The 144,179-nt window shown below is 46.8% G+C and overlaps 3 protein-coding genes and 1 pseudogene across 9 annotated transcripts in view; 2 read left to right on the top strand and 2 right to left on the bottom strand.

The window, feature by feature from the left end:
- The window catches only part of LOC147121665 (tubby-related protein 4-like), a 426,260-nt gene extending 412,427 nt beyond the window's left edge, over positions 1-13,833 (bottom strand). For all 5 annotated transcript variants that reach the window (XM_085982109.1, XM_085982110.1, XM_085982112.1 and 2 more), the window contains exon 1: positions 13,442-13,833. In XM_085982109.1, the coding sequence (XP_085838235.1) occupies positions 13,442-13,693 (252 nt within the window). In that variant the 5' untranslated portion in view covers positions 13,694-13,833. The remainder of the gene's footprint in view (positions 1-13,441) is intronic.
- Positions 13,834-14,028: 195 nt separating this feature from the next.
- LOC147121664 (syncytin-1-like) lies at positions 14,029-34,265 on the top strand. The gene is made up of 3 exons (XM_085982115.1): positions 14,029-14,208; positions 25,060-25,114; positions 31,815-34,265. The coding sequence occupies exon 3, from the start codon at positions 32,815-32,817 to the stop codon at positions 33,739-33,741; it is 927 nt and encodes a 308-aa protein (XP_085838241.1). The 5' UTR covers positions 14,029-14,208; positions 25,060-25,114; positions 31,815-32,814; the 3' UTR covers positions 33,742-34,265.
- A 17,191-nt stretch (positions 34,266-51,456) lies between these two features.
- On the bottom strand, positions 51,457-76,371 carry gtf2h5 (general transcription factor IIH, polypeptide 5). Of its 3 annotated transcripts, none has more exons than XM_085982105.1 (3): positions 76,248-76,371; positions 71,140-71,254; positions 51,457-65,010 (listed from the first exon to the last, which is right to left on the bottom strand). In XM_085982105.1, exons 2-3 carry the CDS (start codon positions 71,175-71,177, stop codon positions 64,830-64,832), a joined length of 219 nt encoding a protein of 72 aa, XP_085838231.1. In that variant the 5' UTR covers positions 71,178-71,254; positions 76,248-76,371; the 3' UTR covers positions 51,457-64,829. The 3 variants fall into 3 exon arrangements, with proteins under 3 accessions (XP_085838231.1, XP_085838232.1, XP_085838234.1); XM_085982106.1 differs by having other exon boundaries at positions 76,269-76,370; XM_085982108.1 differs by lacking the exon at positions 76,248-76,371 and adding an exon at positions 73,172-74,305.
- Positions 76,372-92,941: 16,570 nt separating this feature from the next.
- LOC147121662 (28S ribosomal RNA) lies at positions 92,942-93,743 on the top strand (annotated as a pseudogene; the record flags this gene model as incomplete).
- Between the last annotated feature and the right edge of the window lie 50,436 nt (positions 93,744-144,179).

Below are 144,179 nucleotides of genomic sequence, written 5' to 3'. Positions count from 1 at the left end.
GATTTAAACCGAGCTCCGAGAGCGGGAGAGGCGGACCTGGGAGAGGAGAGGCGGGAGAGGCTGATTTAAACCGAGCTCCGAGAGCGGGAGAGGCAGACCTGCGAGAGGAGAGGCGGGAAAGGCTGATTTAAACCGAGCTCCTTAGAGCGGGAGAGGCGGACCTGCGCGAGGAGGGGCGGGAGAGGCTGATTTAAACCAAGCTCCGAGAGCGGGAGAGGCAGACCTGCGAGAGGAGAGGTAGGAAAGGCTGATTTAAACCGAGCTCCTTAGAGCGGGAGTGGTGGACCTGCGCGAGGAGAGGCGGGAGAGGCTGATTTAAACCAAGCTCCGAGAGCGGGAGAGGCGGTCCTGCGAGAAGAGAGGTAGGAAAGGCTGATTTAAACCGAGCTCCGAGAGCGGGAGAGGCGGACCTGCAAGAGGAGAGGCGGGAGAGGCCGATTGAAACCGAGCTCCGAGAGCGGGAGAGGCGGACCTGCGGGAGGAGAGGCGGGAGAATCTGATTTAAACCGAGCTCCGAGAGCGGGAGAGGCAGACCTGCGAGAGAGGAGAGGCGGGAGAGGCTGATTTAAACCGAGCTCCAAGAGCTGGAGAGACGGACCTGCGAGAGAAGAGGCGGGAGAGGCTGATTTAAACCGAGCTCCGAGAGCGGGAGAGGCGGACCTGCAAGAGGAGAGGCGGGAGAGGCCGATTTAAACCGAGCTCCGAGAGCGGGAGAGGCGGACCTGCGAGAAGAGAGGTAGGAAAGGCTGATTTAAACCGAGCTCCGAGAGCGGGAGAGGCAGACCTGCGAGAGGAGAGGTGGGAGAGGCTGATTTAAACCGAGCTCCGAGAGCGGGAGAGGCGGACCTGCGAGAGAGGAGAGGTGGGAGAGGCTGATTTAAACCGAGCTCCGAGAGCGGGAGAGGCGGACCTGCGAGAGCAGAGGCGGGAGAGGCTGATTTAAACCGAGCTCCGAAAGCGGGAGAGGCGGACCTGCGAGAGGAGAGGCAGGAGAGGCTGATTTAAACTGAGCTCCGAGAGTGGGAGAGGCGGACCTGCGAGAGCAGAGGCGGGAGGGGCTGATTTAAACCGAGCTCCGAGAGCGCGAGAGGCGGACCTGCGAGAGGAGAGGCTGATTTAAACCAAGCTCCGAGAGAGGGAGAAGCAGACCTGTGAGGGGAGAGGCTGATTTAAACCGAGCTCCGAGAGCGGGAGAGGCGGACCTGCGAGAGGAGAGGCAGGAGAGGCTGATTTAAACCAAGCCCCGAGAGGAGAGGCTGATTTAAACCGAGCTCCGAGAGCGGGAGAGGCGGACCTGCGAAAGGAGAGGCGGGAGAGGCTGATTTAAACCGAGCTCCGAGAGCGGGAGAGGCGGACCTGGGAGAGGAGAGGCGGGAGAGGCTGATTTAAACCGAGCTCCGAGAGCGGGAGAGGCAGACCTGCGAGAGGAGAGGCGGGAAAGGCTGATTTAAACCGAGCTCCTTAGAGCGGGAGAGGCGGACCTGCGCGAGGAGAGGCGGGAGAGGCTGATTTAAACCGAGCTCCGAGAGCGGGAGAGGCGGTCCTGCGAGAAGAGAGGTAGGAAAGGCTGATTTAAACCGAGCTCCGAGAGCGGGAGAGGCGGACCTGCAAGAGAAGAGGCGGGAGAGGCCGATTTAAACTGAGCTCCGAGAGCGGGAGAGGCGGACCTGCGGGAGGAGAGGCTGATTTAAACTGAGCTCCAAGAGCAGTAGAGGTGGACCTGCGAGAGCAGAGGCGGGAGAGGCTGATTTAAACCGAGCTCCGAGAGCGGGAGAGGCAGACCTGCGAGAGGAGAGGCGGGAGAGGCTGATTTAAACCGAGCTCCGAGAGCGGGAGAGGCAGACCTGCGAGAGAGGAGAGGCGGGAGAGGCTGATTTAAACCGAGCTCCGAGAGCGGGAGAGGCGGATCTGCGAGAGGAGAGAGAGAATTAAAAAGTAATCGAAGTGTGACGTCACCAGAAATCAGGTAAGTGATTGGTTGGTGAGTATTTCTCTCATTCTCGCTTTTTTCCAAACTTAAATTTTGTGGTTTATAGTTTCTAAAGTCTCTGTTGTGTAGCGAGGACTGCTGGTAAACAAGGGCCCTTGAGTATATCATTTAATTATAGTGTAATTGGTGGGAGTGATTTGATTTAATTTAATTTGAATTAATTAAAGGGTAAGTCATGGCAGTACAGCTCGACACCGTGGTATGCTCCTCCTGCACTATGTGGGAAATGAGGGACACTTCCTGTGTCCCCGACGACCATGTGTGTGGGAAGTGTATCCAGCTGCAGCTACTGGCAGACCGCACTGCGGCGCTAGAGCTGCGAATGGATAAATACTGGAGCATTCGCGATGCTGAGGACGTCGTGGATATCACGTTTAATGAGTTGGTCACACCGCAGGTAAAGGCTGCACAGGCAGGAAGGGAATGGGTGACTGCCAGGCAGAGTAGTAGGCGCAGGCAGGTAGTGCAGGGGTCCCCTGTGGCCATCCCCCTCAAACAGATTTACCGCTTTGGATATTGTTGGGGAGGATGGCTTATCGGGGGAAGGCAGCAACAGCCAACTTCCTGACACCATGGGTGGCTCTGCTGCACAGGACGGGAGGAAAAAGAGGGGTAGAGCTATAGTAATAGGGGATTCTATTGTAAGGGGAATAGATAGGCGTTTCTGCAGCCGCAAATGAGACTCCAGGATGGTATGTTGCCTCCCTGATGCAAGGGTCAAGGATGTCTCAGAGTGGCTACAGAGCATTTTGGAAGGGGAGGGTGAACAGCCAGTTGTCGTGGTGCATATTGGTAAAAAACAGGATGAGGTCGTAAAAGCTGAATATAGGGAGTTAGGAGGTAAATTTAAAAATAGGACCTCAAAAGGTAGTAATCTCAGGATTGCTACCACTGCCACGTGCTAGTGAGAGTAAAAATAGAAGGATATTTCAGATAAATACGTGGCTAGAGGAATGGTGCAAGGGGGAGGGATTCAAATTCCTGGGACATTGGAACTGGTTCTAGGGGAGGTGGGACCAGTACAAACTGGACAGTTTGCACCTGGGCAGGACTGGGACCGATGTCCTCGGGGGAGTGTTTGCTAGTGCTCTGGGGGAGGGTTTAAACTAAAATGGCAGGGGGTTGGGAACCTGAGCAGGGAGACAGAGGAAAGGGAAACAAGGATAGAAGCAAAAGACAGGAAGGAGAAAAGCAAAAGTGGTAGTCAGAGAAATCAAGGGTTTAAATTAAACATGGCCACAGTAATTAATAATTCTAAAAGGTCTAAGAGTGTTAAAAAAACAAGCCTGAAGGCTTTGTCTCTTAATGCGAGGAGCATTCGTAATAAGGTGGATGAATTAGCTGCGCAAATAGATGTAAACGGATATGATATGATTGGGATTACGGAAACATGGCTCCAGGGTGACCAAGGCTGGGAACTCAACATCCAGGGGTATTCAATATTCAGGAAAGATAGGCAAAAAGGAAAAGGAGGTGGGGTAGCATTGCTGGTTAAAGAGGGGATTAACACAACTGAAAGGAAGGATATTAGCTCTGATGATGTGGAATCTGTATGGGTAGAACTGAGAAATACCAAGGGGCAGAAAACGTTAGTGGGAATGGTATACAGACCTCCAAACAGTAATGCGGAGGTTGAGGATGGCATTAAACGGGAAATTAGAGACGCGTGTAATAAGGGCACAGCAGTTATCATGGGTGACTTTAATCTACATATAGATTGGGCTAACCAAATTAGTAACAATACTGTGGAGCAGGAATTCCTGGAGTGTATACGGGATGGTTTCCTGGACCAATATGTTGAGGAACCAACTAGAGACCAGGCCATCTTAGACTGGGTATTATGTAATGAGAAAGGATTCTTGTTGTGCGAGGCCCCTTGGGGCGGAGCGATCATAATATGATCGAATTCTTCATTAAGATGGAGAGTGAAGTAGTTGACTCAGAGACTAGGGTCCTGAATTTAAATAAAGGAAACTACGATGGTATGAGGCGCGAGTTGGGTAGGATTGATTGGGGAATGTTACTGAAAGGGTTGACGGTGGATACGCAATGGCAAACATTCAAAGATCGCATGAATGAACTACAGAATTTGTTCATCCCTGTTTGGCATAAAAATAAAACAAAAAAGGTGACTCAACCGTGGCTAACAAAGGAAATTAGGGATAGCATAAAATCCAAGGAGAGGACATATAAATTGGCCAGAAAAAGCAGTAAACCTGAGGATTGGGAGCAGTTTATGATTCAGCAAAGGAGGACAAAGGGATTAATTAAGAGAGGGGAAATAGAGTATGAGAGTAAGCTTGCAGGGAACATAAAAACTGACTGTAAAAGCTTTTATAGATATGTGAAGAGAAAAAGATTGGTGAAGTCAAGCATACGTCCCTTGCAGTCAGAATCAGGGGAATTTATAATGGGGAACAAAGAAATGTCAGACCAATTAAATACATACTTTGGTTCTGTCTTCACAAAGGAGGACACAAATAGCCTCCCAGAGATGTCGGGAAACATAGGGTTTAATGAGAGGGAGGAACTGAATGAAATCAGTATTTGTACGGAAATGGTGTTCGGGAAATTGACGGGAATGCCGATAAATCCCCAGGGCCTGATAATCTACGTCCTAGGGTACTTAAGGAAGTGGCCCTAGAAATATTAGATGCATTACTGATCATCTTCAAAAATTCTATAGACTCTGGAACAGTTCCCATGGATTGGAGGGTAGCACTGTTCAAAAAAGGTGGTAGAGAGAAAACGGGGAATTATAGACCGGTAAGCCTGACATCGGTAGTGGGGAAAATGCTAGAGTCCATTATAAAAGATGTAATAGCAGAGCACTTGGAAAACAGTGACAGGATCGGACAAAGTCAACATGGATTTACAAAAGGTAAATCATGCTTGACTAATCTACTGGAATTTTTTGATGATGTAACTGGTAGAATAGATAAGGGAGAACCAGTGGAATGTGGTGTATTTGGACTTTCAGAAGGCTTTTGATAAGGTCCCGTATAAGAGATTAGCGTGTAAAGTTAAGGCTCATGGGATTGGGGGCAAGGTACTGACTTGGATAGAGAACTGGTTGGCAGACAGGAAGCAAAGAGTTGGAATAAACGGCTCTTTTTCCGAGTGGCAGGCAGTGACTAGTGGGGTACCGCAGGGATCGGTGCTAGGTCCCCAACTATTCACAATATATATTAATGATCTAGATGACGGAACTAGATGTAATATCTTCAAGTTTGCAGATGACACAAAGCTGGGTGGGCGTGTGTGCTGTGAGGAGGATGCCGAGAAACTCCAGTATGATTTGGACAGGTTGGGTGATTGGGCAGATGCATGGCAGATCCTGTATAATGTGGATAAATGCGAGGTTATCCACTCTGGTGGCAAAAACAGGAAGGCAGGTTATTATCTGAACGGCAATAGATTGGGAGAAGGGGAAGTGCAACGAGACCTGGGTGTCCTTGTGCACCAGTCGCTGAAGGTAAGCATGCAGGTGCAACAGGCGGTTAAGAAGGCAAATGGTATGTTGGCCTTCGTAGCGAGAGGGATTGAGTACAGGAACAAGGATGTCTTGCTACAGTCGTACAGGGCCTTGGTGAGACCACACCTTGAGTATTGTGGGCAGTTTTGGTCACCTTATCTGAGAAAGGATGTTCTTGCCATGGAGGAAGTGCAGCGAAGATTCACCAGACTTTTACCTGGGATGGCAGGAATGACGTATGAGGAGAGATTGGGTCGATTGGGCTTATACTCGCTGGAGTTTAGAAGAATGAGAGGGGATCTCATTGAAACTTATAAAATTCCAACAGGACTAGACAGACTAGATGCAGGAAGGATGTTCCCAATGGCAGGGGAGTCCAGAACCAGTGGTCACAGTCTAAGGATAAGGGTTAAGCCATTTAGGACAGAAATGAGGAGGAATTTCTTCACCCAGAGAGTGGTGAACCTGTAGAATTCTCTACCACAGAAGGCAGTTGAGGCCAATTCATTAAATATATTCAAGAAGGAGTTAGATATATTTCTTAAAGCTAAAGGGATGAAGGGATATGGGGAGAAGGCAGGGACAGGGTACTGAGTTTGGATGATCAGCCATGATCTCATTGGATGGTGGAGCAGGCTCGAGGGGCCGAATGGCCTACTCCTGCTCCTATCTTCTATGTTTCTATCATGGCTGATCTGTATCTCAACTCAATTATCTGCCTTTGCTCCATACCCCTTCATACTGTTACCTACCAAAAAATATTGATCTCACTCTTGAAAATGTTATTGACTCAGCCTTTTCAGGGATGTTTCAGATTTCCATTATCCTTTGTGTGAAAAAGTGCTTCTGATTTCACTCCTAAAAAAACCACGGTCTAATTTTAGGATTGTGCCCGATGTTCACTCTAAGCTGCGCAGCTGTTTGCCCGTCCCACATAGCCCGGGATAAGTTCACGCATGTGAGAAACTGTGAATGGGCCGCACACCCATAAAAAAAAGAGGGGGAATGTTGATTGTGCCCCCTTGTTTTGGAATTCCTACCAGAGAGAACTAATTTCTCTGCATCTACCATATCGAGTCCCTTTATCATTTTAAATACCTCGATTAGATCACCCCTCAACCTTCAAAACTCAAGGGGATACAAACCAAGCTTATGCCACCTGTCCTCATAAATTAACCCTTTAAGCCCAGATACAATTCTGGTGAATCTGCACTGTACTCCCTCCAAGGGCAACATGTATTTCCCGCGGTTTGGTACCTAAAATGGAATGCAGTACGCCAGATGAAGTCTAATCAGGGTTCTGTATATCTGAAGCATAACTTCGTCACTTTTGTATTCAAACCTCCTTGAGATAATGGCAACACTCCATTAGCATTTTTTGATTACTTTTTGTACCTGGGCATACTTTGTGCTTTTGTATACATGGACACCTAATTCCCTTTGCTCCTGCACAGCTCCTAGTCTATCTCAATTAAGAAAATATTATGATTTCTTTCTCAGATATATAACTCTCTACGTATTATGACTCAGATGAAGGAATATCGTCAAAAACAGAGGTACCCAGTACAGGGAACACTACTTGTACTGCACATAATGGATACGTACCATGTAAAATGTCAACCAATCTAAATTCATAACTAGTCATCTTACAGATAACTAACATTGCAATAGCTGCATCATAAAATTAAAATGACCCCCATAGCAATGTTCAGAAGGGCACAATCAGAACACTATCTCTGCAAAAAAATGGTTTTATTTTCACACAAATGTTATCTAAAACAAAATTCTTTAATTGTTCCTATTACTTGGCAAGAAAGCAACACTGATCATTATCACAATACAAACTGTCATGTCAATAACTATATATCAAATGTAGGCCATAGAATGAAATAAGTTTTACATTAAACAATGTAACATTTAATACATAGATTATAAATAGATGAAGTTCAGTTCATGTTTCTCACATCTACCATTTTAACTGTCTAAATCATTTTTGGCCTTGAAAAACATTTTTTCCCTCCACTCAATAAAATTTAGATCTAATTCCATAACAGTGGAGGTTCCTCTTCACTTCCCAGCCACAATTGCAAGGGAGAAACAACCTCTTACTATTATCTGAACTGACTGGTGGATTCTTAATGGTTGTTTTAGAATTTGTACGGATTTCATTCTAACGATGTTCTTATGCTCCTGTGATTGATTATTTACTTAAAGCTCACATTTTCCCCCATAACGATTAATCGTGTTGACAACAATATGGCTGCTACAAACATTAAATGGTTGGTGTAAACTCCAAGAAATTCATCTACTACATAGCAATAATCTTCCTGTCTGCAATTTCCTCAAGAATAAACAACAACTTTACTTGCTGTTTATTGCCTCATATTCTAACAGACGTTGAGCCATCATGGGGGTTTAGAAAGTATATGGCCTAGAAATTCAGTCTGGACACTTTTGGGGCGCTAAAGTCGGGCGCTCGCTAAAGTTAGCGCCCGCCGGAAAGTGCAGGCCACCTCGCCGAAATTCAGTAGAGTTGGCCAAGAGTTTGGCCGAGCGCTGAAACTGGCGTTGCAATGCTCTGTTCAGGCGCTAATCCGGCGATGCGGCCTGATAACGCCGAGGCCGGGCGCAGCGCAGGTGCGGTCATGTTTTGATTGACAGCAGACACCCTGACGCCGGCCTGCTCTTAAAGGGGGGTCGACTTTGACTGCTGCCACGCCCTGCATACTGGAGCCCTGCAGCTAGGCCTCAACACTGCTGGTGGGCCAAAATAGCGCCAGGAGACATGGAGAGGGCCCGTGAACGAGCGCAGCGCTTCTCCGAGCATGCTCTGAGGGTGCTCATTAATGGTGTGGAGGACAAAAGACAGATCTTGTGCCCGGACAGTGGCAACAAGGCTCCCAGGAGCGAGTACAGGAAAGCCTGGAGGAGAATCGCCCGCAGGGTGTCATCCACCTGCGATGTCCCCAGGAGTGCGGACCAATGCCGCAAGAAGTTCAACGACCTCACTCGGTTAGTGAAGGTGAGTACCCTTTCCAGTGTCCTCCTCATCCTTGCATGTGAACCTCACATTATGGCCAAAGGGACCTCAAAGGCCTAATGGGCAGCCCTCCTCCCACAGCAATGGCACTGGCATGATCATCAATAGCACTTTCTGCACTTACCACACTGGCCAAGCTATTCCACCATGGGAGGCAGTGCACACAGCAACAGGGCACCACACTGGCCAAGCTATTCCACCATGGGAGGCAGTGAGTCCGTCCTTTCTCTTGCAGGCCAAGCTGGCAAGGAATTTGAGGAGCCAGACTGTCACCGGTGGAGGCCGTCCCCAGTACCAGGCGCTCACTGATCTGGAGGAGTGTGTGGCTGGACTCATGCGTTCCCGGGTGACTGGCCCTGTTGCGATCGGAGATGCGGACCCTGTACTGGAACCCACTGGTAAGGACATGACCGGTTGGACCTCTCTCGTTGCCCTAGCGCTTCAGATCTAGATCCTTTCCCACTGACCGACAAATGCGCATAATGCCACCACTCAGGCCTCCCTCGCTGACGCCATGTCCTCACTCTAAAGCTACTCTTATGCCCTCCTGCTTTCAGCTGCTGAGGAGGAGGTGGTCCCTGAAGCTCCGAGTGCCAGGCCCTTGGAGGAGGAGGACGACGAGGACCAGGAGGAAGGCGGCACATCGGGGGAACCCTCAGCCGCGCCAGGGGATGGCAGTGGAGGGGGGACGTCTGGCCTGCAGGAGAACCAGGGGGAAGTGTTGCAGGGGAGGGCAGATTCTGTGGCCAGTGGGGTTGAGGCACGCGGGAAGGGTCCGGCAGCACGCCGGCCTGCTCCCCAGAGGGGGGAGGTGTTGCAGGGGAGGGCAGATCCTGGGCCCAGTGGGGTTGAGGCAGGCGGGAGGGTTCGGCCAGCTCGGCCGCCTTCTCCCCAGAGGGAGAGTCCTCCCTCCAGTCCGGAGAGGGTCCTCGCCCAGGAGGTGCGCCTCCTCGAAGAGATCTCGGCGGCCTCTGAGCGGCGCCACCAGGAGTTCATGGGGGTTGTGGACCAGATGCCTCAGGCCATTCAGTCCCTGGCTCAGAGTGTGGTCGCATTCGGGGAATCACAGGCCAGGGGGGTGGAACAACTCGCGGCAGCCCATGACAGGGGTGTCCAGCATCTTGCAGCAGTGCAGGAGGCGACTCGCGAGATGAGTGGTGCCGTCCAGACACTGGCACAGCTGATGCGGCCACATACCAGGGCAGTTCGGGCACTCACTTCTGCCACACTCGCTGTGGCGCAGAGGCTTCGCCACGGCACCCGCCGCCCTGCTGCAGCACAGCGGTCTGGCCTCCACCAGATAGCTGCGCCTGCTGCACTGCCAGGCCGGCCGAGTGCCAGTGTCTCTGGCGAACATCGCGCGCCTGCCATCAGCCAGCTTGCCCCCCTTGGTGCAGCCGACACTGCCACTCCCCCAGCCAAGGTGCGACGAGCTGCTGCTGGCACTGATGCTGGCCAGCGACAGCTGCAGCAGTCAGCAGCCGGCCCCTCCCGGGACGTGCGTCGTCTAGGCCGACCCCCAAGGGCATCTGCCGACACGCCTCGGGGCCCTCATGAGCCTTCCCCCAGCCTTGTCCCAGCCACAGGGCCCAGGTTGAGGCGGAGCAGCAGGTCGGGCAGGGGCTGGGGAAGGCTGTCTAAGGACTCGCCCTCTCGGCACACCCACTAGAGTGTGGCGAGAGCGCTTTTTTATATATGGGGGGGCTTGTGTTTTGGGGGGGATTATTTTGGGAAGGCCGAAGATCAAGGCCTTGTTTGTTTTTATGGGGGTGTTTGTGTTGTGGAGGGGGGCCCTTATTTTTGTAAGGCCGATGTTGAAGGCCATTTGGATGGCCAAGTTTTGTAAGTCCTCCCCAAGTTTTGGGAGCAACAGATGTTTTTGACTGTTTTTTGGGGCTCTTGTCTGTTTTTCTGTTTCATGTGGGAAGGGCCCCGAGTTTGTGAAATAAAGCGTTTTATTTATTCAGCATGTCCAGGTGTCATGTTTCAAGTGGTTGTTGCGTTAACCGGCTCAGGGCTTGCGGAGCGGCTGCCTTCGGGTGCGTACATTTCCACAGCCCATTCCCTGACGGGGGCCTAGAAGTGTCGAGCAATAAGCCCCCGGCGGACGGCCCTTGGACCTTGTGGCTCCCTCCTGGGCTCGTACTCCTCCTCCTCCTCCTCATGGTCCTCCTGAGGTGGTGGTGCAATGTCAGGTGGCAGTACCTGAGTCCTGCGGATAGCCAGGTTGTGCAGCATGCAGCACACGACGACGAACTGGGAGACTCTATCTGGCGAGTACTGTAGAGAGCCGCCGGAACGATCCAGGCAGCGGAACCGTTGCTTGAGGACGCCTATCGTTTGCTCTATGATGTTCCTTGTGGCTTGATGGCTTTCGTTGTATGCCTCCTCCGCTGGGGTCCTGGGCGCGCGGAGCGGGGTCATGAGCCATGTACACAAAGGGTAGCCCTTGTCCCCAATAAGCCATCCCCTTGGTGGAGGCTGTGCCTCGAACATGTCAGCCACAGTAGTCTGGCACAGGATGAATGCATCGTGGCTGCTTCCTGGGAAGCGGGCATTGACAGCTAGGATGCGCTGCCTGTGGTCACACACCAGCTGTACATTGAGGGAATGGTAGCCCTTCCGGTTGCGGTAATCCTCGGCATTGTGGATAGGTGCCCGCATAGCCACATGCGTGCAGTCAATGGCGCCCTGCACCATGGGGAAGCCTGCGAACCTGCCAAATCCGACTGCACGCTGCTCCTGCCTCTGTCGGGTCATGGGGAAGGAGATGAATTGGTGTCTCCTCGCGAAAAGTGCATCGGTGACCTGCCGGATGCAGCGATGCGCGGCAAACTGGGAGATGTTCGCTATGTCCCCAGCAGCGGCTTGGAAGGAGCCGCTTGCATAAAAGCTCAGAGCCACCGTGACCTTCACTTCCACCGAGAGAGACGTCCTGCACATCAGCTGTGGACGCAGATCTCTGTGAAGCAGCTGGCAGATCTCTGCAACCACCTCCCTTCTGAAGCGCAGCCTCTTAACACAATGAGCCGCAGTCATGGTGAGATAGGACACCTGCTGCCGGTATTGCCCGAGTGTGTAAGGCCTACGTTGCCGACGCCTGATGGCCCCTCTGCGTCTAGGCATGGCTGGCCCTCTCTCACAGCGTCTGCGAGCCCTTCGCACATAATGCTGCAACTCAGGGTTGCACCCCCATACAGCCCCCATAATGAAGTTGAAAACAGTGAAATCACAATGAGTCAAATGTCAAAGCACTGGCCAGAAGCCAAAAATACCTCTCCTATGTTGTCCCAAATCAGTTAGCTCTGTCCCTTGGTCTCTGTCCAGAAATCCAAAGCAGTAAAGTCATTGCAGCAAAATGGCTGGGCTTTATAGGTCAGTGTAAGTGCCCTTTAATTAGCGCTCCCCGAGGCCCACAGGGCCTCTGTTGCGTTCCACTTCACAGTTCTTAGCAGCGCCACGCCCACATTGGGCGGGCGCCACTGAATTTCCGGTTTGGGGCGCACAAACAGCGTTGCGCGACGATATGACGTCATAAGCTGCGCGCGCACCTGAGCGGGCGCAAACACTTTGCGCCGGCGCTAAATGTCAACTGAATTTGGGCGTCGGCGCGGATCGCGCTGCGCCCGGGCGCAAAGTGCCTAGCGCTGGAAGTAGACCCCTCTTATGGCGTTAACGGCTGGCGCTATCCACTGAATTTCTAGGCCTATATGTCCCAACATTAGTATAATAGCATAGATACCTTCAGACAATCCAGCAGCACACGGACACATTTACTTGGTCATATAGTTGGCAATCTTTAAACACCTACGGTAGATTTTCATTGATTCTATGACTCTCATATTCTCAGCCACATACAGTTAAAGTACAAATATAAAAGCAAAATACTGCGGATGCTGGAAATCTGAAATAAAAACAGAAAATGCTGGAACTACTCAGCAGGTCAGGCAGCATCTGTGGAGAGAAAACCAGAGTTAATGTTTCAGGTCGATGACCTTTCGTCAGAGCACGAAACGTCATCAACCTGACACGTTAACTGGTTCTCTCTCCACAAATGTTGCCTGACCTGCTGAGTATTGCCAACATTTTCTGTTTTTATTACAGTACAAATACATTTAGCAGAAAATAGCTATCTCACAGTGAATTTGAAGGTAGAAACCCAACAGAGGCTAAAGCACAAAACCAAAACTGAAGCAGTTTAGGCTTATAATCTAATCAAACTCAAGATTGAATCGGTCTTAAATTCACTTTTGAAGTATTTTAATTTTAATTTATATATAAAAATGAACTTGCTTCTGAACCAGCCAATTATAGAGGATAGTGCAATGTGTCAAGGAAAAAGCATTATTTTATAGCAGGCTATGACTATAGGAAAATGTGCTCCAGGCACCATCATATAAGGAAGACCACAGCCAGCCAAGATGATACTGCAGTTACCCAGCTCATGTCATTGGTTCCAATTCTGAATTTCCCGGCCAGGACACAGTTCCGTGCCCGATTGTCCAATTTAAAATATTTTCAGAGTGTGGGCATCGCACTTGAGTTCAATCAACTCCACGTTAGCATCAACCCCGAGCGGCACGCCCGCCTCCTCCAGACGGTTTGACACCACCGATCTCTGGAGGCAGCTTCGGTGGGATCCGGCCCCAAAAAACAAAAAAGTGACATTTATTTTTGTCATTTCAGGGCAGCAGCCGCTTTGCACGAACGCGCTGTCAAGCGGGGCAGTGCAAATGGACCCTTGGCTCGGTGTATGTTAAATCTGTCTGGAAGGGAAAGGAAAAGAAGTTGCATTTTTGCAGAGCGAGATCAGCCGTCGAGGTTTTGCATGTAAGAGCAGCTCGGCCCTGGTCAGGCCGGCCGGCCGGCACCTGCTCTGCCGCCCGGGGTGACCCGAGAGCCGCGGCTGCCATTCCATCCCAATCGTCAAGCTCACCTCGCTGTTGTGGCCTCGCAGGTTGAAGTTGATCCTCTGCGGGCTGCTGCGCTCCCTCCGGCAGTGGCTGGCGGTGAAAGTCACGCCGACCACCCCTCTGGCGTTGCCGCTGGCCAGCCAGCCCTGCTGGCAGCAGCGCCGCCGGCACACGGCCTTCTCCTTCTCGCTCCTGGGCACCCGGCCCTTCCACGACAGACACAGGATGTTGGAGTCGCTGCACAGCGCCGGGCCCGGCTCCACCGCCGCGAACATCCCGGCCCGGGGGTGGGGGGGCCCAACCTCACACACACCGACCAACAGAGGGAGGCGACGGCCCGGGATCCTGCCGCGCTGCTCACCGTCAGCCTCGGCCGCGCGCGAGCCCGCGACACCGCCAGAGCGCGCGCCCGTCAGCCCAGCCCCGCCCCGCTCGCTCTCCGTCTCTGCTGGAGCAGGGCACCCGCTTCACCTGGTCTGAAGGGAAGGTGAGGGGATGAGTTGAAGCCGTTCCCTCCCGACTCCTGCTCTCCCTCCGACACTTCACTTCAACAACTCGCTCCTGTCAGCCCGCGCACACCCACCAACGTCCAGCCGACGTGATAAGGTCATCACTAGCGGACAATGGGCGTGCGCGCTCCCGCCTGGCCGGGACTTGTACAGAAGCACTTGCTTTACGCTGGCTGTTTGTGTTGATCCGGAAGAAACTGCTCGCTGGACAAAGAAGGGGAATAAAAACCACCAGCGCCGTTGCTCGGCAAAGCCAAGGGGTATTTCTGGTTTGCTTTGAGGTATTTTGCATCACCTTCAAAATGAAAGCATGATAAGGTGGATGAATTAGCTGTGCAAATAGAGGTAAACTGATATGATTGGCATTACAGAAACATGGCTCCAGTGTGACCAGGGCTGGGAACTCAACATCCAGGGATATTCAATATTCAGGAAAGATAGGCAAAAAGGAAAAGGAGGTGGGGTAGAATTGCTGGTTAAAGAGGGGATTAAAACAATTGAAAGGAAGGATATTAGCTCTGATGATGTGGAATCTGTATGGGTAGAACTGAGAAATACCAAGGGGCAGAAAACATTAGTGGGAGTGGTATACAGACCTCCAAACAGTAATGCGGAGGTTGGGGATGGCATTAAATGGGAAATTAGAGACACGTGCAATAAGGGCACGGCAGTTATCATGGGTGACTTTAATCTACATATAGATTGGGCTAACCAAACTAGTAACAATACTGTGGAGGAGGAATTCCTGAAGTGTATACGGGATGGTTTCCTGGACCAATATGTTGAGGAACCAACTAGAGACCAGGCCATCTTAGGCTGGGTATTATGTAATGAGAAAGGATTAATTAGCAATCTTGTGCGAGGGCCCCTTGGGGCGGAGCGATCATAATATGATCGAATTCTTCATTAAGATGGAGAGTGAAGTAGTTGACTTAGAGACTCGGGTCCTGAATTTAAATAAAGGAAACTACGATGGTATGAAGCGCAAGTTGGGTAGGATTGATTGGGGAATGTTACTCAAAGGGTTGACGGTGGATAGGCAATGGCAAACATTTAAAGATCGCATGGATGAACTACAGAATTTGTTCATCCCTGTTTGGCATAAAAATAAAACAAAAAAGGTGACTCAACCGTGGCTAACGAGAAATTAGGGATAGCATAAGATCCAAGGAGAGGACATATAAATTGGCCAGAAAATGCAGTAAACCTGAGGATTGGGAGCAGTTTAGGATTCAGCAAAGGAGGACAAAGGGATTAATTAAGAGAGGGGAAAATAGAGTATGAGAGTAAGCTTTCAGGGAACATAAAAACTGACTGTAAAAGCTTTTACAGATATGTGAAGAGAAAAAGATTGGTGAAGTCAAGCATAGGTCCCTTGCAGTCAGAATGAGGGAAATTTATAATGGAGAACAAAGAAATGGCAGCCCAATTAAATACATACTTTGGTTCTGTCTTCACAAAAGAGGACACAAATAACCTCCCAGAGATGTCGGGGAACATAGGGTCTAATGAGAGGGAGGAACTGAAAGAAATCAGTATTTGTCGGGAAATGGTGTTACGGAAATTGACGGGATTGAAGGCCAATAAATCCCCAGGGCCTGATAATCTACATCCTAGGGTACTTAAGGAAGTGGCCCTAGAAATAGTAGATGCATTGCTGGTCATTTTCCAAAATTCGATAGACTCTGGAACAGTTCCCATGGATTGGAGGGTAGCTAATGTTACCCAACTATTCAAGAAAGGTGGTAGAGAGAAAACGGGGAATTATAGACCGGTAAGCCTGACATCGGTAGTGGGGAAAATGCTAGAGTCCATTATAAAAGATGTAATAGCAGTGACAGGATCGGACGAATTCAACAAGGATTTACAAAAGGTAAATCGTGCTTGACTAATCTGGAATTTTTTGAGGATGTAACTGGTAGAACAGATAAGGGAGAACCAGTGGATGTGGTGTATTTGGACTTTCAGAAGGCTTTCGATAAGGTCCCGCATAAGCGATTAGCGTGTAAAGTTAAGGCACATGGGATTGGGGGTAAGGTACTGACTTGGATAAAGAACTGGTTGGCAGACAGGAAGCAAAGAGTTGGAATAAATGGCTCTTTTTCCGAGTGGCAGTCAGTGTCTAGTGGGGTACCGCAGGGATTGGTCCTGGGACCCCAGCTATTCACAATATATATAAATGATCTAGATGAGGAAACTAGATGTAATATCTCCAAGTTTGCAGACGACACAAAGCTGGGTGGGGGCGTCTGCTGTGAGGAGAATGCCGAGAAACTCCAGTATGATTTGGACAGGTTGGGTGATTGGGCAGAAGCATGGCAGATGCTGTATAATGTGGATAAATGCGAGGTTATCCACTTTGGTGGCAAAAACAAGAAGGCAGATTATTATCTGAACGGCAATAGATTGGGAGAAGGGGAAGTGCAACGAGACCTGGGTGTCCTTGTGCACCAGTCGCTGACGGTAAGCATGCAGGTGCAGCAGGCGGTTAAGAAGGCAAATGGTATGTTGGCCTTCGTAGCGAGAGGGTTCGAGTACAGGAACAAGGATGTCTTGCTGCAGTTGTACGGGGCCTTGGTAAGACCACACCTTGAGTATTGTGTGCAGTTTTGGTCGCCTTATCTGAGGAAGGATGTTCTTGCCATGGAGGGAGTGCAGCGAAGATTCACCACACTGATACCTGGGATGGCAGGAATTACGTATGAGGAGAGATTGGGTCGATTGGGCTTATACTCGCTGCTGAAAGTCCAAATACACCACATCCACTGGTTCTCCCTTATCTATTTTACCAGTTACATCCTCAAAAAATTCCAGTAGATTAGTCAAGCATGATTTACCTTTTGTAAATCCATGTCAACTTTGTCCGATCCTGTCACTGTTTTCCAAGTGCTCTGCTATTACATCTATTATAATGGACTCTAGCATTTTCCCCACTACTGATGTCAGACTATAAGTCCCCGCTTTCTCTCTACTACCTTTTTTAAATAGTGGGGTTACATTAGCTATCCTCCAATCCATGGGAACTGTTCCAGAGTCTATAGAATTTTGGAAGATGACCAGCAATGCATCTACTATTTCTAGGGCCACTTCCTTAAGTACCCTGATGTAGATTATCAGGCCCTGGGGATTTATCGGCCTTCAATCCCGTCAATTTCCCTAACACCATTTCCCAGAAATACTGATTTCATTCAATTCCTTCTTCTCATTAGACCCTATGTCCCCCGACATCTCTGGGAGGTTATTTGTGTTCTGCTTTGTGAAGACAGAACCAAAGTATGTATTAAATTGGGCTGCCATTTCTTTGTTCCCCATTATAAATTCCCCTGATTCTGACTGCAAGGGACCTACGCTTGACTTCACCAATCTTTTTCTCTTCAAATATCTATAGAAGCTTTTACAGTCAGTTTTTATGTTCCCTGCAAGCTTACTCTCATAATCTATTTTCCCCCTCTTAATTAATCCCTTTGTCCTCCTTTGTTGTATCCTAAACTGCTCCCAATCCTCAGGTTTGCTGCATTTTCTGGCCAAATTATAAGTCCTCTCCTTAGATCTTATGCTATCCCTAATTTCCCTTGTTAGTCACCTTTTTTGTTTTATTTTTACGCCAAACAGGGATGAAAAAATTCTGTAGTTCATCCATGCGATCTTTAAATGTTTGCCATTGCCTATCCACCGTCAACCCTTTAAGTAACGTTCCCCAATCCATCCTGGCCAACTCGTGCCTCATACCATCGTAGATTCCTTTATTTAAATTCAGGACCCTAGTCTCTGAGTCAACTACTTCACTCTCCATTTTAATGAAGAATTCTATCATATTATGATCGCTCCTCCCCAAGGGTCCTCGCACAACAAGATTGCTAATTAATCCTTTCTCATTACATAATACCCAGTCTAAGATGGCCTGATCTCTAGTTGGTTCCTCGACATATTGGTCCAGGAAACCATCCTGTATACACGCTAGGAATTCCTCCTCCACAGTATTGTTACTAATTTGGTTAGCGCAATCTACATGTAGATTAAAGTCACCCATGATAACTGCTGTGTTCTTATTGCACGCGTCTCTAATTTCCCGTTTAATGCCATCCCCAACCTCAGCATTACTGTTTGGGGGTCTGTATACAACTTCCACTAATGTTTTCTGCCCCTTGGTATTTCTCAGCGCTGCCCATACAGATTCCACATCATTAGAACCAATATCTTTCCTTACAATTGTGTTAATCTCTTTAACCAGCAATGCTACCCCACCTTATTTTCCTTTTTTCCTGTCCTTCCTGAATATTGAATACCCCGGATGTTGAATTCCCAGACTTGGTCATCCCGGAGCCCAATTATATCATAACTGTTTACATCTATTTGCGCAGCTAATTCATCTACCTTATTACGAATGCTCCTCGCATTAAGACACAATGCGTGGGCAGCACGGTGGCATAGTGGTTAGCACTGTTGCCTCACAGCGCCAGGGACCCGGGTTCGAATCCGGCCTCGGGTGACTGTCTGTGTGGAGTTTGCACATTCTCCCCGTGTTTGCGTGGGTTTCCTCCGGGTGCTCCGGTTTCCTCCCACAGTCCAAAGATGTGCGGGTTAGGTTGATTGGCTATGATAAATTGACCCTTAGTGTTAGGGGGATTAAATACGTGGGGTTACGGGGATAGGGTGGGATATGTGTTGGTGTAGGGGTTACAGGGATCGGGTGGGATATGTGTCGGTGCAGGCTCGATGGGCCGAAATGGCCTCTATCTGCACTGTGGGGTTTCTGATTCTGATTCTGATTCAAAGCCTTCAGGCTTGATTTTTTAACACTCTTATTCCTTTTAGAATTATTATTTACTGTGACCCTGTTTGATTTACACCCTTGATTTCTCTGACTTCCACTTTTGCTTTTCTCCTTTCTGTCTTTTGTTTCCCTTTCCTCTGTCTCCCTGCACAGGTTCCCAACCCCCTGCCATTTTAGTTTAAACCCTTCCCAACAGCACTAGCAAACACTCCCCCTAGGACATCGGTTCCGGTCCCGCCCAGGTGCAAACCGTCCAGTTTGTACTGGTCCCACCTCCCCCAGAACCGGTTTCAATGTCCCAGGAATTTGAATCCCTCCCCCTTGCACCATTCCTCTCGCCACATATTCATCTGAAATATCCTTCTACAGGAAACTTTGGTTTATCCGGAGGTTGTATGTCCGGAATACTCGATCTAACGGCAAAAATCAGGAGCCGTTTTCTATAGGTTTTTTCAGTTCTTGTTCTTTTTTTTTCCCAGTCAGGCACTGCAAGGTCTGTAGCTATAGCAACAGCTTCAGCTAGAGACGCTTGCAGCTGCAGCCGACTCTTTAGAAGCTGTTGCGAAGCAACAGTGTTTTTTCTCAGATACGGAGATGAAAACCTCCATATGCTTCAACATTAACTTTGTATGTCTGGCAGTTTTGATAGATCAGCAACACGCCGGTCCCGTCGGTGCCGGATATCACAAAGTTTCCTGTATTTCTACTCTGACTAGCACGTGGCACTGGTAGCAATCCTGAGATTACTACCTTTGAGGTCCTATTTTTTAATTTACCTCCTAACTCCCTATATTCAGCTTTTAGGACCTCATCCCATTTTTTACCTATATCTTTGGTACCTATATGCACCACGACATCTGGCTGTTCACCCTCCCCCTCCAGAATGCCCTGCAGCCGCTCCGAGACATCCTTGACCCTTGCACCAGGGAGGCAACATACCATCCTGGGGTCTCGTTTGCGGCCGCAGAAAAGCCTATCTATTCCCCTTACAATGGAATCCCCTATCTCTATAGCTCTCCCGCTTTTTTTCCTCCCGTCCTGTGCAGCAGGACCACCCATGGTGCCAGGAAGTTGGCTGCTGCTGCCTTCCCCCGATGAGCTATCCCCCTCAACAATATCCAAAGTGATATATCTGTTTGAAAGGGGGATGACCACAGGGGACCCCTGCACGACCTGCCTGCACCAACTACTCTGCCTGGTGGTCACCCATTCCCTTCCTGCCTGTGCAGCCTTTACCTGCAGTGTGACCAACTCCCTAAACGTGTTATCCACATTGTTCTACTATAGCAATACTGGTACTACATCAAATTCAGGACTGCCATCTTTTGTTAAATCCAAAGCCCGGCAGGAAGGGTTGAGGTCATAGAATCATGGATTGGTACAGCACAGAAGGAGGCCATTCAGCCCATCAAATTTGCGCCAGCTCTTTCGAAGAGCAATCCAATTAGTCCCATATCCCTGCAATTTTTTTCTCCAAGTCTTTCTCCAATTCCCTTTTGAACGCTACTATTGAATCTGCATCCACCATCCTATCAGGCAGTGCATTCCAAATCCTAACCACTCGTATAAAAAAGCTTTTCCTCATGTCGCCTCTGGTTCTTTTGCCAATCATCTTAAATCTGTGCCCTCTCGTTATCGACCCTTATAAGAACATAAGAATTAGGAGCAGGAGTAGTCCATACAGCCCCTTGAGCCTGCTCCACCATTCAATAAGATCATGGCTGATCTTCAACCTCAACTCCATTTTCCCACCCGATCTCCATATCCCTTGATTCCCCTAGAGTTCAAAAAGCTATCTCGGCTTTGAATATACTCAACGATTCTGCATCCACAGCCCTCTGTGGTAGAGAATTCCAAAGATTCACAACCCTCTTAATGAAGAAATTCCTCCTCATCTCGGTCTTAAATGGCCGACCCCTTATCCTGAGACTATGCCCTCTAGTTCCAAACTTTCCAGCCAGGGGAAAGAACCTCTCGGCATCTACCCTGTCAATGCCCCTCAGAATCTTATATGTTTCAATGAGATCACCACCCATTCTTCGAAACTCCAGAGAGTATAGGCCCAATCTACCCTTCAGCCATTGGAAACAGTTTCTCTTTATTTACTCTTATCTAAATCCTTCATGATTTTAAACGCCTCTATCAAATCTCCACTTAACCTTCTCTACTCCAAGGAGAACAACCCCAGCTTCTCTAGTCTATCCATGTAACTATAATCCCTCATCCCTGGAACCATTCTAGTAAATCTCTTCTGTACCCTCTCTAAAGCCTCCACATTCTTTCTAAAGTGGGGTGCCCAGCTGGGGCAGGACTAGTGTTTTATATAGGTTTAGCATAACTTCCAGTCATTTGTACTCTATGGGGGCGATTTTCCCACTGGAGGCGGGCTTCGGTTTAAGTGGGTTTGAAACCTGCCTCCACTGATAGTTTTCAAAATAATTGCGATTTTCCCCTGATTGGCCACTTGATTTCAGAGGTGTGGGATGCCCTTGGTCAATTAGTGTTTTGGGACTGAAACCCGCCTCTGCTGACATCACTTTTCCAGCCTGATTTTAGGGCTGCTTGCTGCCACAGGATTTCTGCCGATGCTGCACCACCTGCAACATATTCTGAGAAACCACTATGTCCAATTCCAAGGCAAGGGCCTCCCCGAGGTCCTCGGATGAGCCGCTGCAAATGTTGGTTGAGGGGGTGAGAGCTAGCAGGGAGGTGCTCTTCCACTCATCTGGGAGGAAGAGGCCTCCCAAAGAAACCAAGGCTGTGTGGGTTCAGCTGGCAAGGGATATAACCTCCAGATCTGTGTGCAGATTGGGTGAATGTTTATATGTATTGATGAAATGCCATCCCTGTTGGAAAGCATTAAAATGATTTGATACTAAAATGTTGGCATATGGCATCTGTTCTTTCGCCTTAGGCAGCTGCACATTGCGGGCTCCGCGACACTTGCATTGTCAGGTTGGTGGCCAGAGTGAAAGGAGGCCAAAGAGTCATGTCCATTGTCAATGATGTCTTAAGATGGAGCCAAGGACATGTGGCAACCTATGCAAATCTGGCCAGGATAAGTTCATCCCTTGCATCATGGGCAGCCATGTGCTCGAGTGCTGCCGCTGCTGCTGGTCAATACACCGGCGCTCTGACCTCCCCCTGCTCCTCCTCCTCCTCCAGATCCTCCTCCTCCTCAGAATCCTCATCCTCCTCCTCATCCTCATCTGAGATCCATGGTGAAAGAAAATGAATGGTTCCCATGCTGCTTGCAGATGCCTCCCTTGGGGAAGCACTCATTGCAAGCGGGGAGAGTGTCTTCCAAGGAGGTCCCACAGTTGATAGATTCAAGCTGCAGCACCTCTGACTTTGGAAGGCCTGCTAAAAGTGCTCAGACATTTTAAAGCAAAGTTCTGCCACCTGCAACTAATCCCTGATGAAATCTCTGATTTAATGTTTGAGTGCAGCTGTGAGGAGACCACCCACTTGTTAACCCGCCAGGTTTAGCTGGCGTGGTTTAGGAGGGTCGTGGAACACGCCGAAATGGTCGAAAAGTAACGAGGGCCTCTCAAAATAGGCTTAGAGAGGCCGTTAACGAGCATTTAAGCCTCTTAACAAGCTCTCTGGCCAGCTGGAGGCGAGACCGTTTCCCGCCTTGCAAAACCGGCACCGACAAAATCCCGCGGAGGCGGGTTGGAGGCGAGTTCCGAACCCACACTCATTTGTTCCCCAGGATCCCATATGCTTTATTAACTGCGTTGTTAACCTGTCCTGCCACCTTCAAAGACTTGTGCACAAGCACCCCCAGGTCTCTTCTTCTACCCCCTTTTAAATTATACCATTTAGTCTGTGTGGTCTCTCCTCATTCTTCGTACCAAAATGCATCACCTCCCACTTCTCTGCAGTGAATTTCATCTGCCAAGTGTCCGCCCATTCCACCAGCCTGTCTATGTCTTCTTGAAGTCTATTACTATCTTCCTCACTGTTTATTACACTTCCAAGTTTCGTGTCATCTGCAAATTTCAAAATTGTGCCCTGTACCCCCAAGTAAAAGTCATTAATGTATATCAAAAACAGCAGTGGTCCTAGTACTGAACCTTGGGGGAACGTCACTGTATACCTCCCTCCAGTCTGAAAAAACAGCCATTCACCACAACTCTGTTTTCTATCACTTAGCCAATTGTGTATCCATGCTGCTACTGCCCCTTTTATCCCAAGGGCTTCTATTTTGATAACAAGTCTAATATGTGGTACTTTATTTATCAAACGCCTTTTGAAAGTCCATATACACAACATCAACTGCACTGCCCTCATCCACCCTCTCTAGTAGGGGACAGTATAGTCAGGGGGATAGATACTGTTCTCTGCAGCCGCGAAAGAGTCCCGAAGACTGCCAGGGTTAAGGATATCTCCTCGCAGCTGGAGAAGAACTTGGAGTGGAAGGGGGAGGATCCAGTTGTCGTGGTCCATTGTAGGAACCAACGACATAGGTAGAACTAAGAATGAGGGTCCGCTGAGGGAGTTTGAGGAGCTAGGGTCTAAATTAATAAGCAGAACCACAAGGATAATAATCTCTGATTACTACCTGAGCCACGCGCAAATTGGGATAGGGTCAAGCTAAATGCATGGCTCAAAGAGTGGTGTGGGAAAATGGGGTTTCAATTCATGGGGCACTGGCACCAGTACTGGGGAAGCAGGGAGCTGCTCCGTCAGGATGGGCTCTGATGCGCTATCAATTACTCATAAAAGACTGAGAGTTAGAAGAGTAACTAAAGGCTTTTATTAACAACAGAATGGAGGTCTGCCTCGAGTGGTCGACCGGTCCAGGATACCAAGGGCTGGGGAGCAGTCACCTTTATACTAGGACCTGTGGGAGGAGTCAGCCGAGGCATGTCCAGGCATGTACACAGTGGAATACAAACAGGACAAACAGGAATACAAACAGTGGTTTACCACAGGCTCCACTTAAACCAGGCTGGGACCAGCGTCCTGGCGAATCGAATAACTAGGGCTGCAGATAGGGCTTTAAACTAATAAAGGGAGGGGGGAGCAGTCAGGTGAGGGGAAATTTAGAAATCTAAGGAGAAAGGTCAAGGCAATAGAGCAGTGTAGCGATCTGGGTAAAAATAAGCAGAGTGTAACAGGAAGGGACAGAGTTTAACGGTAGCAGTGCAACAGAGAATAAGGTCAAAGCAGGGAATAATGGTAAAAAAAATTAATTAAAGGCTCTTTATCTGAATGCACGAAGCATTCATAACAAGATAGATGACCTAGTAGCACAAATAGAGATAAATAGGTTTATTCCAATAGCCATTACAGAGACATGGTTGCAAAGTGGCCAAGGTTGGGAACTAAATGTTCCAGGGTACTTGATGTTTCGAAAAAACAGGCAGAATGGAAAAGGAGGAGGAGTAGCCCTGATAATAAAGGATGACATAAGGAGAGTAGCGAGAAAGATCAGGAAGTAGAATCAGTTATGGGTGGGGTTAAGGAACAACAAGGGGCAGAAAACACTGGTAGTATATAGGCCCCATAAGAGTAGCTATACCTTTGGACAGAATATTAATCAAGAAATAGTGGGAGCTCAAAACAAAGGTAATGCAATAATCTTGGGGCGCTTTAATCTTCATATAGACAGGACAAGTCAATTTGGCAAAGGTAATCTGGAGGACGAGTTCATGGAATGCATTCGGGACAGTTTCCTAGAACAATATGTCATGGAACCAACCAGGGAACAGGCTATTTTAGATCTTGTATTGTGTAATGAGAGTAGCAATCTCATAGTAAAGGATCCTCTGGGGCAGAGTGATCATAATATGATAGAATTTCACGTTAATTTTGAGAGTGACTTGTCTAAGTCCGAAACTAGAGTCTTAAACTTAAAGCCAATTACATAGGTATGAGGGGCGAGTTGGCTAAGGCAGATTGGAAAAATAGATTAAAAGGTATGGCGGCAGATAAGCAGTGGCTAGCATTTAAAGAAATATTTCATAATTCTCAACAAAAATACATTCCATTGAGTCAAAAACTCCACGGGAAAAGTGATCCAACCGTGGCTAACTAAAGAAGTTAAGGATAGCCTTAGATTGAAGAGAAGAAGCTTATAATGTTGCAAAGAATAATAGTAAGCCTCAGGATTGGGAGAGTTTCAGAAACCAGCAAAGGTTGACCAAAAAATTGATAAAAAGGGAAAAAATAGAATGTGCGAGAAAACTAGCAAGAAATATAAAAGCAGATTGTAACAGTTTCTACAAGTATGTAAAAAGAGGAGCAAAAGTAAACATTGGTCCCTTAGAGGCTGAGACAGGAGAAATTATTATGGGGAATAAGGAAATGGCAGAAATGTTAAACAAATATTTTGTTCCTCTCTTCACAGTAGAAGACACAGGAAGCATACCAAAAGTGGTGGGGAAACCAAAGGTCTAATGAGGGTGAGGAACTTAACGTAATTAATATAAGTGGAGAAAAAGTACTAGAGAAACTAATGGGACTAAAAGCCTATAAATCCCCTGGACCTGACAGCCTACATCCTAGGGTTCTAAAAGATGTGGCTGAAGAGATAGTGGATGCATTGGTTTTGATCTTCCAAAATTCCCTAGATTCTGGAATGGTCCCAGCGGATTGGAAGGTCGCAAATGTAACATCGCTATTCAAGAAAGGAGGGAGAGAGAAAACAGTGAACTACAGTCCAATTAGCCTGACATCAGTCGTCGGGAAAATGCTGGAATCCATTGTTGAGGAAGTGGTATCAGGGCACTTAGAAAATCATAACCTGATTAGGCAAAGTCAACATGGTTTTATGAAAGGGAAATCGTGTTTGACAAATTTATTAGAGTTTTTTGAGGATGTAACTAGCAGGGTAGATAAAGGGCAACCAGTGGATGTAGTATATTTGGATTTCCAAAAGGCATTCGATAAGGTGCCACATAAAAGGTTATTACACAAGATTGGGGCTCATGGGGTTGGGGGTAATATAGTAGCATGGATAGAGGATTGGTTAACAGACAGAAAACAGAGAGTAGGGATAAACGGATCTTTTTCAGGTTGGCAGGCTGTAACTAGTGGGGTGCCCCAAGAATCAGTGTTGGGGCCTCAGCTATTTACAATCTATATTAATGACCTAGATGAAGGGACCGAGTGTAATGTATCAAAATTTGCAGATTATACAAAGCTAGGTGGGACAGTAACCTGTGAGGAGAACACAAAGAGTCTGCAAAGGGATATAGACAGACTTAATGAGTGGGCAGTAAGGTGGCAGATGGAGTATAATGTAGGGAAATACGAGGTTATTCACTTTTGTAGGAAGAATAGAAAAACAGAATATTTTTTAAATGGTGAGAAACTTTCAAATGTTGGTGTTCAGAAAGATTTGGGTGTCCTCATGCAAGAAACACAGAAAGCTAGCATGCAGGTACAGCAAGCAATAAGGAAGGCAAATGGCATGTTGGCCTTTATTGCAAGGGGGTTGGAGTATAAGAGTAAGGAAGTCTTGCTACAATTGTATAGGGCCTTGGTGAGACCACACCTGGAGTACTGTACACAGTTTTGGTCTCCTTATCTAAGGAAGGATATACTTGCGGTGCAACAAAGGTTCACTAGATTGATTCTTGGGATGAGAGGGCTGTCCTACGATGAGAGATTGTGTAGAATGGGCCTATACTCTCTGGCGTTTAGAAGAATGAGAGGTGATCTCATTGAAACATACAAGATTCTGAAGGGGATTGACAGGGTAGATGCTGAGAGGTTGTTTCGCCTGGCTGGAGTGTCTCGAACTAAGGGGCATAGTCTCAGGATAAGGGGTCGGCCATTTAAAACTGAGATGAGGAGGAATTTCTTCACCCAGAGGGTTGCGAATCTTTGGAATTCTCTACCCCAGAGGGTTGTGAATGCTGAGTCTTTGAGTATATTCAAGGCTGAGATAGATAGACTTTTGGTCTCTAGGGGAATCAAGGGATATGGAGATGGGGCGGGAAAGTGGAGTTGAGGTCAATGATCAGCCATGATCTTATTGAATGGCGGAGCAGGCCCGAGGGGCCTTATAGCCGACTCCTGCTCTTTCTTCTTATGTCACCAGATCAAAAAACTCAATCAAGCTAATCAAACACGATTTGCTCTTAACAAATCCATGCTGGCTCTCCTTTATTAATCCATGCTTGTCCAAGTGAGAATACCAAGGTCAAGGAAATAGAAACAAGAAACTGTGAAGGCAGCAAGAAGTAAAATAAAAAGGCTAAACTGATCTTTGGCTGCTAATATGGCTGGTGCCCACAATGTTACACCTTGCTGTTAGAAACAATGTAAGGCAGAGTGCAGAAGTTATACAGACAATAGGCGATCAGAAAACACATTACCGTGATTGCAAACGCATTACCATAATGTTTAGGTGATCAGGAACCCATTACCAGGATATTTACTTAACTGTAACCCATTCAGTAAAATGTGACTTCTTTATTTCAAACTGCCAGGCCAGGAAATCAAATTAACTGTATACGTGCACAGCTCAGGATTGGTGCAGACTGTACGATGTGTTAATGTCTTCTCAAATGCAAGTATAATAATGTAACACACTGTAGGACAAACTGCTTGCTCTGTTGGATTCGCAGTCTCTTGCAGGAGTCGGTGTCGATATATCAGAGTAAGACTCCGCGGATAATAAATCGTTTGAATTCTCCAGTTGTTCGACTCAGTGTTTGCTGAACCAGACTGAGGGTAAAAGAATCCGTTCTAACATTTGGTGTCAGAAGTGGGATCTCAACGGACAGTCACCGAGAGTTTGCGAACTAAGAGTTGAATCATCTCGGACGTGGAGAGAGGAAATGGGCCCCCGATGTAAGTAGTTTCCTGTACTACCTCGGTTTTCCTCTGATTCCGCCAGTCTGACGACGAGTCGGCCAATCGCTAACTCCCGTGTGGTGTCCCGCCGAGATCCAGGTCAGTCTGGCGAATACTGGAAGGGATAGGTGATTAGGTCAGTGATCGGATATCACTGAGGGTCAGTGATCGGATATCACTGAGGGTCAGTGATCGGATATCACTGAGGGTCAGTGATCGGATATCACTGAGGGTCAGTATACGTACTGAGGGAATAACTAGGAACTGTGTAAACTTAGAAATAAGCACTTGTGTCAGGTAAAGAGTGTCGACCTTGGCCCGCCTAGGCTCTGAACAAGTTTAAAACGCGACTGTGTAAAGTTCACAAGGGGAGTAAGATGGGCAACTGTTTAGATACCACGACTGAATCGGGTAGCGCCTTACAGACCCTTTGTGAACAACATCCTGACAAAGCGAAGCAACTCAGACAGTTGTCGGGAGGATTAAATAAGAAATTAGGAAGTGATCAATGGCCACTAGGAGGAACTAAGAATCTAGATGCCGCTAAAAAGGCTCAAGAACTAATTTGGAAAAGTAACAGGGGTACCACAACCAAAGAACTAATTGCCCTATGGAGACAGTACTGTCAGGAACTGAAAGAAACTTCCTTGCTAGCAAGTTGGCAGGATAATGCCTTAAAATTATGAATAGCACTTACAGGGGGAGGGGTAGTCAAATCAGTAGAGGTATTGAAAAAGGAATGCGCTCATGAGAAACGCTCAAAACAGGAGTCTGTAAAGACCACGAGCGAGCCTGGAAAGGCTGATAAGAGTGGATTACGTAATCCAATGGTTGGCCTTGCCTTGACAGAGGGAGATGGTGATGATGATTTGGACGAATGGAATCACAGGGCTCAGGTTGTTCCCCACGCTCCCCCCCCGTACGTTAACATCTATCCCCCGGTGGCACCCGCACCAGCTGCACAAACCCCCGCGCCGACACCTCAAGTATCTGCCAGTGCCGTTTCCCCGCCGCCGTCAGTCACGGTTCAAGTAAATAATCCCCCGCCGGTCCAGATGGGAGACCAACAACCGGGTCCCCAGTATACCGACCCTGTTGCCTTTTACACCCGACTCAGGACTAAGAATAATCGGCCCCCGATGACACCCTCCCCACCCCAACCCAGTCCATCAAGGTCACGAAAACGGAGAAATCAAAGGCAGATGATTCAAAGTCAGAGACTAGAGAGTCAGAGCCAGAGTACCCTCAAGGCTTTAAGGTCCCTTTTTAGAGTGCCGGGACCATAGTGACATTGACAGTGGAGATTCAGGAGACGACTTGTCATCCCTGGAATCAGAATCTGATACCGAGAGACCCGCCAGACATAAACCGACACCCCGGCAGTTGCCGGTGAGACAAATGCCTAACCCTGCCTTTAACGCGAATATTCCAGTGGCCGCCGATAACCCCCGAACCATAGGTATCTTCTACCCCTGGAAACCTAACGAGATAATGGCTATCTTAGCCGGGATGCCAGATAGGAAGAAATCCCCCACCTTGTTTGTAGAATTCCTCCGGACTACTATACTCGTCTATAATGCTGAATCAAGAGACTTATGGGCGTTAGTACAGCAGATCTTGAATCCCGCCGAACATGCAAGGTTTTTGGTTAACCTAGGCTTTGAGGACCATGCCACATTAGAGGCTCAACACGCACAGAGTGCTGCTCATGAACGCGCCATACTCACTGCTTTAACCACCACCCTGCAGAAACCCATTGATATATCCAAGGTGTTGGATACTAAACCACGAAAGGGCGAGGGAGCAGAGGAATTCCTAGAGAGATTCTCTGAGGTATATCGGAGTCAGTCAGGAGATGCTAATTACCGGAACGGAGTAAACTCGCCGCAATACTGTGCTATCCTGATAAATTGTCTACCAACCTCGGTGTCTGAAGCAATTAAGACTAACAATATGGACTGGTCAGAGAATAGTCCCAGCCAGATGGCCAGGGCAGTGAAATATTATTGGAAAGAGAGTAAGAGTCAGGAGAGTCAGCCCCAGGTCAAGGTCAAGACTGAGTACGTGATAAAAAGGAAGAGCCAAAGCCCACCCAAGATGTGATAGGATATCAGACGGAGCCCCAGTACTGCGTCCCAGGGTGGGTTGATAGACAAGGGTACAGAGATACCAGCCATCCCAACGGACCAACCGTCCCTAATTATGGCCCACCCTACGCTCCCCCAAGACAAAATTTCGGCGATAGAGGAAGAGGAGGGAGGCAAGCAGGGTCAGATACCTGTTTTAATTGTGGCCAGCAAGGCCATTGGAGCAGGGAATGTCCCTCCCGAAGACAAGGAAGAGGGGGCCACATGCAAGGACAACGGGGAGGTTGGCAGGGAAATCGGGGACGAGGAAGATATACAGACTTCTCCCAGAATAATCCGTTTCCCCAGTACTGACTAGCCAACCTCGTGGCGAACGAGTTCCAGTCGGACAAGGAGCCCGTTCTATCCCTGCTGATTGAAGGGAGCCGGCATACGTTTCTGGTAGACACCGGAGCTGCTATGTCATCTGTCCGATCAGAGCTCAATCTCCCTAAATCCGGGGAGACACAAAGCCTGTCCGGATTCCAAGGACAAGTGTGCCAGTACCCGATATCAGAACCAGTTGAAGTAACACTGCGAAATGAGTCTGTGAAACACCAATTCGTGATCACAAATGGGCTGGATTGCAATCTCATGGCCAGAGACCTGTTATGCGCATTTCAATTAAGAAGCATTGTACTACTATCAACCCAGCATGTTTTCTCACAGAACCACCCCTCGAACAAACAGACCCAGGACATGATTGTCTATTTTTAATCAAGGAAGATACCTCCGTCAGGGAGGATCTATCTAATGCCCCAATACAGAGTCCTGACACAACCATGTATGTAGATGGAAGTGCGTCCGTCAGTCCCCTTGGGAAAAGACTTTCTGGATATGCAATCGTAGATCAGGACAGTAATACTTTGGAGTCGGCCGCCTTTGAACTTCCGTATTCCGCCCAACAAGCAGAACTGTTCGCATTAATACGAGCTTGTATCTTAGGGAAGGACTTAAAGGTTAACGTTATACAGACTCGAGATATGCCTTCGGAGTGGTTCATGATTTCGGACAATTATGGAAAAACAGAGGGTTCCTAACCTCTGCAGGAACACAGATATCCCATCAGAAATTAGTATCTGATTTGCTACAAGCCCTCATGCTACCAAAACAGATCTCTGTGATAAAGTGCTCTGCACACACAGGACAGACCCCTGTAGATATAGGGAATAGATGCGCTGACCAGGGAGCTAGGGAAGCGTTCCAGGAACAACGAGTGGTTGTGCCTAGAATGATGAGCCAGACTAAAAGCTCAAATAAAAGCAAGTCTCCCTCGGAAAAGCCAATGCCAACCATCCAAGACGTCATTAAGTTACAGGAGGACGCTCCTGGCTGTGATAAGGGACTGTGGAAACAGCTCGGTTGTACATATGATTGTGTGTCTAAATTATGGGTCACCCCTGCCGAGCAAACTTGTATGTCAGATGAGCTAGCATTATGGGTTATTGAATGTATACACTTTGCAACTCATTGTGGTGCCAGAGCAACTAGTGAGACGTTATTAGCTACATGGTGGCATCCTAGACTACAAGCTTTGGCTCAAGGTGTTAGCAGTCGCTGCCTCATTTGTCAGCAGCATAACCCGGGAAAAGGCATACCTTGTGAAATGGGTAAGACGCCGTTACCCACGGGTCCCTTTGAGACCCTCCAGATGGACTATATTGAGTTAGAAAGGTGTCAGTGTTATAAATATGTACTGGTTATTGTTGATGTATTTAGTAAGTGGATTGAGGCCTACCCGACTACGGATAACAAAGCCTCCACTGTTGTAAAAGTTTTAATGAGAGAAATTATTCCAAGGTACGGAATTCCAAACCGATTGAGTTCAGACAACGGCCCTCACTTTGTGGGTCTGGTAAACAAGGAGTTCTGCACTCAAATGGGCATCCAACAGCAGCTACATTGTGCCTACAGGCCACAGGCCGCCGGACTGGTCGAGTGGGCTAATCAGACCTTGAAAAATAAACTTGCCAAATTACAGGCCGAGACGGGAACTACATGGCTCAAATTACTCCCCGTGGCCTTGTTCCAAATACGTACTATCCCGGCTGGTGCCACCCCAACTGCTGCCAAAGTAGAGGGAAAGAGTGCTTGGGTCCACCTCCACCACTGTAAAATTGTCAGTAATGCTATGCCTAAAACTTAAAGAATGCTAACCTCTCTTGCTTCCAAGAAATCTCTCCCTAAACAGACGTGCCGCGCCGACCAGCCATGCAGACGTCGCTGTGGATCCTCTCTATCAGTGCCCTGATCACCCTTGGAATAACTCAACGGCCCAGAAGGTGGACATGCCGGCGGAACCAACCCAAGCGGGTACACCACCTATGCCACGGAGACGTGCTTCGGTGCAATGATGATAACCCAGGCGGGTTCGGGAAATGGAACGTGATCAACTGGGACACCTACATTGGGCTTATTAGACAGCCCCACCGCTCGCTAATGCTGAGATACATACACAGAGGAACATTGCCATGCCATTGGACCAAGTGTAAATTTGATTACGTCTGTCGACGCCAGGTGACCAAGTCTGTTACTGCAGGACAATGCAACAGAACTACCGATACCAAAGGACAAAGCTGTTATCCAAAGTCCAACCAGGAAAAGAAAAGAAATGGACTGCCCCCTATGAGCAGCTTCGACTATTCGAGGGTAGAAGGTATCCTCACAAAGAGACATGAACGAGATCTCCAACACACTTTCCCTGAAGAAACCCCGACGGGCAACCTATTCCTCCAGACTCACGCAGCCCTATACTCACCAGAGTCAATTGTTTGTTATCCGCCCCTGATATCTGTTGAGGGGGTGTTTGCCCCAACCCCGGTTATTGTTCCCCCGGACTTTCTTTTAGATGCTCACCTTCTCCCTCCCACAACCAATACTGTATAACAATACCCTATACCTTAACCCCGCCCGCCAATTGCCTGAAACTAAGCAGGAACCCTGGTGGCTATGAGAATTGTTGGAATGGGACGGGCTATGGTTGTAGGTCAGTATGGGTTAAGCAGAACTACACCTGCTTGGTGACACGCTGCCTCCACCATCAGTGTACGATAGGACCAGACACCGGTAGCTGCACATGTGAGCAATCCGTATGTGTGTCAATAACCGAAGGAGTACAAGTTTTATGTGGAGAAGGGGATGGGACAACTCTGAAGGTAGGGGGGGAAACCTTTATGCTAGTAAAAATAGCTAATACCCAGCCTACTGATACTCGTGAGATCCAAGGTTTTGACTATTTCCTTCCCCCGAGCCATTTAAGCACAAGGCAGAAACACGTATCCGTGATATATACCAAACCAGGCTACTTTTTCTTGAGCCAAGGAAGAGCTACTAATTACATGGTAATAGATACCGCTCCCCGGACGGTAGCCATCGCTACCTTAACCCCTACCACAGTACCCTGCCCCTCCCAATGGACAGCCCACCGAAAAATAGTAGTCAGGGCAGCCTCGAAAGAGTTTTGCTCCAAGTGGAAAGATCCTGAATCCCTAGGAGGACACGGAACCTCTATAGGATATGGATTTGCTGGCCTGTTCTCTATAGGCTATATTGGAGCCTATCTGGCCGCCAATAACCGGAACTACCTTATCTGTGGCCTCACCATCCTGGGTAATGCTACCATGGGGGCCCTCGACGCAGTCACTAAAGAATTGTCGGAACTCAGGTTATTCACTATGCAAAACAGATATGCCCTAGACTACCTGCTGGCCCGAGAAGGTGGTGTCTGTGCAATAGTAAAAGGTAAATGCCTTATGGGAGTCCGAGACCAGACAGAGAACATCACCCGCTTTATCACTAAGATAAGGGAACAAATGGATAATATGAAGGAAGCAAGTAACTGGGGAGATTGGGGATTTGGAGGATGGTATGACTGGTTGATAAATATGGCTATGTACCTAGTAGTTGCAATCGCCTGTATTTTTATTGGACTAGCAATCATGAAATGTGTGCTAGGAAGAATGCAGCTAGCTTTGGAAAAAATAGGTAGCCCGAAGATGTTAATGGTAAGACTGACCAATGAATGTGAAATGAAGGAAGTAAAGTACGATGACAATGAAGAATTTGATCGACTAAATAAGATAGACGTAACCGTATCATAGAATGATAAAAGGAGGGAATGAGAATACCAAGGTCAAGGAAATAGAAACAAGAAACTGTGAAGGCAGCAAGAAGTAAAATAAAAAGGCTAAACTGATCTTTGGCTGCTAATATGGCTGGCGCCCACAATGTTACACCTTGCTGTTAGAAACAATGTAAGGCAGAGTGCAGAAGTTATACAGACAATAGGCGATCAGAAAACACATTACCGTGATTGCAAACGCATTACCATAATGTTTAGGTGATCAGGAACCCATTACCAGGATATTTACTTAACTGTAACCCATTCAGTAAAATGTGACTTCGTTATTTCAAACTGCCAGGCCAGGAAATCAAATTAACTGTATACGTGCACAGCTCGGGATTGGTGCAGACTGTATGATGTGTTAATGTCTTCTCAAATGCAAGTATAATAATGTAGCACACTGTAGGACAAACTGCTTGCTCTGTTGGATTCGCAGACTCTTGCAGGAGTCGGTGTCGATATATCAGAGTAAGACTCCGCGGATAATAAATCGTTTGAATTCTCCAGTTGTTCGACTCAGTGTTTGCTGAACCAGACTGAGGGTAAAAGAATCCGTTCTAACACAAGTGGCTGTTAATTTTCTCCCGGATTATTGTTTCTAAAAGCTTCCTCACCACCGACGTTAAATTGACTGGTCTGTAATTGCCAGGGTTATTCCTTCTCCCCTTTTTTGAACAAGGGTGTAACATTTGCCATCCTCCAGTCCTTTGGCACCAGCCCTGTATCTAAGGAGGATTGGAATATTGTGGCCAGCACCTCTGCAATTTCTACCCTTACTTCCCTCAGTAACCGAGGATACATCCCATCCGGACCGGGTGACTTCTCCACTTTAATTACCGCCAGTCTTTCCAGTACCTCCTCTTTATCTATTTTTATCTCATCCAGTATTCCAACAACCTCCTTGTTTACCATAGCTTTGACAAAGTCCTCTTCCTTGGTAAACACCGATGCAAAGTACTCATTAAGTACCTCAACCATGCCTTTGCATCCACCAGTAGTTCTCTGTTTTGGTCCCTAATCAGTCCCACCGTTCCTCTGACAACCCTTTAACTGGTAATATGCCTATAGAAGAACTTTGGATTCCCTTTTATGCTAGCTGCCAATCTATTCTTATACTCACTCTTTGCCCCTCTTATTTCCTTTTTCACTTCTCCTCTGTACTTTTTATATTCAGCCTGATTCTCCCTTGTATTATCAAGCTGACATCTGTCATCTGCTCCTTTTTCTGCTTCATCTGACTCTCCGACTCTTTTGTCATCCAGGGAACTCTGGCTTTGGTTGCCCTCCCTTTCCTCCTTGGAGGAATGTACCTAGACTGCACCCGAACCACCTCCTCTTTAAAGGCCGCCCATTGCTCCATTATATTTCTGCCTGCCAGTCTTTGACTCCAATTTACCCAGGCTAGATCCCTCCTCAATTCACTGAAATTAGCCCTCCTAACTAATCTAAACCTTACAATACTATGATCACTATTCTCAAAATGCTCTTTAACTGTGACAGTCTCCACTTGACCTACTTCATTCCCAGGACTAGATTCAGCAATGCTTCCTTGTTGGTCAGGAAACATACTGATCAAGAAAATTCTCCTGAACACACTTCAAAAATTCCTCCCCTTCTCTGCCCTTAACACAATCACGGTCCTATTCAATATTGGGGTAGTTAAAGTCTCCCATTATCATAACTCTATAGTTCTTGCACCACTTAATAATTTCTTTGCAAATCTGCTCCTCTATCTCCTTCCCACTATTTGGTGGCCTATAAAATAACCAAGTAGCGTAATAGCTCTTTTATTGTGATGTTGATTTCTGATGTTTGATGCTGATGAGAATTAATTAAAAACTTTAATGACACTAGCAGATCTACGAAAATGTCATTCACAATGAGTTGGAGGCTATGTTGTTTTATGACAATATACAGGTCACGCCATTTAGGGCATAACATTAGAGCCATTTATTTACATCATTCAGTTCACCTATTCCAATGCAACTTCTAGATACAACCTGACGGCCAGTATCACGGGAGGTGATTGGCTCCTCGTGCTCTACAGAAGGGTTATGGGATGGAGGTGGCCCTTGTTTCACAGCAGCTGGTCTCCTGGCAGTGAGCCGCTGCTGGCTGCATTTCTGGTCCTCATTCCTAGACAACCTACTCTCAGAGCACCATGCCAGTGAGACATTGGAGATGAGGGGGATGGTCAGAAGCCTTGCAATCCTGAGGGATGACATTATCAGGTAGGTGGACGCCAGCCATCGCCATTCCACTAGGTCCTGGATGTGCGACCCTACTGGTCAGCGGGATGCCTGGTCTATTCCTTTTTCCTCAACCGAGGATTCCCCTCTACCGTGGTTGACACGGCCCTTGACTGTGTTCATTCCATTTCCCGCACTTCTACTCTCACCCCCTCCCCTCCCTCCCAGAACCACGATAGGGTTCCCCGTGTCCTCACCTTTCACCCCACCAGCCTCCACATTCAACGGATCATCCTCGACCATTTCCGTCACCTCCAGCGTGATCCCACCACCAAACACATCTTACTCTCCCCCCTACTTTCAGCATTCCGAAGGGACTGCTCCCTCCACGACACCCTGGTCCACTCCTCAATCACCCCACAACACCCCTCCCCTTCGCCCGGCACCTTCCCATGGAAGCGCAGGAGATGCAACACCTGCCCTTTTACCTCCTCCCTTCCCATCGTCCAGAGCCCCAAACACTCCTTCCAGGTGAAACAACGATTTACTTGTACTTCTTGCAATTTAGTATACTGTATTCGCTGCTCACGATGTGGTCTCCACTACACTGGGGAGACCAAAGGCAGATTGGGTGACCGCTTTGCGGAACACCTCCACTCAGTCCACAAGTGTGACCCTGAGTCGCCTGTCACTTTAATTCTCCGCTCCACTCCCACTCTGACCTCTCTGTCCTCGGCCTCTTGCACTGTTCCAATGAAGCTCAACGTAAGCTCGAGGAACAGCACCTCATCTTTCGATTAGGCACTTTACAGCCTTCTGGACTTAACATCGAGTTCAACAATTTCAGACTATAAATTGGCTCCTGTATTTCTTTATATTTTTCCTCTTGTTTCCTCACATGGTAACTGTTAATGTTGCTTCCATCATCATTCACACCTCACCTAGAGCCATCTTTTGTTTCTTAACTTGTCCCATTACCTCTCCTTTTGCCTTGCACCATCATCCCGTTTGTCAGTCAATCTCTCCTGCCTTCCATCCTATCACAGACCTTCCCTTTGTTCTTTCCTCCCCTCCTCCCTGCCCCTGCTTAAAAATCTCTCCTCCCTAACCTTTTCCAATTCTGCCGAAAGGTTCGACCCAAAACGTTGACTCTGTTTCTCTCTCTTCGATGCTGCCTGACCTGCTGAGTGTTTCCAGCACTTTCTATTGTTATTTCAGATTTCGAGCATCCGCAATATTTTGCTATTGCCTGGTCTAATGGCAGCTATTAGATCCTGAAAACCATAAGACACAGTGATCGCCACGGACTGGAAGTTGTGAGTCATGCTGCGCTCCAATCTGTCATCTATTGCTCCAGAGCTGCAGTCTGTGTTTTCATGGAGGTGGAGGCACTGACTAGTCTCTGGCTACTTCTTAACTGGGGATCTGCTGTAGATCCAATGAAGCTGGACAGCACCTCCCAAAGCCACAACCTCCACTACCTAGAAGGACAAGTGCAGCAGGTGCATGGGAACACCACCACCTCCAAATACCCCTCCAAGTCACACACCAGCCTGACTTGGACGTATATCACTGTTCCTTCATCGTCATTGGGTCAAAATCCTAGAAATCCCTACCTAACAGCACTGTGGGAGTAGCTTCACCACACGGACTGCAGCGGTTCAAGAAGGCGGCCCACCACCACCTTCTCAAGGGCAACTAGGGGTGGGCAATAAATGCTGGCCTTGATAGCAACACCCATATTCCCAGAATGAATAATTTTTAAAAGCTGCCACTGGCTGCATTAGTTCTTGAAATGAAGATAAAACTTCTGCAAAGGACAGCTGTAGACTTGAGAGCTACATCTGTCAGTTGCAGGAGATATTTGTAGATTGACCTCAGAGCCTGCATATTATGATGTTCCTCAAGCATTTTTCTTTTCAGGTGAGTACGCAGGAGTTCTGGATCCCAGAACTTTGAAGCTATTGGTAGCCTTCTCCTCAACCTCTACTGGGAAGGTGGGACATCCTCACCCACTCCTCCACTTCCCACATGCTCTGTGATTCAACCAGTGCCACATCTTGACTAACATTACCTAATTGCCCCAGGTTGAAAGTATCTAAGCTGATGCCTGGGAGTGAGGAAGCAAGTGTCACGGGGTGAGTTGGAGGGGGTTGGGGTAGACGAACATGGAGCAGGATTATCCTCCTCCTCCTCCTCCTCTGCCCCCATTGGTGTGGTGGATCAACAGAAAAGGAGGATAGGAGCAAAGAATTGGTACCCCCCCCCTCAGGATTAAGGAGACAGAGAATGGAGAGGAAGATAGTATCAGTGTGGTGCTTCACAGGAGTGTCAGGGTAACAGTGTAGGTGTTCAGTCACTAACCTGGCACTGACAATATGCTGCCACGGCAAGAGAAGAGTGACTACTCGCGAGCTACATTGACCCCTCCTTATATGTTGCTGTGCCCCCTCACGCGTCCAGCCTCTGGCAGGCATTGTGTGCCAATTTCCCTTGCAGGAATAAATTGGTCAGGTGGACAGAACGATGGCAAATGGAATTCAATCCGGAGAAGTGTGAGGTAATGTATTTGAGGGCTAACAAGGAAAGGGAATATACATTAAATGGTAGGACACTGAGTAGTGTAGAGGAACAAAGAGACCTTGGAGCGCATGTCCACAGATCCCTGAAGGTAGCAGGCCAGGTAGATAAGGTGGTTCAGAAGGCATACGGAATGTTTGCCTTTATTAGCCATGGCATAGAATACAAGAGCAGGGAGGTTATGCTTCAACTGTATAAAACACTATTTAGGCCTCAGCTAGAGTACTGCGTGCAGTTCTGGTCACCACATTACAGGAAAGATGTGATTGCACCAGAGAGGGTACAGAGGAGATTTACAAGGATGTTGCCGGGAGTAGAGAATGTTCGCTATGAGGTAGACTGGAACGGTTGGGTCTGTTTTCCTTGGAACAGAGGAGGCTGAGGGGAGACCTTATTGAGGTGTATAAAATTATGAAGTGCACAGATATAGTGGATAGAAAGGATCTATTTCCCTTAGCAGAGGGGTCAAAAACCAGGAGGCACAGATTTAAAGTAATTGGTGGACGGTTTAGAGGGGATTTGAGGGGAAATTTCTTCACCCAGAGGGTTGTGGGGGTCTGGAACTCGCTGCCTGAAAGGGTGGTAGAGGCAGGAACCCTAACCACATTTAAAAAGTACTTGGATGTGCACTTGGGATGCTCTAACCTGCAGGGCTACGGACCAAGAGCTGGGAAGTGGCATTAGGCTGGATAGCTCTTTGATGGCTGGCGCAGACACGATGGGCCAAAATGGCCTCCTTCCATGCTGTAATTTTCTATGATTCTACAAGAGTGAATGAGAGTAAGAATACCATGTTGAGGAGCATGTGCCAAGTGCAATGGGAGAGCTGAACTAAGAATTAGGTTGTATCAGCCTGTTAAAGTGGCGGAAGGGTTAGAGGAGTTGGGTAGTCAGTGTAAGGTGCTGCATTAGAGCCCCTCATTAACCAGAGAGTATTATGCTGAGTTAGTTGTATAAATATTACTTTAAGAGGGTGAACAATGCGCTGGTGCTTAGGGTGGGCAAGCAAGAGTGCCCTAATGAAGTTGTTGAACTCTGCAGTCCTGGGGGTGAGGGAGATAGCACTCTATGCCAGTGCCACTTATCTCCAGGTAGCACACATGATATTTCTTGACAGGCTGGCTGGCACCCACAGCTAAGAGTCTCTGACCCCAGCCTTTAATAATCTCTGGATGAGCTTGAAAGTCTAAATCAAAGAAGTTCAGTGTTCTTCTACTTGGTGCCATGCCGTGCTACCTCCTTAGAAGCATAGAATCATAGAATGAAACAGCACAGAAGGAGGCCATATAAAGCCAAGGATCTCGTATGCGTTTTTAACAGACTTCTCAACTTGACCTGCCACCTCTCTCTGTTCCTGCACCCCCTTTAAAATTGTAGCATTTAATTAATATTGCCATTGCCATTTCTCATTCCTCCTATCAAAATTAATCACTTCACACTTCCCTGCATTAAATTTCATATCTGCCCATTTCACCAATCTGGCTATGACCTCTTGAAATCTGTTTCTATCCTCCTCGCTGTTTACTACATTTCCAAGTTCGTGTCAACTGCAAACTTTGAAATTATGCCCTGCATACCAAAATCCAGGTCATTAATATATATGAAAAAGAGGTCCTAATACCGACCTCTGGGGAAGACCACTGTATACTTCCCTCCAGTCTGAAAAACAACCATTCACCACTACTCCCTGTTCTCTATCTCAGAGCCAATTTCGGATCCATGCTGCTATTGCCCCTTTAATCCTATGGGCTTCAATTTTGCTAACAAGTCTATATGGTACTTTATCAAACGAGTTTTGAAGGTCCATATACACATACAGACTTCCACTTTTTATACGTTTCTCTCACCCGACTGAAAATTTGCGTATTTCTGCATTACATGATTATGAAAAAGTTAAAATATAACAACATATAAGGAGAATTTATCTGAAATTGTCTCTTATCGATAACTTCAGATAATAAGATAATCACTAATAAATCCAATAAGGAATACAGGAGAAAATTCTTTACCCAGAGAGTGGTGAAAATGTGGAACTCGCTACCACACAGAGTAGTTGAGGTGAATAGCATTGATGCATTTAAGGGAAAGCTACATATGTACGTGAGGGAGAAAGGCTTAGAAGGATATTCTGATAGGGTGAGATGAAGTAGGATGGGAGGAGACTCATATGGAGCATAAACATCGGCATAGACCAGTTGGTCGAATGTCCTGTTTCAATGCAGTCAATTCTATGTAATAGTACTGTTGAAGGATGATGTAGTTAAGGGGTCAAAGACACAATCTATTTGGTTAGAATTAAGGAACAATAGAGGAGCTATTATGCTACTGGGGGTATACTATAGCCACCAAAAATGGGAAGGAAATAGAGGAGCAAATTTGCAGGCAAATTACAGAAAGATGCAAGACTAAAGAGTAATGATATTGGGGGGCTTCAATTATCCTAATATAGACCGAGATAGCAACAGTGTAAAGGACAAAGAGGGGGAGGAAGTCCTGAAGTGTGTACAAGAGAACTTTCTTGATCAGTGAGTTTCCAGCCTAACGAAGGAAGCAGCGCTGGATCTAGTTCTGGGGAATGAAGTGGGGCAAGTGGAGTATGTTTCGGTGGGAGAGCATTTGGGGAACAGTGATCATAATATCATCAGGTTTAGAATAGTTATGGACAAGGACAAGGAGCAATCAAATGTAAAAATACGAAGAGCGGACCTGAATTAAAGTAGCGGCGAGGGATAAAGAGTGACCCGAGAGCGGACCTGAATTAAAGCAGCAGCAGCGGTGAGAGGATAAAGAGCAGCCTTAGAGTGGACCTGGATTAAAGCAGCAGCAGCGGCGAGAGGATAAAGAGCGGCCCGAGAGCGGACCTGAATTAAAGCAGCGGCAGCAGCGAGAGGATAACGAGCGGCCTTAGAGTGGACCTGAATTAAAGCAGCAGCAGCGGTGAGAGGATAAAGAGCGGCCCAGAGAGCGGAGCTGAATTAAAGCAGCAGCAGCGGCGAGAGGATAAAGAGCGGCCCAGAGAGCGGAGCTGAATTAAAGCAGCAGCAGCGGCGAGAGGATAAAGAGCGGCCGGAGAGCGGACTTGAATTAAAACAGCGGCAGCAGCGAGAGGATCAAGAGCGGACCTGAATTAAAGCAGCGGCAGCGGCAAGAGGATAAAAAGCGGCCCGAGAGCAGACCTGAATTAAAGCAGCGGCAGCGGCGCAAGGATAAAGAGCGGCCTGAGAGCAGAGCTGAATTAAAGCAGTGGCAGCAGCGAGAGGATAAAGAGCGGCCCAAGTGCGGACCTGAATTAAAGCAGCGGCAGTGGCGAGGCTCTGACTCAAAAAACAACAACAAATAAATCAAAGTGTGATGTCACAGGAGAGCAGGTAGGTGATTGGTTGGTGAGTATTACAGCTGTTTTTTTGCTCTCTATGTTAGGGAAAGGGGTTAAATTAAGAGCTGAAGAACTGTAACTTGCTAGTACTTATTAAATTAATAACTTAAACTAGATAAAATAATCAAACAGGTAAACTAAAATATCAATTGAATAAAAGATTTAACTAAATAATTAATAAATATAACAAGGTTAGAGATGGCAGGGCAGGTGGTGTGTCTTGACTGCAGCATGTGGGTGTCTGTGGAGAGCATCACGATCCCGAGCAAACACATCTGCAGTAAGTGTCTGCAACTCGAGGACCTTCGGCTTAGAATTGTTGAGTTGGAGTATGAACTGCAAACATTGCGATGCATCAGGGAGGGGGAGTGTTACCTGGACACTTTATTCCAGGAGGCAGTCACACTCTCTAGGTTAAGTAGTACTTTAGAGTTCGTCAGTGGTCAGGGACAGGAGGGTGTGATGGAGGAGCCTCAGCCCTTGATCTTGTCCAACAGGTACGAGGTATTTGTTACCTGTATGGATGAGGAAAAGGACTGCAGGGAGAATGGGCAAACAGACCACGGCACAATGGTACAGGGGGCTATCCAAGTAGGGGGAGAAGGAATGTGGTAGTGGTAGGGGCGGCATAGTTAGGGGGATAGATACTGTTCTCTGCAGCCGCGAAAGATAGTACTGAAGGCTGTGTTGCCTGTCCGGTGCCAGGGTTAAGGATATCTCCTCGCGGCTGGAAAAGAACTTGGAGTGGGAGGGGGAAGATCCAGTTGTCGTGGTCCATGTAGGAACCAACAACATAGGTAGAACTAAGAATGAGGTTCTGCTGAGGGAGTTTGAGGAGCTAGGGTTGAAATTAAAATGCAGAACCTCAAAGATAATAACCAAAGTGTCCAGGAAGGTAGCAAATGTAACACCGCTATTCAAGAAAGGAGGGAGAGAGAAAACAGGGAACTACAGGCCAGTTAGCCTGACATCAGTTGTCGGGAAAATGCTGGAATCTAATTTCTCTCCACGGATGTTGCCTGGCCTGCTGAGTTTTTCCAGCATTTTCTGTTGTTATGCTGGAATCCATTGTTAAGGAAGTGGTATCAGGGCACTTAGAAAATCATAACATGATTAGGCAGAGTCAACATGGTTTTATGAAAGGGGAATCGTGTTTGACAAATTTATTAGAGTTTTTTGAGGATGTAACTAGCAGGATAGATAAAGGGGAACCTGTGGATGTAGTATATTTAGTTTTCCAAAAGGCATTCGATAAGATGCCACATAAAAGGTTATTACACAAGATAAGGGCTCATAGGCTTGGGGGTAATATAGTAGCATGGATAGAGGATTGGTTAATGGACAGAAAACAGAGAGTAGGGATAAAAGGATCTTTTTCAGGTTGGCAGGCTGTAACTCGTGGGCCTCAGCTACTTACAATCTATATTAATGACCTAGATGAAGGGACCTAGTGTAATGTATCCAAGTTTGCTGACGATACAAAGCTAGGTGGGTAAGTAAGCTGTGAGGAGAACACAAAGGCTGCGATTTCGCCAGTGGAGGCGGAATCGCAGCGGGAGAGGTGGGTGGCGGGTCCCGATCCCGCTTCCCGCTCCAGCCCGCTCTCTCCACGTGATATTGTTAAGCCCGCCCTGCGCGTTTCCCGGCCAATTAAAAGGAAGCGGGTCTGATCGATTTCCTTAAAGGGGCCATGTCCACATTCATTTTGACAGTTCTGTCAGTGTTCTGCAGCATTGAGGTGCTGCAAACACTGACAAGCACTGCAAAAAGCTGCACGGCTGCACCCAGGCTCACACATGACTCTCTCTATATGCTTATGGAGGGAGTCACAGCATGCAGGGAGGTTCACTTTCCTTCCAATGGGCGGAAGAGACCTCCCCAGGACACCAACCTTTCAATGATCAGGACAGATCACAAAACGCTACTGCCAAGCCACACTCAACCTCATCCTGATGTGCCATTCATCACATCCCCATCACTCTACCTTCCCTAACCTACTCCTGCACATCTTTACTCACACCAACTTACCTTGCACCTCCACCCATCCCTCTCTATCTACATTATTACTTCCCCATCTCACTAGCCACCCCTCACACTCACCCTCATCCTACTACAAGCATACCAACTAACAACACACAAGGGTAGGCACTTGAGTGGTTTAGCCAATGTTCATGTGAAGTTTCTGTTAATGTGTTGTCAAACATTGAAATCTGTATTTTCAACACTTTACCTTATTGGACAGATCTGTGCGCACCTTGAGAAGTGTCCTGGTGAGTTCCAGTGAATGTTGAGACATAACTCCGACCCCCCCCCCCCCCACCAATAGTGATGAGTGTGAAAGGAATGGCTTGGACATTCATGGGATGCTTTATGGTGTTGGTGTTGGTGTGGGGTGGTGTCAACCTGGCACAGCATGTGGCAGCCAGGGTGTACATCGTGAAGTGAAGTAAATCTGGCCATGGTGATACCATCCCTGGCCTCTCAGGCAGCAATGTTGTCGGGTGCTGATGACCTGAGTCCTGTACAGCATCAGGTGATTGCGGAGAAAGTTGGTGTTGTTGTTGGTGTGCCTGGTGATGTTGGTGTTGGGGCTGATCGTGGAGGGATTCAGAGGACCAAGGTGAGACTTTTTCAAGGGCACCGATGTTGCTGGATTAGATGGCAGCTGAAGTTGAGATGACAGAAGCGATCTGTCAGTGATGAGAGAGGTTGTTCCAAGGAGGTGACAGTGGATAGACAGTTTACTCCAAACACTTCCAAACTGCAAACAGCTCAAAAGTGTCTTCCAAGTCCTGAAAGCCCAAACTTCTGACATTGGAAAGTGACCAGCAGTGAAATGGACCACTTTTGCAGCAGTCACCTATTCACAGTAATGGGGAGACATAAAGAACCCGACCTACTTACCTGATGTGATCCCCGAGTGACGGGAACCTCGTTAAAAAAAGTGGTAAAATAGAAATAGGCTGGCAAAATTGTAGTTAACAAGCATTTAACTTTCTTAAATGCCTTCCCCGCCGCTTGGTGTTGGGCCTGTTCTGAAATCGCAGACCCGACACTTTGGAAACTTACATGAAGCCGGGTTCAGAGAGGGGTCCCAATCAGCTGTCAATCATTTTGATTTTGACAGCGGACCCACCTCCAAACACGCACTCTGAGCACCGGCAAAATTCAGTCCAAAGAGTCTGCAAAGGGATGTAGATAGACTAAGTGAGTGGGCAGTAAGGTGGCAGATGGAGTATAATGTAGAGAAATGTGAGGTTATTCACTTTGGTAGGAAGAATGGAAAAACAGAATATTTTTTAAATGGTGAGAAACTTTCAAATGTTGGTGTTCAGAGAGATTTGGGTGTCCTCGTGCAAGAAACACAGAAAGCTAGCATGCAGGTACAGCAAGCAATAAGGAAGGCAAATGGCATGTTGGCCTTTATTGCAAGGGGTTGGAGTATAAGAGTAAGGAAGTCTTACTACAATTGTACAGGGCCTTGGTGAGACCACACCTAGAGTACTGTGCACAGTTTTGGTCTCCTTATCTAAGGAAGGATATACTTGCCTTGGAGGCGGTGCAACGAAGGTTCACTAGATTGATTCCTGGGATGAGTGGGCTGTCCTATGATGAGAGATTGTGTAGAATGGGCCTATACTCTCTGGAATTTAGAAGAATGAGAGGTGATCTCATTGAAACATACAAGATTCTGAAGGGGATTGACAGGGTAGATGCTGAGAGGTTGTTTCCCCTGGTTGGAGTGTCTACAACTAGGGGGTATAGTCTCAGGATAAGGGGTAGTCCATTTAAGACTGAGATGAGGAGGAATTCCTTCACTCAGAGAGTTGTGAATCTTTAGAATTCTCTGCCCCAGAGGGCTGTGAATGCTGAGTCTTTGAGTATATTCAAGGCTGAGATAGATAGATTTTTGGACTCTAGGGGAATCGAGGGATATGGAGATCGGGCGGGAAAGTGGAGTTGAGGTCAATAATCAGCCATGATCTTATTGAATGGCGGAGCAGGCTCGAGGAGCCATATGGCCTACTCCTGCTCTTATTTCTTATGTTCTTGACTGGAGGAGGGCTAACTTCAGTGAGTTGAAAAGGGATCAGGCCCAGGTGGATTGGAATCAAAAATAGGTTGGCAAAACAGTAACTGAGCAATGGGAGGCCTTCAAAGAGGAAACAGAGTAGACACATTACTCAGAGAGGGAAGGGAAGGGCATCCAAAGCTGGAGCTCCCTGAATGACTAAAGATGTAGAGGTTAAAATTAGACCGCTAAAGGAGGCTTATGAGAAATGTAAGGTTCCTAATACAGTAGAGAACCAAGCTGAATTTAGAAAGTACAGAAGAGTTCTAAAAAAGGGAATAAAAGGGGTAAAAAGAGTATGAAAATAGATTAGTGGCTAACATAAAAGAGAACCCAAAAGTCTTTTATAAACATATAAATAGTAAAAGGTAGTCAAAGGAAGGGTGGGGCCGATTGGGGCCAAAAAGGAGATATTCATGTGGAGGCAGAGGGCATGGTTGAGGTACTAATTGAGTACTTTGCATCTGCCTTCACTAAAGAGGATGCTGCCAATATAGCAGTAAAGGAAGAGGCAGTAGCAATATTGGATAGAATAAAAATTAGGAGGAGGTACTTAAAAGTAGAAAAGTCACCCAATCCAGATGGGATGCATCCTCGGTTACTGAAGGAAGGGTGGAATTGCGAAGACTCTGGTCGCAATCTTCCAATCCTCCTTGGATACGAGAGTGGTGCCAGAGGACTGGAGGATTGCACATGTTACGCCTCTGTTTAAAAAAGAGAGGGATAAACTCAGTAACTACAGGCCAGTCAGCCTAACGTTGGTGGTGGGGAAACTTTTAGAGACAATGGGCCTGAAATTTGGGTCGGAGGCTTCCCGCGGGCGCAAGCCCCCGGCCTGCACTTACATAGCGCACCTGCCGTTGTGCTGTGGGGCCGCGTGGGATTCCGATCCTGGGCCTCCTCCAGCTGCCGGTGTGCAGTGCTCGCATATCCCAGCGGCGAAGTTAGTTTGCAGCGTCCTCTGGGATCACGTGGGCCATGGGGAGCCAATGGGCAGGGAATCTCTGTCAAATCTATGAATAGAGATCGGCCCCAAAACCTAAGTAAAACTTCAAATAATTTTTTTTTTAAATCACATTTTTAAAATAACTATAAATTACATAAATTAACTATTTTAAACAAAAATTTTAATTTTTGAAAAAATTTGAAGTTTTTAACAGGGCTAAAAATAAACTTACGTTTCTTTAAATTATTTTAAAATGTTAAACCTGTGGAAAAACTGTTTCAATTTTACTTAATTCACCTCTTACCTTGTTAAAAGCAGGCCTTGTGACTGCTTTTTTCATGCGCAGCTGAGAAACCTGTAAAGAAAATCGGAAGTTCCAGGTCTGCGCGCTGCCTCTCCGGCGCACGTGTTTGACCTGTGAATCCCTTCCTTCAAGGGAATGGAAGTTCCGGTTTCCAGTGCATGCGCAGTGCATGCACGAAACCGGCACTTTCATTGGCCCTACGCGTTAGTACACAGCGCGTACTCACCCGTGCATTTCTGGCCCTATATAAATCCGGGTCAGAAGTAATTAGCATTTGGAAAAGTATGGGCAAATAAATGAAAGTCAGCACAGATTTCTTAAAAGCAAATCAAGTTTGACTAACTTGATCAAGTTCTTTGATGAAGTAATGGAGAGGGTTGATGAGGGTAGTGTGGTTGATCTTGTGTATATGGACTTTCAAAAGGTATTTGACAAGTACCACATAATAGACTTGTTAGCAAAATTAAAGCCCATGGGATTAAAGGGACAGTGGCAGTCTGGATACAAAATTGGCTCAGGGACAGAAAGCAGAGAGTAGTGGTGAACGGTTGTTGTTTAGACTGGAGGGACGTATACAGTGGTGTTCCCCAGGGATCAGTATTAGGACCACTGCTCCTTTTGATACATATTAATGACCTAGACTTGGGTATACAGGGCATAATTTCAAAGTTTGCAGATAACAAGAAACAATGAGGAGGATAGTAAAAGACTTCAGGAGGACATAGACAGACTAGTGAAATGGGCAGACATATGGCAGAAATGTAATGTAGAGAAGTGTGAAGTGATTAATTTAGTAGGAAGACTGAGGAGAGGCAATATGAACTAAATGGTACTATTTTAAAGGGGGTGCAGGAACAGTGCGACCTGGGGTGCATGTACACAAATCTTTGAAGGTGACAGAACAAATTGAGAAGGCTGTTAAAAAAGCATATGGGATCCTTAGCTTTATTAATAGAGGAATAGAGTACTAAAGGAAGGAAGTTATGCTAAACCTATATAAAACACTGGTTATTGTGTCCAATTTTGGGCACCACACTTTACAAAGGATGTCAAGGCCTTAGAGAGGGTGCAGAAGAGAATTACTAGAATGATACTAGGGATGAGGGACTTCAGTTATGTAGAGAGACAAGAGAAGCTGGCGTAGTTCTCCTTAAAGCAGAGAAGGTTGAGGGGAGATTTAATAGCGGTTTTCAAAATCATGAACGGTTTTGATAGAAGAAATAAGACAAAACTGTTTCCAATGGCAGAATTGGCAAAAGAACCAGAGGCGACATGAGGAAATAATTTTTTACACAGTGAGTTGTGATCGGGAATACGCTGCCTGAAAGGGTGGTGAAAGCAGATCCAGTAGTAACTATCAAAAGGGAATTGGATAAATACCTGAAGGAAAAACAATTCCAGGGCTATGGGCAATGTCCCCTCTTATTTTCCTTTGGGTGCGTGACCTGCGCGAAAGTTTACATTGAAAAAGCCGGTCCTGGGCTGCGCGGGACAGACAGAGGGCCCTGCTAGGGAACGTTGGCTATGGGGAAAGAACAGGGAAGTGGGATTAATTGGATAGCATGATGTGCTGAATGCCTTCCTTCTGTGCAGTATCATTCCATAATTCTATGATTGTGTTTGAGGGAAGAAGCTACAGTAGTTAGGCAATCAGATGGGTTCTTTCAGAGACAAGGATGGTAGAAGTATTATGAGGGATCAAGGAATTAAAGGGGCAATTGTCCAACATGTTTGTTATGTTATAAGAACATAAGAAGTAAGAGCAGGTGTAGGCCATAGGGCCAGCTCAGCCATTCAATAAGATCAAAGCTGATCATCCACCTCAACTCCACTTTCCCTCCTGATCTCCATATCCCTTGATTCCCCTAGAGTCCAAAAATCTATCTTTCTCGGCCTTGAATATACGCAAAGACTCAGTATTCACAGCCCTCTGGGTCAGAGGATTCCAAAGATTCACAACCCTCTGAGTGAAGAAATTCCTCCTCATCTCAGTCGTAAATGGCCGACCCCTTATCCTGAGACTATGCCCCCTAGTTCTAGACACTCCAGCCAGGGGAAACAACCTCTCAGCATCTACCCTGTCAATCACCTTCAGAATCTTGTATGTTTCAATGAGATCACCTCTCATTCTTCTAAACTCCAGAGGATAGGCCCATTCTACACAATCTCTCATCATAGGACAGCCCTCTCATCCCAGGAATCAATCCAGTGAACCTTCGTTGCACCGCCTCCAAGGTAAGTATATCCTTCCTTAGATAAGGAGACCAGAACTGTGCATAGTACTCCAGGTGTGGTCTCACCAAGGCTCTGTACAATTGTAGCAAGGCTTCCTTACTCTTATACTTGGAAAACAGTGACAGGATCGGACAAAGTCAACATGGATTTACAAAAGGTAAATTGTGCTTGACTAATCTACTGGAATTTTTTGAGGATGTAACTAGTAAAATAGATAAGGGAGAACCAGTGGATGTGGTGTATTTAGACTTTCAGAAGGCTTTCGATAAGGTCCCACATAAGAGATTAGCGTGTAAAGTTAAGGCACATGGGATTGGGGGCAAGGTATTGACTTGGATAGAGAACTGGTTGGCAGATAGAAAGCAAAGAGTTGGAATAAACGGGTCTTTTTCAGAGTGGCAGGCAATGACTAGTGGGGTACCGCAGGGATCGGTCCTTGGACCCCAGCTATTCACAATATATATTAATGATCTAGACAAGGGAACTAGATGTAATATCTCCAAATTTGCAGACGACACAAAGCTGGGTGGGCGTGTGTGCTGTGAGGAGGATGCCGAGAAACTACAGGATGATTTGGACAGGTTGGGTGATTGGGCAGAAGCATGGCAGATGTAATATAACGTGGATAAATGTGAGGTTATCCACTTTGGTGTCAAAAACAGGAAGGCAGATTATTATCTGAATGGCAATAGATTGGGAGAAGGGGAAGTGCAACGAGACCTGGGTGTCCTTGTGCACCAGTCGCTGAAGGTAAGCATGCAGGTGCAGCAGGCGGTTAAGAAGGCAAATGGTATGTTGGCCTTCATAGCGAGAGGGTTTGAGTACAGGAACAAGGATGTCTTGCTGCAGTTGTACAGGGCCTTGGTGACACCACATCTTGAGTACTGTGTGCAGTTTTGCTCGCCTTATCTGAGGAAGGATATTCTTACCATGGAAGGAGTTCAGAGAAGATTCACCAGGCTGATACCTGGGATGGCAGGAATGACGTATGAGGAGAGATTGGGTCGATTGGGCTTGTACTCGCTGGAGTTTAGAAGAATGAGAGGGGATCTCATTGAAACTTATAACATTCTGGCAGGACTGGACAGACTAGGTGCAGGGAGGATGTTCCCGATGATGGTCGGGGAATCCAGAACCAGGGGTCATAGTCTAAGGATAAGGGGTAAGCCATTTAGGACAGAAATGAGGAGGAATTTCTTCACCCAGAGAGTGGTGAACCTGTGGAATTCCCTACCACAGAAGGCAGTAGAGGCCAATTCATTAAATATATTCAAGAAGGAGTTGGATATATTTCTTAAGGCTAAAGGGATCAAAGGGTATGGGGAGAAAGCAGGGACCGGGTACTGAACTTGGATGATCAACCATGATCGCATTGAATGTCGGAGCAGGCTCGAGGGGCCGAATGGCCTACTCCTGCTCCTATCTTCTATGTTTCTATGTTTCTATACTCCAACCCCCTTGCAATAAAGGCCAGCATGCCATTAGCCTTCCTTATTGCTTGCTGCACCTGCATGCTAGCTTTCTGTGTTTCTTGCACGAGGACACCTAAATCTCTCTGAACACCAACATTTGAAAGTTTCACACCATTTAAAAAATATTCTGTTTTTCTATTCTTCCTAGCAAAGTGAATAACCTCACATTTCCCTACATTATACTCCATCTGCCACCTTACTGCCCACTCAGTCTATCTATATCCCTTTGCAGACTCTTTTGTGTTCTCCGCACAGCTTACTGTCCCGCTTAGCTTTGTATCATCAGCAAACTTGGAAACATTACACTCGGTCCATTCATCTAGGTCATTAATATAGATTGTAAATAGCTGAGGCCCCAACACTGATCCTTGCAGCACCCCACTAGTTACAGCTTGCCAACCTGAAAAAGATCTGTTTAACCCTACTCTCTGTTTTTTGTCCATTAACCAATCCTCTATCCATGCTACTATATTACTGTCGAAGTCTCGACTCCCGAGTAAGACTCTTAAAACACAAAGTATCGTTAAAGACAGGCTTTATTTGCTTGCAAGGGAAGAGTTGTGTAGTCAAGGGCTACATCAGACCTCTTCAAAGTAATACAGAATTTGTAACATATTTATACAGTACAGAAACAAAACAGGCTTTCTATGCCACATGACATAGTATTGAATCATACCTGATTACAAAGGCACAGACCTTGCGAATTATTGGAACAACGTATTCCAGGCTTCGTTAGAATAACGAACAGAAATACCTTGAGATAAGATTAATTAATCCTTTATTATGGGATCCTTCTGTTCTCCCACTGTACCAACTGAGCCTGTGGGCCGATGTTTACCTTATCCTGTCCTTGGCTATTTGTTTGGTAAACGAGGCTCCTTGTTAAGCTTGTCACAGATAAGGAGTACGTATGTAGCATTCCTAAATTGTCTCATCCCCTTGAAACTGATTAGTGAATCATGCTGTCAGCCATTTGAGTTTTTATTCTATGCCTAGGAAGCCATTTTGTGTCTAAGTGAGAAACTGTACTTCCACATTACCCCCAACTCTGCCTAATCATGTTATGATTTTCTAAGTGACTTGATACCACTTCCTTAACAATGGATTCCAGCATTTTCCCGATGATTGATGTCAGGCTAACTGGCCTGTAGTTCACTGTTTTCTGTCTCCCTCCTTTCTTGAATAGCGATTTTACATTCATGACCTTCCAATCCGCTGGGACCTCTCCAGAATCTAGGGAATTTTGGAAGATCAAAACCAATGCATCCACTATCTCTTCAGCCACCTCTTTTAGAATCCTAGGATATAGGCCTGTCAGGGCCAGGGGATTTGTCGCCTTTTAGTCCCATTAGTTTCTTTAGTACTTTTTCTCTACTTATATAAATTATGTTAAGTTCCTCACCCTCATTAGACCCTTGGTTCCTCAGCATTTTTGGTATGCTTTTTGTGTCTTCTACTGTGAAGACAGATACAAAATATCTGTTTAATATTTCTGCCATTTCCTTATTCCCCATAATAATTTCTCCTGTCTCAGCCGCTAAGGGACCAACGTTTACTTTTGCTACTCTTTTCCTTTTTACATACTTGTAGAAACTCTTTCAATCTGCTTTTATATTTCTTGCTAGTTTTCTCTCATTCTATTTTTTCCCTTTTTATCAATTTTTTGGTCAACCTTTGCTGGTTTCTGAAACTCTCCCAATCCTCAGGCTTACTATTATTCTTTGCAACATTATAAGCTTCTTCTCTTCAATCTAACGCTATCCTTAACTTCTTTAGTTAGCCACGGATGGATCACTTTTCCCACGGAGTTTTTGTTTCTCAATGGAATGTATTTTTGTTGAACTTATGTAATATTTCTTTTAATGCTAGCCACTGCTTATCTACCACCATACTTTTTAATCTATTTTTCTAATCTACCTTAGCCAACTCACCCCTCATACCTATGTAATTGGCTTTATTTAAGTTTAAGACTCTAGTTTCGGACTTAGGCAAGTCACTCTCAAAATTAATGTAAAATTCTATCATATTATGATCACTCTGCCCCAGAGGATCCTTTACTATGAGATTGCTAATTAACCCTGTCCTCCAGACTACCTTTGCCAATTTGATTTGTCCAGTCCACATGAAGATTAAAGTCCCCCAAGATTATTGCATTACCTTTGTTGCAAGCTCCTACTATTTCTTTATTAATATTCTGTCCAACGGTATAGCTACTGTTAGGGGGCCTATATACCACTCCTACCAGTGTTTTCTGCCCCTTGTTATTCCTTATCTCCACCCATACTGATTCTACTTCCTGATCTTCCGAGCCGAGATCCTTTCTCGCTACTGTCCTTATGTCATCCTTTATTATCAGGACTACTCCCCCTCCTTTTCCATTCTGTCTTTTTGAAACGTCAAGTACCCTGGAACATTTAGTTCCCAACCTTGGCCACCTTGCAACCATGTCTCTGTAATGGCTATTAGATCAAACCCATTTATCTCTATTTGTGCCACTAGTTCGTCTATCTTATTACGAATGCTTCATGCATTCAGATAAAGAGCCTTTAATTTCAATTTATAAATGTTGTTTTTAGCTGGGTGAGGGAAATGGGTAATGTGAATGGTTTTGTGGTGTTTGCTCATTGCTGATAGCTTTCCTAGCTATCCAGTGACTCGAAGTAGCTTTTGAGTGCTTTTCACTTAGTCAATGTGATATTTGAACCTATCAGGATAGTTAAGTTCTGACGAAGGGTCATTGACCTGAAACGTTAACTCGGTTTCTCTCTCCACAGCTGCTGCCTGACCTGCTGAGTATTTCCAGCATTTTCTGTTTTTATTTCAGATTTCCAGCATCCACATTATTTTGCTTTTGTAAGATAGTTAACTGATAACTGTTACTTGGGTGAATTACAATTTTTTGCCCTACGGGCATTATGCACTTGAGGTGTGATGCCTTTACAAATTTGCTGCATGAAAAACTTTACGCTGCTTATGTCCTGTGGCAATGCTTACAGTGAATTGATGGTTTTATAACAACGGGATTATTAAGCCAAGTTGTTATACCAGGGACACTGATTTATTATCATTCAGGGCAGCCCTGGTATCCTAGGTCTGGCAGTACTGGAATGTGGTCTCAGGGTCCAGTAGTACTTTAAAGAGTTCCCATGGTTTGAGAACACTGGGATGGGATCTCAGAATCAAGGTGCACTATGGAGATGCATTCTGGGAGCATTCGAGCACATTCTGGGATCTAAAAGAGGGATCATGGAATCTGCGAGTACTGGGGAAGGGAGGCCCTGGTGTCTTGCCGTATTACTGGTACTTCTGGTATCTCACCACAGGCAAGGACTCAGGAAAAAAATGGCACATGAACCATTGAGTTAGCGTGCACAATGTGAAAGATGAGCCATCGAGGGGGGTGGAAGGGCCGGGGTGAGGTGGGGGCGGTGGAGGAGAGGATAACCAGATGTGTGTCGAAGCATATCCATTTGGCCACTTTTCTCCCAGCACTTACCTGTCAGGTGATTTTGTTGCAATTTTCAGAGCTTGTATAGAGTGAGAATTTGAGCAGACCCTTTTTCATTACAGAGCAGGGGTAAGTTGAGAGGTAGAGCTTTGGTGCCTCACTCCAATTAGTGGGTGGGCTAGGTCTCACTCCCAGGTGTTACATAGGGTTTCTTTGCTTTCTGGTATAATGGACAACTGAATCTGCTTGGTGGAGAGCTCCACACTATGAAGGTTTGCATGGAACTCTAGGAAGAATATCAAGGTTCTGGAGGTAGTGCTAGACCGGGAAAGTGTAAGAAATTGAATGTTGCCAGTTAGAAGGTGGAAGTGCTTAGTTTAGATTGTGTTAAAGTAGGTTTCCTCGAGCTTGATTGCCTTACTGACTCAAAGGAACTTCCCATTTTTCTTTTCTGAATTGGCTTCAAGACTCTCATTTCTTTGCCTCTCCCAGGAGACAGCATTACTGGAGTGTATCTGTGTGATCAGATGTGACCAGCTACTGATGAGGGTGAAGTGAATGGGCCTGCTTGTTTCTTCTCGCTGTTCTTTATTTTCATATGTTGTAAATTGTACTGTGTAATGTGGAACTTATCAACCAGTTAGTGGAAGAACATAATTTAACTCTTGTGTAACACCTTACCCATCTCAATAAAGCATGTTTTGCCATACTCCAATCACATGCAGCAATCCCCTTTACAAGATTGCTATTCCACCATAGTGAGGACAGGGCTAATTGTGGCCCAATAAACTTTCAACTGAATGTAAGCCTTACACCATATTGCAAATGTTAGAGAATCTGTAGGGTCGTTGAGCTCCCATTAGTCTTCTGAGAAGAATAGCGTTTGGAGGGGGGGGGGTTAGTGTTGTCCTCGCTTCCATGTCCAGAGGGATGATTTGGGTGGAGAACTTCTTCCAGACTAAAATTCTGTGGGGTTGCACCACCGAGGAATAATATTCAAAGCACAACATGGATAACATTCTGATCCCACTGTCTTCAAGAGTTGAAGTCACTCTGTCGGCATATCTTTGGTTGCTTGCTTGACAGAGGAACCAGGGGATGTGTTTATAAAGTCAAACTGCTATGAGGGATGGATATCGTCTGGAAGAGGTAGAAGATTACATTCATTAGTGTACTGCACCTGTCTAGGTCAGCATATACGGAGAGGGAAAGTGGGAGGGGCTTTTAGTAAACAGTTAAGAGTTTGGCCATTACTATCAGTTCTTCATATCTGAAGTCTTTTATTTTTCCATGTGAAGATATAGGCTTCCCTTATTTGTTTTGGCAAGTTCTGGAAAAACCCACAATCAGGGTCAGTTGGTCGAACAAAGGCTGCAAGGTGGTAAGTCTTCACCTGATCTAGGAATTAAGATATAGCAGATCAGTTTTCCCAGTTAGTTGACCCCCGGAAATATAAACAAAAAGTGAATATTGTGTCTGCTATTCAGGTTGACGTAGGGTGTTTGTGTTCTTTTGTGTTGTTGTGGGAAGCACTGTAGAAGTTTAATAAAGACTAGAATTGCTACTTTTGTTCAGTCACATATTCTACAAAATAAACCAGCTTCTTTATTTAAGATAATAGCAAAATACTGCGGATGCTGGAAATCTGAAATAACAATAGAAAGTGCTGGAAACACTCAGCAGGTCAGGCAGCATCGAAGAGAGAGAAACAGAGTCAACGTTTTGGGTCGAACCTTTCGGCAGAATTGGAAAAGGTTAGGGAGGAGAGATTTTTAAGCAGGGGCAGGGAGGAGGGGAGGAAAGAACAAAGGAAAGGTCTGTGATAGGATGGAAGGCAGGAGAGATTGACTGACAAACGGGATGATGGTGCAAGGCAAAAGGAGAGGTAATGGGACAAGTTAAGAAACAAAAGATGGCTCTAGATGATGTGTGAATTATGATGGAAGCAACATTAACAGTTACCATGTGAGGAAACATGAGAAAAAAATATAAAGAAATACAGGGGCCAATTTATAGTCTGAAATTGTTGAACTCGATGTTGAGTCCAGAAGGCTGTAAAGTGCCTAATCGAAAGATGAGGTGCTGTTCCTCGAGCTTACGTTGAGCTTCGTTGGAACAGTGTAAGAGGCCGAGGACGGAGAGATCAGAGTGGGAGTGGAGCAAAGAATTAAAGTGACAGGCGACCGGAAGCTCAGGGTCACCCTTACGGACTGAACAGAGGTGTTCCGCAAAACGGTCACCTAATCTGCGTTTGGTCTCCCCAATGTAGAGGAGACCATATCGTGAGCAGCGAATACAGTATACTAAATTGCAAGAAGTACAAGTAAATCGCTGTTTCACCTGGAAGGAATGTTTGGGGCTCTGGACGGTGGGAAGGGAGAAGGTAAAAGGGCAGGTGTTGCATCTCCTGCGCTTCCATGGGAAGGTGTCGGGGAAGGGGTGAGGATTGGACCAGGGTGTTGCGAAGGGAGCGGTCCCTTCGGAATGCTGAAAGGCGGCGGGGGGGGGGGGGTTGGAGGAGGGGAAGATGTGTTTGGTGGTGGGATCACGATGGAGGTGGCAGAAATGGCGCAGGATGATCTGTTGAATGTGGAGGCTGGTGGGGTAAAAGGTGAGGACAAGGAGAACCCTATCGTGGTTCTGGGAGGGAGGGGAAGGGGTGAGAGCAGAAGTGTCGAGGGCCATATCAACCATGGTAGAGGAAAAAGGAAGACATACCGGAAGCACTAGTATGGAAGGTGGTATCGTCAGAACAGATGCAGTGGAGACGGAGAAACTGGGAGAATGGAATAGAGTCCTTAGAGGAAGCAGGGTGGGAGGAAGTGTAGTCTAGGTAGCTGTGGGAGTCAGTGGGCTTACAGTGGATGTTGGTCGATAGCCTATCCCCAGAAATGGAGACAGAGAAGTCGAGGAAGGGAAGGGAAGAGTCGGAGATGAACCATGTGTAGGTGAGGGAAGGGTGCAAATTGGAAGCAAAGTGAATTAAATGATCTAGTTCAGGGCGAGAGCAGGAAACGGCACCAATACAGTCATCAATGTACAGGAAAAAGAGGTGAGGGAGGGGACTGGAGTTGGACTGGAACAAAGAATGTTCCCCATATCCCATGAAAAGGCAGGCATAGCTAGGGCCCATGCGGGTACCCATAGCAACACCTTTAATTTGGAGGAAGTGAGTGGAGTCAAAGGAGAAGTTGTTCAATGTAAGAACAAGTTCAGCCAGGTGGAGGAGGGTGATGGTGGATGGGGACTGCTTGGGCCTCTGTTTAAGAAAGAAGTGGAGCACCCTCAGGTCGTCCTGGTGGGGGATGGAGGTGTAGAGGGATTGGATGTCCATAGTGAAAAGGAGACGGTTGGGGCTGGGAAACTGGAAATTGTTAATGTGGCAGAGGGCATCGGAAGAGTCGCGAATGTAGGTGGGAAGGGACTGGACAAGGGGAGAAAAAAGAATCGAGATAGGAAGAAATCAGTTCTGTGGGGCAAGAACAGGCTGAAACAATGAGTCTACCAGGACAATCCTGTTTGTGGATCTAGGGACGGAGGTAGAAGCGGGCTGTGTGGGGTTGAGGGACTATGAGGTTGGCGGCCATGGAGGGAAGATCTCCAGAGGAGATGAGGTCTGTGACAGTCTTGGAAATGATCCCGGGTTGGGTCCAGGTACATAGATAATTAAAATATCATAAACAGGTACAGAAAATAATCAAAAAGGCTAATGGAATGCTGGCCTTTATATCTAGAGGACAAGAATACAAGGGGGTAGAAGTTATGCTGCAGCTGTACAAAACCCTGGTTCGACCACACCTGGAGTACTGTGAGCAGTTCTGGGCACCACACCTTAGGAAGGATATATTGGCCTTGGAGGGAGTGCAGCGTAGGTTTACCACAATGATACCCGGACTTAAAGGGTTAAATTACGATGAGAGATTACACAAACTAGGGTTGCATTCCCTGAAGTTTATAAGGTTAAAGGTTGGTTTGATCAAAGTTTTCAAGATATTAAGGGGAACAAAGAGATAGATAGAAACTATTTCCGCTGGTAGGGGAATCTAGGACTAGGGGGCATAGTCTAAACATTTGAGCCAGACCTTTCAGGAGTGAAATTATTAAACACGTCTACACACAAAGGATGGTCGAAGTTTGGAACTCTCTTCCACAAATGGCAATTGATGCTAGATCAATTGTTAATTTTAAATCTGAGATTGATAGATTTTTGTTAACCAAAGGTATTAAGGGATATGGGGCAAAGGCGGGTATATGGAGTTAGGTTGCAGATCAGCCATGATCTCATTGAATGGTGGAACAGGCTTGAGGGGCGAAATGGCCTACTCCTGTTCCTATAAATCAGGGCCTCGTATGCTGGGATTCTAGTTCTCCCACTCTTCTGCTCCCTGGGTCTGAGAATGGAGCGCATTGTGGTTTTTGGCCAGGGTGTAGTACTATTACATGAACCCTAAGGATCATGTTCCATTGCAACACTATAGAAAGGCATGTTCTTGGAGATGAACTAGGATAATTGGCAGAATGTGGAAATTAGGAATACATGGTTGCTTGGGAGGAATGTGTCTGGTTGGTTGTCCAGGCTTAGTTGCCAGCTAGAACTTTTTCTTCATTGAGTTGTGGGCATTTACTTACCCTGCCAAGATACAAGTACATGTTCATCCATCTCAGGATTCTCCATCTGCCCTCTGAGTAACAATGCCAAAGGTTTTTTTTTTGGGGGGGGGGGGGGTGGAATTCCCTTTTTAGTTACCAGGTAGTGGGATGACACTGACTTTTGTTCTGTCCCAATCTGATTTGTCTGGTGAAACTTGGCATGCACAAGGTCCCGGAGGTGGATGGTGGGACGGAAGGGCCGCAACTTTTGGATTTCACATCTAGTTACCTTTAACTAGCATACATCTGTTACCAGAGATGTAATACATTCTTACTAGGGCATGAGGCATCACCTGAAGTAGCACTCGACATTGGTGTGAAAAAAATATATACTGCAAATGTTACACCTTTGTTCCGTAAAGGGGAGAAGGGTAAACCTGGCAATTACAGACTAGTCAGTTTAATGTCGGTGGTGGGGAAGCTTTCAGAAATAATAATCTGGGAGAAAATTAACAGCCACTTGGACAAGCAGGGACTAATAAAGGAGAGCCAGCACAAATTTGTTGAGGGCAAATTGTGTTTGACTAACTTGATTGGGTTTTTTGATGAGGTAACACAGAGGGTGGATGAGGGCAGTGCAGTTGATGTGTATATACACTTTCAATGGCGTTTGATAAAGCACCACTTACTAGGCTTCTTAGCAAAATTGAAACGCATGGGATAAAAGAGGCAGTAGCAGTATGGATACAAAATTGGCTATGGGGCAGAAAACAAAGAGTTGTGGGGAATGGCGGTATTTGGACTGGAGGGAGGTATACAGTGACGTTCCTCAAGGTTCAGTACTAGGACCACTGCTGTTTTTGATATACATTAATAACTTGGAGGTACAGGGCACAATTTCGAAATTTGCAGATGACACGAAACTTGGAAGTGTAATAAACAGTGAGGAAGAAAGTTATAGACATCAAGAAGACAGGCTGGTGGAATGGGCGGACACTTGGCAGATGAAATTCATTGCAGAGAAGTGTGAGGTGATACATTTTGGTAGGAAGAATGAGGAGAGCCCACACACACTAAATGGTACAATTTTAAAGGGGGTGCAAGAACAGAGGGACCTGGGGTTTCTTGTGCCCAAGTCTTTGAAGGTGGCAGGACAGGTTAACAACACAGTTAATAAAGCACATGGGATCCTGGGCTTTATAGAGGCAGAGAGTACAAAAGGCCAGGAAATTATGCTAAACACTAGTTCAACCCCAGCTGGAGTATTGTTTCCAATTCTGGGCACCACACTTTAGGAAGGATGTAGACTAGGCCTATACTCTCGAGTTTAGAAGAATGACAGGTGATCTAATAGAAAAATACAAAATTCTTACAGGGCTTGACAGGGTAGATGCAGGGAGGATGGTTCCCCTGGCTGTGGAGTCTAGAACCAGGGGTCACAGTCTCAGAATAAGGGGTCGGCTATTTAGGACTGAGATGAGGAGAAATTTCTTCCCACAGAGGGTGGTGAATCTTTGGAATTCTCTACCCCAGAGGGCTGTGGAGGCTCAGTCGTTGAGTATATTCAAGACAGAGATCGATAGATTTTTGGATATTAAGGGAATCAAGGGATATGGGGATAGTGCAGGAAGGTGGAGTTGAGGTAGATGATCAGTCATGGTCTTATTGAATGGCGGAGCAGGCTCGAGGGGCCAAATGGCCTCCTCCTGCTCCTATTTCTTACGTTCTTATGTGAAGGCATTGGAGAGGGTACAGAAGATATTTACGAGAATGGTTCCAAGGATGAGGGAATACAGTTACGTGGCTAGACTGGAGAAGCTGGGATTGTTCTCCTTAGAGCAGAGAAGGCTAAGAGGAGATTTGAAAGGTGTTTAAAATCATGAAGGGTTTAGATAAAATAAAGAGAAACTGTTTCCAATGGCTGAAGGGTCGATAACGAGAGGGCAAAGATTTAAAGGTAATCGGCAAAAGAACAAGAGGCGACATGAGGAGAAACCTTTTTACGCAGCGAGTGGTTGGGATTTGGAATGCACTGCCTGATAAGGTGCTGGATACAGATTCAATAGTAGCCTTCAAAAGGGAATTGGATAAATACATGAGGGAGCAAAAATTGCAGGGATATGGGGAAAGAGCAGGGAAGTGGGACTAACTGGATTGCTCTTCGAAAGAGCTGGTGCACTCGATGGGCTGAATGGCCTCCTTCTGTTCTGTACTATTCTATGATGCTACTTCACTAGTACACAGGAGAAAGAAGTAGCATTGTTAACAATGTTCCCCCTAAGGCGCGCGGCCACGCATCAATCACGAGGTCCCGCGCAGGCCACTCACTCCTGCCGCTGGAAGATTTTTTTTTTTTTTAATTCATTGATGGGATGTGGGCGTCGCTGGCTGGCTAGGCCTGCATTTAGTGCCCATTCCTAATTGCCCTCGAGAAGATGGTGGTGAGCCGCCTTCTTGAACCGCTGCAGTCCATATGGTGTAGGTACACCCACAATGCTGTTAGGGAGTTCCAGGATTTTGGCCCAGCGACAGTGAAGGAATGGCGATACAGGTCCAAGTCAGGATGGTGTGTGGCTTGGAGGGTAACTTGTAGGTGGTGATGTTCCCATGCATCTGCTGTTTTTGTCCTTCTAAGTGGTAGAGGTCGCGGGTTTGGAAGGTGCTGTTGAAGGAGCTTTGGCGAGTTGCTGCAGTGCATCTTGTAGCTGGTACACACTGCAGCCCCAGTGCGCCGGTGGTGGAGGGAGTGAATGTTGAAGGTGGTGGATGGAGTGTCAATCAAGCGGGCTGCTTTATCCTGAATGGTGTCAAGCTTCTTGAGTGTTGTTGGAGCTGCACTCATCCAGGCAAGTGGAGAGTATTCCATCACACTCCTGACTTGTGCCTTGTAGATGGTGGAAAGGCTTTGGGGAGTCAGGAGGTGAGACACTCGCCACAGAATTCCTAGCCTCTGGCCTGCTCTTGTAGCCACAGTATTTATATGGCTGGTCCAGTTCAGTTTTTGATCAATGGTAACCCCCAGGATGTTGATAGTGGGGGATTCAGCGATGGTAATGCCATTGAATGTCAAGGGGAGATGGTTAGAGTCTCGCTTGTTGGAGATGGTCATTGCCTGGCACTTGTGTGGTGCGAATGTTACTTGCCACTTGTCAGCCCAAGTCTGAATGTTGTCCAGGTCTTGCTGCATATGGACACAGACTGCGTCAATATACCAGGCATGCAAACAGTGGCTGCGCAGCAAATTTAAAGGGCCCATGCAGGAGAAAAAAATTTAGAGGGAACATTGATTGTTAATACACTTGATTAAACTTTAAGGACTAACAATTCATACTGTGCATAACAGCCCCAATATGGGGCATGCTTTGAACAATGCCGAAATACCATGATATGCAGTGAAAACAAGGGCAGTTCACACTGGAATTAAATCCTACTTACATGGGAAAATTACTTTTTTTGCTTTAAGCTCACCTAGAAAGTATCACTCAGTTAACTATTTTCCAGTCGAGAGAAGCTATACATCATATCGTTCAATTAAGGTCATTCTGACAGAAAGGACCCTGGAATGCATACATTCTGCCTATCCCATACATTCTGCATTTCTAGCAATATCATCTACTTTTTGGCAACTTTATAAATCATTATTTTTTATTTTTTTATTTATTTTTAAAAAATTTTTTTAAAGGTTTCAGTAGGGCTACACTGAATAACCCAACATAGAGGTTTCAAGATCTCTTTGCAAAATGACAGCACTATTGAAAGGCTGGGCTTCACAATCTCATGCATTTTATTCTATCTCAGCACCACCATGGCCTGTTATTTTATTTGTACCACGTGTGGTAGTATTAAGTTAGAAACTGTTGAAAACATGGAGAATTTGTTTTAAAGATAAATCCCCATTTGGAGTACAACAACCGTGGTACATAATCAGTGTCATGTATAATTTACATGAATATGGTTGGAAGTTCTTGTACAGCGCTCGAGAGATGTTCCTTTTTAATTGCTCGTAATATGTAGTAATTTACTTAGAACTGAGAAGCTCATAGCTTATGTATTAGCTGTCACAAGGTAAAATTCAAGTTATTTTTTCCATTATATTAAGATAAAACTAGAAAGATCACTGTACACTTGATGGCATTCTCCAACCAATATACAACTACAAACTTCAGCTTGAAAACTAGGTATACACAGTTGTTTTTAAACATTATCCCAGTTGCTGTGGAATCCACCCTGCCGTATAAACAGTACCTGGAATATGAATTCTACAATGTAAATGAATATACCACGGTAAGTACAAGAGCTGTGACCAAATCAGTTGTCAATTCCCACAAGTAGGAGAGGCTTCAGAATGTTTCCTACTGGAAGATGAAGACTGACGTTGCTATTTGTGGAAGAAAAAGCATTGAGGGTGGTCTGGGTCTCAGACCTTTATGTAGTGTGGGAGAGGAAGCACCCTGTGGGCCTTGTTAGACTACAAAACCTCTATGGTTGGACCTATGCTACTGCATGTGGATGATAAAATAATTAAATTGCATTCACCTGTTAAGCAGGAGCCATACTCTTAGCATCTGGCCCTGGAGGCATTGGAGCAGGTCATCCACCCACCTCTGAACAGGAAAAAATAAAGAGTACACAGAGGAGAGAGGTCATTGATTTACAACACTAGAATTAAAAGGCAAAAGGAAAAAAAACCAAATATTTCAAACACTACAGCACTACTTTATGAAAGGCTCTTACAAGTGAATGCATAAATCTCATGAAGTGAATGCTAAATTAAAGTCATAGCAATAATAAATGTTCCACAAGGGTCCAAATGTGTTCTTTATTACAGATGAAGTGCTTTGAATACTTCCTTGGATTTTGCTGTGAATAGCCTGATGTCTGTAAGGTGCTTATAGCTTACAATCTTTAGATATACAGAAGTTTCTTATTCTGCAATACAAAGATTAGAAAAAAACATTCTTGCAACTGGAATGTTCCCTTAAGGATGTTTCATTGTACTCATTTACGAATAGCTACTTTTAAAAGGGCTCAATTAATAGTAAATTAGACAGATGATCAAAAAGTGAGCTAGCAATAGGAAGCAGCTGATGATAAATGGAGAAAGCTCAGTCTCAGAGGCGGTAGCTGATGGTGTTTTGGAGGAGACTGTTCTGGGTTCCCAGCTATTTGTACTACTCATAAATGACTTGGGGAAGACTCCCTTCTGTAATATGACATTTGCTGATGGTACCATGTAGCCATATAAGGGATATGAACAGCATTTAAAAATGGGCTAAGGAAAGGCAGATTGATTTTAATATAAATGTAAGTTAATCCGTTTGGAGAGCATGTGCATGGTGAGAGGGTGTCCTCAACAAAGATAAAGGAGGAAAAGGAATGGGTGTGATTAGTGATCATTCATTGAAAGTATACATTGGTGGTGGGATAGAGAGATGAATAAATATTCTGGAGTTTTGTTTGAATCCTTTGGGAATCCAGCAGCATGAACACAGACAGTTCAATGGGTAGAGTAGAGACAATGGTAAAGTTGTGTGTACATCGTCTGTTGAAGGTGTGACTTGTGGGCCAAATGGCCTTTTCACTTAGCATTCATATGTAAACATCACTGGATTCAATCTGGAGTAAAATGTACATCAAGGCAACTTTACATTTATGTTGTACTTGACATGGATATGCTCTTGTGTATCAAAACTATTTTTACTATAACATAAAATTCTTACACATCAGTTGCTCTGCTAAACTGTTGTAAATTTTTTTTCGGGCTTCTTGTACCAGCTGGTTGTTGAAGCATTAATTAATTTATGTGAAATGTCTCAAGATTGGAGTCTGTGCCATTTAAATCACTTTTTTTTTTTACTTCTGTGTTAGTGGAAATGAGTTTTGGTCCATTAAGTCCCCAACTTTTTCTTGTAAGATGTGGACCACCTCAGCCAGGACAAATAGATGAGTTTCATCCAGGTCCTGAATTATGAATTTTTTCCCCAAGGCATTTGTATCATCCAAGTACAGCAAGAATTGCTTCATGGCTGGGTCACTACAAAGACAAAAATTTAAAAAAGTGCACTCATTAATATCAGAATCAACTCACGGTGTGCCACTCCATTCGAGTGCAACCACCCACCTTTATTAATACAGAAAAGAACATACTGAAACCTTGGAACAAATATCATAGTACTTCTCTGTAAATTATGCAAATTAACCACATGAATGGTGTGAACAAATATGGCGTAGACTGGATTCCTGTCAGAGCAGAGGACAGTAATTCTCATTAGGTTATGAGCCATGATTCAAGGCTCTCCAACGAGGAGATACAGTGGCTGCCTCCTACAGCAAGGAATCCCACTAATTTCCCCAACTGCACTCCGAGTGAAAGCCAACATCAACTTTAAGATCAATAATAGGTTATTAGCTTCATAATATTTCCCCCTCCCTCAATCTTTCTGTTGTTGAAACAGTGAATGATAATTACTAGTGGAAACTGGTTTGCTCAATGTGAAGGAACCGAGTTAACATCAGCAGAGATACAGTTAGGACATTTCAACGGTTCTGCTATTAAGGCCAGGTATATTAATTACCTCCCTCATACTGCTGTGCTCAATAGTTTAATCTGAATCAATTCACATCACACGAGTGTGTCAGATGCAATGTCTGACTATATTCACAAAGGAAACTGCACTTAAAATGTGTTATTGCAGTAATGACTTCAAATGTACAATTCTTATGAGAAATAAAACAAATTTTAATGTCTCAAGCAATGAAAGCAGAGGACTGGGTGGCACAATGGACTACGGTTAACACACTGCTCGTCCATCTCTAGGACCCATGTCTGAATCCAGTCAGACTGAATGGATGAATTGGAGGGCTCTTTACTCACTTCCTAAAGTATGCAACTAAACATCACAAACAGCCCACATTTCAGCATTTAAAATCTAATTTACACTACAAATAGCAAACTAGAATCTTCCTGCCTGCATGCAGATTGTGTTTCCACTAGTTAGAAATCTGCATTTCAGTTTTCAAACCCGCAGCCGCTGAGGTTTCATTTTTAAGATCGCAGTATAAAGGGGAAGTCAGATCATTCCTCGGACTCCACATTTACACAAACTTTAGCATTGCAATAAAATGGAACCTGCTTTGCTGCAACGCTGAAGTTGGCGAATGTACCTTTGAAATGCTGCATGACTAATGCAGGAACTGGGGGAAAAAATTGTATTTGATGATAGAGATTGCTCTTCTGAGGCACTTTTTTGTGTTATGGTTAGAATCAAAAGAACCACAGAAGTTTACAGAAAAGGAGGTGCCGATTGTGGGTATGTTGGTTCTTAGAGCACTCCAAATGTAATGCCGCTGCCCCGCACACTCCCCATTGCCCTGGTTACTGCCATAATTGTTGAGATGAATCAGCAGTATGCTTTCAACAAAAAGTTTCAAAGTATAGTACAAAAAGTTATTAGTGACCAATCAAAATTTAAAATATAGGCCACATTGTGTAAATGAAGAAAACCTGTCTGAACTTCAATTATGATACTTTAGTTTTTTCACAGTAGTTACATTTGGGACATTACTTAAGGTGCCACCTTTTTATTGTCCTGCAGATCAAATGCAGGACACTTCATAAGTACCAGTGAAAGAGGTTATTCTGTCCATCTTATTCACTCAGAAAAAATTGAAGTCACTCCATCATATTGGCCCAGATTTTGCAGTAATAATAACGGTGAGGCTATCAGCGCTCACCATTATTACAGGGTAAATTGAACAGCAACTTCTGGCCTCCATGTGCAGTTAAACGTGGAAATCTGGAAGTTGCTGTCATAGATACCCCACTCCTCCGCAGGATGCGCTGTTGCAGTCCTCGCCGATAGACTCGGCATTGAAATGACTAACGGCGCAACCCTGCTGTGCTTGCCTACTAGTTTCGCACCAAAAGCGGCTGAAAAAGTTAGGGCTGGTGCATTCAGGAGTGAGTTTTTAATGGCATGATAAGTGATAATTACTGAACAACCGCTCTAGTCCTGAAAAATTAATTTTGCATGTAATCTCAGAAGAAAATTACTGTTGGAGATCTTAAAAAAATAAAAATAAGGCTCTTCTCGAATAGCTCTGTGGCTTAAATGTTTCCCTTCTGTCTTGGTAACAAAAACTAAACACAGTACTCAGTGTGGTCTGACCAAGACACTGTACAGTTTTAGCATGACAGGTTCTGAACTGATCTAGCAATATAGTTCAGCATTGTTTGTTTTATGCTGCCCCACAGTGATTTGATATGTCAAGTGACAAGATTATGATCACCAGATCCCTTTCAGCTTTAGTTTCAACTGTTCCTAAACCATCCATTATACATGTACAACTGCGTACAGTTCTGGTCACCACATTACAGGAAAGATGTGGTTGCACTAGAGAGAGGGTACAGAGGAGATTTACGAGAATGTTGCCAGGACTGGAGAATTTTAGCTACGAGGAAAGATTGGATAGGCTGGGGTTGTTTTCTTTGGAACGGAGGAGGCTGAGGGGAGACTTAATTGAGGTGTATAAAATTATGAGGGGCCTAGACAGAGTGGACAGGATAACTGACCTTGTTATCACTTCATGTGCACAAGTTGGTGGGAGCTTAGCATTTCCGGTATAGTTTATTCAAAAGATTTCCCTTGCATTTAAGCAACAAATGGCACTGTTTAGTTCCGTATTAACCGACGTCGTCAAAATCCCTAGACATTTTTTCAATTGAGAAAGCAAAGAGACAAAGCTGATAATGAAGGTTGAAAAGAGTAAAAGAGAAGGTAAGCTAAATCAGAAAGTAGTAATTAGGTAACAAGCTTGGATTTCAAATACCTGATGAGTATAGGAGGGAAAAAGACCATAGAAGTTAGGGAATTCCACAGTTTTGAGATTCTGAGAAAGAATGAGCTCAGAGTAGGTGCCTGCGGGATATATCTTGATTTCAATACAATGTGAATATAGGAAGAAGAAACAGGGTGTATGCCAGGGTATTTGCAGCTTGAGAGGAACAAGGGAAGCATTGATCTTAGTAGCTTTGATTAAACTGAGATACAGTAAAGACAGAGAGAAAATGAAGCACAAAAGGTGGAGATGAAAGAGGGATTTTTCACCCAAACATATTATTTATCTTGCATTCCTGGACAGGATGCAAGAAAAAAGGGCACAATATTCAAGTCTTCAATGGACTTGGGCGTGATAGAAAGTCAAGTGTTAATGGAAAATACATTTGGCATGAAAGAAAACTGAGTTTCTTGGAGATTGTTTTAGCAAAGGTGGAAATATGGAAGTTGAGGGGTTAGGGCAGATAGTGAGGCCAAGAATCTTGATACATGAAGGAAATAGGATAGAATCATCAAAGGTTTAAAAAAATGAAAACTGCTCACTAGATTTTCCAACGATGGAATAAATTGTGGTTAAAGAATTGAAGAAGTAAGATTGCCATTGAAGGGTATGGAAAACATCACTACGTAGCGATTGAGTGGCACTGCAAGAGAGCTGGAGGTTGCGTGCACTAAGGACATGAAGAAAGTTCATGAATGCAGAGTGGAAACATAAGCAAAAGGACAAACAGAGTTGGATGATGAGTGGAGAAGGTCATTGATAGGGAGATTAAAGTAGGAGAGAGGACATGTATTGGAAAAAAAAACAATGGTGACTCACTAATTACAGCACAAAGAGAGCTAATGTGAGAGCAAACTAGATGGCCTCCAATGAGGCTGCGAAGACAGTGCAGGATTCTAGTTATACTGCGGCCTATAAATGATTTCTGACAGAAGGAGCCGATGTGCTGGAGTGTTTCCTCCAGTTTCCAGCTATAAAACCAGATTGTTGCGGTGCCTCTTGGGAAACTATTTGAATATCTAGCAACCACCATCTTTGCTGAAACTTTACTTTAGGCAAAAAGTGTGATTGTGTCAATTCCTAGAAACAGGTTGTGTTGGAGATCAAGAAAAGGAACACAAGATATTACCTTAACATGGGAAACTTTGAAAGAAAGAAAATGTCTGGCCAAAAAGCCCATCTTTTGGGGAAGGACTAAAAATGGACTCCATTACTTTGCACTTTGTCAGGTGGAACTTTGGTTATTCACCCACATTATCTTGCAAGGTCATAGAGTAACATAGTAACATAGAGATAGGAACAGGAGTAGGCCATTCGGCCCTTCGAGCCTGCTCCGCCATTCAATGAGATCATGGCTGATCCTCGTCTGAGATCATAGCTGATCTTACCAGTTCAGTACCCCGTCCCCGCCTTTTCTCCGTAACCCTTAATCCCCTTAGCCTTCAGAAATATATCCAATTCTCTCTTGAAAATATTTATTGAATTAGCCTTCACAGCCCTCTGTGGCAGGGAATTCCACAGGCTCACCACTCTTTGAGTGAAGAAATTCTTCCTCATCTCTGTTTTAAATGATTTGCCCGCTATTTTTAGACTGTGGCCCCTGGTTCTGTGCTCCCTGGCCATTGGAAACATTCTCTCTGAATTCAGCCTGTCCAGGCCTGCCATAATTTTATATGTTTCGATGAGATCCCCTCTCAATCTTCTAAACTCCAGTGAGTACAAGCCCAAACTATTTAATCTCTCTTCGTAGGTCATTCCCGCCATTCCAGGTATCAGCCTGGTGAATCGCCGTTGCACTCTTTCCATGGCAAGAACATCCTTCCGCAGATGGGGCGACCAAAACTGTACACAATACTCCAGATGCGGTCTCACCAGCACCTTGTACAGCTGTAGTAAGGTATCCCTATTCCTATACTCGAACCCCCTTGATATGAAGGCCAACATACCATTTGCCTTCTTAATCGCCTGTTGCACCTGCATGCTCTCCTTCAGTGACTGGTGCACAAGAACACCCAGGTCCCTCTGCACTTCCCCATCTCCCAATCTATTGCCATTTAGATAATAATCTACCCTCCTGTTTTTACCCCCAAAGTGGATAACCTCGCATTTATCCACATTATAGTGCATCTGCCACGTATCCGCCCATTCCCCCAACCTGTCCAAATCGCACTGTAGCCTCCTGACATCCTCATCAGAGCCCACCCCTCCTCCTAGTTTAGTGTCGTCAGCGAATTTGGAAATATTGCATCCAATTCCCTGATCCAGATCATTTATATATATTGTGAACAGCTGGGGTCCCAGGACAGATCCTTGCGGCACCCCGCTGGTCACTGCCTGCCACTCTGAAAACGAGCCGTTTATTCCAACTCTCTGTTTTCTATCCGCCAGCCAGTTCTCTATCCACGTTAATACTTTGCCCCCAATCCCATGAGCCTTAATTTTGCATGACAATCTTTTGTGTGGAACCTTATCGAAGGCTTTCTGGAAGTCAAGGTACACCACATCCACTGGCTCTCCCCCATCTATTTTACCAGTTACTTCCTCAAAAAATTCCAGCAGATTAGTCAAACACGATTTACCCTTTGTAAATCCATGTTGACTCTGTCCGATCCTTTGCCCATTTGTCAAGTGCTCCGCTATTTTATCCTTAATAATGGACTCTAGCATTTTGCCCACAACCGATGTAAGGCTTACTGGTCTATAATTCCCTGCTTTCTCTCTACCCCCCTTTTTAAATATTGGGGTAACATTAGCTACCCTCCAATCCACGGGTACTGTTCCCGAGTCAATGGAGTTCCGGAAGATGATCCTTAGAGCATCTGCTATCTCCAGGGCCACCTCCTTAAGTACCCTAGGATGTAGTTTATCAGGCCCCGGGGATTTGTCGGCCTTCAGTCCCCTCAACTTACCCAACACCATATCCCTAGAGATACTAATTTCTGTCAGCTCCTCCCTCTCATTAGTCCCTATGTTTGCCGATATTCCTGGGAGGTTATTTGTGTCCTCCTTTGTGAATACAGAACCAAAGTATGAGTTTAATTGGTCTGCCATTTCCTTATTCTCCATTATATATTCTCCCGAATCGGACTGCAGGGGACCGACTTGGGATTTTACCAGTCTTTTCCTCCTGATATACCGATAAAAGCTTTTGCAGTCTGTCTTTATTTTTGCTGCAAGTTTACTTTCGTATTCTATTTTCCCCTTCCTGATTAATCCCTTTGTCCTCTTCTGCTGTATCCTGTACTGCCCCCAATCTTCCGGCTAGTTGTTTATTTTTTGTCTATTGTGCAGCTTCTTTAGAAAATCCAGAAAAGTGTTTACTTACCATTCAATGAGAACTCCTTTTAGGACATTAACCATCATTAATGAAGCTCGAAGAGATGATTGTCAAGAGTCACTGCTGATCGTCAGACTGCGCATGAACCTGCAGGCCTTTAGAGCTGAAGAACATGAGAAACAAAGTTTACAGACATTGTGAAACATATTTAATTCCTAATAGAGAACTTAAAAGACACACTCATTAGATTTCCAATCACAATATGCACATGCAAAAAGAATCGAAAAAGACCACAGGCTCATCAAGCCCTCTCCATTCAGACTCGGCGCAACTATGTACATCATTTACCCATCCCTTAAACATGGAGTCTCCCTGGAGAGGCTAGGCATATATTTAGTATACATGCTACACAGAAGAGTGCACACTAGCTAATTGCGCAATACACTTCTCGTGTAATACCTTCAACACATCACCTCAAATTGCCTTCACCACTAGTGCAAAATACCCACAACATACTGTCCAGCCAAAGTTTAAGAGGCCAACTATACTGCTAGGTGCTTTTCATAGTTCAAGTAAATCCTACTGAAAGTGCTCACAACATAATACAAGAGACATGCAGATTTGTTTCAGCAATAATCTGCTATAATCTTGTTCATTTTATTTGCAATGAGCAGACAGTAGTCAATGAGAAGTACAGTGGGGCAGCGGATGAGGGAGCCTGGCTGGGGGTAGGGGGGCTTCCTTGAGGGGCACCTTCTGGCCCACAAAGAGTACTAAAAGAGCCTTGATGAACCAGCAGCTCCCGCCTTGGATCAGCTGACGCGAATCCCAAAGGTCAGGCCTCCCGCTCACTTACTATTAAATTGAAGTCACAGCACCAATGATCATAAAATCATAGAAAGTTACAGCACGGAAGGAGGCCATTTTGGCCCATCGTGTCCACGCCGGCCAACAAAGGGCCATCCAGCCTAATCCCACTTCCCAGCACTTGGTCCGTAGCCCTGCAGGTTAGAGCATCCCAAGTGCACATCCAAGTACTTTTTAAATGTGGTTAGGGTTCCTGCCTCTACCACCCTTTCAGGCAGTGAGTTCCAGACCCCCACAACCCTCTGGGTGAAGAAATTTCCCCTCAAATCCCCTCTAAACAGTCCACCAATTACTTTAAATCTGTGCCCCCTGGTTTTTGACCCCTCTGCCAAGGGAAATAGGTCCTTTCTATCCACTTTATCTATGCCCCTCATAATTTTATACACCTCAATAAGGTCTCCCCTCATCCTCTGTTCCAAGGAAAACAGGCCCTGCCTATCCAATCTTTCCTCATAGCCAAGATTCTCTACTCCCAGCAACATCCTTGTGAATCTCCTCTGTACCCTCTCTAGCATCAGGCTGTGATTTGGTATGTTAATTAGGCCCCCGTCTGCCTTTTGCAGGAGCCATGTCCATGGCCTGATTTCTGCACTTTAAAATTGAAAGGGGCGGGAGCGAGGCCGGGTTGGCCGATCCTGATATTTTCACCCCTGATCCTCTGCCGTCAGGGGTGGGGATTGTAAAATTCAGGTCAAAGTATCACAAAGGCAAACAGTATTTCATATTTCTCTCCCATCTCTTTTACTGACACTGAGGTGCTCATGTACTAATCATTTACAGGGTTATCACTTTAATAACTCAGTGTTTGAAATGGAGATTATATTTGCAGGATAATTAATTAAAATTAAACAACTGTTTTGAAAACTAACTCTGAAGCCAAAAGTGTCCACTGCTGCTCCAAGCAGCCCAAGTCACTTCAATGCTTGCTGTATTAAAGGGTAAAATGGTGGCTGGAGGGTGGAAGTGCTTTATGCAACAATCACAGTGCGGTAGTGTAGGGGCTATATTATTGGACTAGTAAACCAGAGGCCTGGACTGATAATCCAGAAAACGTGAGTTCAAATCCCACCATGAGATTTTAACAATTTGAATTCAGTTTAAAAATAAAATCTGGAAATAAAAAGCTGGTATCAGTAGAAGTGACGAGGAAGCTGTTGGATTGCCGTAAACACCCAACTTATATCCTGCAGGGAAGGAATCCTGCTGTCCTTACCCAGTCTGAGCTGTACGTGATTCTAGACCCACTTGAACGTGGTCGACTCTGAAGTGGCCTAGCAAACCATTCTGTATCAAACCCTTTCAGGACAACTAGAAACCAACATCAGATTGAGCAATAAATGCTGGCCTTGCCAGCAACACACACATCCCGTGGATGATTAAAAAAAACAATTTTCCCAGCTACCTACAGGCACTGGAACACAGACATAAATCTGGATGATTCTGACTCCACTAAACAATAATATAGATGGCACAAAGGTCCCGTGTAAAGATTTAGCATCAAACTCTGCAGTGGACACACTCTGTAAAACAATCATTGTATTTTCATGAAGGATATATACTATATATCAATATAAATTGCCTTCCTTTCTTCGTGAGCCTTGCAGCAGTATCAGTTCAATTTTCCCCCCTACTTCGGCACCCAAAACAAATATGGCCCAAAGGCTACTCTGATCCCAGCTCATTAAGTGCCCTTATTAATTAGATTGAAGCAGAAGAGATACCACACTTCAGTTCAGACCGCCACAACCCCTCCACTATCCCTCTTTTATCACGCTGCTTATCCGAAATCCAGTCCTAGATGAACAGAAATTTCCTCCAATTAAACATTGGGAAAACTAAAGCCAGTGTCTTCAGCTCCTGCCACAAACTCTGTTCTCGAGCCACTAATTCCACCCCCTTCCTAGCAACTGTCTTAGGCTGAACCAGACTGTTCGCAACCTCAGCGTCCTATTTGACCGAGCTGAGCGTCCAACCACATATCCGCACCATCGCTAAGACCACCTACTTCCACCTCTGTAATATCACCTGTCTGCCGCTACCTCAGCCCTTCAGCTGCTGAAACCCTCAACCATGCTTACCTCCAGACTCAACTATTTTGAAAAAGGGTTCACCCGAAACGTCGACTGTAATTTCTCTCCACGGATGTTGCCTGGCCTGCTGAGTTTTTCCAGCATTTTCTGTTGTTATTTCAACTATTCCAATGCTCTCCTGGCCAGCCTCCCGTAAACTTGAGCTCATCCAAACTCTACTTACCATGTCCCAACTCACACCAAGTCCCGTTCACCCATCACCCCCTGTGCTCACTGCCCCGTGTCCCAACTCACACCAAGTCCCGTTCACCCATCACCCCTGTGCTCACTGCCCCGTGTCCTAACTCACACCAAGTCCCGTTCACCCATCACCCCTGTGCTCACTGCCCCGTGTCCCAACTCACACCAAGTCCCGTTCACCCATCACCCCTGTGCTCACTGCCCCGTGTCCCAACTCACACCAAGTCCCGTTCACCCATCACCCCTGTGCTCACTGCCCCGTGTCCCAACTCACATCAAGTCCTGTTCACCCATCACCCCTGTGCTCACTGCCCCGTGTCCCAACTCACACCAAGTCCCGTTCACCCATCACCCCTGTGCTCACTGCCCCGTGTCCCAACTCACACCAAGTCCCGTTCACCCATCACCCCTGTGCTCACTGCCCCGTGTCCCAACTCACACCAAGTCCCGTTCACCCATCACCCCTGTGCTCACTGCCCCATGTCCCAACTCACACCAAGTCCCGTTCACCCATCACCCCTGTGCTCACTGCCCCGTGTCCCAACTCACACCAAGTCCCGTTCACCCATCACCCCTGTGCTCACTGCCCCGTGTCCCAACTCACACCAAGTCCCGTGCACCCATCACCCCTGTGCTCACTGCCCCGTGTCCCAACTCACACCAAGTCCCGTGCACCCATCACCCCTGTGCTCACTGCCCCGTGTCCCAACTCACACCAAGTCCCGTTCACCCATCACCCCTGTGCTCACTGCCCCGTGTCCCAACTCACACCAAGTCCCGTTCACCCATCACCCCTGTGCTCACTGCCCCGTGTCCCAACTCACACCAAGTCCCGTTCACCCATCACCCCTGTGCTCATTGACCTACATTGGCTTTCGGTCCCCGAAAGCCTCGATTTTAAAATTATCTTCCTAGTGTTCAAATCCCTCGATGGCCTCGCCCCTCCCTATCTCCATAATCTCCTCCAGCTCTACAGTCTTGAGGACTCTGCACTCCTCCAATTCTGGCCTCTTGTGCATCCCCACCTATTGGCGGCTATGCCTTCAGCTCTCTCAGCCCGAAGCTGAAGAATTCCTTCCCTAAATCTCTCTACCTTTGACACTTCTTAAAACCTACCAAGTTTTTAGTCACCTGTCCTAATGTCTCCTTCTTTGGCTCAGTGACAATATTATTGTCTGATTAAACTCCTGTGAACCACCTTGGGACTTTTTACAATGTAAAGGTGCTATATAAATGCAAGTTGCTGTAGTCCCCCTTTTTTGAATTTATAATTTTTTGTATTAGCACCGTTGCTCGTGGCCTTTTCCACAGGTTTAGCATCCTTTTGCATAAAGGCTAAATTTATAATTTTCTTCTATTACAGCTGCCTGTATTTAGAAAAAATTTAGTATGGAGTTCATATGAACCAGTCATGTTGGAGATAACATCAGCCAAGAGCATTCCTTCAGTCTGTCTGCTCCACACAATCAAACATCCCACTTTACATAAAGTGGGATCCCCATCTATACAATCTCGGCTGACACTCCAGTGCAGTACAAAGGATGCCAGAGGTGCCATCGTTCAAATGAAACATTAAACTTGGGCTCCGTCTCTGTTCAAGTGGGCATTTTCTCAATCTCCTCCCTGAACCAAGATCAGCAAAACAGGTTAACTGGTCATTCACGCATCTGTTGTCTGTGGGAGCTTCCTGTGCACAAGTTGGCTGCCACCTCTGTCCACAAAACAAGTGGCCACACTTCAGAGCGGTGAAGCACGTCGGGCTGCCCGAGGATAAGAAGATGCTGTGCAGGTGCGGGCTGGTTATCACAAAGCAGCAGTAAGTAGCCGCCGGGGTAGGCCCATTGCAAGATAGCGGGGCATCAAATCAACAGGCAGTCCTTCTCCACCGGCCCACACATCCCCATCAGCAACTTGCACCCGGCTCAAACGGAACAAGAGCAAGGCCGGCCAGGCCAGGCCAGACCAGCTCAGTGCCCTGGTCCTGATCCCTCTCCCCGCCCATATAGATTCAGTGCCCACCAGCCGAGCCGGAGCACCCACAGCGAGAGAGGTAGACAATCGAACGCCTCTCTTCAGACCGTTTACAACTCAACGGCCATTCCTCCATCCGGGCACTCACCGGCCTGGGCCGGGCGGCGCGGAATAACCAATCAGCAACGGGAAGCCGGCGGCAACTCAGCTCCGATTGGTCAGACACGCCTGGCACCAGCGGTAGCTCAGCTCCGATTGGTCAGACTCACCCGCCGACCGGCACCGGCAGCCAATCAACTCTCTGACGGATCGCTGGTGAGGTCGCCCCCTGGTGTCCAGAGGACTCGCACTACAACAACAACAACTTGTATTTCTATAGCGCCTTCAATATAGTAAAACGTCCTACGGTGTTGCATAGGAGCGATTATCAAACAAAATTTGACACCGAGCCACATAAGCAGATACTAGGACAGATGACCAAAAGCTTGGTCAAAGAGGTACATAGATACATAGATACATAGAAGATAGGAGCAGGAGTAGGCCATTCGGCCCTTCGTGCCTGCTCCGCCATTTAATGAGATCATGGCTGATCCTTTAATTCAGTATCCCGTCCCCGCCTTCTCTCCGTAACCCTTAACCCCTTTTGCCCGTAGAAATATATCTAATTCCCTCTTAAATATATTTAATGAGCTGGCGTACACTGCCCTCTGTGGCAATGAGTTCCACAGGTTCACCACTCTCTGAGTGAAGAAATTCCCCCTCATCTCTGTCCTAAATGGTTTAGCCCTTATCCTTAAATTATGTCCTCTAGTTCTGTTTTCACCCGCCAAGGGAAACATTCCTTCTGCATCCAGTCTGTCTAGACCTGTCAGAATTTTATACACTTCTATGAGGTCCCCTCTCAATCTTCTAAACTCCAGTGTGTACATCCCTAAACTACATAGTCTCTCCTCATAGGTCATTCCCGCCATTCCTGGTATCAGCCTGGTGAATCGCCGCTGCACCCCCTCCATGGCAAGAACATCCTTCCTCAGATGAGGCGACCAAAACTGTACACAGTACTCGAGGTGTGGTCTCACCAGTGCCCTGTACAGCTGCAGCAAGGTATCCCTGTTCCTGTATTCTAACCCTTTTGCTATGAAGGCCAGCATACCGTTTGCCTTCTTGACCGCCTGTTGCACCTGCATGCTCGCCTTCAGTGACTGGTGTACAAGAACACCCAGGTCTCTCTGTACTTCCCCCTCTCCCAATCTATTGCCATTTAAATAATAATTTGCCCTCCCGTTCCTGCACCCAAGGTGGATAACTTCGCACTTGTCCACATTATAGTGCATCTGCCATTTATCCGCCCAATCGCCCAGTCTGTCCAAATCGCTCTGGAGCTTCCTGGTCTCTTCCTCTGAGCCCACCCCACCTCCTAGTTTAGTGTCGTCTGCAAATTTGGAAATGCTGCATCCGACTCCCTGATCCAGGTCATTAATGTAAATTGTGAACAGCTGGGGGCCCAGGACAGATCCCTGTGGTACCCCACTTGTTACTGCCTGCCATTCAGAAAATGAGCCGTTTATTCCAACTCTCTGTTTTCTATCTGACAGCCAGTTCCCTATCCACGCCAAAACTTTCCCCTTTATCCCATGAGCCTCAATTTTCCATGCTAATCTTTTATGTGGGACCTTATCGAAGGCCTTTTGGAAGTCCAGGTACACCACATCTACTGGCTCTCCCCCATCTATTCTACCAGTTACTCCCTCAAAAAATTCCAATAGATTAGTCAAGCACGATTTACCCTTTGTAAATCCATGTTGACTCTGTCCTATCCTGTCCCCATTTGCTAAGTGCTCCGCTATTTCATCCTTAATGATGGACTCCAGCATTTTGCCCACAACTGATGTAAGGCTTACAGGTCTGTAATTACCTGCTTTTTCCCTACCCCCCTTTTTGAATAGTGGGGTAACGTTAGCTACCCTCCAATCCATCGGCACTGTTCCCGAGTCTAATGAATTCTGAAAAATCATCCTTAGTGCATCCGCTATCTCTAGGGCCACCTCCTTCAGTACCCTAGGATGCATGTTATCAGGCCCTGGGGATTTGTCCACCTTCAATCCCTTTAGCTTCCTTAACACCATATCCTTAGAGATATTGATTTGCGTCAGTTCCTCCTTTGCCAATGTCCCTATTTTTCCCGATATCCCAGGGAGGTTTTTTGTGTCTTCCTTCGTAAAGACTGACCCAAAGTATGCATTTAGTTGATCTGCCATTTCCTTATTTCCCATTATATATTCCCCCGTATCTGACTGCAATGGACCAACTTTGGTTTTCACCAGTCTTTTCCTTTTGATATATTTATAAAAGCTTTTGGAGTTAGTTTTTATATTTTCCGCCAGCTTGTTTTCGTAAGCTATTTTGCCCCTCTTGATCATGCCCTTTGCCCTCCTTTGCTCTATCTTAAACTGTTCCCAATCTTCCGCTCTGGCGCTTTTTTTGGCTATTTTATACGCCCTATCTTTGGATTTTATGCTGTCTCTAATTTCCCCTGTTATCCACGGTTGAGTCACCTTTTTAGATTTCCTTTTATGCCAGATTGGTATAAACAATTTTTGCAATTTTGTCATTCTATCTTTAAATGTTTGCCATTGTTTATCTACCTCCAGTCCTCTCAGGAACGTTGTCCAATCAGACCTACTCAGTTCCCGTCTCATGGCATCATAATTCCCCTTGTTTAAATTCAGGACCTTAGTCTCTGAGTCAATTTCTTCGCTCTCCATTTCGAGTGAGAAATCGATCATGTTATGATCGCTCTGACCCAAGGGTCCCCGTACAACAAGATTACTGATTAGTCCCTTCTCATTGCACAGTACCCAGTCCAATATAGCCTGTTCCCGAGTTGGTTCCTCGACATATTGATCCAGATAACCATCCCTTAAACACTCAAGGAATTCCTCCTCCTCATTATTTTTACTGATTAGGCTAGTCCAATCTATATGTAAGTTAAAGTCACCTATGATGACAGCTGTGCTCTTATTGCACGCTTCTCTAATTTCCCTCGTGATGCCCTCCCTAACCTCTATTTTACTATTTGGAGGCCTATATACCACTCCTATTAATGTTTTTCGCCCCTCGCTATTTCTTAGCTCCACCCATATAGATTCTGTATTAACTGAGTTAATATCCTTCCTTTCAATTGCATTTATCCCCTCTTTTACTAGCAATGCTACCCCTCCTCCCTTTCTTTTTTGTCGATCCTTCCTAAATACTGAATACCCCTGTATGTTAAGCTCCCAGCCCTGCTCACCCTGCAACCATGTTTCCGTAATCCCAATTAGATCATAATTATTAACCTCTATTTCCACAGCTAATTCATCTACCTTGTTCCTGATGCTTCTCGCATTTTCCAGCTTTCACCAACAGGTAAAGGAAGCTCAAACGAGTCCAGCAGAGGGAAAGTGCCACGACTTGGAACCTGGAGATGACGTCTACGTGAAGGTTTTTAAAAGGAAGAACGGTCTGCAACCACGCTTCGAAGGACCATATCAAGTGCTCCTGACTACAAACACAGCCGTAAAAGTCAAGGAAAGATCTTCCTGGATTCACGCATCCCACTGCAAGAAGGCACCGAATAGAGACAATTGAATTTTGAAAGACTCTAACAATGAAGACGTTACTTATATTTTGTATACTAATCGGACTACTGAGTCAAATATGCCAAGGAGATGGGGAAAGATCCCGAAAGAAATGAGAATTACACGTGCATACTTTTTTGTACATGTCTTACGAATATGCTAGATGCAGTAAGTCAGTATGAAAACCCAAAGAACCAAGGCTGGGCTGACTGGATATTGGGAGGATGGCTGGGATCAGTAGGACAAATATTATTGCATGGACTGGTAGTAGTAATAGCCCTGATTGTATGCATTGCTCTGTTTGTCACAACAATTAAGTGTTGTTGCAATAGGTTAGGCAAGGCAGTCTTGCCTGCAATGAATATGATGATACAGAGAGAAGTAAAGTCAGTAGAGGAAAAGAATGGTCCCCTAGATGAGGAACTGAGACGATTGAATAAAATACAATTATAAGGATTAGAAGACTTAGACAAAATATATACATATATATTCCACGTGCTCTCCTCTTTCTGTAAAACATATTTTTCCACTCAAATGGGAACTGCAGGCTAGGAAAAAGAGGACTCCTTTCAACAACAAGCCAGTGACGTCGACCTTGTATATCACTTGGTCCGCACTTTGGGGGCTTACATAGAAGCACTTGTGCTTAGGAGAACCCCACAGGTTAGGTATAAACTGTGTGGGCCATGAATTAGTCCTCCTCTATAAGCTGCTGTTCCCTATCCTTTTAGAAGGTGCGTAGTGGCACCCGAACTGCAGGCTAATATAAACTGCAGGAAAATTAGAACACTGCAGGCTAACATAAGCTGCAGAACTATACAAAGACATAAACCTGAAATCAAATCAAACATAATTAAACCCCTACAAGAACACACGCCCAAACACTAAGAATAAACAAAGAAGAAAGACGATCTTAGATAAGGTCAACCATCAATACAGATATATCCCGAGGATGGTTCAAAACGGCAAAGAAGTCGGTATCCTTGGCTAAAATCTAAATTTGGTATGAGGACCGATAGGAAGAGGTTAATTTCAGTTATGTTGTCCTAGTAAGGACAAAAGGGAAGAATGTGGAAGTACAGTTTTTCACTTAGACACAAAATGGCTTCCTGGGCATAGAATAAAAACTCAAATAGCCGACAGAATGATTCACTAATCAGTTTCAAGGGGATGAGACAATTTAGGAATGCTACATACATACTCCTTATCTGTGACAAGCTTAACAAGGAGCCTCGTTTACCAAACAAATAGCCAAGGACAGGATAAGGTAAACATCGGCCCACAGGCTCAGTTGGTACAGTGGGAGAACAGAAGGATCCCATAATAAAGGATTAGTTAATCTTATCTCAAGGTATTTCTGTTCGTTATTCTAACGAAGCCTGGAATACGTTGTTTCAGTAATTTGCAAGGTCTGTGCCTTTGTAATCAGGTATGATTCAAGGTGTGGAGATGCCGGAGTTGGACTGGGGTGGACAAATGTAAGAAGTCGCACAACACCAGGTTATAGTCCAACAGCTTTATTTGAAATCACAAGCTTTCGGAGCGCTGCTCCTTCTTCAGGTGAAGTGGAGAAATGCATAAAGACACAGCTTATATAGTCAGAGAATCATGTCAGATGTTTACAGGTAACCTTTCCAACTGCCATTTATCACACCTCGGCAGAGAGATGATGTAATGTTTCCCTGACTGACCTGTTTGGACACCATTCACAGCTTTGACTGCTGTGATTATCTCTCTGCCGAGGTGTGATAAATGGCAGTTGGAAAGGTTACCTGTAAACATCTGACATGATTCTCTGACTATATAAGCTGTGTCTTTATGCATTTCTCCACTTCACCTGAAGAAGGAGCAGCGCTCCGAAAGCTTGTGATTTCAGATAAAGCTGTTGGACTATAACCTGGTGTTGTGTGACTTCTTACATTAGGTATGATTCAATACTATGTCATGTGGCATAGAAAGCCTGTTTTGTTTCTGTACTGTATAAATATGTTACAAATTCTGTATTACTTCGAAGAGGTCTGATGTAGCCTTTGACTACACAACCCTTCCCTTGCAAGCAAATAAAGCCTGTCTTTAACGATACCATGGCCTAGAAATTCAGTTAAGGCCCGCCAGCAGGCTAACGCCCAAAAGTTAGCGCTGCGCGTGGAGCCAGGTGCGCCCGTCAGATATTCGGCTTTTGCGCCCCAAGTCGGAACCGGGCGCTATTCCAGGGTGTGCCCGCCCCCGCTTGGGGCGCTGAAACTGAATTTCTGCGCTGTAGGCCCCGCTGCGCCACCCGCTGCGGAGCGGCAGGCTGCGGTACTGCAGGCCTCCTCCTTCTCTTAAGGGGGAGGTGCCTGCAACAGCGAGATCGCCGCTGGATTGTGCCGGCAAATGAGCCCGGCACCACGGAGAAGTGCCGGGCTCGCGGAAAGCAGCCGGCAATGCCGCGGGGGGGGGGTGGAGGAGGCCGGGGAAGGAGGTGCGGGCAGGCGGCCGCCAAAAAAGCGGCCGGCCGCACCTCCACCTTAATGCGCCCCAGTAGCGCAGCAGTACGGCCCCGTTTTTCAATCGCTGTTTGCGGCCGCTGCAGAAGAGGCGGCCGCAACTAAATATGGGGTTTGGGCCGGAAGTGGGGCGGAACCGGGGCACTGCACACACCGATGACGTCATCGGTGTCGGCGCAGCGCTACCGGCTACCGCCGCCATTACCACAGCGCTGAATATCAGCGCACCCTCTTACACTTGCGCAGAAGCCCTCTTTGGGCGGTAACTGGGCGCAAAGCCCACTGAATTTCTGGCCCCTTGTGTTTAAAGAGTCTTACTCGGGAGTCGAGACTTCGACAGTGTCCTTGTGCACCAGTCACTGAAGGTAAGCATGCAGGTGCGGCAGGCGGTTGTCTTGTTTTGCACACTTTGCACAAAAATAATAAATTGCAGGACAATGGAGTATTACAGTTTAACTCTTTATTGAAGCATCAGGTCTGATCTTACTCATAGCAGCACAGTGGGGACAAGATGGAGTTAGGACCCCTGGGTCTTCCAAACAATAGCAGTCCTTACAGATGCCTGCAGGCCAATGACAACTCAGCATGTGATCACGTGAATATAATAGGTATTCCTTACAGATGCCTGTGGGCCAATGATAATTCAATATGCAAATGTTACATCCCATTTCTTTTAAAAGAAAAATGTTATGCATTACTTTTAAACCTTTCTTCTACATAATGTTCTCGGTAGCATAAACATATAAGTAAACTCAGCATTTAACTAGCATTGAAAACATCTCAACATTTCAATAACGATGTACAGTTTTTTTTTTAGGGCAGCGATCCGCCTACACCCTTTGACAGTTCACAAGTCAAGGATAACTCTAGGCTTGACCTCTCGTCCCGACCTTGTGTGGTATGGAACAGAGCATGCTCCTGAATCGGTCAACAATTCAGGTTCAGGTTTAGGTTCAGGTAAGTATGATGTGTTTTGTGTATTGCTCAGTTCATCACACTCTGTTGAACTGATCCTCTCGTCGGAATGACGGTGTTGTTCCTTGGTGTTCAGGAGGTGCCTGCGATTGCGTCCTTCTGGGGTGCGGACGTGATACGATCGCTCAGCGTCAACTGGCTGGATGACGATTACTGGAAGCCAGCAGTCATGCTCTTGGATTCTGATGGATTCTCCATTGTGCAGCGGCGGCAGTAGTCTAGCTGACCTGTCATAGTATCTCTTTTGGTGTTGCTGTCTCTGTACACATTTTGCATGCACTTGCTTGCAGCTGACGACCTGCCAGGGCCTGTCTGGGATACGGTGAGGTATCATGGGCTCTTTGACATTTGATGGGCGGCGTTCTAGACAAATGGAACATTTTCCGACAATATCCTCAATGTGTTTGCACATTCCGGGCCAAAACATAATGTCACGTGCTTTTTGTTTGCATTTTTCCATGCCCATATGTCCAGCATGAATTTTTGTCAACATCTCTTCTCTGAGACTGGTAGGAATGATGATTTTCTCCCCTTTGAAGACGATTCTGTTGGTTTGTGATAGTTCATCTCTGTTGTTCTAGAATTCAGATATGCTCTGAGGGCATTTCCTCCTTTGCTCAGGCCATCAGCAGTTTGAGTTGTGCATCTTTCTCTGTTTCTGCTCGGATCTCCTTCAGTTTTAAGTCACTCACAGGTAAGCTGTTGTACACCATGTGCACCTGCACATCCATGCCTTCACTGAGGCTGCTGTCCTGGTAGCTAAGAGACTTTCTGGAGAGCTTGTCTGCGACAGGGATGTCTTTGCCTGGACGGTGAATGATTGTGAAGTCGTACTTCTGTAGCTGAAGGATCATTCTCTGTAGCCTTGGTGGGGCTGCGGCTAGTGGTTTCCTCATGATTGACTCGAGGGGCTTGTGGTCGGATTCGTCTGTGTCTGTGTCGCTCATTTTTAGAATTCTGAAACACGCTCTCTGGGCGGTGTTCTTTGGTGTGTGTCTATTAACTGCGTGCACTGTCTGTTCACTTGAGCTGCTCGTGGCACCAGTTATGGTTTTCAACTGTGCTTGGGCTATCTCGTGCGATCTAGCTATGTCCATAGCTTTGTCCAGCGTTAGCCCGGACCCAACATTCAAAAGTTTCTCTCTCACTTTAGCTGAATGTATTCCAAACACGATACGGTCTCTGACCATCTTATCTTTATCTGCATATTCACAGTCATTTACCAGCAGTTTTAACTCAGTCACGAACTGTTCAAACGACTCACTAGCTCCTTGTACTTTCTCCTGAAACTTGTACCTAGCGAATATCGTATTTGTCTTGGGCATCACATATGCTTCAAAATGGTCAAAATAACTTTTCAGTACCTTTGATTCATCTGCGGTGAGAGACCATGTGTTAAAAATGTCTCTCCCTTTTTCTCCAATCCACAGGAGTAGGTGGCTGCATCTTTCTTCCTCCCCATTGCTTTTCAACGGACCCGAGAACATTAACTGCATGTGTTGCTTTAACTTGCACCATTCTCTATGTAAGTTCAAAGATTCCCAATCCATTTGAGGCAAGGGAGCTCCAACAATGGCCATTTCAAATCCCTGTTCTGACACCATGTCTTGTTTTGCACACCTTGTACAAAAATAATAAATTGCAGGACAACGGAGTATTACAGTTTAAACTCTTTTAAGAAGCATCAGGTCTGTGAACTCAATCATACAGCACGCGGGGACAAGATGGAGTTAGGACCCCTGGGTCTTCCAAACAATAGCAGTCCTTACAGATGCCTGCAGGCCAATGACAACTCAGCATGTGATCACATGTGAATATAATAGGTATGCCTTACAGATGCCTGTGGGCCAATGATAATTCAATATGCAAATGTTACAGCGGTTAAGAAGGCAAATGGTATGTTGGCCTTCATAGCAAGAGGATTCGAGTACAGGAGCAAGGATATCTTGCTGCAGTTGTACAGGGCCTTGGTGAGACCACACCTTGAGTATTGTGTGCAGTTTTGGTCACCTTATCTGAGAAAGGATGTTCTTGCCATGGAGAAAGTGCAGCGAAGATTAACCAAACTGATACCTGGAATGTCTTTTTCCGAGTGGCAGGCAGTGACTAGTGGGGTACAGCAGGAATTGGTCCTAGGACCCCAGCTATTCACAATATATATTAATGATCTAGACGAGGGAACTAGATATCTCCAAGTTTGCAGACGACAAAGCTGGGTGGGCGTGTGTGCTGTGAGGAGGATGCCGAGAAACTTCAGTATGATTTGGACAGGTTGGGTGATTGGGCAGGTGCATGGTGTAATGTATGTACCTTTAAGGGGGGGAACTACTTTTTACAGCTCATGTATACTGTAGTACCGGCAGTGACCACACCTGTAGATAACGTTGAGTAGTAATCTGTACAGATCAGTTGCAGTCTGAGCCATGTTGAGTAAACACCGTTTGTACCGTTCTCCGCAGTCTGTGTCTGATTATACACGGACGTAACATTGGCGACGAGGCAGATTCGAACCTACCTGCAACTCTGCATCACCTCCCAGGGATTCACTCCTGGAGAACAGTGGAAGAAGGTCGAGTCCAGAAGTACGTGCGTCGACCATGGGCAACCGCCGTGTCATCCAGCGGAGATTTGAGCATCGCAGGGGAGGCTGTCGAGAGCCAGGCTTGGCTTTCCAGTCACAGTGGTCCAGCGAAACAGGCTGGCAACAGGTACTGCGCAGACCCTTCCCGGACAGCGGCGGGCTAGTGTCCAACTGAGCGGCACAGAAAAAGGCCGAGCAGCGTCGACGGGGGAGAGAGAGAGGGCAGAGCACACAGGGCGCAGCCGGTGTTCAGGACCGAGCGGCGTCAACGGGGAAGAGAGACGAGAGAGAGCAGAGCGCAGCCGGTGTTCAAGGGCCGAGCAGCATCAACGGGGGAGAGAGGTGCGCAGGAAAATACGAGGCACTGCCATTGCCACGAGGACCGCAGAGAGCGGCGTTGGCAGCAGCGCAGGAGCAGCGCGCGAAACCCACAGGGCGTCGCCATTTGCCACAAGGACCGCCGAGAGCGGCGTTGGCAGCAGCGCGGGAGACGCCATTTTAAGCCGCAGCGGGGAAGAAAGGAAAGCGCGGGAGACGCCATTTTAAGCCAGTCTAACTACACCCAAAAATGCCGAAGTGTGGCAGTATCACAGCGTTCGACAATGATGTCGAAGATTGGATGACATATGTCGAACGCATAGAAGTATACTGCAAGGCGAATGAAGTGCCAGATGACAAGAAAGCGCTGGTATTGTTGAATTCAATGGGTGCAAAAACGTATGGCTTACTACGAAACCTAGTAACCCCAGAGAAGCCAGTAGAAAAGGATTTTGAAAACATACTCTCAATCCTACAGGACCACTTAAACCCCACACCGCTGCTGATAGCAGAAAGATTTAAGTTTCACAAAAGGAACCAGCATAAAGATGAAAGTAATGCTGAGTATTTAACGGAACTGCGCAAGCTATTGAAACACTGCCAGTTTGGAACGGGACTAGCAGATACCTTAAGGGACAAGTTTGTGTGTGGGCTTCAAAGTGAAGGAACCCAGAAACGGCTTTTATCTGAAAAGGACCTTACGCTGGAAAAGGCTTTCAGCATTGCGGTATCATATGAAGCAGCAGCACAGGGAGCTGCAGAGATACAACAGAGACCGCAAGAATATTGCACAAATGAAATGTCATATGGAACAGAGAAGTGCTATTGCTGCAGCAGAACAACACACGACCAGAATGATTGCTGGTTCAAAGACAAAGTGTGCAGACAGTGTGGAAAAGTAGCACACATAGCACGAGTCTGCAGGTCAGGAAAGAAAACCAGCAATAAGAAACCGACCAAAGGAAAGTACAAGAAGGTACATAAGATAACGGAGAATAGTTCAGACGAACAAAAGAGTGATAATGACTCAGAAAGCAGGGAACTGAGTTGTCTGAAACTACATAATGTGATCACAACAGAGGAACACCAAACCATTTGGGTCACTCTCAAGATAGCAGGAGTCCAGGTAAAGATGGAATTGGACACAGGATCAGCCCTAACAGTCATAAACTGACGGGACTACGAGCGGCTATTCTCACACATACCCTTGAGAGACACAAAAATTATTTTGAAGATGTACACGGGGCAAAAAGTCTACCCCAAAGGAAAAATAAGGGTGACCGTTATATATAACGGTAAGGAAACACCAAAACTAGACCTGTATGTATTGCAAGATGGAGGACCACCATTACTGGGATGTGAATGGATCCAGAAAATACAACTGGATTGGCATTCCATACAGGCACTGACTGTGGCTGACAAAAAGGATGACGACGTCACACCTGGGCGACTGTCAAAGATCCTAACTGACGTGAAAGGAGTGTTCCAGCAAGGACTCGGAACACTAAAAGGCATGACAGCGACGATTAAAATTGAAGAAAACGCAAGTGCAAAACTTTTTAAGGCCAGACCGGTACCTTATGCGATCCGCCCAGCCGTCGAAGCAGAGCTGAAGAGTCTGGAACGTTCAGGTGTACTGTCCAAGGTAGACTGGAGCGAGTGGGCTACACCCATCGTCCCTGTGATGAAAAAGTCGTTGAGCAGCACGCCTGGGGAACCAAGGAAGGTTTGCATCTGTGGGGACTTAAAGGTAACAGTGAACCCGGTCCTTCACACCGTACAATATCCACGTCCGCGGATTGAAGATATTTTCACCTCGCTATCTGGAGGGAAACGTTTCACTAAGGTTGATCTGGCCCAGGCGTATCTGCAAATGGAGGTAGAAGAAGCATCAAAAAAATACCTCACAATCAACACCCATAAAGGTCTCTACCAATACAACCGGCTGGTATTCGGGGTAGCATCAGCTCCGGCTATTTGGCAGAGGGCAATGGAACAAGTCCTGCAAGGGATCCCAGGGACCCAGTGTTATTTGGATGACATCCTGGTCACGGGCGAAAATGACAGTGATCACCTTGCCAACCTGGAGCAGGTGTTCACTAGATTGCAGGAATATGGGCTCCGAGCTAACCGCCCCAAATGCGAGTTTTTTAGAAAACAGATCTCGTATTTTGGCCACGTTATTGATAAAGAGGGGTTACATAAGTCCCCAGAGAAGATTGAGGCAGTAGTGAAGGCTCCAGCACTGGAAAATGTGTCACAACTGAGGTCGTTCCTCGGGCTGGTAAACTACTACCATAAGTTCTTGCCAAATTTGTCTACAATACTACACCCACTGAACACCCTACTGCAAACTGGGGTGCCATGGAAGTGGAGTGACGAATGTAGATGAGCTTTCCAGAAGAGCAAAACACTAATCACATCGAAAGAGGTATTGGCCCATTACAACCCAGCATTACCAATTCGGTTGGCATGTGATGCGTCACCCTACGGCATTGGAGCGGTGCTGTCGCACAAATTCTCAGATGGCTCAGAGAGGCCAATAGCCTTTGCGTCATGATCACTAACCTCAGCCGAGCGTAACTACGCCCAGATTGACAGGGAGGCCCTCAGCCTAGTGTGGGGAGTGAAAAAGTTCAATCACTATCTGCACGGGCAGAAATTCACCTTGCTGACTGATCACCAGCCTCTTGTCTCCATTTTTAATCCAAAGAAGGGCGTTCCGGTGATGACTGCACAACGACTGCAAAGATGGTCACTTTTTCTATGAGCGCACCACTATGAGATTGAATATAAGGGCACGAAACAGCATGGAAATGTTGATGGGCTACCACGCCTGCCACTGCCTACAGCGGAGGAAGCACCAGCAGTGGATCCTGTCGAAATATTCCATTCGACTATAGTTGAATACCTACCGGTAACTAACGCTTGTATCAAAAAGGAAACCCGAAATGACCCGACACTGTCTCGGGTATATGATTTGACGGTGAAGGGATGGCCAGCACATGGCGACTCACTGTTGCCAGCATTCTCGACAAGGAGAGAACAGCTGTCAGTGTGCCGGGGGACCTTGATGTGTGGATCCCGAGTGGTAATTCCACCCAAGTTAAGGGATAGAGTGCTCAATGAGCTTCATGAGGGTCATCTGGGAGGGGTAAAAATGAGAAGCCTAGCCAGGGCTTATGTGTGGTGGCCGGGAATCGATAAACAAATCGAGGACCTGACCAAGAGCTGCTCAGGATGCCAGAAAGTCCAAAATGCACCACCACAGGCCCCTCTACACCCATGGGAGTGGCCCTCATCTCCATGGCAACGGGTGCATATTGATTTTGCTGGTCCATTCATGGACTCAATGTTTTTAATAGCCGTGGATGCGCACTCGAAATGACCTGAGGTCATCAAAATGTCCTCCACCACCACGGAGAAAACTATTGCAGTCCTACGGACCATTTTTGCCAGGAATGGCTTGCCAGAACAGATTTGCTCCGACAACGGACCACAGTTTGTGTCCGAAGAGTTCCGGAGGTACTTGAAAAAAATGGGGTAAGGCATTACACATCCGCCCCGTATCATCCAGCCACAAATGGATTGGCTGAGAGGTTCGTACAAACCTTTAAGAAAGCAATAAAGGCTATGTACAATGACAACATTCCGCTGCAGCACAAGGTGGACAATTTCCTGTTCACCTACCGGAATGCGACACATGCGGTCACCAACCAGGCCCCAGCCATGATGTTCTTTAACCGAAGGTTAAGATCTCGCCTGGATTTGCTCAGACCAAACGTACGAAGAGATGTTGAGAGTAAGCAATTCCAGCACATCCATGAGAAGCCAACAAGGAGCTTCAATGTAGGGCAACCAGTCTTGGCCTGCGACTACCGAACAGAAAAATGGCAGCCAGGAACGATATGCACACGGCAGGGCCCACTAATGTACACAGTGGACGTTGGGGAGAGCATCGTGAGACACCATGCTGACCAGATCCTAGAGTCACAGGAACACGTCAACCCCATGCCTCGCCCATACGTACCTGGTGATGAACCCGATGTACAGGTAGCATCTACCCCAGAAACAGTAGCATCAGAAGCTGATGAATCAACCGACGACAGGGGGCCAGAATCGCCTCCGCATCAAGAGCAAGACACTCGGGAAAAGCGCTATCCAGAAAGGATCAGGAAGCCTCCCCAAAGACTGAATTTATAAATAGACTATTTTCAGCTAATGTTGCATGTTAAAAGTGTTAATTGTAATTAGTTTGATATTTAATTGTTAAATGAGTGTTATGGTACTGTTAATCTAAAAGGGGAGGAATTGTAATGTATGTACCTTTAAGGGGGGGAACTACTTTTTACAGCTCATGTATACTGTAGTACCGGCAGTGACCACACCTGTATATAACGTTGAGTAGTAATCTGTACAGATCAGTTGCAGTCTGAGCCACGTTGAGTAAACACCGTTTGTACCGTTCTCCGCAGTCTGTGTCTGATTATACACGGACGTAACACATGGCAGATGCAGTATAATATGGATAAATGTGAGGTTATCCACTTTGCTGGCAAAAACAGGAAGGCAGGTTTTTATCTAAACGGCAATAGATTGGGAGAAGGGGAAGTGCAACGAGACCTGGGTGTCCTTGTGCACCAGTCGCTGAAGGTAAGCATGCAGGTGCAGCAGGCGGTTAAGAAGGCAAATGATATGTTGGCCTTCGTAGCGAGAGGGTTCGAGTACAGGAACAAGGATGTGTTGCTGCAGTTGTACAGGGCCTTGGTGAAACCACACCTTGAGTATTGTGTGCAGTTTTGGTCGCCTTATCTGAGGAAGGATGTTCTTGCCATGGAGGGAGTGCAGCGAAGATTCACCAGACTGATACCTGGGATGGCAGGAATGACGTGAGGAGAGATTGGGTCGATTGGGCTTATACTCGCTGGCGTTTAGAAGAATGAGAGGGGATCTCATTGAAACCTATAAAATTCTAACAGAACTAGACAGACTAGATGCAGGATGGATGTTCCCGATGGTGGGGGAGTCCAGAACCAGGGGTCACAGTCTAAGGATAAGTGGTAAGCCATTTAGGACAGAGATGAGGAGGAATTTCTTCACCCAGAGAGTGGTGAAGCTATGGAATTCTCTACCACAGAAGGCAGTTGAGGCCAATTCATTAAATATATTCAAGAAGGAGTTAGATATATTTCTTAAGGCTAAAGGGATCAAGGGATATGGGGAGAAGGCAGGGACAGGGTACTGAGTTTGGATGATCAGCCATGATCTCATTGAATGGCGGAGTAGGCTCGAGGGGCCAAATGGCCTACTCCTGCTCCTATCTTCTATGTTTCTATGTTTCTATGACGTATGAGGAGAGATTGGGTCGATTAGGCTTATATTCGCTAGAGTTTAGAAGAATGAGAGGGGATCTCATTGAAACTTATAAAATTCTAACAGGACTAGACAGACTAGATGCAGGAAGGATGTTCCCGATGTCGGGGGAGTCCAGAACCAGGGGTCACAATCTAAGGATAAGGGGTAAGCCATTTAGGACTGAGATGAGAGTGGTGAACCTGTGGAATTCTCTACCACACAAGGCAGTTGAGGCCAATTCATTAAATATATTCAAGAAGGAATTAGATATATTTCTTAAGGCTAAAGGGATCAAGGGATATGGGGAGAAAGCAGGGACAGGGTACTGAATTTGGATGATCAGCCATGATCTCATTAAATGGTGGAACAGGCTCGAGGGGCAGAATGGCCTACTCCTGCTCCTATCTTCTATGTTTCTATGTTTCTGTGTTTTGGATCACCTCAAGTTTACGTAGGGTAGAATGTGGGAGGCCAGCCAGGAGTGCATTGGAATAGTCAAGTCTAGAGGTAACAAAGATATGGATGAGGGTTTCAGCAGCGGAATAGCTGATGCAGAAGCGGAGACGGGCGATGTTACGGAGGTGAAAGTAGGCAGTCTTAGTTATGCTGCAGATATGTGGTCAGAAGCTCATTTCAAGGTCAGATACAACACCAAGATTGCGAACAGTCTGGTTCAGTCACAGACAATTGCCAGGAAGAGGGATGGAGTCAGTGGCTAGGGAACGGAGTTTGTGGTGGGGACTAAAGACAATGGCCGGAATTTTCTGGTCCCCTTACGTGCGCGATTGGAGGTGGGTTGGGAGGAAAATTTGAAAAGCCTTGGAGGGGGTTGGGAATCCCACGCGCCTTTTCCTCGGGCGCGTTTGCCAGCGCAGCAGTGACCCGAACGGCAGAGGCGGCCATGGTAATTGAGATCATTATGAGATACTTGTCAGGCCCTTATACGTCTTTAACCCTATCTTTCAAATTTCCCTGGATGAGCACGGGAATCACGCAGCTCGGGAACCACATCTCTGAACCTAAGGTGGAAGTTGAGTGGCCATTGGAACACCTCATTAGTGCACAGCATGAAAAGTACAATAAAAACTCCCACCTGACAGCTAGTCATTTTCAGCACAGATTTAGCTTTCTAGAGGCTGCAAGTGTTTCCAGCAAAGTCAGGATCCACTGTCACCTCATTGGTAGAACCTGTCACACCATTGACAGATTGCTTCTGTCATCTCGGCTTGACTTGCCATCTATTCCATCAGCATGGGTGCCGTTTATACTGTCTCACCTTGGTCCTCAGAATAGGACCACGATAAGCCCCACACCAGCAGCACCACCAACCTTCTCTTCAACAACCTAATGCAGCACAGGACAGAGGCATCAGTGCAGGGCTGCACCGTGCCGGAGGCGATGCCCCCAAGGGGGGTCAAAGTGTGTAATGAAACCCCAGGGCGCAATGAAAGTGAAGGTCGGCGCAAGTCGACCGAGGTGGGATCCCGCCACTCCGCGCAGCGGGCGCACCACCTGCCCGTCTCACCCGTTCCAGCGGGGAGGTGGAGCACGAGCCTAAGTGATGGTACCCGAAAGATGGTGAACTATGCCTGGGCAGGGTGAAGCCAGAGGAAACTCTGGTGGAATCCGTAGCGGTCCTGACGTGCAAATCGGTCATCCGACCTGGGTATAGGGGCGAAAGACTAATCGAACCATCTAGTAGCGGCTTCCCTCCGAAGTGTCCCTCAGGATTGCTGGTGCTCATCCACACGCAGTTTTATCTGGTAAAGCGAATGATTAGAGGTCTTGGGGCCGAAATGATCTCAACCTATTCTCAAACTTTAAATGGGTAAGAAGCCGACTCGCTGGCTTGGAGCTGGGCATGGAATGCGAGTGCCTAGTGGACCACTTTTGGTCAGCAGAACTGGCGCTGCGGGATGAACCGAATGCTGGGTTAAGGCGCCCGATGCCGGCGCTCATCAGACCCCACAAAAGGTGTTGGTTGATATAGACAGCAGGACAGTGGCCATGGAAGTTGGAATCCACGAAGGGTTGTGTAACAACTCACCTGCTGAATCAACTAGCCCTGAAAATGGATGGCGCTCGAGTGTCGGGCCCATACCCGGCCGTCGCCAGCAATGGAGAGCCCGTGGGGGCTAGGCCACGATGAGTAGGACGGCCACTGCGGTGAGCACGGAAGCGGGTGGACGCGTCTTACCAGTGGCTGTCAAAGTCACAAGCGCCCTCAAATTCTTCACCTTAGGCTACCTCCTGGGATCTGCAGCAGACATTTGCGACATCTTGCGGTCGACCACCCACTGATGCATCACACAGGTCACCAATGCCCTGTTTGATAAGTCAGCCAATTACATCAACTTTGCCACTGATGAAGTCAGTGTTATTGAGCAGGCGCTCGGCTTTGCCGCTCTGGCTGGCTTCCCACAGGTGCAGGGCGCCATCGGTTGCATACATGTGGCATCCCATCATCACCCAGGAGTCTTTGTCAACTGTAAGGGCTTCCACTCCCTCAGTGTGTAGCTCGTCTCCAACCACAGGAAGATCATCATGCATGTGTGCACCTAATTCCCTGGCAGCTGCCATGAGTCTTTTTTCTGTTACAGATCACGTTCTCGTGTGCCAATTGAGATTCCACATTTTTTTAGACTGGTCTTTAGGCAGTCATTAATATCTTTTGATCTGACCACCATGAAAGCATTTACCAAGCTTTAGCACACTGTAGAATACCTTGCTGGGTAGTCAAGCATCATTCGGACTCGGTGACCAGCCCACCGTAGCTGCACGTTTACTATCATTACCTCTGTGTCCGGCATATTTTATCTTCTGAGCACCTCAAGTGTTCAGAGCCAACATCAAATTTTTATGATCTTTCTGAGGCAACCTAGATGGAAATGATTGAGTTTTCTGATGTGGCAACTGTAAGCAGTCCAGCTATCGCACACATACATTAAGAATGTTATGACTATTGCCTTATAGACCTTATAGTTTTATTGCCAGTTTAATGCCACTTGTATCCTATAACCTCACACAGAGCCTTCCAAAAGCACTACTGGCTTTAAACAATCTGTGGTTCACATCATCATGTAGGAGCACATGACATGACATGATTCTTCCTAAGTACGTGAACCTATCCACTGCAGGCAGCATATGCTCTTCGATGCTGATGTTGGGTGGCACGTAAGGTTTTCCAGGCACAGGCTGCTATACAGGTCAGATTTCTTACAAACATCTGAGAAATGGTCCATGATGACATAGAGGTCCTCTTCTGTGTGGGCAACAATGGCAAACATCAGCAAACAAGAGACAGTTTTTCAGAGGTCCCCGTTTTAGACTGCGGGTGGCTGCAAATGTACAATTTGCCATCTGTCCTGAAGCAAAAATACACTCTTTTATCTAAGTTCCTGAAAGCATAAGCAAGCATAGAAGCAAACAAAATACTACACAAGGTAGGAGCTAAAACCCAACCCTGTTTGACTCCATTGGAAATAGAGAAGAGGTTGGAAACTTTATAGTATTTAAAAGGAAAAATTGCCCATGGTGAAAACTGGAAATAACGAGCAGAAAATGCTGAAAATAGAATACACAGCCAAAACACAGTGGGGGAGAAATTGGGTGAGTAGCGCCACCTATTAGTGCCTAAAGAGGGCAGTCAGTGGCTGTAGCGATATTCAGCGGGGGCGCTAATGGTGGCGTTAGCCTGTTGCGCTGCACTGCCACCGATGACATCATCGGTGTGCACAGCGCCCCGATCGAGATATTTGGTAGCGAACGCCGCTGTAGCGCCGTTCGCTACCCACGCCCGGTTCACGGGGCCTTGCTGTGCCGGCAGTGGCGCAAGTTAAGGTGGAGGTGCGGGGCGGCCGCCTTTTTTGGCCTCCTGACCGCCCCCCCCGCGGCATTGCCGGCTGTTTCCCGAGAGCCCGGCACTTCTCCTCGGTGCCGGGCTCTTTTGCCGGCACTCGCGATCGGGGATCGCGCTGTTGCAGGCACCTCCCCCTTAACAATGGGAGGAAGGCCTGCAATACCGCAGCATGCCGTGCTGCAGTGTGTGGCGCTGCGGCACGTTGCGCTGCGATATTCAGTTTCAGCGCCCTAAGAGGGACGCGGAGCGCCTCGAGCCTTGCCCCGTCTCCCTCTAGGGGCGCCAAAACTGAATTTCTGACGTTCGCTAATGCTCCGAACGCTGCGCAAAAATCAGCGCCCAGGCGAACTTGGCACCTCAACCCAATTTCTCCCCCAATGTATCTCAGGGGTCAGTGCTGGGTCCACTTTTGTTTTTGGTATGTATAGATGTTTTGGACTTGGCATAGGAGGATAATCTGGAAATCTGGAGAAGTGAAAAAGGAAATAAGAGGGGCAAAGAGACAGTACGAGAATAAAATAAAAGGGAATCCAAAGGTCTTCTATAGGCATATTAACAGTAAAAGGGTAATCAGACTGTGGTGTATGTAACCATTCCACCTTTAAGAGAACTATTTTAAGTGATGCACTACTTTATCTTGGCTGCTGTATACTGTAATACCGGTGGTGACCACACCGGTATATAAGTGCTGTGTAATGATTTATTGGGCAGTTCAGCCTGACCTTCGACTAGTAAAGACCTGTTGAATTTATTCTTGTGGTCTGTGTGCAGTGATTCTTATTAACAATAACTAGAACACACAGACTTAACAGTGGCGACGATGACGATCTTACCCTGCGGCAGAGATATATCCAAGGCAGTTTAACGGGCGTCGAGAAGAGGCATCCGCCCTCATCATCCTGCTGAGAAAAGACTCGGGTCTGAAGAGCAAGGAAAAATCCTGACATGAAGCCTTCCATCAGCAACAGGCAGTGATCATCCCTTCTATCACGGTGGTGGGTAAGCCGATCAGCGACGAGCAGCAAGTCGGCCACGTTGGCTGTGAAGTAGGGGAGGGAAAAACGGAGGATATAAGGGCGGAGAACTCGACCACGGCCGGGGAAAAGAGCCGGACAGAAGTCGGGGCCAGAGGCGCTGAGACTGGGGCAGCGTAAGGCACGGGAGCCGCGGTGAATGCAAACGCAGCCGGTGTAAAAGACCGGGCTGCAAGCGGGCTGGGAGACGCAACAGCGTCGAGAGAGAGCTCGACTGCGACCGGGGAAAAAGGCCGGGCAGCTACCGAGGCCGCGAGGCGCGGGAGAAAATAAAAATAATTTTTTTTTAAAAACCGCGGAGAACTCAGCCGCAGCCGGGGGAAAGGACCGGACTGCAAGAGGGGCTGGGAGGCACGATTTGAGAACCGCTGGGGAGGGCGAACGCAGCAATACGGCAATCGCCATTACAGCCAGCGGGGGAGAAAGGCAAACGCGGGAAGCCGCCATTTTCATAGGCGGGGGAAGAAGACAAGTGTGGGAAACCGCCATTTTGAAAAAAATAAATAAATAAGAGAAAAATTTCTTTTTGTTTCTCAAGAAGATTGCGAGGATGCCTAAGCGTGGTAACATCAATGATTTCGATGCCGATGTTGAAGATTGGGCCACGTATGTAGAACGCATAGAGATTTATTGTAAGGCAAATAAAATATCAGATGAAGATAAAGCACTAACCTTACTAAACTCAATGGGTGTGAAGACATACGGGCTATTGAAGCATCTTCTATCGCCAGCTAAACCGGCGGATCAGGCTTTCGCTAATATTGTTGCTGTCCTGAGAAATCATTTGAACCCCACACCGCTGATGTTAGCGGAACGATTTAAATTTTATGCGAGAACGCAACTGAAAGAGGAAAGCAACGCGGAGTATTTAATTGAACTGCGTAAGCTAGCGAAATACTGTCAGTTTGGGGAAAGACTGACAGAGGCACTGAGAGACAAATTCGTGTGTGGATTGTCGAAAGAAGGAACACAAAAGCGGCTGCTTGAAGAGAATGATCTTACACTTGATAAGGCTGTCACTATTGCAGCATCGCACGAAGCCGCAGCGAGAGGCACTGCGGAAATGCAGCTGAAGGCAGCGGTACTCAGCGTAGATCAAATGGCTTTGGGTACAGCGAAATGTTATCGTTGTGGAAAGACAACACACGATCAGAACCAATGCTGGTTTAAAAATCAGGAATGTAGAAAATGTGGCAAGCTTGGTCACATAGCTAAAGTATGCCGGTCAGGAAAGAAGACCAGCAACAAAAAGTCACCGCAGGAAAAGTGCAGAAAGGTACATAAGGTGGCTGAGAAGAGTTCGGATGAACAGAATTCGGATTCAGACTCCAACAGCAAGGAACTGGGTAGTCTGAGAATTCACAATGTGAGTAAGGAAGCTGACCTACAAACTATCTGGGTCACACTTCAGATAGCAGGAGTCCAAGTGAAGATGGAATTGGACACCGGATCGGCGTTGACGGTCATGAATAAGCAAGATTACAAAAGGTTATTCACACATATTCCCCTACGGGATACGGAGATAGTATTGCAGACATACACGGGGCAAAGAGTATACCCCATCGGAAAGATAAAAGTCAAGGTGGTACACAAGGGCAAAGAACACCAAGGAATGGACTTATATGTACTACCTGAGGGAGGTCCACCACTTCTGGGACGGGAGTGGATCAGGAAAATAAATATGGACTGGCACTCCCTAAAAGCAATAACGGTAGATTCCGGAAAAAAAGATGTCAAACCTGAACGATTGTCCAGAATATTGGATGAGGCTAAAGAGGTGTTCTAACAGGGACTGGGAACACTGAGAGGAATTACGGCAAAAATCAAGATTGCAGAACATGCAAACCCAAAATTTTTCAAAGCCAGACCGGTACCTTATGCGATACGACCTGCTATGGAAGCTGAGCTGGAAGGGCTAGAACGTTCAGGAGTACTGTCTAAGGTGGACTGGAGTGAGTGGGCCACGCCCATTGTTCCCGTCATGAAGCGTTCATCGAGTAACAAGCCAGGGGAACCGGGGAAGGTCCGCACCTGTGGAGACTTCAAGATCACGGTTAATCCGGTGCTTCACATGGTGCAATATCTGCTTCCGCGGATTGAGGATATCTTTGCTTCATTGTCTGGCGGGAAACACTTCACCAAGATAGACCTGGCGCAAGCGTACTTACAGATGGAAGTTGAGGAAGAGTCGCGCCAGTATCTCACAATCAACACGCACAGAGGCTTGTATCGATATAATAGACTGGTTTTTGGAGTGGCTTCGGCTCCAGCAATTTGGCAGAGGGCCATGGAGCAGGTATTACAGGGAATTCCAAGCACTCAATGTTACTTGGACGATATCCTGATTACAGGAGATGACGATGAGGAACACCTTGCAAATTTGAAACTGGTGCTCACCAGATTGAAGGAATATGGACTTCGAGTTAATCGCCAGAAATGTGAGTTCTTTCAGAAACGGATCTCGTACTGTGGTCATGTCATTGACCAGGAGGGGCTGCACAAGTCACCTGACAAGATCGAAGCTGTTGTGAAGGCTCCCGCTCCGGAAAATGTATCCCAGCTGAGGTCGTTCCTAGGGTTGATTAACTATTACCATAAGTTTCTGCCAAATCTATCCACGGTGCTGCACCCGCTGAACGCTCTTTTGCAGAAAGAAGTACCATGGAAGGGGAGCGAGGACTGTAAGAAGGCCTTTCACAAAAGCAAGGCATTGATCACCTCAGAGGAAGTGTTGGCTCACTTCAACCCAACGCTACCTATTCGTTTAGCTTGTGATGCTTCTCCTTATGGTATTGGAGCAGTACTCTCACACAAGTTGCCAAATGGCTTGGAAAGGCCAGTCGCATTTGCATCCAGATCATTGACCTCCGCTGAGCGCAACTATGCTCAGATAGATAGGGAGGCTCTCAGCCTTGTGTGGGGAGTAAAGAAGTTTAATCATTACCTGCAGGGCCAGAAGTTTACACTGCTGACAGACCACCAGCCGTTGGTATCCATTTTTAACCCTAAGAAGGGTGTTTCGGTGATGACAGCACAGAGGCTCCAGAGATGGTCCCTTTTCCGAGGGGCACATCAATATCAGATAGAATTCAAAGGTACAAAGCAGCATGGTAATGCGGATGGGCTGTCGCGCCTGCCACTACCTACTGAGGAGGAGGCACCGATGGTTGACCCGGTGGAGTTATTTCACTCGACCATCATCGAATGTTTACCTGTCACCAATGCAAATATTGAAAGGGAGACTAGGAATGACCCGACACTGTCCCGGGTCTACGAATTGACAGTAAAGGGATGGCCAGCCCATGGTGATCCACTGTTACCGGCATTCTCAGCAAGACGAGAACAGCTGTCCATCTGTCAGGGAAGATTGATGTATGGAACAAGGGTGATTATCCCTCCTAAGTTAAGAGAGAGAGTTCTAAAAGAATTACATGAAGGTCATCTGGGGGGAGTCAAGATGAAAAGCCTTGCTAGGGCTTATGTGTGGTGGCCGGGTATCGACCAACAGATAGAGGATCTGACGAAAAGCTGCTCAGGGTGCCAAAAAGTCCAAAATGCACCTCCAATTGCACCGCTGCATCCATGGGAATGGCCTTCAACCCCATGGCAACATGTACATATTGACTTTGCTGGTCCATTCATGGACTCCATGTTTTTAATTGCGGTGGACGCACATTCTAAATGGCCAGAAGTGATTAAAATGACTACCACTACCTCGGAGAAGACGATCGCGGTGCTAAGAACGATATTTGCAAGAAATGGATTGCCAGAGCAAATATGTTCAGATAACGGACCACAGTTCGTGTCAGAGGAATTCCAGAAATTCCTGAAGAAGAATGGGGTGAAACATTATACCTCTGCCCCATATCATCCAGCTACGAATGGGCTGGCCGAGAGGTTTGTACAGACGTTCAAAAAGGCAATAAAGGCCATGAGCGAAGATCAGATTCCACTGCAAGGTGGACAATTTCCTACTGGCATATCGAAACGCCACCCATGCAACAACAAACCAAAGTCCTGCCATGATGTTCTATAACAGGAGGTTGCGGTCCAGGTTGGACTTGTTAAAACCAAATGTGCGGAGGGAAGTCGAAAACAAACAGTTCCAGCATATCAATAACAAGCCCACTCGGAGTTTTGAAATAGGACAACCGGTGTTAGCCAGGGACTATAAAAACGAGAAATGGCAATCTGGAACAATTCGGGCCAGACAAGGACCCCTGATGTACACGGTGGATGTTGGTGAAAACGTAATGCGACGTCATGCTGACCAACTGGTGGGATCGAGAACAAGGGTCGAGCCCATGGTTACGACAGAGACAACCGTGGAGGAAGTTAGTGAACCTGAAGCATCTACCTCAGAAGTGAATATACCTGATGATGATGATGTCCTATCCATAGGGGATCAACTAGATGAGTCACCCCAGCAACGAGAACCAGAGACCCCTGAAAGGCGTTATCCGTCTCGGATCAGGAGGCCTCCTCAGAGACTGAATCTGTGAACTGTTTTTACATGAAGTTGTGTATATATGTTATTATGTTATGTTAAATGGGGAATATATACTGTTAAGCTAAAAAGGGAGGATTGTGGTGTATGTAACCGTTCCACCTTTAAGAGAACTATTTTAAGAGATGCACTACTTTATCTTGGCTGCTGTATACTGTAATACCGGTGGTGACCACACCAGTATATAAGTGCTGTGTAATGATTTATTGGGCAGTTCAGCCTGACCTTCGACTAGTAAAGACCTGTTGAATTTATTCTTGTGGTCTGTGTGCAGTGATTCTTATTAACAATAACTAGAACACGCAGACTTAACACAGACGATCGGTGGGACTGATTAGGAACCAAAACAGAGAACTATTGGTGGATGCAGAGGCATGGCTGAGGTACTAACTGAGTACTTTGCATCGGTGTTTGAGAGGACTTTGTCAAAGCTACGGTACACTAGGAGGTAGTCAGGATACTGGATGAGATAAAAATAGATAAAGAGGAGGTACTGGAAAGACTGGCAGTAATTAAAGTGGAGAAGTCACCCGGTCCGGGTGGGATGCATCCTTGGTTACTGAGGGAAGTAAGGGTAGAAATTGCAGAGGTGCTGGCCACAATATTCCAATCCTCCTTAGATACAGGGCTGGTGCCAAAGGACTGGAGGATGGCAAATGTTACACCCTTGTTCAAAAAAGGGGAGAAGGAATAAACCTGGCAATTACAGACCAGTCAGATTAATGTCGGTGGTGGGGAAGCTTTTAGAAACAATAATCCCGGAGAAAATTAATAGCCACTTGGACAAGTATGGACTAATAAAGGATTTGTTATGGGCAATAAAAACAGAAAATACTCAGCAGGTCAGGCAGCATCTGTGGAGAGAGAAACAGAGTTAGTGTTTCAGGTCGATGACCCTTCCCTGGTTATTTCCAGCATTTTCTGTTTTTACTTCAGATTTCCAGCATCTGCAGTATTTTGCTTTTGTTAAGGGCAAATTGTGTTTGACTAACTTGATTGGGTTTTTTGATGAGGTAACAAATAGGGTGGATGAGGGCAGTGCAGTTGATGCTGTGTATGTGGATTTTCAAAAGGTGTTTGATAAAGTACCACATATTAGGCTTGTTAGCAAAATTGGAGTCCATGGGATAAAAGGGGCAGTAGCAGCATGGATACACAATTGGCTAAGGGATAGAAATGAGAGAGTTGTGGTGAATGGCTGTTTTTCAGACTGGAGGGAGGTATACAGTGACGTTCCCCAAGGTTCAGTACTAGGACCACTGCTGTTTTTGAAATACATGAATGACTTGGACTCGGGGGTACAGGGCACAATTTCGAAATTTGCAAATGACACAAAACTTGGAAGCGTATTAAGCAGTGAGGGAAATAGTAATAGACTTCAAGAGGACATAGATAGACTGGTAGAATGGGCGGACACATGGCAGATGAAATTCAAGCAGAAAAGTGTGAAGTGATACATTTTGGTAGGTAAAATGAGGAGAAAGCACACACACTAAATGGTATAATTTTAAAGGGGGTGCAAGAACAGAGAGACCTGAGGGTGCTTGTGCACAAGTCTTTGAAGGTGGCAGGACAATTTAACAAAGCAGTTAATAAAGCATATGGGATCTTGGGCTTTATAAATAGAGGCATAAAGCCAGGAAGTTATGCTAAACACTAGTTTGGCTCCAGCTGGAGTACTGCGACCAATTCCGGGCTCCACACTTTAGGAAGGACGTGAAGTCTTTGGCGAGGGTACAGAGGAGGTTTACTAGAATGGTAACAGGGATGAGGGTTGACAGTAACGTGGATAGACTAGAGAAGCTGGGGTTGTTCTCCTTAGAGCAGAGAAGGCTAACAGGAGATTTGATAGAGGTGTTTAAAATCATGAAGGGTTTAGATAGAGTAAATAAAGAGAAAATGATTCCAGTGATAGAAGGGTCGATAACCAGAGGGCACAGATTTAAGGTGATTGGCAAAAGAACCAGAGGCGACATGAGGAGAAACTTTGCAACACAACGAGTGGTTAGAATGCACTGCCTGATAGGGTGGAGGATACAGATTCAATAGTAGCCTTCAAAAGGGAATTGGATAAATACTTGAGGGAGAAAAAATTGCAGGGATATGGGGAAAGAGCAGGGGAGTGGGACTAACTGCATTGCTCTTTCTTTGGTGAACCGACCTCTACCTGGCGGAAGCTGAACACCAACCCTCCGACACCTCCTCCTACCACCGCCTGGACCATGACCCCACTACCCACATCAAGCCACCGTTTCCAAGACTGTCACTGACCTCATCTCCTCTGGAGATCTTCCCCCCATGGCTGCCAACCTCATAGTTCCCCAACCATGCACAGCCCGCTTCTACCTCCTTCCCAAGATCCACAAACAGGACTGCCCTAGTAGACCCATCGTTTCAGCCTGTTCTTGCCTCACGGAACTTATCTCTTCCTATCTCGACTCTATCTTTGCTCCCCTTGTCCAGTCTCTTCCCACCTACATCCGCAACTCTTCTGACGCCCTCCGCCATTTTAACAGTTTCCAGTGTCGTGGCCCCAACCGCCCCCTTTTCACCATGGACGTACAATCCCTCTACACCTCCATCCCCCACCAGGATGGCCTGAGGGTGCTCTGCTTCTTCCTTGAACAGAGCCCAACCAGTCCCCATCCACCACCACCCTCCTCCGCCTGGCTGAACTTGTTTTCACATTGAACAACTTCTCCTTTGACTCCACTCATTTCCTCCAAATCAAAGGTGTTGCTATGGGTACTTGCATGGGTCCTACCTATGCCTGCCTTTTCGTGGGATATGTGGAACACTCTTTGTTCCAGTCCAACTCGGGTCCCCTCCCTCACCTCTTTTTCCGGTACATTGATGACAGTATCAGTGCCATCTCCTGCTCTCGCCCTGAACTAGAAAATTTCATTCACTTTGCTTCCAATTTCCACCCTTCCCTCACCTTCACATGGTCAATCTCCGACTCTTCCCTTCCCTTCCTCGACTTCTCTGTCTCCATCTCTGGGGACAGGTTATTGACAAACATTGACTACAAACTGACTCCCACAGCTACCTGGACTACACTTCCTCCCACCCTGCCTCCTGTAAGGACTCTATTCCATTCTCCCAGTTTCTCCGTCTCCGCCGCATCTGCTCTGACGATGCCACCTTCCATACCAGTGCTTCCGATGTGTCTTCCTTTTTCCTCAACCGAGGATTCCCCTCTACTGTGGTTGACATGACCCTCGATCGTGTCTGTTCTATCTCCCGCACTTCTGCCCTCACCCCTGCCCCGCCCTCCCGGAACCACGATAGTGTTCCCCTTGTCCTCACCTTTCACCCCACCAGCCTCCACATTCAACGGATCATCCTCCGCCATTTCTGCCACCTCCAGCGTGATCCCACCACCAAACGCATCTTCCCCTCACCTCCCCTTTCAGCATTCCGTAGGGACCGCTCCCTCCGCGACACCCTAGTCCACTCCTCTACCACCCCCAGCACCCCTTCCCCTTTGCCCGGCACCTTCCCGTGCAAGCGCAGGAGATGCAACAGATGCCCTTATACCTCCCCCCTTCTCACTGTCCAGGGCCCCAAACACCCCTTCCAGGTGAAACAGCGATTTACTTGTACTTCTTGCAATCTAGTATACTGTATTCGCTGCTCACAATGTGGTCTCCTCTACATTGGGGAGACCAAACACAAACTGGGTGACCGCTTTGCGGAACACCTCCATTCAGTCTGTAAGGGGGACCCCGAGTTCCCGGTGGCCTGTCACTTTAATTCACCGCTCCATTCCCACTCAGACCTCACCGTCCTCGGCCTCTCGCATTGTTCCACGGAAGCTCACCGTAAACTCGAGGAACAGCACCTCAACTTTAGATTAGGCACTCTACAGCCCTCTGGACTCAACATAGAGTTCAACAATTTCAGATCATAACCTCGGCCCCTATCACATATATATTTTCTTTTTTTTATCCACACTTTTTGTTTGGCCTTTTTTTCTTCCCTCCCACATGGCAGCTGTCCTTCATTCTGCCAGCGCAATTCAGACTTCATCTAGAGCCATCCTTTGTTCCTTAACCTGTCCCATTACCACCTCCTCTTGCCTTGAATATCTCTTAATGTCTCTCAATGTCTCTTAATCTCTCCTGCTTTCTATCTGATCACTGACCTTCCCTTTTGTTCTTTCATGCCCTCCCCCTTTTCCCAGCCCCTAAACTTGCTTTCCATTTCGTGCTTGTTTCCAGTTCTGACGAAAGGTCTCCGACCTGAAACGTTAACTCTGTTTCTCTCTCCATGGATGCTGCCTGGCCTGCTGAGTTTTTCCAGCGTTTTCTGTTGTTATTTTGGATTTCCAGCATCCGCAGTATTTTGCTATTGTATTAGTGTTTGGTTCACTGCCACCTCTCTTCTAGGAATGCCCACCTTGAAGAAGTTCTGCTCTTCTCTTCGACGGGATTTCCGTTGTCTCTTCAACCTTGTTCATCTTCATTGCTTTCAGTTTCCCTTCTCATGTTTGATCAGGTATCTGCCAAGACTCGGTTTCACAGCCACATCTCTTTCCTCAGCAACTGTCTCCGGTTCCGACTTATTCCACGTGGATCCCAACTAAACTTCCACCTTTCGTGCTTTGGATCCACCCAGGATTACAAATATCTCCAAGATATTCATCGTTCCTCAAACTACTGCTCTCGCCACATCTTGAGATCCACGCTCAACGCCATGCGGCGCCACATGAACACTCTCGACCTCTCTCTTCAGCAACACCGCCGCACTCTATCTCAAAGCTGTCCGGGTCCACAGTTCCATTTCATCCTTCGACTCATCCAATGCTTCAACAAAAAACTTTTGTTCTTCCTTTCTGATGTCAAGGATCGCAAGCTTCATCAACTCTTGAACCCAACGCCCCTCCAGAACCTATCACAGAATCACAGAAACCCCACAGTGCAGATAGAGGCCATTTCGGCCCATCGAGCCTGCACCGACACATATCCCACCCGATCCCTGTAACCCCTACACCAACACATATCCCACCCTATCCCCATAACCCCACGTATTTAATCCCCCTAACACTAAGGGTCAATTTATCATAGCCAATCAACCTAACCCGCACATCTTTGGACTGTGGGGGGAAACTGGAGCACCCGGAGGAAACCCACGCAAACACGGGGAGAATGTGCAAACTCCACACAGACAGTCACCCGAGGCCGGATTCGAACCCGGGTCCCTGGCGCTGTGAGCCAACAGTGCTAACCACTATGCCACCGTGCTGCCACCTATGTCCCCTTCACTTTCCTCTGACCCCCCTTCTCCCAATCTCACCCCCTGCCGCATTTTCACTATCCCCTCTGACCTTCCCCTCTTGGACCCCGAATGATCAGTCCTCAGCAAAGGCCTGAGCTTCATCCCCTTACGCCCCCACCTCAATGAATTTCGAGCTCGGCACGATGTTGAGCTCTTTTTCCGCCGCCTTCGCCTCCGTGCCCACTTCTTTGGCCAGGAGTCTTCCCCCCGCACGGCTGACCCTTTCTCCCGCTTTCAGAATTCTCGTTCCACCTGGATCCCTCCCTCTGGCCTCTTACCCTCTCTAGGTCTTTTCATCGCTAACTGCCGCCGTGACATCGGCCGTCTCCATTTCTCTGCTCCCCTCGCTCACTCCAACCTACCTCCCTCTGAACTTGCAGCACTCCATTCTCTCAGATCCGTCCCCGACATTGTCATTAAACCTGCTGACAAAGGTGGTGCTGTTGTTGTTTGGCGAACTGACCTCTACCTAGCGGAAGCTGAACGCCAACTCTCCGACACCTCCTCCTACCTCCACCTGGACCATGACCCCACTACCGAACATCAAACCACCGTTTCCAAGACTGTCACTGACTTCACCTCCTCTGGAGATCTTCCCCCCACGGCCGCCAACCTCATAGTTCCCCAACCCCGCACAGCCCGCTTCTACCTCCTTCCCAAGATCCACAAACAGGACTGCCCTGTTAGACCCACCTTTTCAGCCTGTTCTTGCCCCATGGAACTTATCTCTTACTATCTCGACTCTATTTTTTCTCCCCTTGTCCAGTCTCTTCCCACTTACATCCGCGACTCTTCCAACACCCTCCACCACTTTAACAGTTTCCAGTTTCCCGGCACCAACCGCCCCCTTTTCACCATGGACGTACAATCGCTCTACACCTCCATCCCCCACCAGGATGGCCTGAGGGCACTCCGCTTCTTCCTTGAACAGAGGCCCGACCAGTCCCCATCCACCACCACCCTCCTCCGCCTGGCTGAACTTGTTCTCACATTGAACAACTTCTCCTTTGACTCCACTCATTTCCTCCAAATCAAAGGTGTTGCTATGGGTACCCGCATGGGTTCTAGCTATGCCTGCCTTTTCGTGGGATATGTGAAACACTCTTTGTTTCAGTCCAACTCGGGTCCCCTCCCTCACCTCTTTTTCCAGTACATTGATGGCTGTATTGGTGCTGTCTCCTGCTCTCACCCTGAACTAGAAAATTTCATTCACTTTGCTTCCAATTTCCACCCTTCCCTCACCTTCACATGGTCAATCTCCAACTCTTCCCTTCCCTTCCTCGACTTCTCCGACTCCATCTCTGGGGATAGGTTATTGACAAACATTCACTACAAGCCCACTGACCCCCACAGCTACCTGGACTACACTTCCTCCCACCCCGCCTCCTGTAAGGACTCTATTCCATTCTCCCAGTTTCTCCGTCTCCACCGCATCTGCTCCGACGATCCCACCTTCCATACCAGTGCTTCCAACATGCCTTCTTTTATCCTCAACCGAGGATTCCCCTCTACTGTGATTGACACGGCCCTCGACCATGTCCGTTCTATCTCCCGCACTTCTGCCCTCACCCCTGCCCCTCCCGCCCGGACCCACAATAGAGTTCCCCTTGTCCTCAACTTTCACCCCACCAGCCTCCACATTCACCAGATCATCCTCCACCATTTCCACCACCTCCAGTGTGATCCCACCACCAAACGCATCTTCCCCTCACCTCCCCTTTCAGCATTCCGTTGGGACCGCTCCCTCCACGACACCTTAGCCCACTCCTCTACCACCCCCAGCACCCCTTTCCCTTCACCCGGCATCTTCCCGTGCAAGTGCAGGAGATGCAACACCTGACCATATACCTCCCCCCTTCCCACTGTCCGGGGCCCCAAACACCCCTTCCAGGTGAAACAGCGATTTACTTGTACTTGCAATTTAGTATACTGTATTCACTGCCCACGATGTGGTCTCCTCTACATTGGGGAGGCCAAACGCAGATTGGGTGACCGCTTTGCGGAACACCTCCATTCAGTCTGTAATGGGGACCCTGAGTTCCCGGTGGCCTGTCACTTTAATTCACCGCTCCATTCCCACTCAGACCTCACCGTCCTCGGCCTCTCGCATTGTTCCACGGAAGCTAAGCATAAGCTCGAGGAACAGCACCTCCTCTTTCGATTAGGCACTCTACAGCCCTCTGGACTCAACATAGAGTTCAACAATTTCAGATCATAACCTCGGCCCCTATCACATATATATATATTCTTTTTTTAAATCTGTAATGTATATACCTTTAAGGGGGGAACTACTTTTAACAGCTCATGTATACTGTAGTACCGGCAGTGACCACACCTGTATATAGCACTGAGTAGTAATCTGTACAGGCAGTTCCAGTGTGAGCCACGTTGAGTAAACACCTGTTGTACCGTTCTCCTGCAGTCTGTGTCTTATTATACACGGACACAACATTGACGACGAGGCAAGTTCGAACCTGCCTGCAACTCTGCATCACCTCCCGGGGATTCGTTCCTGGAGATCAGTGGATTGGAGGTCAAGGCCAGAGACTCGGGCGTCGACCACGGGCAACCGCCCAGTCATCCAGCAGAGACTCGAGAATTGCGGGGGAGGCTGTCGAGAGCCAGGCTTGGTTTTCCATTCGAGGTGGTCCAGCGAAATGGGCTGGCAACAGGTAGTGTGCAGACCCTTCCCGGACAGCGGCGGGCTGGAGCCCGACCGAGCGGCACAGCAAAGGGCCGAGCAGCGTCGACGGGGGAGGGAGAGAGAGGGCAGAGCGCACAGGGCGCAGCCGGTGTTCAGGGGCCGAGCAGCGTCGAAGAGAGGGAGAGAGAGACGCGCAGAAACCCGCGAGGCGCCGCCATTGCCACGAGGACCGCCGAGAGCGGCGTTGGCAGCAGCGCAGGAGAAGCGCGCGAAACCTACAGGGCACCACCATTGCCACAAGAACCGCCGGGAGCGGCGTTGGCAGCAGCAGGGGAGGAAGGAAAGTGCGGGAGACGCCATTTTAAGCCATTGGGAGACGCCATTTTAAACCACACCCAAAATGCCGAAGAGTGGCAGTATCACCGCATTTGACAATGAAGTCAAAGGTTGGACTACATATGTCGAATGAATAGAGGTGTACTGCAAGGCAAATGAGGTGTCAGATGACAAGAAAGCGTCGGTATTGTTAAATTTAATGGGTGCAAAGACGTATGGTTTATTACGAAATCTAGTAACCCCAACGAAGCCAATGGAAAAGAGTTTTGAAGACATAGTAACGATACTACAGGAACATTTAAACCCCACACCGCTGCTGATAGCAGAAAGATTCAAGTTTCACAAACGGAACCAGCATAAGGATGAAAGCAATGCTGATTATTTAACAGAACTGCGCAAACTATCGAAACACTGCCTGTTTGGAGCGGGACTGGCAGATACCTTAAGGGACATGTTTGTGTGTGGGCTTCAAAGTGAAGGAACCCAGAAACGGCTTTTATCTGAAAAGGACCTTATGCTGGAAAAGGCTTTCAGCATTGCGGTATCATATGAAGCAGCAACACAGGGCGCTGCAGAGATACAACAGAGACCGCAAGAATATGGCACAAACGAAATGTCATATGGAACAGAGAAGTGCTATCGCTGCGGCAGAACAACACATGACCAGAATGATTGCTGGTTCAAAGACAAAGTGTGCAGACAGTGTGGAAAAGTAGGACACATAGCACGAGTCTGCAGGTCGGGAAAGAAAACCAGCAATAAGAAACCGACCAAAGGAAAGTACAAGAAGGTACATAAGATAACGGAGAATAGTTCAGACGAACAAAAGAGTGATAACGACTCCGAAAGCAGGGAACTGAGTTGTCTGAAACTACACAATGTGATCACAATGGAGGATCACCGAACCATTTGGGTCACTCTCAAGATAGCAGGAGTCCAGGTAAAGATGGAATTGGACACAGGATCAGCCCTAACAGTCATAAACCGATGGGACTATGAGCGGCTATTCTCACACATACCCTTGAGAGACACAAAAATTATTTTGAAGACGTACACGGGGCAAAAAGTCTACCCCAAAGGAAAAATAAGGGTGACCGTTATATATAATAGTAAGGAAACACCAAAACTAGACCTGTATGTATTGCAAGATGGAGGACCACCATTACTGGGACGTGAATGGATCCGGAAAATACAACTGGATTGGCATTCCATACAGGCACTGACTGTGGCTGACAAAAAGGATGACGACGTCACACCTGGGCGACTGTTAAAGATCCTAACTGACGCGAAAGAAGTGTTCCAGCAAGGACTCGGAACACTAAAAGGCATGACAGCGACGATTAAAATTGAAGAAAACGCAAGTGCAAAATTTTTTAAGGCCAGACCGGTACCTTATGCGATCCACCCAGCCGTCGAAGCAGAGCTGGAGAGTCTGGAACGTTCAGGTGTACTGTCCAAGGTAGACTGGGGCGAGTGCGCTACACCCATCGTCCCTGTGATGAAAATGTCATTGAGCAGCACGCCTGGGGAACCAAGGAAGGTTCACATCTGTGGGACTTTAAAGTAACAGTGAACCCGGTCCTTCACACTGTACAATATCCACTTCCGCGGATTGAAGATATTTTCGCCTCGCTATCTGGAGGGAAACGCTTCACTAAGATTGATCTGGCCCAGGCGTATCTGCAAATGGAGGTAGAAGAAGCATCAAAAAAATACCTCACAATCAACACCCATAAAGGTCTCTACCAATACAACCGGCTGGTATTCGGGGTAGCATCAGCTCCGGCTATTTGGCAGAAGGCAATGGAACAAGTCCTGCAAGGGATCCCAGGGACCCAGTGTTATTTGGATGACATCCTGGTCACGGGCAAAAATGACAGTGATCACCTCGCCAACCTGGAGCAGGTGCTCACTAGATTGCAGGAATTTGGGCTCCAAGCTAACCGCCCCAAATGCGAGTTTTTTAGAAAACAGATCTCGTATTGTGGCCACGTTATCGATAAAGAGGGGTTACATAAGTCCCCAGAGAAGGTTGAGGCAGTAGTGAAGGCTCCAGCACCGGAAAATGTGTCACAACTGAGGTCGTTCCTCGGGCTGGTAAACTACTACCATAAGTTCTTGCCAAATTTGTCTACAATACTACACCCACTGAACACCCTACTGCAAACTGGGGTGCCATGGAAGTGGAGTGACGAATGTAGATGAGCTTTCCAGAAGAGCAAAACACTAATCACATCGAAAGAGGTATTGGCCAATTACAACCCAGCATTACCAATTCGGTTGGCATGTGATGCGTCACCCTACGGCATTGGAGCGGTGCTGTCGCACAAATTCTCGGATGGCTCAGAGAGGCCAATAGCCTTTGCGTCATGATCACTAACCTCAGCCGAGCGTAAGTACGCCCAGGTTGACAGGGAGGCCCTCAGCCTAGTGTGGGGAGTGAGAAAGTTCAATCACTATCTGCACGGGCAGAAATTCACCTTGCTGACTGATCACCAGCCTCTTGTCTCCGTTTTTAATCCGAAGAAGGGCGTTCCGGTGATGACTGCGCAATGACTACAAAGATGGTCACTTTTTCTAGGGGCGCACCACTATGAGATTGAATGTAAGGGCATGAAACAGCATGGAAATGCTGATGGGCTATCACACCTGCCACTGCCTACTGCGGAGGAAGCACCAGCAGTGGATCCTGTCGAAATATTCCATTCGACTATAGTTGAATACCTACCGGTAACTAACGCTTGTATCAAAAAGGAAACCCGAAATGACCCGACACTGTCTCGGGTATATGATTTGACGGTGAAGGGATGGCCAGCACATGGCGACTCACTGTTGCCAGCATTCTTGACAAGGAGAGAACAGCTGTCAGTGTGCCGGGGGACCTTGATGTGTGGATCCCGAGTGGTAATTCCACCCAAGTTAAGGGATAGAGTGCTCAATGAGCTTCATGAGGGTCATCTGGGAGGGGTAAAAATGAAAAGCCTAGCCAGGGCTTATGTGTGGTGGCCGGGAATCGATAAACAAATCGAGGACCTGACCAAGAGCTGCTCAGGATGCCAGAAAGTCCAAAATGCACCACCACAGGCCCCTCTACACCCATGGGAGTGGCCTTCATCTCCATGGCAACGGGTGCATATTGATTTTGCTGGTCCACTCATGGACTCAATGTTCTTAATAGCCGTGGATGCGCACTCGAAATGGCCTGAGGTCATCAAAATGTCCTCCACCACCACAGAGAAAACTATTGCAGTCCTACGGACCATTTTTGCCAGGAATGGCTTGCCAGAACAGATTTGCTCCGACAACAGACCAGAGTTCGTGTTCGAAGAGTTCCGGAGGTTCTTGAAAAAGAATGGGGTAAGGCATTACACATCCGCCCCGTATCATCCAGCCACAAATGGATTGGCTGAGAGGTTCGTACAAACCTTTAAGAAGGCAATAAAGGCTATGTACAATGACAACATTCCGCTGCAGCACAAGGTGGACAATTTCCTGTTCGCCTACCGGAATGCGACACATGCAGTCACCAACCAGGCCCCAGCCATGATGTTCTTTAACCGAAGGTTAAGATCTCGCCTGGATTTGCTCAGACCAAACGTACGAAGAGATGTTGAGAGTAAGCAATTCCAGCACATCCATGAGAAGCCAACAAGGAGCTTCAATGTAGGGCAACCAGTCTTGGCCCGCGGCTACCAAACAGAAAAATGGCAGCCAGGAACGATATGCACATGGCAGGGCCCACTAATGTACACAGTGGACGTTGGGGAGAGCATCGTGAGACGCCATGCTGACCAGATCATAGAGTCACAGGAACAAGTCAACCCCATGCCTCGCCCATACGTACCTGGTGATGAACCCGACGTACAGGTCGCATCTACCCCAGAAACAGTAGCTTCGGAAGCTGATGAACCAACCGACGACAGGGGGCCAGAATCGCCTCCGCACCAAGAGCAGGACACTCGGGAAAGGCGCTATCCAGAAAGGATCAGGAGGCCTCCCCAAAGACTGAATATATAAATAGACTATTTTCAGCTAATGTTGCATGTTAAAAGTGTTAATTGTAATTAGTTTGATATTTAATTGTTAAATGAGTGTTATGGTACTGTTAATCTAAAAGGGGAGGAATTGTAATGTATATACCTTTAAGGGGGGAACAATTTTTACAGCTCATGTATACTGTAGTACTGGCAGTCACCACACCTGTATATAGCACTGAGTAGTAATCTGTACAGGCAGTTCCAGTGTGAGCCACGTTTAGTAAACACCTGTTGTACCGTTTCTCCTGCAGTCTGTGTCTTATTATACACAGACACAACATTATCCACACTTTTTGTTTGGCCTTTTTTTCTTCCCTCCCACATGGCAGCTGTCCTTCATTCTGCCAGCGCAATTCACACTTCATCTAGAGCCATCCTTTGTTCCTTAACCTGTCCCATTACCACCTCCTCTTGCCTTGAATATCTCTTAATGTCTCCTGCTTTCTATCCTATCACTGACCTTCCCTTTTGTTCTTTCTTCCCCTCCCCCTTTTCCCAGCCCCTGAACTTGCTTTCCATTTCCTGCTTGTTTCCAGTTCTGACGAAAGGTCTCCGACCTGAAACGTTAACTCCGTTTCTCCCTCCACGGATGCTGCCTGGCCTGCTGAGTTTTTCCAGCATTTTCTGTTGTTATTTTGCTCTTCGAAAGAGCTGGCGCAGACTCGATGGGCCGAATGGCGTCCTTCTGTGCTGTAATATTCTGTGATTCTATGATATGCTGATGATGGTAAGCCACAAGGAGGACTGTAACAGACTTAAGGAACGCATAGGCAGGATAGCAAATGCGCCTATTTAAGTGGATAAGTGTGAGATTTCGGGAGGACAAACAAGGAATGAAAATAAAAAGAAAGCGAAGGCTGCGGATGGACAGGGAAACCTAGGGCTTCACGTACATAATCCCTTTAAGGCATGAGTGCAGGTAGATAAAGGCATAAAATGGCCAACAGCATTTTGGCTTTTATAAGTAGGAGATTACAAACATACATGCGAACAATGACGGACAGAAAAAGACCCACTGGTCCATCCAGCCTGACTCACACAATTGCGATACCTTGTTTATCACAATACACACACTGTACCGTACCCAAAACCACGTGATCTCCTGGGAAAGACCTTGTTTATCACAATACACACACTGTAATACGCCCGAAACCACGTGATCTCCTGGGAGAGACCTTGTTTATCACAATATACACACTGTACCGCACGAGAAACCACGAGATCTCCTGGGAAAGACCTTGTTTATCACAATACACACACTGTACCGTACCCAAAACCACGTGATCTCCTGGGAGAGACCTTGTTTATCACAATACACACACTGTACCACACCCGAAACCACGCGATCTCCTGGGAGAGACCTTGTTTATCACAATACACACACTGTACCACACCCAAAACCACGTGATCTCCTGGGAGAGACCTTGTTTATCACAATACACACACTGTACCACACCCGAAACCACGTGATCTCCTGGGAGAGACCTTGTTTATCACAATACACACACTGTACCACACCCGAAACCACGTGATCTCCTGGGAGAGACCTTGTTTATCACAATACACACACTGTACCACACCCGAAACCATGTGATCTCCTGGGAGAGACCTTGTTTATCGCAATACACACACTGTACCACACCCGAAACCACGCGATCTCCTGGGAGAGACCTTGTTTATCACAATACACACACTGTACCACACCCGAAACCAAGTGATCTCCTGGGAGAGACCTTGTTTATCACAATACACACACTGTACCACACCCGAAACCACGCGATCTCCTGGGAGAGACCTTGTTTATCGCAATACACACACTGTACCACACCCGAAACCACGCGATCTCCTGGGAGAGACCTTGTTTATCACAATACACACACTGTACCACACCCGAAACCAAGTGATCTCCTGGGAGAGACCTTGTTTATCACAATACACACACTGTACCACACCCGAAACCACGCGATCTCCTGGGAGAGACCTTGTTTATCACAATACACACACTGTACCGCACGAGAAACCACGAGATCTCCTGGGAGAGACCTTGTTTATCACAATACACACACTGTACCGCACGAGAAACCACGAGATCTCCTGGGAGAGACCTTGTTTATCACAATACACACACTGTACCGCACCCGAAACCATGTGATCTCCTGGGAGAGACCTTGTTTATCACAATAGACACACTGTACCACACCCAAAACCATGCGATCTCCTGGGAGAGACCTTGTTTATCACAATACACACACTGTACCACACCCGAAACCACGCGATCTCCTGGGAGAGACCTTGTTTATCACAATACACACACTGTACCACACCCGAAACCACGCGATCTCCTGGGAGAGACCTTGTTTATCACAATAGACACACTGTACCACACCCGAAACCACGTGATCTCCTGGGAGAGACCTTGTTTATCACAATACACACACTGTACCGCACGAGAAACCACGAGATCTCCTGGGAGAGACCTTGTTTATCACAATACACACACTGTACCGCACCCGAAACCATGTGATCTCCTGGGAGAGACCTTGTTTATCACAATAGACACACTGTACCACACCCGAAACCACGTGATCTCCTGGGAGAGACCTTGTTTATCACAATACACACACTGTACTACACTGAAACCATGTGACCTCCCGGGAGAGACCTTGTTTATCACAATACACACACTGTACCACACCCGAAACCATGTGATCTATGGGGAGAGACGTTATTTATCAGAATACACATACTGTAATTGTCTCTGAGGCATGCACCAGGGCGGGTATTACTGCTGCTCTGTTGACCATGAGCTTGGTGCAGTGTTTGAGGTCCTGACATGGCCTCAGAGACATGGACCATGTGCAGCAGGCACCTCAAAGCACTGGAGAGGTACCAACAATGCTGCCTCCGCAAGATCCTGCCAATCCATTGGCAGGATAGGCGCACCAACATCAGTGTTCTCGCTCAGGCCAACATCCCCAGCATCGAAGCTTTGACCACGCTCGATCAGCTCTGATGGACAGGTCACATCGCCTGCATGCCCGATACGAGATTCCCAAAACAAGCGCTCTTCTCGGAGCTCCGACACAACACTTGGGAATCCCTGGCCCAAGACCGCACAAAGTGGGGGAGAAGCATCCGGGAAGGTGCTGACTACCTTGAGTCTCTTCGCCAGGAGCAAGCGGAAGACATGTGCAAACAGCGGAAGGAGCGCACGTCAACCCAAGCACCCCATCCACTCACCACTTCAATCACCGTCTGCCCCACCTGTGACAGAGACCGTAGGTCCCGCATTGGACTCATCAGTCACCTGCGAACTCATTTTTAATGTGGAAGAAAGTCATCCTCGGTTCCAAGGGACTGCCTAAGAAGACTGTACCACACCCGAAACCACGCGATCTCCTGGGAGAGACCTTGTTTATCACAATACACACACTGTACCACACCCGAAACCACGCGATCTCCTGGGAGAGACCTTGTTTATCACAATACACACACTGTACCACACCCGAAACCACGCGATCTCCTGGGAGAGACCTTGTTTATCACAATACACACACTGTACCACACCCGAAACCACGCGATCTCCTGGGAGAGACCTTGTTTATCACAATACACACACTGTACCACACCCGAAACCACGCGATCTCCTGGGAGAGACCTTGTTTATCACAATACACACACTGTACCACACCCGAAACCACGCGATCTCCTGGGAGAGACCTTGTTTATCACAATACACACACTGTACCACACCCGAAACCATGTGATCTCCTGGGAGAGACCTTGTTTATCACAATACACACACTGTACCACACCCGAAACCATGTGATCTCCCAGGAGAGACCTTGTTTATCACAATACACACACTGCACCACACCCGAAACCACGCGATCTCCTGGGAGAGACCTTGTTTATCACAATACACACACTGTACCACACCCGAAACCACGCGATCTCCTGGGAGAGACCTTGTTTATCACAATACACACACTGCACCACACCCGAAACCACGCGATCTCCTGGGAGAGACCTTGTTTATCACAATACACACACTGTACCACACCCGAAACCATGTGATCTCCTGGGAGAGACCTTGTTTATCACAATACACACACTGCACCACACCCGAAACCACGTGATCTCCTGGGAGAGACCTTGTTTATCACAATACACACACTGTACCACACCCGAAACCACGCGATCTCCTGGGAGAGACCTTGTTTATCACAATACACACACTGTACCACACCCGAAACCATGTGATCTCCTGGGAGAGACCTTGTTTATCACAATACACACACTGCACCACACCCGAAACCACGCGATCTCCTGGGAGAGACCTTGTTTATCACAATACACACACTGTACCACACCCGAAACCATGTGATCTCCTGGGAGAGACCTTGTTTATCACAATACACACACTGCACCACACCCGAAACCACGCGATCTCCTGGGAGAGACCTTGTTTATCACAATACACACACTGTACCACACCCGAAACCATGTGATCTCCTGGGAGAGACCTTGTTTATCACAATACACACACTGTACCACACCCGAAACCACGCGATCTCCTGGGAGAGACCTTGTTTATCACAATACACACACTGCACCACACCCGAAACCACGCGATCTCCTGGGAGAGACCTTGTTTATCACAATACACACACTGTACCGCACCCGAAACCACGCGATCTCCTGGGAGAGACCTTGTTTATCACAATACACACACTGTACCACACCCGAAACCACGCGATCTCCTGTGAGAGACCTTGTTTATGACAATACACAGACTGTACCACACCCAAAACCACGTGATCTCCTGTGAGAGACCTTGTTTATGACAATACACACACTGTACCACACCCGAAACCACGTGATCTCCTGGGAGAGACCTTGTTTATGACAATACACACACTGTACCACACACGAAACCACGTGATCTCCTGGGAGAGACCTTGTTTATGACAATACACACACACTGTACTACACCCGAAACCACGTGATCTCCTGTGAGAGACCTTGTTTATCACAATACACACACTGTACCACACACGAAACCACGTGATCTCCTGGGAGAGACCTTGTTTATGACAATACACACACTGTACCACACACGAAACCACGTGATCTCCTGGGAGAGACCTTGTTTATCACAATACACACACTGCACCACACCCGAAACCACGAGATCTCCCGGGAGAACCTTGTTTATCACAATACACACACTGTACCACACCCGAAACCATGTGATCAATGGGGAGAGATGTTATTTACCAGAATACACATACTGTAATTGTCTCTGAGGCATGCACCAGGGCGGGTATTACTACTGCTCTGTTGACCATGAGCTTGGTGCAGGGTTTGAGGTCCTGACATGGCCTCAGAGACATGGACCATGTACAACAGGCACCTCAAAGCACTGGAGAAGTACCAACAACGCTGCCTCTGCAAGATCCTGCAAAACCATTGGCAGGATAGGCCCACCAACGTCAGTGTTCTTGCTCAGGCCAACATCCCCAGCATCGAAACTTTGACCACGCTCGATCAGCTCTGATGGACAGGTCACATCGTCTGCATGCCCGATACGAGATTCCAAAACAAGCTCTCTACTCGGAGCTCCGACACGGCAAGAGAGCCCCAAGTGGGCAGAGGAAACTCTTCAAGGACACCCTCAAAGCCTCCTTGAAAAAGTGCAACATCCCCTCTGACACTTGGGAATCCCTGGCCCAAGATTGCACAAAGTGGAGGAGATGCATCCGAGAATACGCCGAACACCTCGAGTCTCTTCGCCGGAAGCAAGCGGAAGGCAAGCGCAAACAGTGGAAGGAGCGCACATCAACCCAAGCACCCCACCCACTCGCCACTTCAATCACCGTCTGCCCCACCTGTAACAGAGACTGTAGGTCCCGCATTGGACTCATCAGTCACCTGCGAACTCATTTAAATGTGGAAGCAAGTCATGCTCGGTTCCACGGGACTGCCTAAGAAGACTGTACCACACCCAAAACCACGTGATCTCCTGGGAGAGACCTTGTTTATCACAATACACACACACTGTACTACACCCGAAACCATGAGACCTCCTGTGAGAGACCTTGTTTATCACAATACACACACTGTACTACACCCGAAACCACGAGACCTCCTGTGAGAGACCTTGTTTATCACAATACACCCACTGTACTACACCCGAAACCACGAGACCTCCTGTGAGAGACCTTGTTTATCACAAGACACAACTGTACCGCACCTGAAACCACGTGATCTCCTGGGAGAGACGTTGTTTATCACAATACACACACTGTACCACACCCGAAACCATGCCATCTCCCAGGAGAGTCCTTGTTTATCACAACACATAAACAGTACCACACCCAAAACCACGTGATGTCCCAGGAGACCTTGTGTATCACAATACACACACTGCACCACACCCAAAGCCACGCAATCTCCTGGGAGAGACCTTGTTTATCACAATACACACACTGCACTATACCCAAAGCCACACAATCTAATGGGAGAGACCCTGTTTATCACAATACTCATACTGCACCACACCCGAAACCATGTGATCTCCTGGAAGAGACCCTGTTTATCACAATACACACACTGTACCACACCCAAAAGCACGTGATCTCCCGGGAGCGAACTTGTTTATCACAATACACACACTGTACCACACCCAAAACCACGAGATCTCCTGGGAGAGACCTTGTTTATCACAATGCACACACTGTACCACACCCGAAACCACGTGATCTCCTGGGAGAGACCTTGTTTATCACAATTCACACATTGTACCGTGCCTGAAACCATGAGATCTCCTGGGAGAGACCCTGTTTATCACAATGCACACACTGTACCGCACCCGAAACCACGTGATCTCCTGGGAGAGACCTTGTTTATCACAATTCACACATTGTACCGTGCCTGAAACCATGAGATCTCCTGGGAGAGACCCTGTTATCATAATACACACACTGTACTACACCCAAAAACACGTGATCTCCTGGGAGAAACATTGTTTCTCACAATACACACTGTACCACACCCGAAACAACGCCATCTCCCAGGAGAGTCCTTGCTTATAACAATAGACACACTGCACCATACCCGAAACCACGTGATGTCCCAGGAGCGACCTTGGGTTGGAGCGATCATAATATGATCGAATTCTTCATTAAGATGGAGAATGAAGTATTTGACTCAGAGACTCGGGTCCTGAATTTAAATAAAGGAAACTACGATGGTCTGAGGACCGAGTTGGGTAGGATTGATTGGGGAATGGCACTCAAAGGGTTGATGGTGGATAGGCAATGGCAAACATTCAAAGACCGAATGGATGAGCTACAGAATTTGTTCATCCCAGTTTGGCATAAAAATAAAACAAAAAAGGTGACTCAACCGTGGTTAACAAGGGAAATTAGGGATAGCATAAGATCCAAGGAGAGGACATATAAATTGGCTAGAAAAAGCAATAATCCTGAGGATTGGGAGCAGTTTAGGAGTCAACAAAGGAGGACAAAGGGATTAATTAAGAAAGGGAAAATAGAATATGAGAGTAAGCTTTCAGGGAACATCAAAACTGACTGTAAAAGCTTTTATAGATATGTGAAGAGAAAAAGATTGGTGAAGTCAAGCGTAGGTCCCTTGCAGTCAGAATCAGGGGAATTTATAATGGGAAACAAGGAAATGGCAGACCAACTAAATACATACTTTGGTTCTGTCTTCACAAAGGAGGACACAAATAACCTCTCAGAGATGCCGGGGAACATAGGGTCTAATGAGAGGGAGGAACTGAAAGAAATCAGTATCTGTAGGGAAATGGTGTTAGGAAAATTGATGGGACTGAAGGCCGATAAATCCCCAGGGCCTGATGGTCTACATCCCAGGGTACTTAAGGAAGTGGCCCTGGAGATAGTAGATGCATTGCTGGTCATCTTCCAGAACTCGATAGCCTCTGGAACAGTACCCATGGATTGGAGGGTAGCTAATGTTACCCCACTATTCAAAAAAGGTGGTAGAGAAAAAGCGGGGAATTATGGACCGGTAAGCCTGACATCGGTAGTGGGGAAAATGCTAGAGTCTATTATAAAAGATGTAATAGCAGAGCACTTGGAAAGCAGTGACAGGATCGGACAAAATCAACATGGATTTACAAAAGGTAAATCATGCTTGACTAATCTACTGGAATTTTTTGAGGATGTAACTGGTAAAATAGATAAGGGAGAACCAGTGGATGTGGTGCATTTGGACTTTCAGAAGGCTTTCGATAAGGTCCCACATAAGAGATTAGCGTGCAAAATTAAGGCACATGGGATTGGGGGCAAGGTATTGACTTGGATAGAGAACTGGTTGGCGGACAGAAAGCAAAGAGTTGGAATAAACGGGTCGTTTTCCGAGTGGCAGGCAGTGACTAGTGGGGTACTGCAAGGATCGGTCCTAGGACCCCAGCTGTTCACAATATATATTAATGATCTGGACGAGGGAATTGGATGTAATATCTCCAAATTTGCAGACGGCACAAAGCTGGGTGGGAGGGTAAGCTGTGAGGAGGATGTCGTGAAACTCCAGTACGATTTGGACAGGTTGGGTGATTGGGCAGAAACATGGCAAATGCACTATAATGTGGATAAATGTGAGGTTATCCACTTTGGTGGCAAAAACAGGAAGGCAGATTATTATTTGAATGGCAATAGATTGGGAGAAGGGGAAGTGCAAAGAGACCTGGGTGTTATTGTGCACCAGTCGCTGAAGGTAAGCATGCAGGTGCAGCAGGCGGTTAAGAAGGCAAATGGTATGTTGGCCTTCGTAGCAAGAGGGTTCGAGTACAAGAACAAGGATGTCTTGCTGCAGTTGTACAGGGCCTTGGTGAGACCACACCTTGAGTATTGTGTGCCGTTTTGGTCACCTTACCTGAGGAAGGACGTTCTTGCCATGGAGGGAGTGCAGCGAAGATTCACCAGGCTGATACCTGGGATGGCAGGAATGACGTACGAGGAGAGATTGTGTCGATTGGGCTTATACTCACTGGAGTTTAGAAGATTGAGTGGGGATCTCGTCGAAACCTATAAAATTCTGTCAGGTCTGGACAGACTAGATGCAGAAAGGATGTTTCTGATGGCCGGGGAGTCCAGAACCAGGGGTCATAGTCAAAGGATAAGGGGTAAGCCATTTAGGACAGAAATGAGGAGGAATTTCTTCACCCAGAGAGTGGTGAACCTGTGGAATTCTCTGCCACAGAGGGCGGTGGAGGCCAGTTCATTAAATATATTCAAGAAAGAGTTGGATATGTTTCTTGAGGCTAAAGGGATATGGGGAGAAGGCAGGGACAGGGTACTGAATTTGGATGATCAGCCATGATCTCATTGAATGGCGGAGCAGGCTCGAAGGGTGGAATGGCCTACTCCTGCTCCTATCTTCTATGTTTCTATGTTTCTATATTTATCACAATACACACACTGTACCACACCCAAAACCAGGAAATCTCCCATGAGAGAGGTTGTTTATCACAATACATAAACAGTACCACACCCAAAACCACGTGATCTCCCGGGAGACCTTGTGCATCACAATACGCACACTACACAACACCCAAAGCCGCGCAATCTCCTGGGAGAGACCTTGTTTATCACAATGCACACATTGTACCGTGCCTGAAACCACATGATCTCCTGGGAGTGAACTTGTTTATCACAATACACACACTGTACCACACTCAAAGCCACATGACCTCCCAGGAGAGTCCTTGTTTATCACAATATACACACACTGTACCGTAATCAAAACCACACGCTCTCCCAGGAGAGACCTTGTTTATCACAATACACATACTGTACCACACCCGAAACCACGAGACCTCCTGTGAGAGACCTTGTTTATCACAATAAACACACTGTACCGCATCTGAAACCACGTGATCTCCTGGGAGAGACGTTGTTTATCACAATACATACACTGTACCACACCCGAAACCACACCATCTCCCAAGAGAGTCCTTGTTTATCACAATAGATACACTGTACCATACCCGAAACCAAGTGATGTCCCGGGAGCGACCATGTTTATGACAATACGTAAACAGTACCACACCCAAAGCCATGTGATCTCCCGGGAGACCTTGTGTATCACAATACACACGCTGCACCACACCCAAAGCCACGCAATCTCCTGGGAGAGACCTTGTTTATCACAATACACACACTGTACCGTGCCTAAAACCACGAGATCTCCTGGGAGAGACCCTGTTTATCACAATACACACACTGTACCGTGCCTAAAACCACGAGATCTCCTGGGAGAGACCCTGTTTATCACAATACACACACTGTACTACACCCGAAACCATGAGATCTCTTGGGAGAGACCTTGTTTATCACAATACACACACTGTACCACTCCCGAAACCACGTGATCTCCCGGGATAGACCTTGTTTATCACAATACACACACTATACCACACCCGAAACCACGAGATCTCCCGGGAGAGACCTTGTTTATCACAATACACACACTGTACCGCACCCGAAACAATGAGATCTCCTGGGAGAGACTTTGTTTATCACAATACACACACTGTTCTACACCTGAAACCATGCAATCTCCTGGGAGAGAGCTTGTTTATCACAATATACACACACCGTACCACACCCGAAACCACGTGATCTCCCGGGAGTGAACTTGTTTATCACAATACACACACACTGTACCGCACCCAAAACCGTGAGATCTCCTGGGAGAGACCTTGTTTTTCACAATACACACACTGTACTGCACCCAAAACGACACGATCTCTTGGGAGAGACCTTGTTTATCACAACACACACACTGTACCACACCCGACACCAAGCGATCTCCCAGGAGAGTCCTTGTTTATCACAATAGACACACTGTACCAAACTCAAAGCCACGAAATCTCCTGGGAGAGACCTTGTTTATCACAATACACACACTGTACCACACTCGAGACCAAACGATCTCCTAGGAGAGACCTCGTTTATCACAATACACACACTGTACCGCATCCGAAACCACGTGATCTCCTGGGAAAGACCTTGTTTATCACAATACACACACTGTACCGCACCTGAATCCACGCGATCTCCCGGGAGAGACCTTGTTTTTCACAATACACACACTGTACCACACCCGAAACGACGTGATCTCCTGGGAGCGACCTTGTTTATCACAATACACACACTGTACCACATCCAAAACCAAGCGATCTCCTGGGAGTGACTGTTAGATTCGAATTTTCAGAGCAAATCCAGATGGAGAGACGGAACTGCTGACAAAGTTAATGTTTATTAGAAAACGGCTGCGATACCCTGTGCTCAAGGGAGAGGAGGGAGCCTCCTCAGACTCGCACCCAGCTCTCTAAAGAAATACAGCATACAAGCATTTTATATACCTTTCAATAAGCAACGCCCACTGGTTATAAAAGTGGGCTTATGCATACAGACAATGTCTCTACAGTTGCTCTCTTATTGGTTGGGTGATTAGTCACTCAATGTCGGGAGCTGCCCTGAAGTTTTCCTTGACATTAAAAAGAACACATCGTTTTTAGACATCTAGCTTCTGTGAGCAAGGTCGCAACAGGCTCCATCTAATCTCTGTGAGCGAGGTCGTACGAGGCTTATCTTTCCCTCCCCATGCTGCTATACCTAACCGATACTTCATTAATTCTTGAGAAAAGCTTATTATAATAAACAATGTCAGCTTTTGGTTGCAAGCAGACATTCCAAAGGGAGATAAGGTGTTTGAGGCAAAGATAGAAATGGGCGACTCCCTATGAAGTTCAGTTTCCCTTATCTCTCAGAAAGCCAGCTGCATTAAACACTGCTTCTGTATCACTGATAACAACATTCTGAGATGTATTGGGACCAGTAAAGATGGAGATCAAGAGCCTAGCAAATATGCTGTGGTCTGCTATTTCTACAGTATTTAGTTAAAAAGGGTTAATATAATGGTCAAGTATCCCATCATGCTTTGCAGCTACCTAAATGCTACATGTACGCTTTTAATCCATATATTTCTTAATAAGTGAAGCTAATCATCATTTAAATATGATTTCTAGTACTACAGCCCTACCTACAGCTTTGGTTAATGTATTTAAAGACTAGAGGATTCAGGCTTTGGTTCACAGGCCTATTTTTGCTATCCAACAAGACCTTGTTTATCACAATACACAGACGGTACCACACCCAAAACAATGAGATCTCCTGGGGGAGACCTTGTTTATCACAATACACACACTGCTCTACACCTGAAACCACACAATCTCCTGGGAGTAACATTGATTTTCAAAATACACACACTGTACCACACCCAAAACCACGCGATCTCCCAGAAGAGACCTTGTTTATCACAATACAAACACTGTACAACACCCGAAACCACGTGACCTCCCAGGAGAAATCTTGTTTATCACAATACACACACTGTACCACACTTGAAACAACGAGATTTCCCGGGAGAGACCTTGTTTATCACAATACACACACTGTGCCACACTCAAAGCCACATGACCTCCCAGTGTTAAGTATGTGTATTGTATTGAACAATTAACACAAAGACTTAAACGTATAACTCAAACAGGTCTTTACTGGTTGGAGGTAGGGACTATACATAGGTCTTTACTTCATGCCCACAGGCGGGAACTGAGGGGGATCAGTACCCACAGTACTATTTATACCCCTATGGCCAGGAGTGGTACTGCGTATCACTACGCCCAACAAGTAGTGCAGTCCTGTCCATAGGTTCAAAGTAGCACACATATTACATACACAACACCCAGGAGAGTCCTTGTGTATCACAATACACGCACTGTACCACACCCGAAACCACGAGATCTCCCGGGAGAGACCTTGTTTATCATAATATACACACACTGTACCACACCCGAAACCACGAGATCTCCCGGGAGAGACCTTGTTTATCATAATATACACACACTGTACCACACCCGAAACCACGAGATCTCCTGGGAGAGACCTCGTTTATCACAATACACACACTGTACCACATCCGAAACCACGCGATCTCCTGGGAGAGACCTCGTTTATCACAATACACACACTGTACCACATCCGAAACCACACGATCTCCTGGGAGAGACCTTGTTTATCACAATACACACATTGTACCGCACCCAAAACCACGTGATCTCCTGGGAAAGAACTTGTTTATCACAATACGCACAGTGTACCGCACCTGAATCCACGCGATCTCCCGGGAGAGACCTTGTTTTTCACAATACACACACTGTACCGCATCCGAAACCATGAGGTCTCCTAGGAGAGACCTTGTTCATCACAAAACTCACACTGTACCGCACCCGAAACCACGTGATCACCTGGGAAAGAACTTGTTTACCACAATACACACACTGTACCGCACCTGAATCCACGCGATCTCCCGGGAGAGACCTTGTTTTTCACAATACACACACTGTACCACACCCGAAACCACGTGATCTCCTGGGAGCGACCTTGTTTATCACAATACACACACTGTACCACATCCAAAACCAAGCGATCTCCTGGGAGTGACTGTTAGATTCGAATTTTCAGAGCAAATCCAGATGGAGAGACGGAACTGCTGACAAAGTTAATGTTTATTAGAAAACGGCTGCGATACCCTGTGCTCAAGGGAGAGGAGGGAGCCTCCTCAGACTCGCACCTAGCTCTCTAAGGAAATACAGCATACAAGCATTTTATATACCTTTCAATAAGCAACGCCCACTGGTTATAAAAGTGGGCTTATGCATACAGACAATGTCTCTACAGTTGCTCTCTTATTGGTTGGGTGATTAGTCACTCAATGTCGGGAGCTGCCCTGAAGTTTTCCTTGACATTAAAAAGAACACATCGTTTTTAGACATCTAGCTTCTGTGAGCAAGGTCGCAACAGGCTCCATCTAATCTCTGCGAGCGAGGTCGTACGAGGCTTATCTTTCCCTCCCCATGCTGCTATACCTAACCGATACTTCATTAATTCTTGAGAAAAGCTTATTATAATAAACAATGTCAGCTTTTGGTTGCAAGCAGACATTCCAAAGGGAGATAAGGTGTTTGAGGCAAAGATAGAAATGGGCGACTCCCTATGAAGTTCAGTTTCCCTTATCTCTCAGAAAGCCAGCTGCATTAAACACTGCTTCTGTATCACTGATAATAACATTCTGAGATGTATTGGGACCAGTAAAGACGGAGATCAAGAGTCTAGCAAATATGCTGTGGTCTGCTATTTCTACAGTATTTAGTTAAAAAGGGTCAAGTATCCCATCATGCTTTGCAGCTACCTAAATGTTACATGTACGCTTTTAATCCATATATTTCTTAATAAGTGAAGCTAATCATCATTTAAGTATGATTCCTAGTACTACAGCCCTACCTACAGCTTTGGTTAATGTATTTCAAGACTAGAGGATTCAGGCTTTGGTTCACAGGCCTATTTTTGCGATCCAACAAGACCTTGTTTATCACAATACACAGACTGTACCACACCCGAGACAATGAGATCTCCTGGGCGAGACCTTGTTTATCACAATACACACACTGCTCTACACCTGAAACCACACAATCTCCCGGGAGTGACATTGTTTTTCACAATACACACACTGTACCACACCCAAAACCACGCGATCTCCCAGAAGAGACCTTGTTTATCACAAAAAACACACTGTACCACACCCGAAACCAGGTGATCTCCCGTGAGCGAACTTGTTTATCACAATACACACACAGTAGAGCACCCGAAACCACGTGATCTCCTGGGAGAGGCCTTGTTTATCACAATACACAGACTGTACCACACCCAAAACCACGCGATCTCCCAGAAGAGACCTTGTTTATCACAAAAAACACACTGTACCACACCCGAAACCAGGTGATCTCCCGTGAGCGAACTTGTTTATCACAATACACACACAGTAGAGCACCCGAAACCACGTGATCTCCTGGGAGAGGCCTTGTTTATCACAATACACAGACTGTACCACACCCAAAACCACGCGATCTCCCAGAAGAGACCTTGTTTATCACAAAAAACACACTGTACCACACCCGAAACCAGGTGATCTCCCGTGAGCGAACTTGTTTATCACAATACACACACAGTAGAGCACCCGAAACCACGTGATCTCCTGGGAGAGGCCTTGTTTATCACAATACACAGACTGTACCACACCCAAATCCATGTGATCTCCCGGGAGAGACCTTGTTTATCACAATACACACACTGTACCACATTCGAAAACACGCGATCTCCAGGGAGAGACCTTGTTTATCACAATACACAGACTGTATGACAGCCGAAACAATGAGATTTCCTGGGAGAGTCCTTGTTTATCACAATACACACACAGTTCTACAGCTGAAACAAAGCGATCTTCTGGGAGAGACCTTGTTTATCACAATACACACACTGAACGACAACCGAAACCACGCGCTCTCCCAGGAGAGACCTTGTTCATCACAATACACACACTGTACCGTACCCGAAACCACGCGATCTCCTGGGAGAGACCTTGTTTATCATAATATACACACTGTACCACACCCGAAACGATGAGCTCTCCCAGGAGAGACCTTGTTTATCACAATACACACACTGTACCGTAATCAAAACCACGCACTCTCCCAGGAGAGACCTTGTTTATCACAATACACACACTGTACAACACCGGAAACCACATGATCTCCTGGGAGAGAACTTGTTTATCACAATACACACACTGTACCACACCCGAAACCACGAGATCTCCCAGGAGAGTCCTTGTTTATCACAATACACACACTGTACCACACCCGAAACCATGTGATCTCCTGGGAAAGAACTTGTTTATCACAATACACACACTGTACCACACCCGAAACCACGTGATCTCCTGGGAAAGAACTTGTTTATCACAATACACACACTGTACCACACCCGAAACCACGAGATCTCCCAGGAGAGTCCTTGTTTATCACAATACACACACTGTACCACACCCGAAACCACGTGATCTCCTGGGAAAGAACTTGTTTATCACAATACACACACTGTACCACACCCGAAACCACGTGATCTCCTGGGAAAGAACTTGTTTATCACAATACACACACTGTACCACACCCAAAACAATGAGATCTCCCAGGAGAGACCTTGTTTATCACAATACACACACTGTACAACACCGGAAACCACATGATCTCCTGGGAGAGAACTTGTTTATTATCACAATACACACACTGTACAACACCGGAAACCACATGATCTCCTGGGAAAGAACTTGTTTATCACAATACACACACTGTACCACACCCGAAACCACGTGATCTCCTGGGAAAGAACTTGTTTATCACAATACACACACTGTACCACACCCGAAACCACGTGATCTCCTGGGAAAGAACTTGTTTATCACAATACACACACTGTACCACACCCAAAACAATGAGATCTCCCAGGAGAGACCTTGTTTATCACAATACACACACTGTACAACACCGGAAACCACATGATCTCCTGGGAGAGAACTTGTTTATCACAATACACACACTGTACCACACCCGAAACCACGTGATCTCCTGGGAAAGAACTTGTTTATCACAATACACACACTGTACCACACCCGAAACCACGTGATCTCCTGGGAAAGACCTTGTTTATCACAATACACACACTGTACCACACCCGAAACCAAGTGATCTCCTGGGAGAGACCTTGTTTATCACAATACACACACTGTACCACACCCGAAACCATGAGATCTGCTGGGAGAGACCTTGTTTATCACAATACACACACTGTACCACACCCGAAACCATGTGATCTCCTGGGAGAGACCTTGTTTATCACAATACACACACTGTACCGCACCCGAAACCACGTGATCTCCTGGGAGAGACCTTGTTTATCACAATACACAGACTGTTCTACAGCTGATACCACGCGATCTTCTGGGAGAGACCTTGTTTATCACCATACACACACTGTACAACACCCAAAACCACGTGTTCTCCTGGGGGAGAGCTTGTTTATCACAATACACACACTGTACCATGCCTGAAACTACGAGATCTCCCAGGAAAGACCTTGTTTATCACAATACACACACAGTACTGTAGTGTATGTACCCGTCTACCTTTAAGGGAACTATTGAATGTAACCGTTCACCTTTAAGGGAACTACTTTAGGTGTGGCACTATTTGTTTGGCTTCTGTATACTGTAATACCGATAGTGACCACACCAGTATATAAGTGTTGTAGCAGGATTGCTGGGGCAGATTCGCCCGGACCTTCGAATAGTAAAAACCTGTTTGTTTGTTACTTCTGAAGTCTGTGTATTTATTAACTGCACAACCCACAGACTTTACAGTGGCGACGAGTCCGATCGTACCCTGCGGCAAGATTACCAAAAGCAACGAAGAGCGTCGAAGAGAGACAACCGCCCTCGTCGTGCTACCAAAAGAAAACACGAGGCTGCAACAACAGAAAGCAGGAAGACTAACAACAAAAGCTGTATCAGCAACAGGCACTGACTACCCTTCTGCCACGGTGCGGAGTGAGCCGACCAGCAAGAAACAAGGCGGCCGAAGAGACTGTGAGTAGGGGAAGGTGTAGAAGTATCCGGAGGGTAAGGGCAGAGCACTCGACCTCGGTCGAGGGGGAGCTGTGCCGGCCAAAAGTCGGGTCCAACGGCGTCGGGTGACAGCCGGACCGCGATCGGCGGGAACAATCCGGGCAGCGACCTCAGCCACGAAGCGCTGAGCCTGCGAGTAGGCGCGGGAAGAGAAACCCAGCCGCAGCCGGGGAGGGAAACACCGGTCTGCGAGAGGGCTGGGGAGGCGAACGGGAACCGTGCGGGTGAGAGCCGGGTGCGGAGAGAGAGACTGCGAGGAGCCAGTCCAGCGGCTGAGCTGTTCTCCACCAACGGGGTACCCAGGGCCGGTAGCACCGAACGTGCGGGTGAGAGAGCGACAGAGCCGGGTACGGAGAGAGAGACTGCGCGAGAGCCAGTCCAGCGGCTGAACTGTCCTCCGTTAACGGGGTGTACCCAGCGCCGGGAGAGCCGTGCGGGCGGGAGGAAAAGACATAGCCGAGTAAGGGGAGCTGTGCGGTAGCCAGCCAGTGGCTGAACCTGTCCGCTGTGGGGGAAGCATACCCCTTCGACCGGGAAGAAACGCGGGAAGCCGCCATTAGGCGGAGAAGACGCCAGAAGTGGGAAATCGCCATTGAAGTGGGCGGGGCAAGAAAGGAAGAGCGGGAAACCGCCATTTTCGCGGGAAAACCGCCATCTTAGAAACAAACAAATAAATAAGAATACTTAAAGAAATACTGGTGCTGCTCCCAAGGGAAGAAAGATGCCTAAGCGAGGGAATATTAACGACTTTAATTCTGAAATAGAAGACTGGGCCACGTACGTGGAATGCATAGAGATCTATTGCGAAGCCAACAAAATAGAGGAAGACGACAAGGCGATAACATTGCTAAACTCGATGGGGGCAAAAACATACGGGCTCTTGAAGCATCTAATAGCACCAAATAAACCAGCGGATCAGACCTTCGAAGAGATTGTGGCTGTGCTGAAGGACCACTTGAACCCCACACCGCTGATGCTGGCTGAACGATTCAAATTCTACGCAAGAACGCAGAAGAAAGACGAAAGCAATGCGGAATACTTGGTCGAACTGCGTAGGCTAGCGAAATACTGCCAGTTCGGAGGGAATCTGACAGAAGCGCTGCGGGACAAGTTCGTATGCGGATTGTCCAAAGAAGGGATGCAGAAGCGACTACTGGAAGAGAACGACCTCACACTGGACAGGGCTGTCCTTATAGCTGCATCGCACGAAGCCGCAGCGAAAGGAACGGCGGAAATGCAACTAAAGGCGGCGGCACTCGGGGTGGACCAAATTACTTCAAGCACAACAAAATGCTACCGTTGTGGGAAGACAACGCATGACCAGAATCAATGCTGGTTTAAGAACCAAGAGTGTAGGAAATGTGGCAAACTGGGTCACATCGCGAAGGTATGCCGGTCCGGGAAAAAGACCAATAATCAAAGGAAGCCACCACCAGAAAAGTACAACAAGGTACACAAGGTGGCTGAGAAGAGTTCAGACGAACAGAATTCAGACTCAGACCCAAACAACCAGGAGCTGGGTAGTCTGAGAATCCACAATGTGGGTAAAGAAACGGATCTACAGGCCATCTGGGTCATACTAAAAATAGCTGGAGTCCAAGTAAGAATGGAGCTGGACACTGGATCAGCTCTATCAGTCATCAACCGAAGGGACTACCACCGGCTATTCTCTCACATACCTTTAAGAAATACCAAGTTCGTATTACAGACATACACGGGGCATAACGTATACCCCGTGGGGAAAATAAGAATCAAGGTGAGAGATAGGGGTAAAGAACACCCAAGAATGAGCTTGTACGTATTACCTGAGGGAGGACCACCACTTCTAGGACGGGAGTGGATTAAGAAAATAGACATGGAATGGCATTACCTAAAAGCCATAATGAGGGAGGACTCGGTGCAAGCTATTAGCTCAGATTCTGAAATGGATGATGATAAGACCAAGTCAAAAATGGAAGACAAGGCTAAAAGGGACTTGCCGACGATGGGAAAGAAAACGAAGACATGCAGAAGGACTTATGGTACCAAGAAGAATAAAGCTGCAGAGCAGAACTCCAGGTTGACAGAGAATTCTGAGCCTGTTCAAGCAAAGGATTCATCCATGACGGAAGAACACCGAGCTCGGACGCAAACTTATGTCAAAGTACGACAACAATTAGAACAGTTGAGTGACCGTCTCGTACAGGAGATGAAAAATATGGAAAAGTTCTGGGACACCGAATGGGGGAACCTGGAAAGACTACAGAGACAGCTAGCTCAAGCAGAGAGCGACCATAGAGCCATCATGGTCAAATACCAATCACATTCCCCTGATGCTGTTCAGGAACTAGAATATTTACAGAATGAACCAAAGGAAGAGGAATCTTCAGGGAGCCAGGATTTTATTCCAGTTCTTCTTTACGACTCCTTACAAGCAGAGTGTGAGAAGTTGAAAGAACAGTATGAACAGGCCCAGGCTACAATTCTGGAGGGGGTTAACTCGGCAGCCTCCGAAAAGCTAGTTTCAGTAGAAGCATATGAACAACTAAAGGTTGAACATGAGCAAGAAGTCCAAAGGCTGCAGGAAATTCTTGATGAGCTCAAGGCCAAGACAGACTCATCGATAGAAGCTCCATCCATAGATGAGCAATTAGAGGTGAAAATCATGGCAGAGCATGAAAGACAGGATGTCCAAGAACTTATAAAAACATTGAAGGACACCCAAGACAAATATGAGGCGGCAATGACCGAGGTTCAACAACTTGAAGAACAGATTCAACTGGGAATCCTTTCAGTGGAAGAACAGGACACTGTAAGAATGGTCCCTGAACATGAACTAGAGAGCATCAGGGCGCAACTTTTCCGAGCGCTGGAAGCCAAAGTTCAAGAGGAACGTAAGGTGGAAGTATTGGAGAAAGAGGTGGATGAAATGGAGAAGACTCTGATCCACCGTGTTCCCAGGGAAGAGTTAACGGTCGGCCAACTCCTTCATATGCTGAAGGACAAGACTCTGCAAGGGGAACAATCTGAACACGAGCTTCAATCTTCAGGGGGAACGAGTTCGGAGCTCTCAAAAGTCACGGAGATAGCTGAGGTGGCAACACAAATTTTACAAGGATGCCAAAAGTACGTTGAATCACGTCAAGGTGAACAGAAGAAGGTGGAAACCGTTACTTCAGTAGAAGGGTTAAATAGCCTGATAACGCAATTACCGATGGAAAGGAAGGTATTGAACTCACAAATGAGGTCCGTCGTGAAGGAATGGCAGATAACCCAGGAAGAGCGGGATGAATATGAATGCATGAAGAAGGCTTTTCAAGAAAGATGTTTAGGGAAGGAACCACCGTCAGCTAACGCCCAGACGGGTGAGGAGGAAGAAGAAGTCTCTCTCGCTGGCCTAACTCAGGACGAACCTGAATATTACCATGACCTGTTGAGTGACACTGAATATTACGAGGATGTGGTCTGCCCAGCTTGTGATGAAAACTCTCAAAGTGCTGAAATCCGGATGAAGCACTTAAGGTCTAAGGAACATAGAGAGTTGGTGGCGCTACAGCTGGCAGCTGAGAAAGGAGCTCCGAGAGTTTCAAAAAGGCAGAAAAGAAAAAGAAGAAGCAGAAGATAATAACTGTCTAAAATATTAGCACTTCTACCATTCCAGGCGGGACATTACGAAAGGAGCTAAATTAGTTGAAAAACTGGAAAATGTCAAGACAGCCAGTTGGTTGTAAAAGTCCGCACTGCTGGTTCAACAGGACGAAAGTTCAAGCTGTTACGTCAAGAAAAAGGCTATGGAGGAGTCACGCTAGCCAGGTGAACCGGCTACACCAAAGAAATATTGTTCGGAACGAGTCAAGATCAGAGACTGAATCTATGAACTGTTTCCGCAGAGACTGAACCTGTGAACTGTTTCCACCGAGATTATATTTGTAAATTGTTTTATATGACATTGACTCCACCGAGATTATATCTGTAATTTGTTTTATAGGAAGTTGAAGATATGTATGTTTAACGGGGACTCTGTAAGTAATAAGCTAAAAAGGGAGGATTGTAGTGTATGTACCCGTCTACCTTTAAGGGAACTATTGAATGTAACCGTTCACCTTTAAGGGAACTACTTTAGGTGTGGCACTATTTGTTTGGCTTCTGTATACTGTAATACCGATAGTGACCACACCAGTATATAAGTGTTGTAGCAGGATTGCTGGGGCGGATTCGCCCGGACCTTCGAATAGTAAAAACCTGTTTGTTTGTTACTTCTGAAGTCTGTGTATTTATTAACTGCACAACCCACAGACTTTACAAGTACTACCCCCAAAACCATGTGATCTCCTGGGAGAGAACTTGTTTATCACAATACACACACTGTACCACACCCGAAACCAGGCAATCTCCCGGGATAGACCTTGGCCCAGAAATTCGGTTTGGAGGCTTCCTGTGGGTGCAAGCCTCCGACCTGCACTTACCTTGCACGCCGGCCGTTGAGCTGTGGGCCCGCCTGGTATTCCGATCATGGTCCTCCTCCAACTGCCAGCGCGCAGTGCTTGCGTATCCCAGGGATGAAGTTAGTTCGAAGTGTCCCCTGGGATCACATGGGCCATGGAGAGCCAATGGTAGCAGGGAATGCTTCATTCATAAATTTGACAGGAAGCGCTGTCAAACGTATAAATACTATGAGCCCCAAAACATCACTAAAACTTAAAATAAATTTAAAAAAATCACATTTTTAAAATAACTATAAATTACATGAAATAACTATTTTAAACAATAATTTAAATTTTTGAATAAATTAATTACATTTTCTAATGGGGCTAAAAATAAACTTACCTTTCTTTAAAGTATTCAAAAATAATAAACCTGTGGAAAAAATGTTTTAATTTGAATTAATTCACCACTTACCTTGTTAAAAGCAGGCCTTGCGCCTGCTTTTTAAAAGTGTAACTGCTGGAGACTTACCCTCCCGGAGAACCCTGCAAAAAAATCATAAGTTTAATGCGCACGCGCTGCCTCTCCGGCGCAAGCGTTCCACCTGTCAACCCCTTCTTTCAAGGGAATGGAAGTTCCGGTTTTCTGCGCATGCGCAGTGCATGCACGAAACTGGCACTTTCGTTGGGCCTACACGAGTACCCAGTGTGTACTCATGTGTGGGGACCCGAATTTCTGGGCCCTTGTTTTTCCACAATACACACATTGTACCGCATCCGAAAACACGCGATCTCCTGGGAGAGACCTTGTTTATCACAATACACAGGCTGTACGACACCGGAAACAACGAGATCTCCTGGGAGAGACATTGTTTATCACAATACACACACTGTACCGCACCTGAAACCACGAGATATCCCGGGAGGGACCTTGTTTATAACAATATACACACACTGTACCACACCCGAAACCACGAGATCTCCCAGGAGTGCACTTGTTTATCACAATACACACACTGTACCGCACCCGAAACCACGTGATCTCCTGGGAGAGACCTTGTTTATCACAATGCACACACTGTTCCTCAACCGAAACCATGAGATCTCCCGGGAGAGACCTTGTTTATCACAATACACACACTGTACCGCACCTGAAACCATGAGATCTGCTGGGAGAGACCTTGTTTATCACAATATACACACATTGTACCACATTCGATACCACACGATCTCCTGGGAGAGACCTTGTTTATCACAATATACACACTGTACCGCACCCGAAACCACGTGATCTCCTGGGAGAGACCTTGTTTTTCACAATACACACACTGTACCACACCCGAAACCACGGGATCTCCCGGGAGCGCACTTGTTTATCACAATACACACACTGTACCAATTCAATTCAATTCAATTCAATTTTTATTTGTCATATATGCAGCAGACGTTTGTACTGCACAATGAAATGTTGATTTTTACGAGTCCTCCCAACATTGGAATAAATATGGCATAACAGTGATAAAATACTAATAGAAATACAGTAATAATAAATAAAACAACAGTAATAAATAATAATAAATTATACGTTCATGAGTCTTATGGCCTGGGGGTAGAAGCTGTTTCGAAACCTGCTGGTACGAGACCGTATGCTTTGGTATCTCTTACCGGACGGGAGCAGGGTGAAGAGGTTGTGGCTGGGGTGGCTCGCATCTTTAATGATTCTCAGGGCCTTCCCCCGGCACCTCTCGGGGTAGATATCCTGGACAGCAGGTAGTTTAATTCCTATAGTATGTTGTGCAGTTTTCACCACCATCTGTAGAGCCTTGTGGTCTGTGGCGGTGCAGTTGCCATACCAGGTAGTGATGCAGGCGGACAGGATACTCTCGATGGTGCACTGGTAGAAGTTGGTGAGAATCTGGGGGGCCATTCCAAATTTCTTCAGTCTCCTGAGGAAGAACAGGTGTTGGCATGCCTTCTTCGTTACGACGTCAATGTGATGTGACCACGTTAAGTCCTCCGTAATGAATACACCCAGGAATTTGAAGCTGCTGACCCTCTCCACCTCAGCCCCTTCGATGTAGATTGGGGTGTGTCCCTCCCCCTGCCGCTTCCTGTAGTCCACGATCATCTCCTTTGTTTTGCTGATGTTGAGGGAGAGGTTGTTGTACTTGCACCATTCTGCTAGAGCTCTTACCTCCTCCCTGTAGCCTGTTTCGTCGCCATCTGTGATCAGGCCTACAACGGTAGTGTCATCAGCAAACTTGATGATGGAGTTGGAGTTGTGCGTGGCCACGCAATCGTGAGTAAACAGGGAGTACAGAAGGGGGCTGAGCACGCAACCCTGGGGAGCTCCCGTGTTCAGGATCAGTGTTGAGGAGGTGTTTCTGCCTATTTTCACCACCTGGGGTCTGCCCGTCAGGAAGTCCAGGATCCAGTTGCATAGGGAAGTATTAAGTCCTAGCTCACTGAGCTTGTTGACAAGCTTGGAGGGGATAATGGTATTGAATGCTGAACTATAATCAATGAACAACATTCTCACATAGGTGTTCCTTTTATCCAGGTGTGATAAGGCAGTGTGCAGTACAGTGGCGATGGCATCATCCCTAGATCTTTTTGGGCGGTAAGCAAATTGGAGTGGGTCCAGTGTGTCAGTTAGTAAGGAGTTGATGTGGGTTTTGACCAGCCTCTCAAAGCACTTCATGATGACAGAAGTGAGTGCTATGGGGCGGTAGTCGTTTAAACAGGTTACTTTTGTTTTTTTGGGGACTGGAATAACCGATGTCATCTTGAAGCAGGTGGGGACTACAGACTGGTACAGTGAACGGTTGAATATATCCGTAAACACGGCTACCAGCTGTTCAGCGCATGCTCTAAGGACACGCCCAGGGATTCCATCTGGACCGGGTGCTTTGTGGGTGTTCACTCTCTTAAAAGTCTTGCTCACGTCAGCCACGGAGATTGAGAAGACCCGGTCGTCCTGAGCCACGGGTGCCCTTGTAACAGGCCAGTTGTTGTTGGCCTCAAACCGGGCATAAAAAGTGTTAAGCTCGTCCGGGAGAGAGGCATTGCTGGGCATGACACAGCTGGGTTTCCCTTTGTAGTCCGTAATAGATTGTAGTCCACTCCACATCCTTCGCGAATCTGAGCTATGATAGTGTGACTCCAATTTATCCGTGTATTGTCTTTTTGCATTTTTGATGGTTTTTCTTAGCTCGTACTTTGATTTCTTGTACTCATCTATGTCCCCAGAGTTGAATGCGATGGACAGTGCTTTTAGTATAGCACGGATATCGCCATTTACCCATGGTTTCTGGTTGGGAAATGTTCGTATAACAATCCTCGGATCAACGTCATCTATGCACTTGTTTATGAAACTAATGACTGAATCTGTATATGTGTTGATGTCATTGTCCGAGGCATTCCGGAACATATCCCAGTCAGTGGAATCAAAACAGTCTTTTAACATAGCGTCTGATTGATCCGACCACCGTTGTAGTGATCTCATCACAGGCTTTTCCTGTCTCAGTTTCTGCCTATAGGTGGGTAGCAGCAGGACGGAGTCGTGATCTGATTTGCCGAAGGGGGGGCGGGGGAGGACCTTGTATCCATCCCGGAACGGAGTGTAAACGTGATCTAGTGTGTTCTTGACTCGCGTTGGGCAGGTGATATGCTGATGGTATTTAGGCAGTACTTTCTTCAGATTGGCTTTGTTGAAATCGCCAGCCACGATGAATGCAGCCTCTGGATGGGAAGTTTCAAGCCTGCTAATGGTCCCATACAGCTCGTTTAGTGCCCTATTTGCGTTGGCCTGTGGTGGAATATACACCGCTGTAATGATCACGGATGAGAAATCTCTCGGGAGGTAGAAGGGTCGGCATTTGATCATCAGGTGTTCGAGATCGGGTGAACAAGAAGATGTAAGTAGTTCCACGTCGGAACACCAAGAATTGTTGATCATAAAGCATATTCCACCCCCTCTATTCTTCCCCGAGTCCTTTGTTCGGTCTAGCCGGTGAATGTTGAATTATTCTGGCTGAATGGCCGAAGCCGGTATCGATGGATCAAGCCAAGTCTCAGTGAAAATCAAGACGTTGCAGTTCTTAATGTCTCGCTGGAAGGTGAGCCTCCCCCTGAGTTCGTCTAGCTTATTGTCCAGTGACTGCACATTCGCCAGGAGAATACTCAGAACGGGGGGTGGTGTTCATGTCGCCTCAGCTTCACTAATGCACCTGCTCGTCTGCCCCGCTTGCGCGTCGTCGCTTCCTGATCACAGGAATGAAGTCATGTAAGCAGGTGGGAGGGTAGATGGTAGTATCAGCAGAATCCCAGTTCGAAAAATCGGGGGTAGGTCCTATATCTCCAGACGATCTTATGTCCAGAAGTGATTGACGGTCGTAGCGGATAAGCGAAGAAACAGTACTTACAAAATTGTTTAATAATAACAATAAAATAATAAATAAAGTGGAAAGTTGTGGACGAGGCCGCACCACACCCAAAATCATGAGATCTCCTGGGAGATACCTTGTTTATCACAATACACACACAGTACAACCCCCAAAATGACGTGATCTCCTGGGAGATACCTTGTTTATCACAATACACACACTGTACCACACCCAAAATGACATTATCTCCCAGGAGAGACCTTGTTTATCACAATTCACACATGGTACCGCACCCGAAACCACGCAATTTCCTGGGAGAGACCTTGTTTATCACAATACACACACTGTACCACACTCGAAACCACGCGATCTCCTGGGAGAGACCTTGTTTATCACAATACACACACTGCACCACACCCGAAACCACGAGATCTCCCGGGAGAAACCTTGTTTATCACAATACACACACTGTACCACACTCGAAACCACGCGATCTCCTGGGAGAGACCTTGTTTATCACAATACACACACTGTACCACACCCGAAACCATGCAATCTCCTCGGAGAGACCTTGTTTATCACAATACACACACTGTACCACAACCGAAAACACGCGATCTCCCAGGAGAGACCTTGTTTATCCCAATACAAACACTGTACCGCAACCGAAACCACGCGATCTCCTGGGAGAGACCTTGTTTATCACAATACACACACTGTACCGCACGAGAAACCACGCGATCTCCTGGGAGAGACCTTGTTTATCACAATACACACACTGTACCACACCCGAAACCATGCGATCTCCTGGGAGAGACCTTGTTTATCACAATACACACACTGAACCACACCCGAAACCACGCGATCTCCTGGGAGAGACCTTGTTTATCACAATACACACACTGTACCACACCCGAAACCACGCGATCTCCTGGGAGAGACCTTGTTTATCACAATACACACACTGTACCGCAACCGAAACCACGCGATCTCCCAGGAGAGACCTTGTTTATCACAATACACACACTGTACCACACCCGAAACCACGCGATCTCCCGGGAGAGACCTTGTTTATCACAATACACACACTGTACCACACCCGAAACCACGCGATCTCCTGGGAGAGACCTTGTTTATCACAATACACACACTGTACCACACCCGAAACCACGTGATCTCCTGGGAGAGACCTTGTTTATCACAATACACACACTGTACCACACCCGAAACCACGCGATCTCCCGGGAGAGACCTTGTTTATCACAATACACACACTGTACCACACCCGAAACCACGCGATCTCCCGGGAGAGACCTTGTTTATCACAATACACACACTGTACCACACCCGGAACCACGAGATATCCCGGGAGAGACCTTGTTTATCACAATACTTACACTGTATCGCACCTGAAACCATGAGATCTGCTGGGAGAGACCTTGTTTATCACAATACACACACTGTACCACACCCGAAACCAAGTGATCTCCTGGGAGAGACCTTGTTTATCACAATACACACACTGTACCGCACCCGAAACCACGCGATCTCCCGGGAGAGACCTTGTTTATCACAATACACACACTGTACCACACCCGAAACCACGCGATCTCCTGGGAGAGACCTTGTTTATCACAATACACACACTGTACCACACCCGAAACCACGTGATCTCCTGGGAGAGACCTTGTTTATCACAATACACACACTGTACCACACCCGAAACCACGCGATCTCCCGGGAGAGACCTTGTTTATCACAATACACACACTGTACCACACCCGAAACCACGCGATCTCCCGGGAGAGACCTTGTTTATCACAATACACACACTGTACCACACCCGGAACCACGAGATATCCCGGGAGAGACCTTGTTTATCACAATACTTACACTGTATCGCACCTGAAACCATGAGATCTGCTGGGAGAGACCTTGTTTATCACAATACACACACTGAACGACACTCAAAACCACGTGAACTCCTGGGAGAGATGTTGTTTATCACAATACATACATTGTACCGCACCCGAAACCACGCAATCTCCCGGGAGAGACCTTGTTTATCGCAGTACACAACTGTACCACACCCGAAACCACGAGATCTCCTGGGAGAGACCTTGTTTATCGCAATACACACACTGTACCACACCCAAAATGACGTTATCTCCCAGGAGAGACCTTATTTATCACAATTCACACACTGTACCGCACCCGAAACCACGCAATTTCCTGGGAGAGACCTTGTTTATCACGATACACATACCTGGGATGGCAGGAATGACGTATGAGGAGAGATTGTGTCGATTGGGCTTATACTCACAGGAGTTTAGAAGATTGAGAGGGGATCTCATCGAAACCTATAAAATCTGTCAGGCCTGGACAAACTAGATGCAGGAAGGATGTTGATGATGGCCGGGGAGTCCAGAACCAGGGGTCATAGTCTAAGGATAAGGGGTAAGCCATTTAGGACTGAAATGAGGAGGAATTTCTTCACCCAGAGAGTGGTGAACCTGTGGAATTCCCTGCCACAGAGGGCGGTGGAAGCCAGTTCATTAAATATATTCAAAAAGGAGTTGGATATATTTCTTAAGGCTAAAGGGATCAAGGGATATGGGGAGAAGGCAGGGACAGGGTACTGAATTTGGATGATCAGCCATGCTCTCATTGAATGGCGGAGCAGGCTCGAAGGGCCGAATGGCCTACTCCTGCTCCTATCTTCTATGTTTCTATGCACCACACCCGAAACCACAAGATGTCCTGGGAGAGACCTTGTTTATCACAATACACACACAGTTCTACAACTGAAACCATGCGATCTTCTGGGAGAGATCTTGTTTATCACAATACACACACTGAACCACAACCGAAACCACGCGATCTCCCAGGAGAGACCTTGTTTATCAGAATATACACACTGTACCACATCCGAAAACACGCGATCTCCTGGGGGAGACCTTGTTTATCACAATACACACGCTGTACGACACCCGAAACCACATGATTTCCCGGGAGAGACCTTGTTCATCACAATACACACACTGTACCACACCCGAAACCACGTGATCTCCAGGGCGCGCACTTGTTTATCATAATGCACACAGTGTACCGCACCCGGAACCACGAGATATCCCGGGAGGGACCTTATTTATCACAATACACACACTGTACCACACCCGAAACCACGTGATCTCCTGGGAGGTACCTTGTTTATCACAATACCCACACTGTACCACATCCGAAAACACGCTATCTCCTGGGAGAGACCTTGTTTATCACAATACACACACTGTACAACACTCAAAACCACGTGAACTCCTGGGATAGACCTTGTTTATCACCATACATACACTGTACCACATCCGAAAACACGCTATCTCCTGGGAGAGACCTTGTTTATCACAATACATACACTGTTCTACAGCTGAAACCACGTGATCTTCTGGGAGAGACCTTGTTTATCACAATACACACACTGTACCACACCCGAAACCACAAGATGTCCTGGGAGAGACCTTGTTTATCACAATACGCACAGTTCTACAGCTGAAACCATGCGATCTTCTGGGAGAGATCTTGTTTATCACAATACACACACTGAACCACAACTGAAACCACGCGATCTCCCAGGAGAGACCTTGTTTATCACAATACACACAATGTACGACACTCAAAACCACGCGATCTCCTGGGAGAGACCTTGTTTATCACAATACACAGATTGTACGACACCCGAAACAATGAGATCTGGGAGAGACCTTGTTTATCATAATACACACACTATACGACACCCGAAACAATGAGATCTCCCAGGAGAGACCTTGTTTGTCACAATACACACACTATACGACACCCGAAACAACGAGATCTCCTAGGAGAGACATTGTTTATCACAATACACACACTGTACTGCATCCGAAAGCACGAGATCTCCAGGGAGAGAACTTGTTTATCAAAATACACACACAGAACGACACCCGAAACCACGCAATCTCCCGGGAGAGACCTTGTTTTTCACAATACACACACAGTACAACCTCCAAAATGACGTGATCTCCCAGGAGAGACCTTGTTTATCACAATTCACACACTGTGCCACATCTGAATCCACATGATCTCCTGGGAGAGACCTTGTTTATCACAATATACACAGACTGTACCGCACGCGGAACCACGAGATATCCTGGGAGAGACCTTGATTATCACAATACACACACTGTGTAGTGTATGTAACTGTTCTACCTTTAAGAGAACTATTGTATGTAACCGTCCACCTTTAAGAGAACTATTTTAGGTGTGGCACTACTTTATCTTGGCTGCTGTATACTGTAATACCGACGGTGACCACACCGGTATATAAGTGCTGTGTCAGGATTTATTGGGCAGATTCGCCCTGACCTTCGAATAGTAAAGTCCTGTTAAAGTTACTCTTGTAGTCTGTGTATTAATTCGCCATAATACCTACAGACTTTACAGTGGCGACGAGTTCGATCTTACCCTGCGGCAACAATACTTCCGAAGCAGTT

This window comes from Somniosus microcephalus, chromosome 3, assembly GCF_052327205.1.
Source record: "Somniosus microcephalus isolate GS21.2 chromosome 3, FLI_Smic_1.0, whole genome shotgun sequence".
Classification (NCBI taxonomy): Eukaryota; Metazoa; Chordata; class Chondrichthyes; order Squaliformes; family Somniosidae; genus Somniosus; species Somniosus microcephalus.
Note: the sequence above shows the minus strand (reverse complement) of the source record. Positions and strands in the feature narration are given on the sequence as shown.

Bases quoted from the DNA above. Each gene is read 5' to 3' on its own strand.
- gtf2h5 (XM_085982105.1), bottom strand. From the start codon at position 71,177: ATGATGGTTAATGTCCTAAAAGGAGTTCTCATTGAATG. The intron at 65,011-71,139 runs GTAAGTAAACAC...TTGTCTTTGTAG, and splicing joins AAAGGAGTTCTCATTGAATG to TGACCCAGCCATGAAGCAAT.
- LOC147121664 (XM_085982115.1), top strand. From the start codon at position 32,815: ATGCTAGTAAAAATAGCTAATACCCAGCCTACTGATACTCGTGAGATC.